At 45.6% G+C, this 144,179-nt stretch overlaps 6 protein-coding genes, 1 non-coding gene and 1 pseudogene across 9 annotated transcripts; 4 read left to right on the forward strand and 4 right to left on the reverse strand.

Moving 5' to 3' along the window:
* The first annotated feature begins 30,335 nt into the window (after window positions 1–30,335).
* On the forward strand, window positions 30,336–67,254 carry LOC146667271 (nidogen-1-like). 3 transcript variants are annotated; one of them, XM_085408942.1, is made up of 21 exons: window positions 30,340–30,771; window positions 42,164–42,466; window positions 42,983–43,206; window positions 44,572–45,155; window positions 45,260–45,400; window positions 45,671–45,922; window positions 46,343–46,543; window positions 46,721–46,960; window positions 48,939–49,076; window positions 49,291–49,419; window positions 50,562–50,705; window positions 53,697–53,828; window positions 56,134–56,367; window positions 58,472–58,644; window positions 59,186–59,312; window positions 59,838–60,009; window positions 61,797–61,954; window positions 62,046–62,169; window positions 63,242–63,354; window positions 63,711–63,865; window positions 65,763–67,254. In XM_085408942.1, exons 1-21 carry the CDS (start codon window positions 30,559–30,561, stop codon window positions 65,925–65,927), a joined length of 4,122 nt encoding a protein of 1,373 aa, XP_085265068.1. In that variant the 5' UTR covers window positions 30,340–30,558; the 3' UTR covers window positions 65,928–67,254. The 3 variants fall into 3 exon arrangements, with proteins under 3 accessions (XP_085265069.1, XP_085265068.1, XP_085265070.1); XM_085408943.1 differs by lacking the exon at window positions 50,562–50,705 and having other exon boundaries at window positions 30,336–30,771; XM_085408944.1 differs by lacking the exon at window positions 63,711–63,865 and having other exon boundaries at window positions 30,347–30,771.
* Window positions 63,874–65,754, reverse strand: LOC146667272 (E3 SUMO-protein ligase ZBED1-like; the record flags this gene model as incomplete). The annotated part of the gene is made up of 1 exon (XM_085408880.1): window positions 63,874–65,754. A coding segment is annotated over exon 1 (753 nt), but the record flags the coding sequence as incomplete, so codon positions are not given.
* A 10,755-nt stretch (window positions 67,255–78,009) lies between the features above and the next one.
* LOC146667273 (uncharacterized) lies at window positions 78,010–84,058 on the forward strand. Its single transcript, XM_085408945.1, has 9 exons — window positions 78,010–78,175; window positions 79,352–79,453; window positions 79,736–79,876; window positions 79,983–80,155; window positions 80,396–80,532; window positions 81,074–81,167; window positions 81,622–81,951; window positions 82,045–82,213; window positions 83,128–84,058. Exons 2-9 carry the CDS (start codon window positions 79,360–79,362, stop codon window positions 83,136–83,138), a joined length of 1,149 nt encoding a protein of 382 aa, XP_085265071.1. The 5' UTR covers window positions 78,010–78,175; window positions 79,352–79,359; the 3' UTR covers window positions 83,139–84,058.
* Window positions 84,059–87,718: 3,660 nt separating this feature from the next.
* On the reverse strand, window positions 87,719–94,067 carry tbce (tubulin folding cofactor E). The gene is made up of 17 exons (XM_085408947.1): window positions 93,986–94,067; window positions 93,679–93,792; window positions 92,720–92,804; window positions 92,455–92,619; window positions 91,860–91,945; window positions 91,622–91,721; window positions 91,445–91,547; window positions 91,001–91,077; window positions 90,805–90,897; window positions 90,112–90,176; window positions 89,942–90,006; window positions 89,283–89,435; window positions 88,966–89,104; window positions 88,801–88,869; window positions 88,657–88,716; window positions 88,467–88,558; window positions 87,719–88,358 (listed from the first exon to the last, which is right to left on the reverse strand). Exons 2-17 carry the CDS (start codon window positions 93,785–93,787, stop codon window positions 88,263–88,265), a joined length of 1,557 nt encoding a protein of 518 aa, XP_085265073.1. The 5' UTR covers window positions 93,788–93,792; window positions 93,986–94,067; the 3' UTR covers window positions 87,719–88,262.
* A 167-nt stretch (window positions 94,068–94,234) lies between these two features.
* rbm34 (RNA binding motif protein 34) lies at window positions 94,235–100,363 on the forward strand. The gene is made up of 11 exons (XM_085408948.1): window positions 94,235–94,409; window positions 94,858–95,011; window positions 95,307–95,437; window positions 95,534–95,747; window positions 96,425–96,484; window positions 96,567–96,610; window positions 96,736–96,819; window positions 96,905–96,968; window positions 97,049–97,091; window positions 97,185–97,303; window positions 99,920–100,363. The coding sequence occupies exons 1-11, from the start codon at window positions 94,387–94,389 to the stop codon at window positions 100,259–100,261; spliced, it is 1,278 nt and encodes a 425-aa protein (XP_085265074.1). The 5' UTR covers window positions 94,235–94,386; the 3' UTR covers window positions 100,262–100,363.
* Window positions 100,364–100,944: 581 nt separating this feature from the next.
* Window positions 100,945–104,268, reverse strand: tomm20b (translocase of outer mitochondrial membrane 20b). The gene is made up of 5 exons (XM_085408949.1): window positions 104,034–104,268; window positions 102,307–102,353; window positions 102,019–102,100; window positions 101,692–101,834; window positions 100,945–101,535 (listed from the first exon to the last, which is right to left on the reverse strand). The coding sequence occupies exons 1-5, from the start codon at window positions 104,155–104,157 to the stop codon at window positions 101,491–101,493; spliced, it is 441 nt and encodes a 146-aa protein (XP_085265075.1). The 5' UTR covers window positions 104,158–104,268; the 3' UTR covers window positions 100,945–101,490.
* A 34,623-nt stretch (window positions 104,269–138,891) lies between these two features.
* On the forward strand, window positions 138,892–140,429 carry LOC146667277 (uncharacterized; annotated as a pseudogene).
* Window positions 140,372–140,480, reverse strand: LOC146667278 (U6 spliceosomal RNA). Its single transcript, XR_014912190.1, has one exon. It is a non-coding gene; the product is annotated as a U6 spliceosomal RNA (small nuclear RNA).
* Window positions 140,481–144,179: the final 3,699 nt, after the last annotated feature.

The raw sequence follows: 144,179 nt of genomic DNA on the forward strand, positions 1-144,179 counted from the left end.
CTACTGTAACGCTCTCACGCACACTACTGAAACGCTCTCACGCGCACTACTGAAACGCTCTCACCCGCACTACTGAAAAGCTATCACGCGCACTACTGAAACGCTCTCACGTGTACTACTGAAACGCTCTCACGCGCACTACTGAAACGCTCTCACGCGCACTACTGTAACGCTCTCACGCGCACTACTGAAACGCTTTCACACGCACAACTGAAACGCTCTCACACGCACTACTGAAACGCTCTCACACGCACAACTGAAACGCTCTCACATGAACTACTGAAACGCTCTGACACGCACTACTGTAACGCTCTCACGCGCACTACTGTAACGCTCTCACACGCGCTACTGAAACGCTCTCACGCGCACTACTGTAACGCTCTCACGTGCACTACTGAAACGCTCTCACGCGCACTACTGTAACGCTCTCACTCGCACTACTGAAACGCTCTCACGTGCACTACTGTAACGCTCTGACACGCACTACTGTAACGCTCTCACGCACACTACTGAAACGCTCTCACGCGCACTACTGAAACGCTCTCACGCGCACTACTGAAACGCTCTCACACGCACTACTGTAACGCTCTCACGCGCACTACTGAAACGCTTTCACACGCACTACTGAAACGCTCTCACACGCACTACTGTAACGCTCTCACACGCACTACTGAAACGCTCTCACGCGCACTACTGTAACACTCTCACGCGCACTACTGTAACGCTCTCACACGCACAACTGAAACGCTTTCACACGGACTCCTGAAACGCTCTCACTCGCACTCCTGAAACGCTCTCACACGCACTACTGAAACGCTCTCACGCGCACTACTGTAACGCTCTCACACGCACTACTGTAACGCTCTCACGCGCACTACTGAAACGCTCTCACGCGCACTACTGAAACGCTCTCACCCGCACTACTGAAAAGCTCTCACGCGCACTACTGAAACGCTCTCACGCGCACTACTGAAACGCTCTCACGCGCACTACTGACACGCTCTCACGCGCACTACTGTAACGCTCTCACGCGCACTACTGTAACGCTCTCACCCGCACAACTGAAATGCTTTCACACGGACTCCTGAAACGCTCTCACACGCACAACTGAAACGCTCTCACACGCACTCCTGAAACGCTCTCACACGCACTACTGAAACGCTCTGACACGCACTACTGTAACGCTGTCACACGCACAACTGAAACGCTCTCACACACACAACTGAAACGCTCTCACACACACTACTGAAACGCTCTGACACGCACTACTGAAACGCTCTCACACACACAACTGAAACGCTCTCACACGCACTCCTGAAACGCTCTCACACGCACAACTGAAACGCTCTCACACGCACTACTGAAAAGCTCTCACGCGCACTACTGAAACGCTCTCACACGCACAACTGAAATGCTTTCACCGCACTACTGTAACGCTTTCACACACACTACTGAAACGCTCTCACACGCACAACTGAAACGCTTTCACACACACTACTGAAACGCTTTCACACGCACTACTGTAACGCTCTCACACGCACTACTGTAACGCTCTCACACGCACTACTGAAACGCTCTCACACGCACTACTGAAACGCTTTCACACGCACTACTGAAACGCTCTCACGCGCACTACTGTAACGCTCTCACACGCACTACTGTAACGCTCTCACACGCACTACTGAAACGCTCTCACACGCACAACTGAAACGCTCTCACACGCACTACTGAAACGCTGTGACACACACTACTGAAACGCTCGCACACGCACAACTGAAACGCTTTCACACGCACTACTGAAACGCTTTCACACACACTACTGAAACGCTCTCACACGCACAACTGAAACGCTTTCACACACACTACTGAAACGCTTTCACACGCACTACTGTAACGCTCTCACACGCACTACTGAAACGCTTTCACATGCACTACTGTAACGCTCTCACACGCACTACTGAAACGCTCTCACACGCACTACTGTAACGCTCTCACACGCACTACTGAAACGCTCTCACACGCACAACTGAAACGCTTTCACACGGACTCCTGAAACGCTCTCAAACGCACTACTGAAACGCTCTGACACGCACTACTGAAACGCTCTCAAACACACAACTGAAACGCTTTCACACGCACAACTGAAACGCTCTCACACGCACTACTGAAACGCTCTCACACGCACAACTGAAACGCTCTCACATGCACTACTGAAACGCTCTGACACGCACTACTGTAACGCTCTCACGCGCACTACTGTAACGCTCTCACACGCGCTACTGAAACGCTCTCACGCGCACTACTGTAACGCTCTCACGCGCACTACTGAAACGCTCTCACGCGCACTACTGTAACGCTCTTACTCGCACTACTGAAACGCTCTCACGCGCACTACTGTAACGCTCTGATACGCACTACTGTAACGCTCTCACGCACACTACTGAAACGCTCTCACGCGCACTACTGAAACGCTCTCACCCGCACTACTGAAAAGCTATCACGCGCACTACTGAAACGCTCTCACGTGTACTACTGAAACGCTCTCACGCGCACTACTGAAACGCTCTCACGCGCACTACTGTAACGCTCTCACGCGCACTACTGAAACGCTTTCACACGCACTACTGAAACGCTCTCACACGCACTCCTGAAACGCTCTCAAACACACAACTGAAACGCTTTCACACGCACAACTGAAACGCTCTCACACACCCTACTGAAACGCTCTGACACGCACTACTGAAACGCTCTCACACACACAACTGAAACGCTCTCACACGCACTCCTGAAACGCTCTCACACGCACAACTGAAACGCTCTCACACGCACTACTGAAACGCTCTCACACACACAACTGAAACGCTCTCACACGCACAACTGAAACGCTCTCACACGCACTACTGAAACGCTCTCACACGCACAACTGAAACGTTCTCACGCGCACTACTGAAACGCTCTCACGCGCACTACTGAAACGCTCTCACGCGCACTACTGAAACGCTCTCACACGCACAACTGAAATGCTTTCACCGCACTACTGAAACGCTTTCACACACACTACTGAAACGCTCTCACACGCACAACTGAAACGCTTTCACACACACTACTGAAACGCTTTCACACGCACTACTGTAACGCTCTCACACGCACTATTGTAACGCTCTCACACGCACTACTGAAACGCTTTCACACACACTACTGAAACGCTTTCACACACACCGCTCTGACATGCACTACTGAAACGCTCTGACACGCACTACTGAAACGCTCTGACACGCACTACTGAAACGCTCTGACACGGACTACTGAAACGCTTTCACACGCACTACTGAAACGCTCTCAGACACACTACTGAAACGCTCTCACACGCACAACTGAAACGCTCTCACACGCACTACTGAAACGCTTTCACACACACCGCTCTGACATGCACTACTGAAACGCTCTGACACGCACTACTGAAACGCTCTGACACGCACTACTGAAACGCTCTGACACGGACTACTGAAACGCTTTCACACGCACTACTGAAACGCTCTCAGACACACTACTGAAACGCTCTCACACGCACAACTGAAACGCTCTCACACGCACTACTGAAACGCTCTCAGACACACTACTGAAACGCTCTCACACACACTACTGAAACGCTTTCACACACACTACTGAAACGCTCTCACACGCACAACTGAAACGCTCTCACACGCACAACTGAAACGCTCTCACACACACAACTGAAACGCTCTCACACAAACAACTGAAACGCTCTCACGCGCACTACTGTAACGCTCTCACGCGCACTACTGAAACGCTCTCACGCGCACTACTGTAACGCTCTTACTCGCACTACTGAAACGCTCTCACGCGCACTACTGTAACACTCTGATACGCACTACTGTAACGCTCTCACGCACACTACTGAAACGCTCTCACGCGCACTACTGAAACGCTCTCACCCGCACTACTGAAAAGCTATCACGCGCACTACTGAAACGCTCTCACGTGTACTACTGAAACGCTCTCACGCGCACTACTGAAACGCTCTCACGCGCACTACTGTAACGCTCTCACGCGCACTACTGAAACGCTTTCACACGCACAACTGAAACGCTCTCACACGCACTACTGAAACGCTCTCACACGCACAACTGAAACGCTCTCACATGAACTACTGAAACGCTCTGACACGCACTACTGTAACGCTCTCACGCGCACTACTGTAACGCTCTCACACGCGCTACTGAAACGCTCTCACGCGCACTACTGTAACGCTCTCACGCGCACTACTGTAACGCTCTGATACGCACTACTGTAACGCTCTCACGCACACTACTGAAACGCTCTCACGCGCACTACTGAAACGCTCTCACCCGCACTACTGAAAAGCTATCACGCGCACTACTGAAACGCTCTCACGTGTACTACTGAAACGCTCTCACGCGCACTACTGAAACGCTCTCACGCGCACTACTGTAACGCTCTCACGCGCACTACTGAAACGCTTTCACACGCACTACTGAAACGCTCTCACACGCACTCCTGAAACGCTCTCAAACACACAACTGAAACGCTTTCACACGCACAACTGAAACGCTCTCACACACCCTACTGAAACGCTCTGACACGCACTACTGAAACGCTCTCACACACACAACTGAAACGCTCTCACACGCACTCCTGAAACGCTCTCACACGCACAACTGAAACGCTCTCACACGCACTACTGAAACGCTCTCACACACACAACTGAAACGCTCTCACACGCACAACTGAAACGCTCTCACACGCACTACTGAAACGCTCTCACACGCACAACTGAAACGTTCTCACGCGCACTACTGAAACGCTCTCACGCGCACTACTGAAACGCTCTCACGCGCACTACTGAAACGCTCTCACACGCACAACTGAAATGCTTTCACCGCACTACTGAAACGCTTTCACACACACTACTGAAACGCTCTCACACGCACAACTGAAACGCTTTCACACACACTACTGAAACGCTTTCACACGCACTACTGTAACGCTCTCACACGCACTACTGTAACGCTCTCACACGCACTACTGAAACGCTTTCACACACACTACTGAAACGCTTTCACACACACCGCTCTGACATGCACTACTGAAACGCTCTGACACGCACTACTGAAACGCTCTGACACGCACTACTGAAACGCTCTGACACGGACTACTGAAACGCTTTCACACGCACTACTGAAACGCTCTCAGACACACTACTGAAACGCTCTCACACGCACAACTGAAACGCTCTCACACGCACTACTGAAACGCTTTCACACACACCGCTCTGACATGCACTACTGAAACGCTCTGACACGCACTACTGAAACGCTCTGACACGCACTACTGAAACGCTCTGACACGGACTACTGAAACGCTTTCACACGCACTACTGAAACGCTCTCAGACACACTACTGAAACGCTCTCACACGCACAACTGAAACGCTCTCACACGCACTACTGAAACGCTCTCAGACACACTACTGAAACGCTCTCACACACACTACTGAAACGCTTTCACACACACTACTGAAACGCTCTCACACGCACAACTGAAACGCTCTCACACGCACAACTGAAACGCTCTCACACACACAACTGAAACGCTCTCACACAAACAACTGAAACGCTCTCACGCGCACTACTGTAACGCTCTCACGCGCACTACTGAAACGCTCTCACGCGCACTACTGTAACGCTCTTACTCGCACTACTGAAACGCTCTCACGCGCACTACTGTAACACTCTGATACGCACTACTGTAACGCTCTCACGCACACTACTGAAACGCTCTCACGCGCACTACTGAAACGCTCTCACCCGCACTACTGAAAAGCTATCACGCGCACTACTGAAACGCTCTCACGTGTACTACTGAAACGCTCTCACGCGCACTACTGAAACGCTCTCACGCGCACTACTGTAACGCTCTCACGCGCACTACTGAAACGCTTTCACACGCACAACTGAAACGCTCTCACACGCACTACTGAAACGCTCTCACACGCACAACTGAAACGCTCTCACATGAACTACTGAAACGCTCTGACACGCACTACTGTAACGCTCTCACGCGCACTACTGTAACGCTCTCACACGCGCTACTGAAACGCTCTCACGCGCACTACTGTAACGCTCTCACGTGCACTACTGAAACGCTCTCACGCGCACTACTGTAACGCTCTCACTCGCACTACTGAAACGCTCTCACGTGCACTACTGTAACGCTCTGACACGCACTACTGTAACGCTCTCACGCACACTACTGAAACGCTCTCACGCGCACTACTGAAACGCTCTCACGCGCACTACTGAAACGCTCTCACACGCACTACTGTAACGCTCTCACGCGCACTACTGAAACGCTTTCACACGCACTACTGAAACGCTCTCACACGCACTACTGTAACGCTCTCACACGCACTACTGAAACGCTCTCACGCGCACTACTGTAACACTCTCACGCGCACTACTGTAACGCTCTCACACGCACAACTGAAACGCTTTCACACGGACTCCTGAAACGCTCTCACTCGCACTCCTGAAACGCTCTCACACGCACTACTGAAACGCTCTCACGCGCACTACTGTAACGCTCTCACACGCACTACTGTAACGCTCTCACGCGCACTACTGAAACGCTCTCACGCGCACTACTGAAACGCTCTCACCCGCACTACTGAAAAGCTCTCACGCGCACTACTGAAACGCTCTCACGCGCACTACTGAAACGCTCTCACGCGCACTACTGACACGCTCTCACGCGCACTACTGTAACGCTCTCACGCGCACTACTGTAACGCTCTCACCCGCACAACTGAAATGCTTTCACACGGACTCCTGAAACGCTCTCACACGCACAACTGAAACGCTCTCACACGCACTCCTGAAACGCTCTCACACGCACTACTGAAACGCTCTGACACGCACTACTGTAACGCTGTCACACGCACAACTGAAACGCTCTCACACACACAACTGAAACGCTCTCACACACACTACTGAAACGCTCTGACACGCACTACTGAAACGCTCTCACACACACAACTGAAACGCTCTCACACGCACTCCTGAAACGCTCTCACACGCACAACTGAAACGCTCTCACACGCACTACTGAAAAGCTCTCACGCGCACTACTGAAACGCTCTCACACGCACAACTGAAATGCTTTCACCGCACTACTGAAACGCTTTCACACACACTACTGAAACGCTCTCACACGCACAACTGAAACGCTTTCACACACACTACTGAAACGCTTTCACACGCACTACTGTAACGCTCTCACACGCACTACTGTAACGCTCTCACACGCACTACTGAAACGCTCTCACACGCACTACTGAAACGCTTTCACACGCACTACTGAAACGCTCTCACGCGCACTACTGTAACGCTCTCACACGCACTACTGTAACGCTCTCACACGCACTACTGAAACGCTCTCACACGCACAACTGAAACGCTCTCACACGCACTACTGAAACGCTGTGACACACACTACTGAAACGCTCGCACACGCACAACTGAAACGCTTTCACACGCACTACTGAAACGCTTTCACACGCACTACTGAAACGCTCTCACGCGCACTACTGTAACGCTCTCACACGCACTACTGTAACGCTCTCACACGCACTACTGAAACGCTCTCACACGCACAACTGAAACGCTCTCACACGCACTACTGAAACGCTGTGACACACACTACTGAAACGCTCGCACACGCACTACTGAAACGCTCTCACACGCACAACTGAAACGCTCTCACACGCACTACTGAAACGCTGTGACACACACTACTGAAACGCTCGCACACGCACTACTGAAACGCTTTCACACACACTACTGAAACGCTCTCACACGCACAACTGAAACGCTTTCACACACACTACTGAAACGCTTTCACACGCACTACTGTAACGCTCTCACACGCACTACTGAAACGCTTTCACATGCACTACTGTAACGCTCTCACACGCACTACTGAAACGCTCTCACACGCACTACTGTAACGCTCTCACACGCACTACTGAAACGCTCTCACACGCACAACTGAAACGCTTTCACACGGACTCCTGAAACGCTCTCAAACGCACTACTGAAACGCTCTGACACGCACTACTGAAACGCTCTCAAACACACAACTGAAACGCTTTCACACGCACAACTGAAACGCTCTCACACGCACTACTGAAACGCTCTCACACGCACAACTGAAACGCTCTCACATGCACTACTGAAACGCTCTGACACGCACTACTGTAACGCTCTCACGCGCACTACTGTAACGCTCTCACACGCGCTACTGAAACGCTCTCACGCGCACTACTGTAACGCTCTCACGCGCACTACTGAAACGCTCTCACGCGCACTACTGTAACGCTCTTACTCGCACTACTGAAACGCTCTCACGCGCACTACTGTAACGCTCTGATACGCACTACTGTAACGCTCTCACGCACACTACTGAAACGCTCTCACGCGCACTACTGAAACGCTCTCACCCGCACTACTGAAAAGCTATCACGCGCACTACTGAAACGCTCTCACCCGCACTACTGAAAAGCTATCACGCGCACTACTGAAACGCTCTCACGCGCACTACTGTAACGCTCTCACACGCACTACTGAAACGCTGTGACACACACTACTGAAACGCTCTCACACGCACAACTGAAACGCTTTCACACGCACTACTGAAACGCTTTCACACACACTACTGAAACGCTCTCACACGCACAACTGAAACGCTTTCACACACACTACTGAAACGCTTTCACACGCACTACTGTAACGCTCTCACACGCACTACTGAAACGCTTTCACACGCACTACTGTAACGCTCTCACACGCACTACTGAAAAGCTCTCACACGCACTACTGAAAAGCTCTCACGCGCACTACTGAAACGCTCTCACGCGCACTACTGAAACGCTCTCACGCGCACTACTGTAACGCTCTCACACGCACTACTGAAACGCTCTGACACGCACTACTGAAACGCTCTCAAACACACAACTGAAACGCTTTCACACGCACAACTGAAACGCTTTCACACGCACTACTGAAACGCTTTCACACGCACTACTGAAAAGCTTTCACACACACTACTGAAACGCTTTCACACACACTACTGAAACGCTCTCACACGCACAACTGAAACGCTCTCACACGCACAACTGAAACGCTCTCACACACACAACTGAAACGCTCTCACACACACAACTGAAACGCTCTCACACAAACAACTGAAACGCTTTCACACGCACTACTGAAACGCTTTCAAACGCACTACTGAAAAGCTTTCACACACACTACTGAAACGCTTTCACACACACTACTGAAACGCTCTCACACGCACTACTGAAACGCTCTCACACACACTACTGAAACGCTTTCACACACACTACTGAAACGCGGTGACACGTACTACTGAAACGCTCTCACAAGCACTACTGAAACGCTTTCACACACACTACTGAAACGCTCTCACAAACACTACTGAAACGCTTTCACACACACTACTGAAACGCTTTCACACACACCGCTCTGACACGCACTACTGAAACGCTCTGACATGCACTACTGAAACGCTCTGACACGGACTACTGAAACGCTTTCACACGCACAACTGAAACGCTCTCAGACACACTACTGAAACGCTCTCACACGCACAACTGAAACGCTCTCACACGCACAACTGAAACGCTTTCACACGCACTACTGAAACGCTTTCACACACACTACTGAAACGCTCTCACACGCACAACTGAAACGCTTTCACACACACTACTGAAACGCTTTCACACGCACTACTGTAACGCTCTCACACGCACTACTGAAACGCTCTCACACGCACTACTGAAACGCTCTCACACGCACTACTGAAACGCTTTCACACGCACTACTGTAACGCTCTCACACGCACTACTGAAACGCTCTCACACGCACAACTGAAACGCTTTCACACGCACTACTGTAACGCTCTCACACGCACTACTGTAACGCTCTCACACGCACTACTGAAACGCTCTCACACGCACTACTGTAACGCTCTCACACGCACTACTGAAACGCTCTCACACGCACAACTGAAACGCTCTCACACGGACTCCTGAAACGCTCTCACACGCACTACTGTAACGCTCTCACACGCACTACTGAAACGCTCTCACACGCACTACTGTAACGCTCTCACACGCACTACTGAAACGCTCTCACACGCACAACTGAAACGCTTTCACACGGACTCCTGAAACGCTCTCACACGCACTCCTGAAACGCTCTCAAACGCACTACTGAAACGCTCTGACACGCACTACTGAAACGCTCTCAAACACACTACTGAAACGCTCTCACACGCACAACTGAAACGCTCTCACACGCACTACTGAAACGCTCTCACACGCACAACTGAAACGCTTTCACACGGACTCCTGAAACGCTCTCACACGCACTCCTGAAACGCTCTCAAACGCACTACTGAAACGCTCTGACACGCACTACTGAAACGCTCTCAAACACACTACTGAAACGCTCTCACACGCACAACTGAAATGCTTTCACACACACTACTGAAACGCTTTCACACGCACTACTGTAACGCTCTCACACGCACTACTGTAACGCTCTCACACGCACTACTGTAACGCTCTCACACGCACTACTGAAACACTCTCACACGCACAACTGAAACGCTTTCACACGGACTCCTGAAACGCTCTCACACGCACTCCTGAAACGCTCTCAAACGCACTACTGAAACGCTCTGACACGCACTACTGAAACGCTCTCAAACACACAACTGAAACGCTTTCACACGCACAACTGAAACGCTCTCACACGCACTACTGAAACGCTTTCACACGGACTCCTGAAACGCTCTCAAACGCACTACTGAAACGCTCTGACACGCACTACTGAAACGCTCTCACACGCACTACTGAAACGCTCTCACACGCACAACTGAAACGCTCTCACATGAACTACTGAAACGCTCTGACACGCACTACTGTAACGCTCTCACGCGCACTACTGTAACGCTCTCACGTGCACTACTGAAACGCTCTCACACGCACTACTGTAACGCTCTCACTCGCACTACTGTAACGCTCTCACGTGCACTACTGAAACGCTCTCACGCGCACTACTGTAACGCTCTCACTCGCAGTACTGAAACGCTCTCACGTGCACTACTGTAACGCTCTGACACGCACTACTGTAACGCTCTCACGCACACTACTGAAACGCTCTCACGCGCACTACTGAAACGCTCTCACCCGCACTACTGAAAAGCTCTCACGCGCACTACTGAAACGCTCTCACGCGCACTACTGAAACGCTCTCACGCGCACTACTGAAACGCTTTCACACGCACTACTGAAACGCTCTCACACGCACTACTGTAACGCTCTCACACGCACTACTGAAACGCTCTCACGCGCACTACTGTAACGCTCTCACGCGCACTACTGTAACGCTCTCACACGCACAACTGAAACGCTTTCACACGGACTCCTGAAACGCTCTCACACGCACTCCTGAAACGCTCTCACACGCACTACTGAAACGCTCTCACGCGCACTACTGTAACGCTCTCACGCGCACTACTGAAACGCTCTCACCCGCACTACTGAAAAGCTCTCACCCGCACTACTGAAAAGCTCTCACGCGCACTACTGAAACGCTCTCACGCGCACTACTGAAACGCTCTCACGCGCACTACTGAAACGCTTTCACACGCACTACTGTAACGCTCTCACACGCACTACTGAAACGCTCTCACGCGCACTACTGTAACGCTCTCACACGCACAACTGAAACGCTTTCACACGGACTCCTGAAACGCTCTCACACGCACTCCTGAAACGCTCTCACGCGCACTACTGAAACGCTCTCACGCGCACTACTGTAACGCTCTCACGGGCACTACTGTAACGCTCTCACGCGCACTACTGAAACGCTCTCACGCGCACTACTGAAACGCTCTCACCCGCACTACTGAAAAGCTCTCACGCGCACTACTGAAACGCTCTCACGCGCACTACTGAAACGCTCTCACGCGCACTACTGACACGCTCTCACGCGCACTACTGTAACGCTCTCACGCGCACTACTGTAACGCTCTCACCCGCACAACTGAAATGCTTTCACACGGACTCCTGAAACGCTCTCACACGCACTCCTGAAACGCTCTCACACGCACTACTGAAACGCTCTGACACGCACTACTGTAACGCTCTCACACGCACAACTGAAACGCTCTCACACACACAACTGAAACGCTCTCACACACACTACTGAAACGCTCTGACACGCACTACTGAAACGCTCTCACACGCACAACTGAAACGCTCTCACACGCACAACTGAAACGCTCTCACACGCACTACTGAAAAGCTCTCACGCGCACTACTGAAACGCTCTCACGCGCACTACTGAAACGCTCTCACGCGCACTACTGTAACGCTCTCACACGCACTACTGAAACGCTCTCACGCGCACTCCTGTAACGCTCTCACACGCACAACTGAAACGCTCTCACGCGCACTACTGAAACGCTCTCACGCGCACTACTGAAACGCTCTCACGCGCACTACTGAAACGCTCTCACACGCACAACTGAAATGCTTTCACCGCACTACTGAAACGCTTTCACACACACTACTGAAACGCTCTCACACGCACAACTGAAACGTTTACACACACTACTGAAACGCTTTCACACGCACTACTGAAACGCTCTCACACGCACTACTGAAACGCTTTCACACGCACTACTGAAACGCTCTCACACGCACTACTGAAACGCTGTGACACACACTACTGAAACGCTCGCACACGCACAACTGAAACGTTTACACACACTACTGAAACGCTCTCACACGCACTACTGAAACGCTCTCACACGCACTACTGAAACGCTTTCACACGCACTACTGAAACGCTCTCACACGCACTACTGAAACGCTGTGACACACACTACTGAAACGCTCGCACACGCACAACTGAAACGCTTTCACACGCACTACTGAAACGCTTTCACACACACTACTGAAACGCTCGCACACGCACAACTGAAACGCTTTCACACGCACTACTGAAACGCTTTCACACACACTACTGAAACGCTCTCACACGCACAACTGAAACGCTCTCACACGCACTACTGAAACGCTTTCACACGCACTACTGTAACGCTCTCACACGCACTACTGAAACGCTCTGACACGCACTACTGAAACGCTCTCAAACACACAACTGAAACGCTTTCACACGCACAACTGAAACGCTCTCACACGCACTACTGAAACGCTCTCACACGCACAACTGAAACGCTCTCACATGCACTACTGAAACGCTCTGACACGCACTACTGTAACGCTCTCACGCGCACTACTGTAACGCTCTCACACGCGCTACTGAAACGCTCTCACGCGCACTACTGTAACGCTCTCACGCGCACTACTGAAACGCTCTCACGCGCACTACTGAAACGCTCTCACGCGCACTACTGAAACGCTCTCACCCGCACTACTGAAAAGCTATCACGCGCACTACTGAAACGCTCTCACGTGTACTACTGAAACGCTTTCACACGCACTACTGAAACGCTTTCACACACACTACTGAAACGCTCTCACACGCACAACTGAAACGCTCTCACACGCACTACTGAAACGCTTTCACACGCACTACTGTAACGCTCTCACACGCACTACTGAAACGCTCTGACACGCACTACTGAAACGCTCTCAAACACACAACTGAAACGCTTTCACACGCACAACTGAAACGCTCTCACACGCACTACTGAAACGCTCTCACACGCACAACTGAAACGCTCTCACATGCACTACTGAAACGCTCTGACACGCACTACTGTAACGCTCTCACGCGCACTACTGTAACGCTCTCACACGCACAACTGAAACGCTTTCACACGGACTCCTGAAACGCTCTCACACGCACAACTGAAACGCTCTGACACGCACTACTGAAACGCTCTCAAACACACAACTGAAACGCTTTCACACGCACAACTGAAACGCTCTCACACGCACTACTGAAACGCTCTCACACGCACAACTGAAACGCTCTCACATGCACTACTGAAACGCTCTGACACGCACTACTGTAACGCTCTCACGCGCACTACTGTAACGCTCTCACACGCGCTACTGAAACGCTCTCACGCGCACTACTGTAACGCTCTCACGCGCACTACTGAAACGCTCTCACGCGCACTACTGAAACGCTCTCACGCGCACTACTGAAACGCTCTCACCCGCACTACTGAAAAGCTATCACGCGCACTACTGAAACGCTCTCACGTGTACTACTGAAACGCTCTCACGCGCACTACTGAAACGCTCTCACGCGCACTACTGTAACGCTCTCACGCGCACTACTGAAACGCTTTCACACGCACTACTGAAACGCTCTCACGCGCACTACTGTAACGCTCTCAAACGCACTACTGAAACGCTCTGACACGCACTACTGAAACGCTCTGACACGCACTACTGTAACGCTCTCACTCGCACTACTGAAACGCTCTGACACGCACTACTGAAACGCTTTCACACGCACAACTGAAACGCTCTCACACGCACTACTGAAACGCTCTCACACGCACAACTGAAACGCTCTCACATGCACTACTGTAACGCTCTCACACGCACTACTGAAACGCTGTGACACACACTACTGAAACGCTCTCACACGCACAACTGAAACGCTTTCACACGCACTACTGAAACGCTTTCACACACACTACTGAAACGCTCTCACACGCACAACTGAAACGCTTTCACACACACTACTGAAACGCTTTCACACGCACTACTGAAACGCTCTCACGCGCACTACTGTAACGCTCTCACACACACTACTGAAACGCTGTGACACACACTACTGAAACGCTCTCACACGCACAACTGAAACGCTTTCACACGCACTACTGAAACGCTTTCACACACACTACTGAAACGCTCTCACACGCACAACTGAAACGCTTTCACACACACTACTGAAACGCTTTCACACGCACTACTGTAACGCTCTCACACGCACTACTGAAACGCTTTCACACGCACTACTGTAACGCTCTCACACGCACTACTGAAAAGCTCTCACATGCACTACTGAAAAGCTCTCACGCGCACTACTGAAACGCTCTCACGCGCACTACTGAAACGCTCTCACGCGCACTACTGTAACGCTCTCACACGCACTACTGAAACGCTCTCACGCGCACTCCTGTAACGCTCTCACACGCACAACTGAAACGCTCTCACGCGCACTACTGAAACGCTCTCACGCGCACTACTGAAACGCTCTCACGCGCACAACTGAAACGCTCTCACGCGCACTACTGAAACGCTTTCACACACACTACTGAAACGCTTTCACACGCACTACTGAAACGCTCTCACGCGCACTACTGTAACGCTCTCACACGCACTACTGAAACGCTCTCACGCGCACTCCTGTAACGCTCTCACACGCACAACTGAAACGCTCTCACGCGCACTACTGAAACGCTCTCACGCGCACTACTGAAACGCTCTCACGCGCACAACTGAAACGCTCTCACGCGCACTACTGAAACGCTTTCACACACACTACTGAAACGCTTTCACACGCACTACTGAAACGCTCTCACGCGCACTACTGTAACGCTCTCACACGCACTACTGAAACGCTGTGACACACACTACTGAAACGCTCTCACACGCACAACTGAAACGCTTTCACACGCACTACTGAAACGCTTTCACACGCACTACTGAAACGCTTTCACACGCACAACTGAAACGCTCTCACACGCACAACTGAAACGCTTTCACACGCACTACTGAAACGCTTTCACACACACTACTGAAACGCTCTCACACGCACAACTGAAACGCTTTCACACACACTACTGAAACGCTTTCACACGCACTACTGTAACGCTCTCACACGCACTACTGAAACGCTTTCACACGCACTACTGTAACGCTCTCACACGCACTACTGAAACGCTTTCACACGCACAACTGAAACGCTTTCACACGCACTACTGAAACGCTTTCACACACACTACTGAAACGCTCTCACACGCACAACTGAAACGCTCTCACACGCACAACTGAAACGCTTTCACACGCACTACTGTAACGCTCTCACACGCACTACTGAAACGCTCTCACACGCACTACTGTAACGCTCTCACACGCACTACTGAAACGCTCTCACACGCACAACTGAAACGCTTTCACACGGACTCCTGAAACGCTCTCACACGCACTCCTGAAACGCTCTCAAACGCACTACTGAAACGCTCTGACACGCACTACTGAAACGCTCTCAAACACACAACTGAAACGCTTTCACACGCACAACTGAAACGCTCTCACACGCACAACTGAAACGCTTTCACACGGACTCCTGAAACGCTCTCACACGCACTCCTGAAACGCTCTCAAACGCACTACTGAAACGCTCTGACACGCACTACTGAAACGCTCTCAAACACACAACTGAAACGCTTTCACACGCACAACTGAAACGCTCTCACACGCACTACTGAAACGCTTTCACACGGACTCCTGAAACGCTCTCAAACGCACTACTGAAACGCTCTGACACGCACTACTGAAACGCTCTCACACGCACTACTGAAACGCTCTGACACGCACAACTGAAACGCTCTCACATGAACTACTGAAACGCTCTGACACGCACTACTGTAACACTCTCACGCGCACTACTGTAACGCTCTCACGTGCACTACTGAAACGCTCTCACGCGCACTACTGTAACGCTCTCACTCGCACTACTGAAACGCTCTCACGTGCACTACTGTAACGCTCTGACACGCACTACTGTAACGCTCTCACGCACACTACTGAAACGCTCTCACGCGCACTACTGAAACGCTCTCACCCGCACTACTGAAAAGCTCTCACGCGCACTACTGAAACGCTCTCACGCGCACTACTGAAACGCTCTCACGCGCACTACTGAAACGCTTTCACACGCACTACTGAAACGCTCTCACACGCACAACTGAAACGCTTTCACACGGACTCCTGAAACGCTCTCACACGCACTCCTGAAACGCTCTCACACGCACTACTGAAACGCTCTCACGCGCACTACTGTAACGCTCTCACACGCACTACTGTAACGCTCTCACGCGCACTACTGAAACGCTCTCACGCGCACTACTGAAACGCTCTCACCCGCACTACTGAAAAGCTCTCACGCGCACTACTGAAACGCTCTCACGCGCACTACTGAAACGCTCTCACGCGCACTACTGACACGCTCTCACGCGCACTACTGTAACGCTCTCACGCGCACTACTGTAACGCTCTCACCCGCACAACTGAAATGCTTTCACACGGACTCCTGAAACGCTCTCACACGCACAACTGAAACGCTCTCACACGCACTACTGAAACGCTCTCACACGCACAACTGAAACGCTCTCACATGAACTACTGAAACGCTCTGACACGCACTACTGTAACGCTCTCACGCGCACTACTGTAACGCTCTCACGTGCACTACTGAAACGCTCTCACGCGCACTACTGTAACGCTCTCACTCGCACTACTGAAACGCTCTCACGTGCACTACTGTAACGCTCTGACACGCACTACTGTAACGCTCTCACGCACACTACTGAAACGCTCTCACGCGCACTACTGAAACGCTCTCACCCGCACTACTGAAAAGCTCTCACGCGCACTACTGAAACGCTCTCACACGGACTCCTGAAACGCTCTCACACGCACTACTGAAACGCTCTCACACGCACTACTGTAACGCTCTCACACGCACTACTGAAACGCTCTCACGCGCACTACTGTAACGCTCTCACGCGCACTACTGTAACGCTCTCACACGCACAACTGAAACGCTTTCACACGGACTCCTGAAACGCTCTCACACGGACTCCTGAAACGCTCTCACACGCACTCCTGAAACGCTCTCACGCGCACAACTGAAACGCTTTCACACGGACTCCTGAAACGCTCTCACACGCACTCCTGAAACGCTCTCAAACGCACTACTGAAACGCTCTGACACGCACTACTGAAACGCTCTCAAACACACAACTGAAACGCTTTCACACGCACAACTGAAACGCTCTCACGCGCACTACTGAAACGCTCTCACACACACTACTGAAACGCTCTCACACGCACAACTGAAACGCTCTCACACACACAACTGAAACGCTCTCACACAAACAACTGAAACGCTTTCACACGCACTACTGAAACGCTTTCACACGCACTACTGAAAAGCTTTCACACACACTACTGAAACGCTTTCACACACACAACTGAAACGCTCTCACACGCACTACTGAAACGCTCTCACACACACAACTGAAACGCTCTCACACAAACAACTGAAACGCTTTCACACGCACAACTGAAACGCTCTCACACACACAACTGAAACGCTCTCACACAAACAACTGAAACGCTTTCACACGCACAACTGAAATGCTTTCACCGCACTACTGAAACGCTTTCACACACACTACTGAAACGCTTTCACACGCACTACTGAAACGCTTTCACACGCACTACTGAAACGCTTTCACACGCACTACTGAAAAGCTTTCACACACACTACGCCCCAGAAAGGCAGCAGGCCCAGACAAGGTGTGTCTTAGGATGCTAAAGGCGTGTGCTGCTGAACTTGGGGAGCCGCTACAACGAGTCTTCAACCTCAGTCTGCGACTGGGGAGAGTGCCCGCCCTATGGAAGACATCCTGCATCGTCCCGGTCCCCAAAAAGAACCGGCCCAATGAGCTGAATGACTTCCGACCGGTGGCACTGACGTCACATCTTATGAAGACTCTAGAGCGGCTCTTCCTCAACCTCCTCCGACCACAGGTACAACATGCCCAGGACCCACTACAGTTTGCATACAAGGCGGGTGTCGGAGTGGAGGATGCCATCCTGTACCTCCTACACAGAGCCCACTCACACCTGGATGGGGGAAAAGGCACGGTCAGGATCCTGTTTCTTGACTTTTCCAGTGCCTTTAATACCATCCGGCCCTGTATGCTTCAAGAAAAACTGAACAGGATGGAGGTGGACCCCTGCCTGGTGGCTTGGATCTCCGACTACCTCACCGACAGACCACAGTACGTCAGGCTGAAGGACATCACGTCTGACACAGTGGTCAGCAGCACAGGAGCACCACAGGGAACTGTGCTGTCCCCTCTTCTCTTCACCCTGTACACCTCTGACTTCTGCTACAACTCTGAATTATGCCACATTCAGAAGTTTGCAGACGACACAGCCATCATGGGGTGTATCTGGGATGATCAGGAAGAGGAGTACAGAAGTCTGGTGAGGAACTTTGTCGCATGGAGTCACACAAACCACCTGCAACTCAACACCTCAAAGACTAAGGAACTGGTTGTGGACTTCGGGAGGTCTAGAGCAGGTCCACTGCCGGTTCAGATAGAGGGGGAGGAGGTGGAGGTGGTCAACAAGTACAAGTACCTCGGGCTGTGGGTGGACAATAAACTGGACTGGTCATGCAACACAGAGCACCTGTATAAAAAAGCCCAAAGCCGACTGTACTTCCTCAGGAGGCTGAGGTCTTTTAACATCTGCAGGAAGCTCCTGAGGATGTTTTACCAGTCGGTGGTTGCTGGAGTACTTTTCTATGCTGTGGTGTGCTGGGGGAGCAGCACAGCAAAGAAGGACTCATCCAGGCTGGAGAAACTGATCAGGAGGGCTAGCTCTGTGGTCGGCATGAAGCTGGACACTCTGGTGACAGTGGCAGAGAAAAGGACATTAAAGAAACTGATGGACATTATGGACAATGCCAGGCATCCTCTACACACGGCCATTAACAACCAGAAGAGTCTGTTCAGTGACAGGTTGCTTCTCCCAAAGACAAGAACTAACAGACTTAAAAACTCCTTTGTCCCACACGCCATCAGACTGTTTAACTCCTCTCTGGAGGGGAGAGGGAGGGGAAACAGGAGGACAAAGGAGGGAACAACTAAGCTGTAGTGCCTCTTCACCTCACTGTGCAATACCTTTTGTGCAATACTTTTGTAAATAGTCAACGGTGCAATAGACTCAATACTTGAAATGTGCAATTCACTTGTATTTTTATTTTTATTCCTATTTATTCTATTTATCCCCTTCGTATATTTTATTTATATTGTCTCTGTATTTATATATATGTGTGTGTGTATAACTCTAACTTCTGTCGGTGCTGTGCTTTTTTGGAAATCGAATTTCCCAGAGGAACCCACCCGAGGGATTAATAAAGTTCTATCTTATCTTATCTTATCTTACTGAAATGCTTTCACACACACTACTGAAACGCTTTCACACATACTACTGAAACGCTTTCACACACACTACTGAAACGCTCTCACACGCACTACTGAAACGCTCTCACACGCACTACTGAAAAGCTTTCACACACACTACTGAAACGCTTTCACACACACTACTGAAACGCTCTCACACGCACTACTGAAACGCTCTCACACACACTACTGAAACGCTTTCACACACAATACTGAAACGCTCTCACACACACTACTGAAACGCTTTCACACACACTACTGAAACGCTTTCACACACACTACTGAAACGCTTTCACACACACCGCTCTGACATGCACTACTGAAACGCTCTCACACGCACTACTGAAACGCTCTGACACACACTACTGAAACGCTCTCACACGCACAACTGAAACGCTCTCACACGCACTACTGAAACGCTCTCAGACACACTACTGAAACGCTTTCACATGCACTACTGAAACGCTTTCACACACACTACTGAAACGCTCTCACACGCACAACTGAAACGCTTTCACACACACTACTGAAACGCTCTCACACGCACTACTGAAACGCTTTCACACACACTACTGAAACGCTCTCACACGCACAACTGAAACGCTTTCACACACACTACTGAAACGCTCTCACACGCACTACTGAAACGCTTTCACACACACTACTGAAACGCTCTCACACGCACAACTGAAACGCTTTCACACGCACTACTGAAACGCTCTCACACACACAACTGAAACGCTTTCACACGCACTACTGAAACGCTTTCACACGTACTACTGAAACGCTCTCACACGCACAACTGAAACGCTCTCACACGCACTACTGAAACGCTTTCACACACACTACTGAAACGCTCTCACACGCACAATTGAAACGCTTTCACACACACTACTGAAACGCTCTCACACAAACAACTGAAACGCTTTCACACGCACTACTGAAACGCTTTCACACGTACTACTGAAACGCTCTCACACGCACAACTGAAACGCTCTCACACGCACTACTGAAACGCTCTCACACACACTACTGAAACGTTCTCACACGCACTACTGAAACGCTTTCACACACACTACTGAAATTTTAGCACTCACATACACAACTGAAACGCTCTCACACACACTACTGAAACGCTCTCACACGTACTACTGAAACGCTCTCACACGCACTACTGAAACGCTTTCACACACACTACTGAAACGCTCTCACACACACTACTGAAATTTTAGCTCTCACACACACTACTGAAACGCTCTCACACACACTACTGAAATTTTAGCTCTCACACACACTACTGAAACGCTCTCACACACACAACTGAAACACTCTCACACACACTACTGAAACGCTCTCACATGCACAACTGAAACGCTCTCACACGCACTACTGAAACGCTTTCACACACACTACTGAAATTTTAGCACTCACATACACAACTGAAACGCTCTCACACACACAACTGAAACGCTCTCACACGCACAACTGAAACGCTTTCACACACACTACTGAAACGCTCTCACACGCACTACTGAAACGCTTTCACACACACTACTGAAACGCTTTCACATGCACTACTGAAACGCTTTCACACACACTACTGAAACGCTCTCACACGCACTACTGAAAAGCTTTCACACACACTACTGAAACGCTTTCACACACACTACTGAAACGCTCTCACACGCACTACTGAAACGCTCTCACACACACTACTGAAACGCTTTCACACACAATACTGAAACGCTCTCACACACACTACTGAAACGCTTTCACACACACTACTGAAACGCTTTCACACACACTACTGAAACGCTTTCACACACACCGCTCTGACATGCACTACTGAAACGCTCTCACACGCACTACTGAAACGCTCTGACACACACAACTGAAACGCTCTGACACGGACTACTGAAACGCTCTCACACGCACAACTGAAACGCTCTCACACGCACTACTGAAACGCTCTCAGACACACTACTGAAACGCTTTCACACACACTACTGAAACGCTTTCACACACACCGCTCTGACATGCACTACTGAAACGCTCTCACACGCACTACTGAAACGCTCTGACACACACAACTGAAACGCTCTGACACGGACTACTGAAACGCTCTCACACGCACAACTGAAACGCTCTCACACGCACTACTGAAACGCTCTCAGACACACTACTGAAACGCTTTCACATGCACTACTGAAACGCTTTCACACACACTACTGAAACGCTCTCACACGCACAACTGAAACGCTTTCACACACACTACTGAAACGCTCTCACACGCACTACTGAAACGCTTTCACACACACTACTGAAACGCTTTCACACGCACTACTGAAACGCTTTCACACACACTACTGAAACGCTCTCACACGCACAACTGAAACGCTTTCACACGCACTACTGAAACGCTCTCACACACACAACTGAAACGCTTTCACACGCACTACTGAAACGCTTTCACACGTACTACTGAAACGCTCTCACACGCACAACTGAAACGCTCTCACACGCACTACTGAAACGCTTTCACACACACTACTGAAACGCTCTCACACGCACAATTGAAACGCTTTCACACACACTACTGAAACGCTCTCACACAAACAACTGAAACGCTTTCACACGCACTACTGAAACGCTTTCACACGTACTACTGAAACGCTCTCACACGCACAACTGAAACGCTCTCACACGCACTACTGAAACGCTCTCACACACACTACTGAAACGTTCTCACACGCACTACTGAAACGCTTTCACACACACTACTGAAATTTTAGCACTCACATACACAACTGAAACGCTCTCACACACACTACTGAAACGCTCTCACACGTACTACTGAAACGCTCTCACACGCACTACTGAAACGCTTTCACACACACTACTGAAACGCTCTCACACACACTACTGAAATTTTAGCTCTCACACACACTACTGAAACGCTCTCACACACACTACTGAAATTTTAGCTCTCACACACACTACTGAAACGCTCTCACACACACAACTGAAACACTCTCACACACACTACTGAAACGCTCTCACATGCACAACTGAAACGCTCTCACACGCACTACTGAAACGCTTTCACACACACTACTGAAATTTTAGCACTCACATACACAACTGAAACGCTCTCACACACACAACTGAAACGCTCTCACACGCACAACTGAAACGCTTTCACACACACTACTGAAACGCTCTCACACGCACTACTGAAACGCTTTCACACACACTACTGAAACGCTTTCACATGCACTACTGAAACGCTTTCACACACACTACTGAAACGCTTTCACATGCACAACTGAAACGCTCTCACAAGCACAACTGAAACGCTTTCACACACACTACTGAAACGCTCTCACACGCACTACTGAAACGCTTTCACACACACTACTGAAACGCTCTCACACGCACAACTGAAACGCTTTCACACGCACTACTGAAACGCTTTCACACACACTACTGAAACGCTCTCACACGCACAACTGAAACGCTTTCACACGCACTACTGAAACGCTCTCACACACACAACTGAAACGCTTTCACACGCACTACTGAAACGCTTTCACACGTACTACTGAAACGCTCTCACACGCACAACTGAAACGCTCTCACACGCACTACTGAAACGCTTTCACACACACTACTGAAACGCTCTCACACGCACAACTGAAACGCTCTCACACGCACTACTGAAACGCTTTCACACACACTACTGAAACGTTCTCACACACACTACTGAAACGCTCTCACACGCACAACTGAAACGCTCTCACACGCACTACTGAAACGCTTTCACACACACTACTGAAATTTTAGCACTCACATACACAACTGAAACGCTCTCACACACACAACTGAAATTTTAGCTCTCACACACACTACTGAAACGCTCTCACACACACTACTGAAATTTTAGCTCTCACACACACTACTGAAACGCTCTCACACACACAACTGAAACACTCTCACACACACTACTGAAACGCTTTCACACACACTACTGAAACGCTTTCACACACACTACTGAAACGCTCTCACACACACTACTGAAATTTTAGCTCTCACACACACTACTGAAACGCTTTCACACACACTACTGAAACGCTCTCACACACACAGCTGAAACACTCTCACACACACTACTGAAACGCTTTCACACACACTACTGAAACGCTCTCACACACACTACTGAAATTTTAGCTCTCAAACACACTACTGAAACGCTCTCACACACACTACTGAAACGCTCTCACACACACTACTGAAATTTTAGCTCTCACACACACTACTGAAACGCTCTCACACACACACAACTGAAACGCTCTCACACGCACAACTGAAACGCTTTCACACACACTACTGAAACGCTCTCACACGCACTACTGAAACGCTTTCACACACACTACTGAAACGCTTTCACATGCACTACTGAAACGCTTTCACACACACTACTGAAACGCTCTCACACGCACAACTGAAACGCTTTCACACGCACTACTGAAACGCTCTCACACACACAACTGAAACGCTTTCACACGCACTACTGAAACGCTTTCACACACACTACTGAAACGCTCTCACACGCACAACTGAAACGCTCTCACACGCACTACTGAAACGCTTTCACACACACTACTGAAACGCTCTCACACGCACAATTGAAACGCTTTCACACACACTACTGAAACGCTCTCACACAAACAACTGAAACGCTTTCACACGCACTACTGAAACGCTTTCACACGTACTACTGAAATGCTCTCACACGCACAACTGAAACGCTCTCACACGCACTACTGAAACGCTCTCACACACACTACTGAAACGTTCTCACACACACTACTGAAACGCTCTCACACGCACAACTGAAACACTCTCACACACACTACTGAAACGCTTTCACACACACTACTGAAACGCTTTCACACACACTACTGAAACGCTCTCACACACACTACTGAAATTTTAGCTCTCACACACACTACTGAAACGCTTTCACACACACTACTGAAACGCTCTCACACACACAGCTGAAACACTCTCACACACACTACTGAAATGCTTTCACACACACTACTGAAACGCTCTCACACACACTACTGAAATTTTAGCTCTCACACACACTACTGAAACGCTCTCACACACACTACTGAAACGCTCTCACACACACTACTGAAATTTTAGCTCTCACACACACTACTGAAACGCTCTCACACACACACAACTGAAACGCTCTCACACGCACAACTGAAACGCTTTCACACACACTACTGAAACGCTCTCACACACACTACTGAAATTTTAGCTCTCACACACACTACTGAAACGCTCTCACACACACTACTGAAACGCTCTCACACACACTACTGAAATTTTAGCTCTCACACACACTACTGAAACGCTCTCACACACACACAACTGAAACGCTCTCACACGCACAACTGAAACGCTTTCACACACACTACTGAAACGCTCTCACACGCACTACTGAAACGCTTTCACACACACTACTGAAACGCTCTCACACGCACTACTGAAACGCTTTCACACACACTACTGAAACGCTTTCACACACACTACTGAAACGCTCTCACACGCACAACTGAAACGCTTTCACACGCACTACTGAAACGCTCTCACACACACAACTGAAACGCTTTCACACGCACTACTGAAACGCTTTCACACGTACTACTGAAACGCGCTCACACGCACAACTGAAACGCTCTCACACGCACAACTGAAACGCTCTCACACGCACTACTGAAACGCTTTCACACACACTACTGAAACGCTCTCACACGCACAATTGAAACGCTTTCACACACACTACTGAAACGCTCTCACACAAACAACTGAAACGCTTTCACACGCACTACTGAAACGCTTTCACACGTACTACTGAAATGCTCTCACACGCACAACTTAAACGCTCTCACACGCACTACTGAAACGCTCTCACACACACTACTGAAACGCTCTCACACGCACTACTGAAACGCTTTCACACACACTACTGAAATTTTAGCCCTCACATACACAACTGAAACGCTCTCACACACACTACTGAAACGCTCTCACACGCACAACTGAAACGCTCTCACACGCACTACTGAAACGCTTTCACACACACTACTGAAATTTTAGCACTCACATACACAACTGAAACGCTCTCACACACACTACTGAAACGCTCTCACACGTACTACTGAAACGCTCTCACACGCACTACTGAAACGCTTTCACACACACTACTGAAACGCTCTCACACACACTACTGAAATTTTAGCTCTCACACACACTACTGAAACGCTCTCACACACACTACTGAAATTTTAGCTCTCACACACACTACTGAAACGCTCTCACACACACAACTGAAACACTCTCACACACACTACTGAAACGCTTTCACACACACTACTGAAACGCTTTCACACACACTACTGAAACGCTCTCACACACACTACTGAAATTTTAGCTCTCACACACTACTGAAACGCTCTCACACACACAGCTGAAACACTCTCACACACACTACTGAAACGCTTTCACACACACTACTGAAACGCTCTCACACACACTACTGAAATTTTAGCTCTCACACACACTACTGAAACGCTCTCACACACACTACTGAAACGCTCTCACACACACTACTGAAATTTTAGCTCTCACACACACTACTGAAACGCTCTCACACACACACAACTGAAACGCTCTCACACGCACAACTGAAACGCTTTCACACACACTACTGAAACGCTCTCACACGCACTACTGAAACGCTTTCACACACACTACTGAAACGCTTTCACATGCACTACTGAAACGCTTTCACACACACTACTGAAACGCTCTCACACGCACAACTGAAACGCTTTCACACGCACTACTGAAACGCTCTCACACACACAACTGAAACGCTTTCACACGCACTACTGAAACGCTTTCACACGTACTACTGAAACGCTCTCACACGCACAACTGAAACGCTCTCACACGCACAACTGAAACGCTCTCACACGCACTACTGAAACGCTTTCACACACACTACTGAAACGCTCTCACACGCACAATTGAAACGCTTTCACACACACTACTGAAACGCTCTCACACAAACAACTGAAACGCTTTCACACGCACTACTGAAACGCTTTCACACGTACTACTGAAATGCTCTCACACGCACAACTGAAACGCTCTCACACGCACTACTGAAACGCTCTCACACACACTACTGAAACGCTCTCACATGCACAACTGAAACGCTCTCACACGCACTACTGAAACGCTTTCACACACACTACTGAAATTTTAGCACTCACATACACAACTGAAACGCTCTCACACACACTACTGAAACGCTCTCACACGCACTACTGAAACGCTTTCACACACACTACTGAAACGCTCTCACACACACTACTGAAATTTTAGCTCTCACACACACTACTGAAACGCTCTCACACACACAACTGAAACACTCTCACACACACTACTGAAACGCTTTCACACACACTACTGAAACGCTCTCACACACACTACTGAAACGCTCTCACACACACTACTGAAATTTTAGCTCTCACACACACTACTGAAACGCTTTCACACACACTACTGAAACGCTCTCACACACAGCTGAAACACTCTCACACACACTACTGAAACACTTTCACACACACTCCTGAAACGCTCTCACACACACTACTGAAATTTTAGCTCTCACACACACTACTGAAACGCTCTCACACACACACAACTGAAACGCTCTCACACACACTACTGAAACGCTCTCACACACACAACTGAAACACTCTCACACACACTACTGAAACGCTTTCACACACACTACTGAAACGCTTTCACACACACTACTGAAACGCTCTCACACACACTACTGAAACGTTCTCACACACACTACTGAAACGCTCTCACACACACTACTGAAATTTTAGCTCTCACACACACTACTGAAACGCTTTCACACACACTACTGAAACGCTCTCACACACACTACTGAAACGTTCTCACACACACTACTGAAAGCTGAGGGATCTGGGACTTAACAGCCGTCTGTGTGCATGGGTGTTGGACTTCCTCACTGGCAGAACTCATTTGGTGAGGGTGGGCAGGTGCTTCTCCAACAGCATCACCATCAACACAGGAGCACCTCAGGGATGTGTCCTCTCGCCACTGCTCTACTCTCTCTACACTTCAGACTGTGTGGCCACCCATGGCTCCAACACCATTGTGAAGTTTGCTGACGACACAGTGGTGTTGGGTGCCATCTCCAACAACGATGAGACGGCCTACATGGATGAAGTGAAGAATCTGGCATCGTGGTGCCAGGACAACCACCTCCAGCTGAACGTCAGCAAGACCAAGGAGCTGGTGGTGGACTTCAGAAGGGGTCAGCACAGAGACTACAAGCCCATTATCATCAATGGAGCTCCAGTGGAGAGGGTGCAGTCCTTCAAGTATCTTGGTGTCCACATCTCCTCAGACCTGACATGGGCTGCCCACATTCAGGTCCAGACCAAAAAGGCTAGGCAGCGCCTGTATCACCTATGACAACTGAGGAAGTTCAGGGTCTCTCCAAAGATCCTCAGGATTTTCTATACAGGCGCTGTGGAGAGCATCCTCACACAGAACATGACATCGTGGTTTGGGAACAGCTGTGTGAAGGACCAAAAAGCTCTCCAGAGAGTGATCCGTACAGCAGAACGCTGCTGCAGGATTGCTCTCCCCCCGCTTCAGGACACCTACACCAGGAGATGCCGGACTAGAGCTGCGCAGATACTGAAGGACCCGTCCCATCCTGGCAACAAACTGTTCCAACTTCTGCAATCTGGTAGAAGGTTCCGCATCTTCCGGGCAAGGACAGAGAGACTCAAGAGGAGCTTCTATCCCCAAGCCATCCGTGCCCTAAACACACACACCCGCCCTCTCACATCATCTATAATTGACTGAGACAGGACTCTTCCAGACACTAAACCAAGGAACAATGTACATTTCAATTCCTTTAATTTCAAATATGTTTATATTGTCTATCCTGTAAAATAGTCAGATGTCTATTCATATTAATGTACAGAATTCACCTGCTTGCTGCTACTACTGCACATTCACCCAGTGTATATACTACATATATATATATATATATATATATATATATATATATATATATATATATATATATATATATATATATAATGTTCTTCCTCTACCCCCCCCCCCCCCCCCCCCCCCCCCCCATTTTTGCACATGTCGAGGAGCGTGTCAGGTTACATTTCACTGTGTGTTATACTTGTATAACTATGCATGTGACAAATAAAGAACCTTGAAACCTTGAACCTTGAAAACAGAAATGAGTCCAGAAAACAATAAGCAACAGCTGTTACTTCCACCCTTTATATACAGGCTTTGTAAGGAAAATTAATCTGTTGAAGGATTAAAAAATATTTTGCAGCTGATTGGATGTTGCCTGCATCACACCTCACACCAGATTCAAATCTGTGACCTTTTTCAAAAAAGGTTCCTGTGACGATGCTCCTGTGTAAACTGGCCTTTTCATGGGGTCCAACAACTCAGACCAAATGTCTTCATTTATATCAGTCAGAGACCCTATGCCAGTGATGAAAGCAGCACGCTGTAGTGACGTCATCACAAGCTTCATTCCCTCACAGGCCCCGGAACACCTCAGGTAGCTGCACACCTGACCCCCCGCTGACCCCAGCAGCACAAATCAGCTCATCATCTTCTCGGGTTTCCGAACAAGTCCGATTGTGGTTGTATGAAGTTACAGACTGCGCTCGGTAGATGGCAGTGATGCATGGGACCAACGGAGCACTGTGTGACAAACTTATATTTTACAGACACAAGTTCAACTTAGACAACACGTCACGTGTAAAGGCTAAAAGCAAAAAAGGATGGCGCGCATTTCTAAAGCTGTCCCTCACTCAGTTTTTTATCTTTTAAAAAGTTCTAACTTCTAGCTTTACTTCACGTTATTTTGAAAAAGTCTCCGGAAGTTGTGCGGTCGTCACTCCCATCGCTCTCCATCCATCCATCCGTGCGCCCGTCCTCCCGCCGGTGTCACTCCGCCGCTGCGCTCAGCTCGTAGGTCGGTGGGAATCCTCAGGTGAAGATGGAGATGAAGGCCGTGTCCCGACTCTGCTGGTGGCTCTGCTGGTACTTGGCGGGTCTGGGTGCTGTGACTCGGGCTCTGAAGCTGGAGGAGCTGTTTGAGTTTGGAGAAGCAGCCGGAGACCTGCAGCTGCCACCCGGCTCCGACTCCACGGCAAAGCTGCCTCTGAAAGGGTCACTGGTGTACTTGGAGGAAGAATACGACACAGTTTATGTGAGTGTCATATCTAGAGGATGATGATGATGTGTTAAAGTTTCTTCGTAAAAAGAGGAGTACGCAGAAAAAAAAAATCCAGAATCAGCTTTTTGTCACCTTTCAAAGCATCAAAAACCAAAGTGAAGTGAAGCTGGTAAAGACTGAGAGTCTCAGTGGGAGAAATCATTTCTGATTTATTAGAATTTCTAAGGACAAAGCTGAGGGCTGTGCGGTTTTGTGTCCTGTAGGATCTGCTCATGGTCAGGTTCAGTGCGCTGCGTGCGCATGTTGAACGCTGAAGTTTAGCGCAACATTTCTGGGAACTGCTTTCAGAGGTGTGTGGTCAGAGAGGTGAGGATGTCCTCCATCTTTCTTGGCGCTGATCACATGTTTAAGTGACTTTTTCAGTAAAGTCTCACAGCTCCTCATCCTTTCGTTCAGCTCCAGGACACTCAGCTCTGTCTTTCGCTCACTCTTCATGATTCAAACTTAGTTCACTTTGCAAATGCAGCTCTGCCTTCGTTTCAGGCTCCTCGCACCTACCTGAGGAGTGAATTCCTTTCTCAGTGCAGTCGTTGTCTGTTTGTCACCTGATGAGCTTTTTTATTGGCGCTATACCTTTGTCCATCCTCCTGCTGCTTTCTGACTTTCGTTGTTTGATTTGTGGGTTTGTGTGACATGTGTGAACAGACAGGTGTGCGATTGGATTGGCTCAGTCTGACACAGGTGCTCGACTCTTTGTGAATATGTGAATTTAAATGTGAGCTGTTACTGACACAGTTAAAGTCCGGAGCAAAGCCAGGCTGCTCCCAGCTCGCTCGTGTCCAAAGCTCCACATTATTTCACTCTATAACAGGTAAAATGAACTGTGACAGAAACTATAGTATTATAGTAACAAAGTAAGTATTAAATATTTAATACCAATTATTATCATTAGCTCAGTGCAGAGTACATACACGTCATAGACTGTGTCAGCCTCAATATCGTTTGTGGCTTTTTTGGGGGGCGGGGCAAAATAGCTCAGAAAGCGGGATGGTCAGAGTTGCTGACTGTAGCTTACTGTAAACATGTTACTGCAGTCGTCTCCACAGAGAGACGTCCAGTGTGGATGACACACAGAGCTCGGTCACACACTTTTAGACTGATGTGCTCAGATTTGCACACCTGCTGAACACTCTCCTCACGCATCCATGTCCACTGCTCTTCTGTCCCACAACTGTTTGCTTTCCATCCCCCAAAACAAAAACAAAAAGACCACACACATCTCCCTGGCTCAACAGGAAGTTGATGAGACACAGTCAAGGTCCAGCTCCAGTAAACTCCTGTCTTTTCACATTATTTCAGACACAGAGCTGTTACTGGGGGTAGAACGAGTTATTTGCATATAGGACAGGAAATCTATGAATGTTGGTTTCCTGTTGAACCCACAGGTAAAGCTAACAGTCAAAGAGCTTTAAGGAGCTGTGGTTTGAGCCCCGGCCACGCCGGTCTGCACATCAGTGTGTCACTGGGTGAGATAGTGAACCCTGATGTGTTCATCATTACGTCGAGTCCGAGTGGGTGGGTGGGTGGGTGACATGAGGCTCGAGTGGAAAAGCTTCAAGGTGCTGGTGGAGATTGAAAGTCGGGGTGTGCTTTCCAAACTATATTCCTTTTTTAAATGTGCTGTGTTAGGACGTGTTTTCTCACTTCCAGAGAAAAGTCTCTGATTTTGTGGTTGTTCCATTTTCATGCAGATGATAGAATATCAAGCAAAGGTTGTGTGTTGTGTGTCATTTAAACATTATGAATTTGTATTAACAGAGTTTCAGGGTGAAAGCATGAAACTAAAAGCTGCTCTCAGCCTCTGCTGCTGGGTTTCACTCAGTGTGAAGATCTAATAGTAAGTGTGTAGTCGGCCCCCACCAGCTCTTTTTCAAGCATCTCCATCTATCCATCACCAGTCCCACCCCGTAGCGCGTCAGAGCGAGTAATATCCTGCTGCTTTGTGCTTCACCAGTGTTTATGAGTCCTTTACATTTAATATGATGCCCGGGTTGAAAACCACAAGATGCAGTCTCCTGGCTCAGCTCCAGGGTTTGCTGCTGAGGAGGTTATCTGGGTTGTAGTTTGATCCTTGACAGTAAATGGAGGCTCTTTGGAGAGCCGGCACATCTGGAACATGGAAGAATGACACATTTGTCCTCCCAAACCAGATGTCACGTCTCAGGGTGTTTCCTCCCTGTGTTGTTCTCACACTGATAATGATGATCTCAGGGGTCAGACATGTGTGATGTCAGCAACGTCCTGGCAAGTTTGCCCGGGGTACTGCTACAGCTCCTTAAACAGTACATGCAGTACTGCATGTTGAGCCAGGCTTTTAACAGCTCCACACAGTGTCATCCAACATATCGTGTTTTTCAGACCATAAGGCACACTGTTGATGAACGGGTCTGTTTTCATACATAAGGCACACCGGATTATAAGGCGCATTAAGCGAAACAAAATTGGATAAAACTTTACTCAACTCATTCTTCTTGCTTCCTCCACTTCTGTACCATTGATTCATTAATGCTGAATCCTCTCACAGCTGCTCTATTCCCATGTTGTTGCAGTACATTAATGACTAACCTCGTATTGTAAATGGACTGGTTCTTATATAGCGCTTTTTTACACAACTTGTGCATTCACCCATTCTGTCACGGTGCGGCATGGCACACCGTGGAAGGAGTGGGGAAGGAGGACCCAGGCGCGGTACTCTGTGTATAAACAGTGCGTTTATTTACAGTGATGGAAACAATAACAGTAAATCCCCGTGCTCTCCCGTGACTCCCGTGTCGTGTCTTCCCAAAAAGTCCGTGCTCCGTGTTCTCCACTCTCGTGTGTCCACACACACCCCGTGCCTGCTGCCCTCCGATGTTCCACGCTCCTCCTGAGGGGAAAATGACAGAGGCAGCCGTCAAGACACTTAATTCCAGTAGGCATACACTCAGACTTTAACTAAGCAGAAGACTAACGTGGAGTCTCATGGAATGGTCCCGCGTCGGTGGGAGCTCCAAGACTCTCTTAAGTAGCTCCCCCGACGAGGCCTGATCAGCAGCAGGTGTGTGGCTTCGGGTGTGGCCAGTCCCCTTGCAGGACCACACCCTCCAGGCCTGACGCCGCCTATAAACAGGTGCTCAGCCACACACACATATATATATATACACACACACAAGCACAGAGAAGGGAAGCAACACCAAAATACATATAATAATACAATTCATAACTGCGCAGGGATCCTGGGTCGCTCAGACCCAGGACCCTGACACATTCGCACATTTTTCTAAGTGCTTTATAGCTAACATTCACACACACATACTCCGATGGATGCATCGGAGAGCAATTTGGGGTTAGTATCTTGCCCAAGGATATTTGGCATGCAGACTAGGGGAAGCCAGGAATCGAACCACCAACCTTCCGATCAGTAGATGACCTGCTCTACCACCTGAGCTACAGCCACCGTATTGTGGCTGAATAATCTCAGTTGTTCTCCTGACTGAAGTTTGGTCCGTTTACAGCATCCTGCCATGCGATTGCATTTGTCTCTAACCATCAGGAACCTTCACGTTAACTTTTATCGAGTGGAAGAAAGTTAGCGTTCATCCTCCAGCTTCACTGTGTTTACCTAACATAGCTGTGTCGCTAGCGATCACATAGCACATCATTATATACCAGCTAGCCCAACTTCAGTAACCCTACAAACGTCACTGCTGTTTAGTTTTCTGTCTTCATTTATGCTGGAAGTGATAACAGAGCTGTACGTTTGAATTTGTTCAGAAATCTCTCAGTCAGAACATGCTATATCATGCTTAGGTGGAAGCTAGCGAGAAGGAAAAACAATCCCAGCGTTTTATTTTTCCTCTTTGCTGGCACCACGTACGAAACCCCGGGAGACGACCACACATGAACACATCATTACACACAAGCATGGATGCTGACAGCGGCATTGGACAGTTAGCTAGGTTACATCGTAGGCTCTACAAAGGCTGCAGCAGCCGGGTCACGTGTTTTGGCCCAACATTGACTGCTTGTTACGATGATGAGACCCAGGCAGCTGCCGGTTTAATCCCTTGCTCGCCTTGTCTTTATGTAACAAATGGTTTATTAGTGAGATGCAAATTATAAATGCAGCATTTTATCAGTGACAGTTTGAAGAGCCATTTTCACCCTTGATTTTCCATCGCTGGGCTTTGCCTCAGTGTAACACACATCGAAAACAGTCTTGTCCTGTGGTTCGGGTGATGCAGATGTCTTGGTATAGCCTGGAAGAGGCGGTGTGCTCACTACAGGTAGCATTTTGTGTACACTGATACAATATGGCATATGATTTTAGCTAATACACTAATGATTACATACATACATACACTCATCATCTGCGTGATTGTCAGTTTCTTTGAACTGTTCATTTTCTACGGTGGAGTGATTGTACAGCATCATTAATTACTTTGAAATGCTTGAGTTGGATTAAAATTTGGAGTTTCGCTAATCCAAACCGGGTCAAAAGTGTATATACGGCTCAAATAGATGCATACACCCCCACTAATATTGGGTTAAACATCTCTTAGCACGTTGCACATGTAGCCATCAACAAGCTTCTGCATATTTCAGCCCAGATATGTGATGAGTCTTCTGGGCAGAAGACCCGAGTTTGGGGGCGTCCAGAGGGACATTCCAGAACCTTAATGCTAGCTTGCTTTATCCATTCCAAAAACAGTGTTGTGTGCTTGGGATCGTTGTTCTGTTGGAACTCCCGTCTGTGTCCAAGTTTCAGTCGTCTAACTGTTGATTTGAGGTGAAGTTGGTGAATTTGAAGATAGTGCTCCTTCATTATTCTGTTACTGCACAGTGTACCAGTGGCAGCAAACCAGTCCCAGAGCACAGTGCTACCACCAACATGCTTGACACTGGCAAGTCCATGACATGCTTTTAAATAGCATAGTGTTAAAGTCAGGAGAGGTGTCTTCTCAAAGTTCATTAGTAGATTCAGGAAATCACCACACATCAGGACGTTACTAGCTGTGAGGCTTTCTATTCTACCCGGGCTGTAGATCATCTGGGCACATGTCAGGCCCCATAAGTACTTTTGCACCAGCATCACCAGTGTCCAGTAAAAACACTACCTCCACCATCATCCTGTACACTACACGTAAGAAAGGGAAACTGCATAAAATATCTCAATTCTCAATGTTTTTGTGAGCAGAATTTTAATATTCTGATAAAGAGGCCTTACAAGTACCTATGAAGCGCCTTCAGGCGACTTTTGTTGTGATTTGGCGCTATATAAATAAAATTGAATTGAACATATGATAATCTTTAAATAAAAAATTACCAGTATTTTCCTTAATGCTCCACTAGTAGAAATGAAATCAGAATTATTAAGAGAGTTGCTGTCCAGGCGCTGTGCTTTTAAAAACATTAAATCGTGTACTGCTCATATTAAAGTGGGCATGAAAAAACTACATGTATGAAGCCCCCGCGGAAAAACTGATGCAGGTCTAACACCTAAAACATTGCTTTTAGTTACAGTGTTTACATCAGAATAAAGTCAGGAATATGACATCAGTGGGTTGGTTGATTGCTGCTAACACTAAGTCCTGTTAGCTAACCAGTGAGCATGAAGCACATTTCATTGAACTGGACACACAGCTGTTGGTAGAGTTTCTCATCAGCCGTGTTCCTTTGCAGTGTGTTGCTGTCTGCTCTGTGATGAAGGTGGCGCTTCTTCAGCTCTGCAGTGTCAGATACCGGCTGGGAGAGCAGCCATTCGAGCCGCTCGTGCATTTCTCTGAAGGAAGCCTGTCTCTGGGAGGAGGGTGTGATGGGGGAGGGTGGGGGAAAGCTCCCCTGAAGACATGACTTTGCTGAGACCCTCTTTACAGAGGCACTCGAGCAATGTGGCTTTCCTCTTTGTCTCATGTTTCCTCTCCTCTTCCTGTCTCATCTCAAGGTTGCAGATATGTTTTCAACATTTTTGATGCTGGCTGCTTGTAAAGATATCAGACGTGCCTGCTCAGTATGTGTTTTGTCTCTGCTGTGCTTTGATGATTATGTGACCTTCAAAGCTAAGAATGTCTTTGCTCACAAACACACGTTTAGGTTCGACTCAGCTCCAGTTATCTCAATCCCAGAGGTCACAAAGCAGTAGAGAAATGGATAGTTTCCATTCTTAGTTTTTGGATTGTTTCTGCATAAAGATGCAGAAAAACTACCTGCAGCCCAAAATGTTCCAGTTAAAATAAATCACTCTTTACTGGGAATGTGACAGTACGAGACCATGTCACTGCCATGAGTAAACTCCACACTGACAGGTCAGAGGGGGGAGTCGAACTTGGGACCTTTATCTGTGCAGATGATCAGTTAGCTGTTTGACAGCTACTCTTTTATGATTTATGGAAATATAAGGACGTTGGTGATGGGCCTATGATTAGCTAAGACGGCCGGGTGATGGCTTTTTAAGTAATCATTTAACTATTTAAGGGCCTGTGTTTCGGTAGCAATCATATTTAATATTGAAGCATTAATCAATGGTGTGTTACTTTCAGAGTAGGGCTGCTCAATTAATCGAATTTTAATCACGATTACGATCTGGGCTTTCAACGATCATTAAAAATGACTTAGCCCCTCCCTCGTGCTTTACTCTCGCGCTGCTCCGTGTGGCAAATCGAGCGCACCTCTCTGCATTTCGAACATACGTCACAACAATTAAGAGGACCCGAGGGAAGTTCGGAAAGCTCGGAAAGCTAAGCAGAAGTTATTTGGAGAGGAGAGTGACTGCCGTTGGTTGAAAAGAGAGGTAAAAAAAGAAAAAAAACTTCAGTGGTGTGGAAACATTGTGGGTTCAGTCAGACGTGGATCAAGTAGACACAGTGTGTAAACTTTGCTACGGTGTCGTAGCTGCACCACAGAGCAACACTGCAAAGTTCACTAAACATAGATGTTTACATTTTTTATTTATTTTTTATATTGCAAACATTTGCACTGTTATCAGTATTTGCACTATTTTATATTATTTTTTAAAGTCATTATTCAATACATTGTTATTGTTAACCCTTTAAATCCCTGTAGAACTGGAACCGTGTAAGCTAGCGCAATAATTTGTTTTGCATATGAAACCGGAGGAGTTGTACTTACATCTGATGCCATCAGCTTGTCACGGTTTCCTTCCACATAAAGCTTTCATTTCATTTCCTGTCCGAAACCGGAAGTGACGGCATTTTCGCGGAAAATGTAGTTTTTTACTTGTAGGCCTTAAAAGCCTATACTGGTGTTTTTATAAGTCATGTTTGACTTTTCTGAATAGTTGCTGGGATGCTTAGGACTCGAATTGCACTGCTGGAAATAGTTTATTTTGATGCACCTGCTGTTTTCTTTGCAAATTTGCATCATAGGATTGTTTTTTTGTTTTTCCTGCAGTATATAAAAATTGGTGTATCTCCAAAATAAAACTATGAAGACACTCAAAATAAATTTCCTGTTGCTGTAAACTATTTTTTTGCAACTTTTTTGTATTTAAAGTTTTGAGGGATAAACCTCTTAAATTTCTCCAAGTAGAAATATATGTAAAAAACAAAACAAAAACGATTTTCAATTTTTTTGTAGTTTATTGCACTTTTTTGCAATTAATGTAGTTACTATGGACTTAATGAATACATATTATTAAAATATGGGCTATAACAGTTGTATTGATATATAGCAACTTGAAATGCTCCCAAAAATGGCTCCACAGCATGTAAAAAAAAATAATATAAGCTCTGGCGGACTTGGTTCTATAGTAGGTCTTAAAGGGTTAAATAAATATCGTCAAATAATCGATCTCAATTTCAGTAAAAATAATCGTGATTATCATTTTTGCCATAATCGAGCAGCCCTATTTCAGAGTATAGAAAGCACAGGTAGGATTTATTATAGTTGGGGACATATTTGCTGTACACCTCTGAGATTTCTACAAATTTAGTGTCAGCTTTAGCTCAAACGTTAAAGATGAAAGCAGGACATGAAGATGACATTAGGAGTGTGAGTGTGTGTGTGTGTGTGGTACACATGGAGGTATGATGAGCGACTCGTACAGTTTATTTCTGGTGCAGTGAGTGTGTAAAAACAGACAAGATCAGTGTGTTTTTGAGGGATTTTTACTGTCAGCTTGTTGATTAAACATTAAAATAATCCATAACATCAGAAACAAGACTAATACCATGAATGAAAATCATCATGATTTAGTTTCATTTAATATAATTACCCAAATGTTCAGCAGTCTTTTCCCTCTCATGTCTGATAAAGTTCTGGATTGCTTAGTTTTGCTGCTGAGTGTTTCCCATGATGCACTCAGTGCTTCTTCTGTTCAGACGGCTCTCTGCACTAAGTGAGGCTCTTGTCTGGCTCTTCCACAGTCTGCCTTCGTCCTCCACTCATACCCAGCCAGTTATTGCCGCCCCTCCCTGAGCCTGGCTCTGCCGGAGGTTTCTTCCTCTCCACTGTCGCCATGTGTTTGCTCATAGGGAGTCATATGATTGTTGGGTTTTCTCTGTATTACTGTAGGGTCTTTACCTCACAGTATAAAGCGCCCTGAGGCGACTGTTGTTGTGATTTGGTGCTGTATAAATTAAACTGAATTGAACTGAATTAGTTTGCTTTTGGGTCGCACATCATCAGCTGTGAGCATCTCAGAATCAGAATACTTTATCAGTGCCAAGGCAATGATGTGGTCAAAGTTCCTCCCGGACAGTAAGAACAGTAACTAACACTGAAACAGGCTGCATGCTGGCTGACACATGAAAGATGCATGTTTGTAAAGCCTTTGATAAACAGCTGACAGATCTGGTTTGTCTCATTGTTGTATGCAACGGTGAATGTAAACCTGTGTCGTGGCACAGCTACGGTGAAATTCTGCTTTGCTTTGTTAAAAATGCTAAAGGTGACGGTGGTTTAGTGACTGATCATCAGGTTTGGGAAAGAATCTGAATCTGTGACACTAAACAGATGATGAACAGCCTGTGAGACACGAGGTTGGGAAGGTTTAACTGTGAGAATGAGATAAAATCACAGAGCAACAGGACAACTTTATATGAAGCGCGCAGTGTGTACTGGATGTTTGACAAGTGAATATTACCAAATAACTTAGAGCACAAACTGCTTTGCATACCTCTCTCTGTCTATGTTTTGTCATATAATATGCAGAAGGCATACGATGCGTATTAAAGCTCAGTCACAGCGGGGCATGTCTAGGTTTATCTCCTGTTGTAGAAATCCTGCGTCAGTCACCACCATTGCTCATATTTTGAAACCTAAACAAATGAATGATTGTCTCATTATCTGAACTGAAGAAGTTGATTATTATGACATATTTTTGCTATTTTGTCTGCATTTACTGCCTTGTCCTTGAAAGGAGACTGCACTCAGTTCATGGTGGTGTGGCTTCACACGGTCACGATTCGAATCAGGCTTAAGCTGGGCTAATGATGGGCTAAAGCTGGGCTAATGCTGGGCTTAAGCTGGGCTAATGATGGGCTAATGCTGGGCTAAAGATGGGCTAATGCTGGGCTTAAACTGGGCTAATGATGGGCTAATGCTGGGCTTAACCTGGGCTAATGCTGGGCTAATGCTGGGCTTAAGCTGGGCTAATGCTGGACTAAATCTGGGCTAATGATGGGCTAATGCTGCGATAATGCTGCGATAATGCTGGGCTAATGCTGGGCTAAAGATGGGCTAATGATGGGCTAATGATGGGCTAATGCTGGGCTTAAACTGGGCTAATGATGGGCTAATGCTGGGCTTAAACTGGGCTAATGATGGGCTAATGCTGGGCTTAAACTGGGCTAATGCTGGGCTAAAGCTGGGCTAATGATGGGCTAATTCTGGGCTTAACCTGGGCTAATTCTGGGCTAATGCTGGGCTTAAGCTGGGCTAATGCTGGGCTAAAGATGGGCTAATGATGGGCTAATGCTGGGCTAATGATGGGCTAATGCTGGGCTTAACCTGGGCTAATGCTGGGCTAATGCTGGGCTTAAGCTGGGCTAATGCTGGACTAAAGCTGGGCTAATGATGGGCTAATGCTGGGCTAATGCTGCGATAATGCTGGGCTAATGCTGGGCTTAAGCTGGGCTAATGCTGGGCTAAAGATGGGCTAATGATGGGCTAATGATGGGCTAATGCTGGGCTTAACCTGGGCTAATGCTGGGCTAATGCTGGGCTTAAGCTGGGCTAATGCTGGACTAAAGCTGGGCTAATGATGGGCTAATGCTGGGCTTACACTCTGTGATTTTTGGCCCATTTTGAGCCGATTTTTCAGTCGTGCGACCGTTTTGGTGATCGGCCCGAATTTGGCCTTCATCGTGCGTCGTGCATCGTGTAGTATACGTGGGGTAACGAGAAGCGATTAACACCTCACGACCAGCTCCAGATCATCAATCGCTTGGTCGTGAGGACCGTCGTGAGGTTATCACCGCAGCTTCTCACACTGCGCACGCGCAAACACATAAAGGTTGTTGAAAAAGACGGAGCAGCAGTGCAGCGTGTGATCCGGACACAAGCGATGGAGGCACAACTTGTAGAGAGCTCATCCGAGCCTTTTCGATGTGGCCTCACAAAATCATCACGACCACAACAACCGTGAATAGTTGGATCTACACTGCTGCTCAATCACAGCTGCCTGATCATGTTTTTCATTAGCAATTTAGCAAAGTTGATGGTGGTGGTGTGTCTGTGTGAGTGAGAGACAGAGAGGGAGAGAGCGACAGATTTTCTGTTATAACCTTCATGTTATGGACGCACAGTGTGACTCAGGTCGCATCAGAGCATCGGCCGTATAGTGTGTGACCTGCATCGTGACCTATGAACTTCTCACCCCTGCGAGTCAATCGTACAGTTTGAGCAGCAGCTGAATCGCACAACTGAAAAAATCGCCCAGTGTCTGCCCAGCTTAAAGAGATCTTTCTTTTCTGAGTGAATTATTTGTGTGGAATTCCTGGAGCTGACAGAGCACAGAATAGCAGCAAGAGAACTTTGTGCACTCTGCTTACACTTTGTGCTGAATAAGCAAATCATTTATTTAAATAATAAGTTATCATTCTGAGAATAACTGTAGCGCAGGGTTTGTTTGTCCTAGCTTTGAGAAACTTATGATAATGACGGAGCATCAACAGTCCTCACTTTATCTCACGTCAGTTACTGGCTCATGAAATTTAATCAGACAGTACTGGACCACATTTATAGTTCAGACCTCAGGATTGTGGGAAATGTCCAGATTGGTCATCAGTAAAAACATTTAACCTTAAAATAAAATGATACATTCTCACAATTACTAAAATCTGAGGTGCATAAATGCACTGTGTGATTTCACATGAAATATGAGGTGTCTGTTCATTAACCAAAGAACCTGATCCTCCTGTTTCAGATCAACACCAATGGGTTTGTGGCTGTTGCCGAGCCTCCCGCTGAGGAGAAATACCTGGGGAAGACGCCCAGTGAGTTTAAAATGATTGCAGTCCTTCTGGGAGACCTGGACAACAGTGACGGACAAGGCAAGGTGTACTTCAGGCACGACAGCACCCCCAATATCCTGGGTCGAGCCGCTGACCACATCAGGCAGGGTTTCCCAGATGGTAAGGTAGAGAAGCCCACCAACACCTTCATTGTTACCTGGGAGAACATGGCTGCCCAGGGGACATCTGGACGAGGAGACCAACTGGACACTAAGGTGAGGATTTCAATTTCTCTCAATTAGATAGTATGTATTTATTTTTTATATATATTATATACTTTTATTTACTAATTTATTCTGAGTGTATTTTCCTTAGTGCAGAAAAACGGATTATTTTTTTAGTTCTACGGCATAAACACTCATTCTACCCTGTCTCCGTCTAAGTCAGTTTTATTAGCGCCAAATCACAACAACAGTCGCCTCAGGGCGCTTTATATTGTAAGGTAGACCCTACAGTAATACATACAGAGAAAACCCAACAATCATATGACCCCCTATGAGCAGCACTTTGGCCACAGTGGGAAGGAAAAACTCCCTTTTAACAGGAAGAAACCTCCATGCTCAGGGAGGGGCGGGGCCATGATGGGAGAGACAGGACATGGTGTGGAATATCAGTGATGATTAAATGTAGAGTGGTGTATAAACACACAGTGAGCAAAAACACACACAAACCCACCCAGAATGAAAAATAAGCAGTGGTGTGGATATAAACATGTTATCTTGCACTTTCAGAGAATCACCTTCCAGCTGGTTGTAGCCTACACAGCATCATCTGCCTGGGCCATCCTCTTGTACCCCAGGAACGGCCTGCAGTTTCTCTACACATCAATAGGAGGAGAAAGAAAGCTGCTCGAGTCAGGCTTCAACGAAGGCCTGGTGGGCTGGTTCTGGAAAAAACAGGGGCTGTACTTCAACATTACCTCTGATGACGAGGCCTCCATCAGCCAACTTACCAAGTATGACTGCTGCTGATGCTTTTGCTATAGTGGAACTGAAAATATGAAGTCTGTGTTTGTACGTGGTGCTGTGATAAAGTGCCCGCTCCCTTCCTGGTGTATTTGTCACTTTAATGTTTCAGAACAAACAAGTTTTAATGTTTGACACAGAAAACCTGAGTAAATCCGAAGTCCTGTTAAAGAAGCTGTCCAAACCTACTGTGTGTGAAAAAGGAGTCATGGCTGTGGCGCCTTAATCAAATGTCTGAAACATCGTTAGTCCCACTCTTTGCAGGATTGTTTGACTTGAGGCACAATGGAGGGTTTCTCAGCATGGTCTTAAGGTCATAGCACAGCAAGTCCAGACGTTCATCAGGCCTCTTCAAAACCTTCATTTTGAGGTTTTTTGTTTGGAGCCATTCACGGGTGGACTTGCTGCTGTGTTTTGCATCATTGTTGCGAAACCCAAATGTGCTCGAGCTTCGGTAAACGATGATCGGATGTTTTCCGTCAGGACTTTCTGGCAGAGAGCAGAATTCATCAATGACAGCAGGTCCTGAAGCAGCAGGCAGCCCCAGACCAACCATATAAACAGGACATCTGCACAATGACTGAAACCAGCACCACTGAAGGAACAATGTGCTGAGCGTGACGTGAACAGAATCCATTTGACTGATGACTGAGCGTGCATCCACACAAGACAGGAAACGCCTTTTCACAGAGCTGTAGACTTTATTTAAGCAAAATCAAAGTTCCAGTAGTCCTTGTAATTAAGTTCTGAAATACACTTACTTTACTTTATTGATTTGTATAGCACTCTTCACAGGATAAAGTGCTTCACAATAATATAAAACAGTACAGTCAAACATACAGCACAAATCGGATTAAAAGCCAGTCTCAATAAATGAGTCTTAAGATGATGTTTAAAAGAACAAATACAATCCAGGCAACGTCGAGATGGAGGGAGAGCGTTCCACAACCTGGGGCCGCCGCTCTGAAAGATCACCTCTGGTTTTAAAACGTGTTCGGGGAACTACCAGCAGCCTTAGATTAGACGATCTCAGGCTGCGAGAGGGAGCGTGGCGTTCTAAGAGCTCAGAAATATGGGCAGGAGCGTCATGATTCAGAGCTTTAAAAGTCAGTACCAAGATTTTAAAATGAATTCTGAGATGTACTGGAAGCCAGTGTAATGAGCTGGTGCTCTCTTTTCATGTCTTTGTTAAAAGCCTTGCTGCAGCATTCTGGACTGACTGGAGACGCTCACGATTCTTTTTGCTACAACACATCTTAGAAATGCTGTCTGTCATTTCTAGTTTCCACTTCATTAGTTTGATTTTCACTGTCGTCCACTTTGGAAACATTTCATGTTATTCTTTATCCAACCAGAAAGACCAACGCAGCACGCAGTGGAGTTTGGGTGTACAAGATTGGATCCTCCCCGTTCTTCGTTGAGATCCAACCGGGGAAAGTGACTAGCTCTCCTGAGAATGAGGGTGTTACTGAGCCTCCTGTGACCATGTTACCAACACAGACTGCTGATCATGTGGGGGTGGACTTCTTGACCTATACAACCCAGGGGATAAAGACAGCTGGAACAGTACCGGAGGAAAAGCATGAGCAGCCATCTGAGACCCCCAGCAGCTTCCAAACCGGTTATCCAGAAACTGTCACACCAGGAAACGCAACGCTGAAAACTCAGGAGCCACACTTTGTGGAATCAGACACTATTGCACCAGCACCCACCAGCACTGGGACAATTCAACGAATACATCCAACCGAGCAACATGAGACTGAAACCAGATACACCACCTCTGAGACTTTGCAACCAAGACACACCACTCCCACGCCCAGTGAACCCAGATACACTTCAGAGAAGCCGGGGCTGCAACAGCGGCACGTACCAGCACCACCGCGTTCAGCTCCACAGCATCCTCAGATCGTTGTGGTCGATGAAGATTTGGATGTGAACGGTAGATTTCAATAACAGGACGTTTGTGTTTTATTTTTCTTTGGGTGAGATTGTCATAGTTTCATTCTGAAGCTACCGGCCTGCCTTCTTTTGTTCCTTTCACAGTGTTTGCATACAACCTGGAGACGTGTGCCCACAACAGGCACAAATGCTCAGCTTTTGCTGACTGCCGAGATCACAGCAGGGGGTACTGCTGCCACTGCAGGCCTGGTTATTATGGGAATGGGAAGGACTGTGTTGCAGAAGGTAAGAAGAACTGAGTTCCTTATCAGTGAAGCTGTGGATTATTTTAATAACAGGAAAGCAGCTTTGGTCATTTCTTATTGTGTAAGACAGTGTAGTCAAAACTATCCAAACTTTTCTTCTATTAAAGCTTCTTTAAAAGCATTAAAACTTGGTAAATGTCATGTAAATATTATTCCCTTTGTCTATATTTATCAGGAGTTTTTGTAGGAAAAAAGATGACTGAAGATAAAAGAAACAATAAAATGATTTAATGGAGAAGTTGTTTTTCAGGCAAACCCCAGAGGATGAACGGAAAAGTGAACGGCCAAGTGTTTGTGGGAAACTTACCTTCACCGATAAGGCTCACTAACAATGATTTGCACTCGTACGTGGTAGCCAATGATGGACGGGCCTATGTGGCCATCAGCAACATCCCCGACAGCGTGGGGCCCTCCCTGCAGCTTCTGTCCTCACTGGGGGGCGTCATCGGCTGGGCCTTTGCCTTGGAACAGCCCGGCTACGAGAATGGATTCAGTCTCATTGGTAAGGCTGCAGGTTGATGATGATTGTTGTGTAAAGCTGCATCAATTTGTCCCTCGTGTGCTCACAAAACTGCTCAGAACTGCAAAGACTCTGGGCCTCTAGAGCCTGGGAACAGTTAAATACTGTAACTGTAATGTTTATCATGTTTGTATGCAGAAAGTCCAAAACAGATTCAGAAATGATTCCATTCATGCTGAGCTCACTGTGAGCTGGAAGCAGCAAACCTCAGTGATGGCTATGTGGGAAAATGCCTGCAGATCAGCAGCTTCCAAACACTCAGACCAGCCTGTCTGGCACCAACAACCACACATCAGACAGTCTTCTTCATTCTGACGCTCAGTTTGCACTTAATGCACATTGCACTCAGTAGGTTGTCTTTGCCTAAATGCATTGAAAACGTGTGTTTTCACATTCCTGTAGGCGGCGTGTTTTCCCGACAGGCCGAGGTGGTCTTCCAGCCGGGCAACGAGCATCTGACCATCAAGCAAGAGTTTAAAGGCATCGATGAACACGACCACCTGGTGATGAGCACAGACCTGGATGGACGTCTGCCGGCTGTCCCGTTAGGCTCCACTGTCCAGATCAAGCCATACAAGGAGATTCACCAGTACAGCAGAAACTGTAAGGCCAGCAGCTCTGACACTAAGCTCGTCACGCAGTCAGGGCCTAACAGTCCGTTTTTCTGTTTTCAATCTTTCTGTGTAAATATTTCAGCCAAATCAATGTTTTAGGACATTAAAAGATTCACTTCCCACTGAAGGTAGCTCAATGCTAAAGTATTTCTCCTCCTCTTTCTAGTCATCATCTCCTCCTCCAGCTGCAACTACACCATCACCTCCCCTGATGGAGACGTCCAGACTAGAAGCTACCAGTGGCGTCAGTCCATCATCTTTCAGACCTGCCCGTATGATGAGGCTGGGTGGGCGGGGGCAACGCTGACCACCCAGCAGCTCAGTGTAGACCAAATCTTTGTGATGTTTGACGCTAACAACCACCTTATCCGCTACGCCATGAGCAACAAAATTGGTCCCATCCACAGTATGTTACACGTCCACATATGTATCCGTGTGTGTGTCTGTGAGTGTGTATGTTGGAGCGCCACCACTAATTGCATTGATTTTTGAGTCACTAGTGACTCTACTGGTGACCTGTCCATTGTGTACCCTGCCTCCACCAGAAGTGGGTGGATGGGTGGATTTGGTTAAGAAGTTACTCAGTAAGATGTACAGGTGCCATGAGTTAGTGCTACATAACAGACAAACAAAACTAGAATCTGACTGAGCGAAATGAAACAAACGTCTTCAAAGGCCTGTAGTGAGGTGAGGTGAGGTCCCATTAAAATACTGGAAATGAACCAAAAGCACAAACAGTAGAAAAAAGGTGGCCGTCGCACTGTTGTTGTATTTAACAAACCAGAATAAGTCTTTCATGTTTGAAAGTGTGTAATAGCAATCAGAGACACAGGTGACACGAATCTTTCCAGCTGAAATGGGCTGTAAAAATATCGCTGATGTAACCTGGAAGGACGAGGCCACAGTCTTTGTCAAATGTGTTAAACCTGCCACAGAGTTTGTTTTATTTTACAGCCGACCTGACGTCTCGTTTGTGGATGGACCCTACAGGAGGCTCCAAGTTTAGCCTCCACATATTTAACCGAACAGCATTTGGAGGCTGTGATTATTAGTACTTGAGTTCTTGGCACAAACAGCAGTGATGTAAAAATCTGCCTCTGTGAATGTGTGGTGTATTTATTTTAGTTCCACATGTGTCACAGATGCAGACGGCACAGGTCAGGGAGCAGACTCATGCTGAAGGTCACAGAAGGTTTCCCACATTGTCAGGGACAGTCACAGCGAAGCGGTGCGTGTTGTTACTCCGAGGAATGTTCGGAAACACATATCCAATAGTTTAAACCCTCAGCGGTGTTGCAGTGGGACATCGGAGGAAGGTAAACAGTAATCTGAGCCTGGCTCTGTTTCCTCAGCTGCAATCAGAGTGAGAGTGCTGCAGGCAGGGGGCGAAGATCAGCGGCTGATGTCAACAAGATACCAACCCGGGCTGGGGGTGGGGGTTGGGGGAGGGGCAGGATTTGAGGTAAATATGCAGGTGAGGTTGGTTGGAGAAGCTCGGGGGGTTTAGAGTTATACAAGCAAACAACACTGAGCTGGGCTTTGTTGGCAAACAGCAGAGCATCTGGGACATGTTTCCTGCCAGGAGCTCCGCCCAGCTGCACGAGCAGAAAGCAGTCAGTGAGTGAACCACAGATTCGCTTTTATCCATTAATCCTTTTATCATGAAGAAGGAGCAGCAGTTGCCTACAACATGCATGTCTCGATATTCCACCAAAATATCCCCAAATATTTAAATTCTCATTTCTGCAAACTCGACAGACAAACGCAGATTTTCCTTAAATACTTGAATAACAGAGCAGCTCTGATGTTACACAGCAGCTGTACTTCGTGTATTCACATCAAATATCAAGAACCATGGTGGCTTTGGAAGAAGCACTCAGGAAGTCACTAATGAGTGGTGACGTCGCGGTGGTTAGGTCCATCTTTTCTATACAGTCTATAGATGTTTGTGTTGCTGACGATGGAAACTAAGCGTGTCTCCAGGCGAACAACAACTGTGACAAAGTGAAACTGTAACAGCTGAAGAGCTGGATGGGAGAGCTTTCTAACACCAACACATGTAACATATGTGTGCATATGTGTGTTTGCACATTTACATGATGCTTGTTGTTCTTCACGGTTAGATTTTATTGGTAAACAACGTGCAGGTGACACAGCTCACTGTTCTCTCTCGCTGCCTCGCTTCTTGCTGTGCTGGTGGTTTACCGTGAGTGCTACTTTCTGGAGACACTGGATCTATTTTCAGGGTTATCATTATCTGGTTGACCTTCAGGGTTTGTTGCCAAACTGCACAATCTTTTCTGCTCGGTGTGCGCGGTTCTGCGTTTGTGTGCTGTGAAGAGTCACATTGTTTCTGACTGGAGGTGTGTCTAATTTTCTGACAGGCAGTCTTCTGGAGCAGAATCCGTGCTTCAGCGGCCGACACGGCTGCGACATTAACGCTGTCTGTACACCTGGCGAGGGCGTCCGGTTCAGCTGTGAATGCACAGCTGGTTTCGCTGGAGATGGACGATATTGCCACGGTAACAAACCCACACTTGGTCACATGGGCAGTGCTGAAAATGGGAAAGAACAGATGAGAGAATAATTTCAAAAATGTGACAGTCACGTGGAAACGCTCCATAGTAGTAAAATGATGATCTGAACCTGGATTACATTTAATCTGAGCGTCTACAAGCAGCACATGGAGCAGAGATCATGTAATGTGCAGTAACATTACATGTATGTTGTTGGCAGATATTGACGAGTGCAGGGAGACTCCTTCAGTGTGTGGACCCAACGCCGTCTGCAGTAATCAGCCTGGAAGTTTGCGCTGCGAGTGCTCCGCCGGCTTTGTGTTCGCCAGTGATGGAAAGACGTGTGTCGGTGGGTTGTGTGTGTGTGTGTGTGTGTGTGTGTGTGTGTGTGTGTGTGTGTGTGTGTGTGTGTGTTGACAGCTGGGGGGTATCTGGTTCCTGTGGGTGAGTATGACTTTGTTGCACCTAAAGCTGACAGCGGACATAAACAATAACGATCTGTGCAGCACAGACGAGATGTTTCCTGCCTGGTCTGTAGTGACGAGATGTGACTGCTTCAACCTAAAATGAAGATGCTGTCGGGTTCGTTGGTTGGACCTCGTCCCTCTGATGGGATGTTGTAATGTAGGATGTGTTTAAATATAATAGTTTGGATGGTTAATGAGTACTGTGGAATTTTAGCTTCATAAGTCAAATACTCTTCAAGATTAATCTTTTTTTCAAAACGACCTGTCCACCCACCTACAGCAGGGCACTTTGAGGTGATCTCAAAAACTAAAGGCCTGGAAGTTTCACCGGGGCAGTACATTCCTGCCCCGAGTGGAGGATTTGAAATGTCTCTGGGTCTTGTTCACGAGTGACGGGAGATCGACAGACGGATCGGTGCTGCAGCTGCAGTAATGCGGACGCTGCGCCGGTCCGTCGTGGTGAAGAGGGAGCTGAGTGTAAAAGCAAAGCTCTCAATTTACCGGTCCATCTACGTCCCTACCCTCACCTGTGATCACGAGCTGTGGGTAGTGACCGAAAGAACGAGCTCGCGGATACAACCAGCAGAAATGGGCTTCCTCTGAAGGGTGGCTGGCCTCTCCCTTGGAGACTGGGTGAGGAGTTTGGCCATCCGGGAGGGGCTCAGAGTAGAGCCGCTGCTCCTCCACATTGAAAAGAGGTGAGGTGGGTCGGGCATCTGATAAGGATGCCTCCTGTTCGCCTCCTGGGTGAGACGTCCCACCGGGAGGAGGCCCCGGGGCAGACCCAGGACAGCGTGTCCTGGGAATGCCTTGGAGGAAATGGAGGTGGTGGTGGAGGAGGTGGCCAGAAAGAGGGAGGTCTGGGCTTCTCTGCGTAGGCTGCTGCCCCCACGACCGGCCCAGGATAAGGGGGAAGAAGATGGATGGCTAGATAGACACCACTGGTCTTTATTATCATACTAATGAATGGGGACGTGTAGTTTGGGACAGGTTCATCAAAACATGTTTCTCTCTGGTCCTGCAGAGGAGAACCGTCCAGTAGATCACTGCCAGAGAGGCTCTCATGACTGCGATGTTCCACAGAGAGCACTGTGCCGCTACACCGGAGGTTCAGCCTACACCTGCTCCTGTCTGCCGGGGTTTGAGGGTAACGGCCGGGGCTGTCGGGGTGAGTTCACGGTGCTCGCTGATGTCTCATCCTTAATAAACAGATGCATTGTAAATGTAAGAGACACTGCTGCATGAATACAACAAATGTTTGGGATCGTGTGCCTGACAGGTATGTTCACCTGTCACAGAATGAAGAGTCACTCCACAGCTTTACAGGCTCGTATCAGTGTGTGCTGCACAGCAGTCAGTCCTTTACCACAGACCTCTGTCTGTCCACAGTCACAGCTACTGAGTGGTAACTGCAGGTCGAGCTTTTACAAGTGAGGCTCAGCACAGCCTCATGCAATCCACAGTTCTGCACCTCTCTCCAGCTACATGACAGAAACCTTTCAAAGGCTCTGTGTGTGAAATGTTCAACACAGCCAGGACCTGTGTGTCATCAGTTTACTCAGATTACAGGTGTTTGGGGGTGAAAGGTCACCACGGGGCTCAGGCCCATCTCAACGCTCTCTTACAGCCTGTTTGAAGAGCTGGATCTTTATGGGTTTGATGGATTAACACGCTGACACTCGTGGCTCGAGTAATAATGCGTTCTAGTTTGCTGTTAGGTTTCAGAGTCATTTTCAGCACATTGCTCTAAATATCTGTAAGCTGATTGGATGTCTGTCGTCCTCCATGTAAAACTGTGTGTCCTTGAGTCTGGAGATGTTTGTCGTGCTCGCAGACAGCATGTAACGTACACCATGCTCCAGTGCTAATGGTACAGACTGTAAAGTGCTTCAGAATCAGTGTACTTACAGTTACAAACATCACGATGTTCGGGTCTGACACCTTTAGCTCCTGTTATCTAACCGTTGATCGACGTGCTGAAACATGCAGCCACGCCTCACAGCGCTGTGGGCTGATAGTGCTCAGCCCTGTCTCAGACTGGCTGCTTCGATCAGGGCTCTGTGTGGCAGGACTCTTTGTTCTTGTGGCTGGAGATGGCTCGTGATGACCGGCTGGATGTTTGGGCTACAGAATGCAATGAAGATGCTTTCCTCTCATAGCGTTTATGCTACCTGTCACTAACTCAGCCGTCGAGCCACTAGACTTATGACCGCTGGCTGGATCTGAGCCTCTGTGGACAGAGGGCTGCAAGACAGGAGGACAAAACTATTGCTGCTATAAATACACCGTCTGGTTAAAGAGACGGGTCTGTCAGCATGCTTTGTCGATTCAACGTTGGCTGAAGAAGAGTCTACTCAGAGCCCGTAATTAGCAGCTGCAAAAAGGGACTATGTTAAAACCTGTACCTCACCCAGCCACCAGGGGGTCATTTGGGTGACTTGGTGTCGTTGATTTATCTTTAAATTCAGTCTGTGATGCACATAGTCATCTAAATTCTGCCCACAGACGTACGACTGCTCAGTGTCCATCGGCTGTTTGTGTTCGGGTCCATATTCGCAAGCAGTGATAACACAGCTGCTCTCAAAGACACGACCAAACAGGTTTAGGAGGATTTTGCTGCTGCGGGAGCCTGCCAGGCTGTCGCGCCCGGGAACTCTGGCGTTATGGCTTCATTACAATAGACCCTGTGCACGGGAAAATGCTAACTTCCTGTTTTAAGACTGGATGTAAAGTAGCTTTATTTTGCGGTCAATCACTACTGCGAAGGTGGACTCCAAAGTCATATCCAAACACGAAAACGGAAAGATGGCGTTAAGTTACAAAGAGCAGAAGGTGGGAACACTCACCACTGCTGTGTCAAAAAAGTCAAATGATCAGTTTTGACGTTTGAAGCGTGCAGATCGATTGTTTGTTTACATCACTCAACACAAGCAGAACTGCATCACTGCAGCAGAAGACACATCTCTGTATAGTGACAGTTATTATGATTTAAACAGGCAAATGTTCAGCATTCAAGCCACAGGTGAACAGGGATAGCTCAGTAGGTAGAGTGGTGGCCCTGACACCCCATGACCGGAAGGTCGGGGGTTCGACTCCACTGAACGGCCACCCTGAGGTACCCCTGAGCAAGGTACCGTCCCTACACACTGCTCCCCGGGTGCTGCATTGGTGGCTGCCCACTGCTTGATTGCTGGTTAGGGTCTGTATACATGAGTATTTACAACGAGTATGTTGTGACGTACCTTCAAAATTACAGCGGTCCCTCTCTATGACGCGGCTCACTTTCCTGCGTCCTGGTTGCTGCAGACGATCTCCTCTGTGCCGTCTCTCCTGTGATCTACTGGACGGTTCTCCATCGATCACCGGCAGTGTGACTCTGCAGTGCTGTACTGTATGTTCGTTTCCCCCAACAAACACAACGTCGACAAAACGTTCTGCACCGTCAAAGGCACCTGCGGTAGCACCCAGAAGGCAGAGGAAGATGCTGACCATCACACTAAAACTTGGACTTCTGATTCATTAATGTTGAATTCTCTTGCAGCTGAAAACAGGGTTTGATCTTTGGTTTATACTCGACTTATTCTTCTACAAAGGTTTGAACTTTGAGAGTTTAAACAAGAGAGAAAAGTGTGAAAATGTTCATGCCTGCCTGAGAAAAGAGTATAAAGTGTGCAGTGAGGGGTTTTACAGCCTTAAAACATGCAAAAAATAAAGGTGGCTACATTGTGGATTTCACTTATCGTGGGATATTTTTAGAACATAACACCCGCGATAAACGAGGGACCGCTGTATACAGATACTGAGAAATATAAAATTAGAATCCTTCCTCTCTTTTGCTCTGAGGCGCGGAGGAAGAAATATCGACAAGTTGACGAACATCTACAGATATATTCGGTAAATGCCCAAGACACCTTGAGAAATGTAAATCGTCAATTTGGTTGACTTGTTTTAGAAAACCCGAGCATAAACAAGGCACGAATATCACACCGGAAACGAAGCGCTCTGCAGGAGTGCCGGAAGTAGCACATGCTAAGGCGCACATAGTCTATTTGCAGCATTCAACTAAAGATCTACCTTCAAACTTTTCACCATCTGGTGGCCATTACTGGTACTGCAAGATCCAGAATGTGAGGAGCCTCTGTTTTTTCTGCCTGTTCAGATGTGGATGAGTGCCAGCAGCAGGATCGATGCCACGCCGAGGCCTCCTGCTCCAACACACAGGGCTCCTTTACCTGTCAGTGTCGTCCTGGTTTCCACGGAGATGGCTTCCACTGCAGTCCCACGTTCTCAGGTGGGTAACCAGCACATTCACAGGTTTACAGACAGAGGGTTGCTGGTTCCAGAGTGACTGCCCCCATTCATTGTTTTAATCGTGAAACAGGTCATCCTGGAGGAGTCTGTTTAAACACCCCAGCCATGCATGTATCACTGTAAACGGAGACACTGAGACCCATGAGAGTGTTTTGATTTGTGCGTTCCAGTAAGAGTGTCGTCCTGCAGCTCCAGCTGCATGGTTCTGATGCTGCTCGGAGCACAGCAGCACATTCTCTGTCTGATCTAACTCAACATGTGACGCATTCAAGTACAGTTAGTGTTGAGGAAACAGCAGCGTTTTTTGTTCCTGATTCATGTTTTCTTTCTTTTTCTGAAAGTGTGTGTGTTACTAAAAGAAGACAAACAGAAGCGCAGCCAGCAGTCAGAGTAATACTGATTCCAGCTGTCAGCAGCTGGAGGCGCACAGCTAATTACAGCTTTACTCCTCTGCACCACAGTTTTGTCATATTTCCATCCTTTATTATGACCTGTCTTGCCTCTGAAGGCATCATTTAGTGTCCCGTGTCAAAACATGTCCGTGACTCTTAATGTCAGCAGCATCTTTTAGATGCCTCTAGTGTCGACAGCGGGGCTTTGATCGTCTCCGCCGCCATCAGGGATCCTTTGTCCCGTTGGACTGTTGGGGGCAGATGTGGCGCTGTGAGGACAGCCTGCTGTCGTGTGCGATGACACTGTTGTGGCTGGCTTGTGGTTTGTCTTTGAGGACACTCGCTGTGGGACCACAGAGATGAAGAGCCTGCTGCTTTAATCACTCAGTCTTTGTATCTGCAGCTGCCACGTGCTGAAGTCTGCTCAGGAGCACGGACCTTTGAAATAAGCCACGTGTCACATGTGTTTTGTTTTTCCAAATGACCCAGTCATTAAAGTTTGATGCATTTGAAAATGACGAATCCTTTGTTTCTAATAGTGATTCATTCCAGACTCACAGTCCATACAAACAAATGCACCCTGATCAGGACACCATACGTCTTCCTCCTGATTCAATGCTAACACTGCAGCATCGTTTCAGTTCCTGATCACCTGCTGATCAGGTTTTTTAGCCTCCAGTTTCCTCAGACGTCCTACAGACACCGTGTCACGTCGTTGTCTTTGGGAATCATGCTGTTGGTGCAAAAATCATTTGTATGGAGTGTTTTTCGACATCAATCAATCACTCAAAGCTTTATTTGTCACAAGCAGGTTGCCCTGCAGTGCAACATGCTGCTTTTAACAAAGATACACTTGTATGTGTTCTTTGGTTGTCTGTTATGTGCTGACTGGTTCGTCCCTTTAGTAAACAGCTCCTTTGGGTCATTTGACCCGGCGTTCTTTGTTTCCTTGCGTTTCTGTATCATCTTACGTTCATTTGTTGTTCTTGGAGTTATTCTCAGTCCTAAGTTGTTCAGATTAGTTTACTGGGTTTCCCCCTCGTGTTTTATTCCATGTCTCTGCAGCTCGTCGTGTCTGTGCTCGCCCTCGTGCATTTCCTGTTTTATAGTGAAGGTCTGTGTCTCATGTCAGTGTATTGAGTTTTGCGTCCCCATGGTCTCGTCATGTCTTACTCCCAGCTGTGTCTCATTCCCTCGTTGTCCCTCTGTGTATTTAAGCCTTGTGTCTGCCTCTGTTAGTTGCTGGTTCGTCTGTGTATCGTCTCCTGTTGGACGTTTCAGGTTTCGCAGGTTTTTGTTCCTCTGTGTTATTGTTTTGTAGCTGCTTCCAGTTTAGCCTTTGTTTGGTTTAGTTCCCTGCGATGCTCTGCTTTTGTTTGTGCTTCACCTTTCCCTGAAAAGAAAACTCATTCATTTACTCAGTTGTCAGCGCTTGCACTTGGGTCCACACTTCTCATCTCCTGACGATCTGCCTCGCAGATCTTGACCCTTTTATGCTTTAGTGATTCAGAGGTCAAAGTGATGTGGTTTAAGTAACAAACACATAAAAAATTATCTGAAAGTCATCTGGTACATGGATAAAAGCAGCCAGCGTCCAAAGAAAGGCCTGGGGAGGTATTGCAGAAGTCTGACTGCTTCGATGCTAAATAGAAAGAAAGGGGCGGGGCTAGTGATGTCAATAACAGATCAAGAGCAGGTTTAACTTGACAGGTGTTGGAGCCTCATGTTTTCTTCCTGTTCCCTGTGACCCTGTGGATGCATTAATGCTAATGTCATCAGATGCTACTACTGTGTGACTGTGAACATGTGACTCTCTAAGGAGCGGGACACTGGTACGTCTCCGTAGGCGCGACCATCACTCTGTGAACGTGTTTCGTTCTCGTGTGTCCTCAGAGCGTGAGAAGACCCGGTGTGAGCAGCAGAGAGCGAGTGCCGTAGCCGACTCTGACGTTCCCTTCTCATTCCGTCCTCGTCCGACTGTCGGTCGGTACGTTCCCCGGTGTGACGAGCGCGGAGCTTACGAGCCCACGCAGTGCCACCAAAGCATTGGGCAGTGCTGGTGTGTGGACGCCAACGGGCAGGAGGTCCCCAACACCCGCACAGGACCTCACAGTAGCCCTCCTCTTTGTGAGTCTCTGTTTCTGCTTATTGATGTTGTGCTATCGGAAAACAAACATTTTATCGTGTCATTCTATCGATATATTAAACTTTTTACTCATATGAGGTTCATTTCAATTTAAATATGATTTCTTTTCTGCCTGAAGCTGCACATGATAAATGTACTGTCGAGCATTATATAACTGAAAACCCTCTCCTGTCTGATCATTTCCTGATAACATTTACATTTACAATAATTGATTACACAGCAGTGGAGAGTAGACTTTATCACAGTAGATGTCTTTCTGAAAGCGCTGTAACTAAGTTTAAGAATATAATCCACCCACTGTTATCATCTTCAATGCCCTGTACCAACATAGAGCAGAGCAGCTATCTGAACGCTGCTCCAACAGAGGTCGATTATCTTGTTAATAATTTCACCTCCTCACTACGTACGACTCTGGATACTGTAGCTCCTGTGAAAACTAAGGTCTCTAATCAGAAGTACCTGACTCTGTGGTATAATTCTCAAACACGTACCCTAAAGCAGATAACTCGTAAGCTGGAGAGGAAATGGCGTGTCACAAATTTAGAGGATCATCATTTAGCCTGGAGAAATAGTTTGCTGCTTTATAAGAAAGCCCTCCACAAAGCCAGAACATCTTACTATTCATCACTGATTGAAGGAAATAAGAACAACCCCAGGTTTCTCTTCAGCTCTGTAGCCAGGCTGCAATGTTCCCTCTAAGCTGCTGGCACGTCTCTGCACACAAAAAAAAACCTGAATTGAAATTAAAATTAATACTTTAACGATTCTGTTCTGCAGTGTGAGTCAGTGACTGGCTGCTCCCGTATGGGATCAGAACGATGCCACATTATCCCACAGTCCAGCCAATCACGTGATTCACATTCGTATATACGCAGCTAATCAACGTGGTTGACAGGCTATGACAGCGTCCTTATCTGCGACACCGGTGTTTTAGCAAAGCGGCTGATGTGGATGAAGCCACGTTAATGACAACGTGTACAACCATTGGAGATGTGAGCAGGACAGACGGAACAACTGACGGGAAAAGTGTGGACTTTATACCAGTTTTTAAATTGTGTTGATCGGCCACGTAAAACCAGAGTTATGATAAAATATCTGCAGTGTTTGTTTTTCTTCCTGAATACTGTCGTTGTTTATATTTACTGCAGGAAGAAACGGTAAAAAGTAAGAAATATACCCATACCACTGCTTGGTAATAATAAATTCATACATTAAACTCATAGCACAGCACTGCAAACAGCTGGGAGTCAGTGCTGTGTGTGACCTGTAATGGGTTTACAGGGGAAGTGGCACAAACAAACAGGTTGGTCCGTCTTTACAAGGCTCCTCCCAGTTGTTCATGGCGTACACAGCTGAGCAGAGTAACTAAAGCCCAACTACAAAAACATCAAAGGGAAAAGGGACGGCACAGCTGCACACCACACACAGGTAAAAGGTTACACACAATAAAAACATCCATTTGATTGAAGCACTGAAAATAATTATAGATAAGATAACCTTTATTAGGCGCACACGTGGGAAATTTGTTTTTGATACAGCAAAAGTGCAAAGTTATGTAGCAGAAATTAGAAGACACTGGAATAGAATAAAAATACTACATACAATCGAGTAAAATAGAATAATATATACAATAGAATACAAATAGATCTAGAAACACCCAATAAACCCACGATGCTGATCAGTTTCCCAGGCGCAGTCCATCCACTCAAACTTGTGGCCACATGAAAATCATACCCACTCACACCAGAGTGACCCCACCTGACACTCCCACTACCTTAATAGAAAAATAAATGGCAGCATTCAAATATCTAAATACCCAAAAGATGAAATCAGTCCGTGATTAGAAACAATCACAGCATACCGTGGCCATATATAGTTTTAATCTGTGCAGAGCATCGCAGAGTCCAGCTGGTGTATGCGTGTCATGTAATGCTGTACATGTACCTTTATATAAACTTGGATGTGTCAGACATGTCAGGTGATGTCTTAGAGAGGCCAGTATCATCTTGGTGAACTGAAGGTTGTAGGCTAATTGTTACATCTCCACACAAAGCCCACTGCCAGCATGACTCTTCTCCCACACAGGCATCGATCAGGCAGTTACTCCCGCTCCGATCGGTCCCACGCCGCGGCCTGATGTCCAGCCCATCGCTCCTGGAGCATACCTGCTGTTCGCTCAAAGCGGGAAGATCGAACATGTGCCGCTCGATGGATACATCATGAGGAGGGAGGAGGCCAAACCTCTGCTGCACGTCCCTGTAAGAACAATGACACTGCTGCTGCTGACAGCCTCCACAGATACTGACGTGTTTTTGTCTGGACTTTATCAGCCCGTCCTGCTGCCTGACATGCTTTAGTGTTACCTTACAGTGTAAAGCACCCTGAGACAGCTGCTGCTGTGATCTGGTGCTGAATTGAATGTGTTGTGGCCATAATGATATTCTCTTCAGAGAGATGCCACTTGGTTGTTTGACTTGGTGTTTCAGTGATATTTTACTCACCAGTTTAATTATCTGCGAGTGGTACCATAGTGACATCACTGCAATGCTCTCTGTGTCTAGACTCGGATGAGGGTCTTTTGAAAAGATGTCTGTAAGAGCCTGAATGTGTTCATGGATTATGATTTTTGTGTCCTCACACATTCACGTTGTTCTTTAGCTGTTTTCAGCTGCAGAGCTCTTCGTCTCTGTCATGAAGTCTAGAAATCATCTGGCACATCTGCATTAATGTGTTGCAGCTGAACACACAGCTGTCTGTTAAAATAATGAAAGGTTGATCTTTTTCTTCTTTCATGACCAGGATCGAGTGGTGATCGCTGTGGCCTACGACTGTGTGGAGAAGATGGTTTACTGGACCGACATCACTGGACCAGCTATCAGCAAGGCCAGCCTCACTGGAGGAGACATCGTTCCAGTTGTTACTAAAGGTACAGCACGTGTCGCGACTGAGCAGAAGCAGCTTTATATGTGGCTCCACTTTGTGCTGAACTTGTACGAGAGACTGGAGCTTGTGTGGTTCTTTGTTTGATTACTCGGGTGCAGGAGAAGTTATGCCCAGGACTTCTTTGTTCTAGCAGTGGGATGGTTTCATTGCAGCTGCTGTCACAAGAGCTAAACTATATTCTCAAAACCAAAGATCAAACTGTCCCAGTATTAGGGATTGAACATCCGACTCCTGGAACCTTCTGGTAGATCCCGTGGATGCTTCATCAAAAATCTTTTGAAAAGGCTGGTCAGTATTTTTCAGGTGTTGCTGAGCAGCTCGTGTGGCCACAGGAATGTTCTTGGTCTGTACTTCTTAGCTGTATGCTAGTGACTTGTAGTTTAAGGGGTTTTTTTTCGATGTTCCTGCCAGGCCCCTGATGAAGTTGAGCTCTTCGGCCTTTGGCAGTTAAGTGCAGTGGTGCCATCAGTCCCTGTATTCAGTGTTAAGTATGTCTGCTCCTCCTCAGAGCTGCAGAGTCCTGAAGGCATCGCCATTGACCACGTGGCCCGCCTTCTATTCTGGACTGACTCCACGCGAGACACCATAGAGGTCTCAAAGCTGGACGGCAGTCACCGGAGAGTCCTTTTTGACACTGACCTGGTGAACCCTCGACCCATCGTCACCAACCCAGCATACGGGTAATAGTATTTGTATTGGTATTAGTAGAGATGGACCGATCCGATATTACGTATCGGTATCGGTCCGATACTGACCTAAATTACTGGATCGGATATCGGAGAAAAATAAAAAATGTAATCCGATCCATTAAATATCACGAAAGCACCTCACAAAACTTGCAACACGCCGTAACTCACCTCAGAACGTTAGCGCGTCGGAGCAGTATGCATCACGTGATAGAGCGGCTGTGGCATGCGGGACCTGTCGGTGGTCTGGATAGCATGTGGAGCTTCGCTAGCAACCCGGCATTTCATCTCCGACAAAGTTATCCCCGAGAGAAGTAAAGCAAGTGTGTAAGTCCATCTCTGAATGTTTGTAAAGCATTCCCACGTTAAGCTTAACGAGCGACTGCCTCTCGCTCTCCGGCTGCTACTTCAATCATGAAACTGCTTAATGATCAGCTGATCGGCTTTTCTGTCGCGAGTCCGTGTCTCTAGTTTGCTTTTGGCCCACTTTGCACCAGAAAGAGGAAACCAGCGGCTGAACAACAGCAGCACGTTTAAGCTTGATCAGCTGTTGTTAGAATTTATTTAATATTACTTTCTACACCAGGATCTTTTTCTACGTAGCTGACGGCTGGTAACTGTGCAGGGGCGGATCTAGCAAAGTTTAGCCAGGGGGGCCGATAGGCCATTAACTGGGAAAAGGGGGCACAAAGACATACTTTTCTTTCTTATTCTCATTTAAAATGTCTAGCTTTTAATAAATAATTATCTGACACCCAAAGTTTTAATTTGATGTAAAAGGAATAGAAGTCCATTACTGTATATAGTGACTATTAAGTCTAATATATATACCCTAGTAAGCTATAGTACTTTTTCCTTTGGGAAGGTACCATCTGTGCAGTCTGCAATTTTGTTGAAGAAAGATGTTGAATCTATTTAATATTTCTTGAAAAATAATTGATTTCTGTGCATTTTTTTTCACACTGCATCAAATTAAGGTTGATTACGTCGATTAAGCATCATGAGGTGGAGCGTGAGGGGTGGTTCCCTATTTTTTATTTATTTATTTTTGTTGTTGCTGGGAGTTGGAACCCTATTAGTTAGGTTGCTTAATATTTCTGCTAAGTACTCTTTAAAATACCAGAATAGGGAGGATGGTGTAGGTTTAAGTTTATTAGATTGATCAGTATTGCTGAACTATGAAATATTTTTTTTGCATACAGGTATAACAGAATAGCTTTAGTGTAGTTGTTGTTTTAAACTTGAGTATGAACTTGCAGACTTGCAAAATGCAGCAAGATATTTTAAAAAACAGTTTTGTTGATTAAAACACACTATATCGGATTCATATCGGTATCGGCAGATATCCAAATTTATGATATCGGTATCGGTATCGGACATAAAAAAGTGGTATCGTGCCATCTCTAGGTATTAGCAGTAATACTATGTAATCGTATAACGAGGAGTAGCACTGACCCTGTGTGTACTACATCTTTTGGTTGCTTCCTTTAGAAGGTTCCTTTATCTCACAATGCCTCTATCATCCTCCTCATCCTCCCAGCATCTTCCTCTGTCACTCCAACCCTCTGCATGTCCTCCTTCACTATGAATCAGCATCCTTTGTCCAATATATCCATTACTACATGCCATATATTCTAATTACTAGCAATAACTTCAGGACTCTTGGTGAAAGCTAATGTGCTTGAGTCTGCTAGCAGTGAAATTAATATCAGAGCAGAAGTTGTATCATGAACCCAGCAGTAGCAGTTTCTTGTAACTGGTTTTTGTGATGTTGGTCTCAGGCGGCTGTACTGGGCAGACTGGAATAGAGACGGGCCTAAAATTGAGATGTCCAACATGGATGGGACTGGGCGAGTTGTCCTGGTCAAAGACAATCTAGCACTTCCCAACGGTCTCACCTTTGACTATGAAAACCAACAGCTATGCTGGGCAGATGCAGGTAGGAAAAAGCCTTCCTCAGATCCACACACAGCACTCAGAGCTCCTACTGGTAATGTGTTCCTGGATTACTTATCCCAATGACTCTGCAGGGACTCGGAAGGTGGAGTGTATGGATCCTCACCGCCAACTGAGGCGGAATATCGTCGAAGGGATCCAGTATCCGTTTGCCCTGGTTTCCTTTGGAAGAAACCTGTATTACACTGACTGGAGGAGGTACCAACTAAGACATTTACTTTGCATTTTTCTTTATTTAGAGCTCTGCTGATCTAAATCCAGAAAGTCCTGGCTCAAAACTGTCAAATGGTACATGGACTGAGTCTTATATCCGGTCTTTAAGTGATGACATATGAACCCTGCTTCCGGGTCCAAACTGCTCTGAGTTTATTAAGGCTGTTGTGTTTTTAACATGTTTTAATGTTTTGTATCTTGTTCTATTTAATCTGAACAAGCCAGATTACATAGTGTTTAGTGATCACTAAAACAGTCAGTGATCGCTGTCGGCCTCTCTCGGTTTTTATTGCCACTGTTCATTTTAAAGCTCAGTTTTTAAAACCTTAGGATGTAACTACAGCCCAGCCCATGCAGCAGTATATGAATGACTAACCTGTATTGTGGATGGATTATCTCAGTTGTTCTCCTGGCTGAAGTTTGGTCCGTTTACAGCATCCTGCATGTTAACATCCTGCATGTTAACATCCTGCATGTTAATTCAATTCAATTAAATTCAATTCACTTTTATTTATATAGCGCCAAATCACAACAAAAGTCGCCTCAAGGCGCCTCATAGATACAGAGAAAAACCCAACAATCATATGACCCCCTATGAGCAAGCACTTTGGCAACAGTGGGAAGGAAAAACTCCCTTTGAACAGGAAGAAACCTCCGGCAGAACCAGGCTCAGGGAGGGGCGGGGCCATCTGCTGCGACCGGTTGTTAAACTTCATAGTTACACCTGGTAAAGCAGCAACACTGATCATTTTATTAAAGATGAAAGAATTTAGACAGTTTGTAACTCTCAGTGATGTCGCAGTGTTCGTTTGACTTTGGGACCTGAAGCGGAGTTTGGACCTGGAAGTGGCTAATGACGTCAGCTACTCTCACGGAGAAGTCAAAACATTTTATACAACATGCCTCATTCACCTATTTACACAAGCCCTTTTCCTATGTTTAAGTGCTTTGTATCTTACATTCACTACATTGTGACTAATGGCAGTGTTAATGTGACATATCTGACACATCACTATGTGGCCTCTGAGATATTTAAAAGGTTGTGGGTGTTTTACAGGGAGGCCGTGGTGGCTGTGGATCGTCACTTGGGGAAAGAGACAGAAGAGTTTCTGCCACAGAAACGCTCTCGCCTGTACGGCATCACCACAACAGCAACACAGTGTCCACAGGGTATGACTTCTATCAGCCAGAGCAGTGACTGAAACCAGAGAGACAAATGTAGGGACTAAGGACGATGAGAAATTGTAGAGTACAGTCTGTGGGAGGAAGGTTTACAAAGGTTTTTTAAAAAGGGGGCAAAGCTCATCTGAGTGTAATTAGCTTAGCTTAGCTATTACAATTAAGTGTTGATAAAATAAAGTACAGCTCTGCAGTGTCCATCAATGGAACACTTTTAGTACAACCTGAAAAAAGGAATTTACTCATCTAAATAAGTGCTTATGAGACTCAACCAAAATGTCAAACATTCTCATATCAGAGATTTTACATGTGTAGTGTTTTCTCAGTGTTTATTTTTCAATTTCCAGATTTTTGTGCAGGAATACAAGCTGATCGACATGGTCAGCTCTCAGGACACTTCTCTGTGCATTTACTATGTCTCCTGCAGAGGAGAAAACTCTCTCTGCAGAGACACTTGTTCCAGGAATGCATAGGAAACTCCTTGCTACTTTGGATAGCTGAGGCAAGTCTAGCCGCGAGAGCCATGTTTGGTGCATTATCGGTAACAACAACAAGGTCCTTTGCGTTCAATCCCCATTCAGCCACAGCGTCAGTTAGTAACGCTGCAATGTGCTCACCTGTGTGACTGTCATGCATGGCTCGGGTTTGTAGTACATGAGACTGAAGGTCCCACTGGTCCGTTATGTGATGTGCTGTAACGGTTACGTACGATTCAGTGGCTCTCGAAGTCCAAGCGTCGCATGTCAGAGCAACTGTCTCAGCTGAGCTGAGAGAGTCCAGCACTGTCGCTTTGACTTCTTGGTACAACTTTGGCAGAGCGATGTCCGTGATGTGTTGTCGAGAAGGAACGGTGTAACGGGGCTCCAGCGTTTTAATCATATTACGAAATCCTTTATTCTCCACAACACTCAGAGGGCGCATGTCTTTGCAAATAAAAACAAGTACTGACCGCGTTATTTTTGTTGCACGAGTTGAAGTTGCTGGTAGTTTCGAAAAGTTAACTTCTTCAATTGTCCGTTGAGAGGGATCACCTCGTTTCGTTTTAAAATTAGCATTTGACGCTACGTCGCTATGGTGTCTAGACACGTGTGTTCGTAAATTTGTTGTGTTACCGGAATATTTGACTCTGGCGGTGCAGATTTTACAGACTGCATAGCTCTTGTCATAGTCTTTACTGCCTTCTTTTGTCCTAAATCCAAAATAAGTCCACACATCATCTTTGAAAGCTGCGGGGGCCGGCTGTATCCTCTCCTCTTCAGTCATCAGTTAGCTAGCATCACACACGTCCACTGACTGTTCTACTTCGTTCTTTTGGCAAACTAGACGCTTCTACAGTTATCGCGAGACCTCGTTTTTACGTCATAGTAAAGGCGGTGAAAACTGCAAACCAGTGGCCGGAGTTTGAATTCCAACATACAAAAGAAATAAACAGTAAATGCATGTCATTTTTCAATTAAAAAAATCGATAACAGTGATTTTAAATATCGATTCAGTATCATTGCGCGAAATATCGCGATATTTGGTTGTATCGATATTTTCTTACATCCCTAAAGGTGGTGGTGATTTTCCCATGTTGTCTTTTTGTAAGCAGAGAAGTTTCCCGTTCGTTGGAACTTTGTGGGCTGAGAGTTTCGAGCTCTGTGGAGTTTGTTTCACAGCAGTTTAATGCAGTGGGAATAGTGGGAATAATTGATTCCAGATTCCATAGCATGTGAAGCATGGGAATTTCAGGCTGACATGACCTCAGAGAAGCCAGCTGTGGATATGGAGACTGGCTCAGAGCCCAGAACTGTACAACAGGCCACGATGAGAAACTGCTTCACCTGCTGGTTTCGGTGCAACACAAACGGATGATGAAGTGTTCAGGCACTTCCTGAGGCTGCAGATCCTCTAGTCATATAGTCATGTTTATGCACTCGTCCCGCCAGCTGGCCCTTCTGTTAACACACACATGAGAACTCTGAGGTATTTTCACTTTTGGCTGTTTCAGTCCACATGAAAACATTATGGGTTCTTCCCAGTATAAAAGACGGGCACGCTAACTCTGATGTGAAATCTTTATTTCAAACACGTACGTAACACAGATCTCTTTTTGCTACTGCTGGCCTTCACACACAAACTCGATGAAAGAGCAGCCAATCAGAACTCTGCTCTGTTGCCCATTACTGTTTTTGTTTTTACACTGTTGTGCTGCTCTAAGCTCTCTTTGCATTTAGTTTGAGAACACATGTGAATACAATGTAACTAAAATGACATTTGACAGCAACAGTGGTGCACATGGGTGACATCATCAGTCCTCTGCCACCATGGCCTTTCAGACATCCTGTACGGTCAAAGTAAGAGCCTTTCTGTAAAGACCTTTGTGACATTGTTGCATTGTCTTCCCTTTGATGCTTTAGTGTATAACTACTGCGCTGACAACGGCGGATGTTCTCACCTGTGCCTGCCACGGCTTGGAGGGCTCTCCTGTCGCTGCCCGGACGCGACTGACGGTCAGTGCGAGGAGAAGGTCCTGTGAGCTGAAGACGACGGGACGATTTCAACTTTTCTTACTTGAACTTTAACATTTCTGTAGTCATTTTAGAGTCTTATGAGCTTTTGAAAGCTGTTCAAACCTCACTGTGTCTGTCCTCACTGGTTCTCACATCTGCTGATTGTTGCAGTCCAAAGTGAAAAACACAGATTTACCTGATTGGGTGATGAATATGTGACAAGGTACCGTTGTTTATAGTTTATATTGTGTACTTTCAGTCTGCTTGTTGCTTTCTGATAGATGTGCTCTAAAAGGTTTTTGTGTCAAATATTCTTCTGGAGTTAGTGATGACCACAGTGCCTCCGAGTTTTGTGAACAGTGTTTCCCTGCTTTGACGGGTTTGTCTCAGGTTTGACTCCTGGATTTTCACACTAGTGAGTTAGTGCTTCTGCTTCATTTACAGGAAACAAATGGAATAACTGTTAGTTTCATACAGCATTTCTTCAGTTCAACTGTACCAATGTGACATGATTATATAGCTCAGCAACCTTACATGATGAAATGTGACTTTTCGGCAGGACTAACATACTCAGTGATTCTGCAGGTGGACCTCTAACAGGGAGCCTGTGACAAACATTTATTCTGTTTGTTCTAAACCCCGCAGTGTATTTTTATATGAATGTAAATATTTACCCAATATGCCAACAGTATTCTGTCTTGTTTAAATGGTGCTGATGTAAGCCTGAGATCTACCTGATGATGGTGATTGCTGTGACGGTGTGTGAAACAGTGCTCCTGTTGAACTCTACCTCCAGTCTGTGCTCCATTTTTCAGTGATGATTAAAGATAAACAACTGGTGTAACTGAAGTTCTCGCTTATTTGAAGCCATTTTCCTCAGGTACGGAAGACCTAACAGCCAACATGTTCATCAAACCATTTAATCAAATCACAATCAGGATTTTTTTTCTCTCCGAAACTCGATAAATTCAGGACATTCAGCTGAATTTCCATGTTTAAAATGGCCTGTATTTATATAGCGCTTTACTAGTCCCTAAGGACCCCAAAGCGCTTTACATATCCAGTCATCCACCCATTCACGCACACATTCACACACTGGTGATGGCAAGCTACATTGTAGCCACAGCCACCATGTTTAGGATGTGGTCCATGTAATGTCTAAATACAGTGTAAAACTTTATTGGCATAGATCATTATTTCATTTGAATATTACCATCCACAGACCTGGTGTGACATGCTATTGTTCTCCAGTATGAAAACAAAAAAAACCCAAACCCCAAACTGCACTGTGTGTACAATAAAGTGTTGTACTGCTATCTTTGTATTGAACAGTAGAGTGGTGACCTGGTCCACTCCTCTCCAGGATGTACCCCTCTGTAAATAAATGTGTGGGACAGCCTCCTTTCATTTGATCAGTGTTGCATAAATAAGAGCCACTCTAAGTACAGTGGTCCCTCGCTATAACGCAGTTCACCTTTCGCAGACTCGCTGTTTTGCGGATTTTTTTGCATGCTTTTTTTATGTTTTATTTTTTAACAGCGCATTGTGTTCTGCGTCCTGATTGGCTGTAGACGATTGTCAATCAATCTCATGCCGTGTCTCCTGTACAGTACAGAGTGTGTTCAGATTGTCAAATTTACATAAATCTTCGATCGCTAGCAGTGTGACTCTGAAGTGCTGCACTGTATGTTTGTAAGTTTCCTCCCCAACAAACAACAATGTTGACGAAACGTCGTCACCTGCGGATGCCTTTGGTACCGTGTACATTTTAGGACATCGTCAGGTCTCAAGAAAAAATTTGTCAGGTATCAGACAAAAAAATGTCAGGTCTCAGTTCTCAAGAAAAAACATTGGACATTTGAAAGCCCAGTGCAGCAGCAAATCGCTCGTGCTTCACAAGCTGGACCCATAGAGTCTGCTAAGGTTTGTCACTGCCATAGTAGATATGAGATTTATATAAACCCATTTAGAGTGAGGTCCATGTAAATTTACCATTCTCCATTTGTTTATCTTCTGACAGCGTAAGATTACAAGTGTGCTCCAAAGCTTCCTTTGCCTGTTAGACGTGGGAGCAGAAGTTTTTGGCACTGCATTTTAAAATGAAAACATATTGCATTTATTTACAATTAAAGACACACAGAGCAGGAGGTGTGTTACTGTTTTACATCCACAGACACACAAGCAGGCAACATGAGGTCAAGTTATGGCAATTTTATTTGTGTGTTTCAGTACATGTATTTAGATTAGAGTTTTTAAAAAACAAACAAACGTCCCAAGAAGAAGGATGGGGAGAAAGAAAGGTGGAGAGAGGAGGAAGAAACTATTGATGTCCTCAAACTGGATGCTGCTGGGTCAGTTCTTCCTCAGCAGGCTGCTCCAGAATCCCCTTCTGTCCTCGGCTTGCTTTTCTTTTGCCTTCAGTTCTTTTAAGGTTTTGTTGAGCTGCTCCTCGGCATCTTTAAATGTTTCTTTCAGCTGCTGTTTGGCCAGTTTCACTTTGTGTTTGAGGAGCTCTTTAGCTTCCTTTTTGAGCTTTCCTATTTCTTTAAGTGCGTCTTAATAGGTAGATAGGCTTGTTAGAGCCTGCCAGGACCCTATCACTCCAGATAAAACCCTGATAACTCATAACCTACATGGTAATTTCAAGTGTGGGGCATGCATTAATTGCCAATATACCAAAAATGTTAAATCATTCAAAGACGCTATAGGTGACAAAACCATTGCCATAAAGGGCTTTATCACATGCAGAACTAACAATGTAATCTACATGATACAGTGCCCATGCAATAAAATATATATAGGAGAAACATCCCGCCCTCTTAAAGATCGAATTAATGAACACAGAAGTTCAATCAAGAGGAATGATTTAACCAGCCCTGTTGCAAGACACTTCAATGACAAACATCCAAATTCACCATTATTTTTCCGAGGCATAGAAGCCATTAAACTAAACCAAAGAGGTGGCAACATAAATTTTATCTGGAAAAAAAGAGAAGCATCTTGGATATTCCGTTTTAAGAGTCTGCACCCCAGAGGTATGAATGAGGATTTTTCTATCAAAGAGTTTTTATGAGCTACATCTCCCTTTTTTTTAACCAGTTAAATTACTCTCACGTGAGTAATATTTATTTAATTAATCTTATTATTTTAGCCAAAGAAGAAGTAGCGCTTCAGACATCTCATCTTAAGTCTACAATTCAAGTCTAAATTTTAGATATTTTACATTTTAGAGACATAAATAAGGATCTTTTAACAAATGTGTTCCCATGTGATGATGTAATCTTGTTTTCTAATTCAAACGTGCTTTTACCATTCAACCCCCCCCCCCCCCTTTTTTTTAAACCTGTGTGTATATTTATAGCATCCTCCTTATGCATTTCATGCATGTGTTATTTTCAGACGTATGGGGGTTATGTCACCCCCCCCTCCTCCTCATCAGTAATGATCTAGTCCGGTATTTTCTTGGGCGTGACTTAGCCAATTAACCAATACCTACCTATTATATGTCAGCTGACCTATCTATGAAGTTTTGACTGGTTAATTTGGAATTTTTTTCTGTTTCCTGTCTTGTATTTAAGCAATTTTAAAATGTTCTACTATGACCCTGATGAAGGCCACAAGCCGAAACGCGTTGGTCTATTATTAAAGTTGTTCATCTTCCCTCAAGTGTTGCTGGAGTTCCTGCTTTGTGATTTCTTTTCTTTTGCCTTCAGTTCTTTTAAGGTTTTGCTGAGCTGCTCCTCGGCATCTTTAAATTTTTAACTGCAAAATGAACTGATGAAAACGGTACAAAGGTTAAAGTACCACATGTGCTGTAGTGAAAGCTGCAGCTGTTTTATTGATAAAGTTAAGGACAAAAAAACAAAAGGATTAATCACCCCTGTAACTGTGTCACTATACATCAGCATTAACAGGACCTCAGTTTGTATCTCAGACCTGCACAGCTTCCGTTTTAAACACTTGATGTACTCAGCTGCATGAAGAGCGTGTTTGAGTTTCTCTAACACAATTAAATAAAACCTGATGAAGGTCAAAGGTCACAGTTTTCACAGTTTTTTACAGATAGTGTGTTATTTACCATAAAGTGATTCAGAGTTATTCATACCAGAGTAACCAGAGAGGATCATATCTTTTTAAATATATAACTTTCTACAGGACTGAATATAATATCTTTATGTAAAAGTCCGGAGCCTCTGGGGAGTATCCGAGTATTTATAACATTACACAAAGCAAAGGTCTCATCACAGTGTTCATGAAATGCTGGGTTTATCCATCTCCTGGGGCGGGCCTACAGAGGAGCTCTGAAGATTTCCCTGTGAGGGAGCTGCTGGTGAAGATCATGAGTCCTGCTTGATCAATGCGATGAGCTTCAGTGTTCCTGGTGTTTCTTAAATGAAGCCTCTTTCAGTGGGTCAACAGAACTTCTGGCACAGGACAGCTGTGATGAAAGAACGGGAAGAAGTTTCTCCAAACCTCTGGACCCAGAAACCCAGCTTGGTCCTGATGGTCTCCCTCACTAGTTTCTCTCCAGGGTGAATGTAGCTGTTATAGATAATATAGACTATTATTAAATAAAAAGAACAACTCACACTACACTACTGAAACCTTCTGCTGATGTTTTTAAAGTTTCCATGTTACCAGGCTGTAGAGATTTAAACAGTTTTAGATCCATCACACTCACAGTCTTATGTTAAAATCTCAAAGGACAGCGTTATATTTTTGATATTAACAGTAACTCTGGGCCTCTGTGGAGTGTGCAGCTGATCTCATCGCTGTCTAAAAATGGATTAAAAAACCCAAAAGAAGTGCTGAATCCTTCAATAACACAGACTATTAGAGTAGCAGCTGTCTGTGTGAAGCACTTGCTGCAGGGTTGCACCATGAATGTATTCAGTTGCCAACAAAAAGCAGGACTCAGTGCGGGCAACTGCCATGAGTCTGACGATGTTGGGGTGAGACAGTCTCCTAATAAAACAGAAACATCACGTGGCTCAGATTGAATCTGAATTGTAACTTGAATAAATGCTTTTGAAAACTGAATTTGAATTAGTCTAATTTGAAATTCAATTTATGGTTCGGAAACTCCAGGTCCAGCTCAAGATTGCCACTTTCGGTCCGCTGGTAAAACGAAGTTCGATTACTCTCCGCTTGATTAGTCTTGAACCGGAACCGGATGTAAGTTCCAAATAACTGAATTTTGGAACTGAAACTGAATGGTGAGAAGTGAAACTGAAATTATTCGAGAGCTACATTTTTAAAGGATATAATACAGTTTCAAAGCAATTGAATTCAATTTCAATTTAGTGACGATCATTCAGAAACCATAAGTTGAATTCAGTTGAATTGAATTGAGTTCAATCTGAGCAATTCAAATGTAACTATTCAAATTCAGTTTCTGATGGCACAGATTTCTGCCCATACTGTAGTTCTAATCATAAAGGTGTAAAATCCTATTGTTCAGGGGCAGATCTACAAGCAGTGTTGGAAAGGTTACTTTTAAAATGTATTCCACTACAGATTACAGAATAGATTTCGTTACGTTACTGAATGAGAGTAACGTATTCAATTCAATTCAATTTTATTTATACAGCGCCAAATCACAACAACAGTCGCCTCAAGGCGCTTTATATTGTACAGTAGATCGTACAATAATAGATACAGAGAAAAACCCAACAATCATGCGACAGTGGGAAGGAAAAACTCCTTTTTAACAGGAAGAAACCTCTGGCAGAACCAGGCTCAGAGAGGGGCGGGGCCATCTGCTGTGATTGGTTGGGGTGAGAGAAGGAAGACAGGATAAAAGACATGCTGTGGAAGAGACACAGAGATTAATAACAGATATGATTCAATGCAGAGAGTTCTGTTAATACATAGTGAGTAAGAAAGGTGACTGGAAAGGAAAAACTCAATGCATCATGGGAATCCCCGGCGGCCTACGTCTATTGCAGCATAACTAAGGGAGGATTCAGGGTCACCTGGTCCAGCCCTAACTATATGCTTTAGCAAAAAGGAAAGTTTGAAGCCTAATCTTGAAAGTAGAGATAGTGTCTGTCTCCTGAATCCAAACTGGAAGCTGGTTCCACAGAAGAGGGGCCTGAAAACTGAAGGCTCTGCCTCCCATTCTACTTTTAAATACTCTAGGAACAACAAGTAGGCCTGCAGAGCGAGAGCGAAGTGCTCTAACAGGGTCATATGGTACTACAAGGTCATTAAGATAAGATGGGGCCTGATTATTTAAGACCTTGTATGTGAGGAGCAGGATTTTGAATTCTGGATTTAACAGGAAGCCAAAACAGGAGAAATCTGCTCTCTCTTTCTAGTCCCTGTCAGGACTCTTGCTGCAGCATTTTGGATCAGCTGAAGGCTTTTCAGTGAGTTTTCAGGACTTCCTGATAATAATGAATTACAGTCGTCCAGCCTGGAAGTAATAAATGCATGAACTAGTTTTTCAGTGTCACTCTGAGACAGGATATTTCTAATTTTAGAGATGTTGCACAAATGGAAGAAAGCAGTCTTACATATTTGTTTAATATGTGCGTTGAAGGTCATGTCCTGGTCAAAAATGACTCCGATCATTAGAGATAGGTTGATCATATTTAAGATCGAAGAATTAATTAATGGCAGGACTTCTTTGAGCAGTTTTGTAGGAATGGGGTCTAAAAGACAGGTTGATGGTTTGGAGGAAGTAATTATTGAAGTTAACTCAGAAAGATCAATTAGAGAAAAAGAGTCTAACTTAACATCAATGGTACTAAGAGTAGCTGTAGATAATATTACATCTGTGGGATGATTACTGGTAATTTTTTCTCTAATGATAAAAATTTTATTTGTGAAGAAGTTCATGAAGTCATTACTAGTTAACGTTAAAGGGATGGTTGGCTCAACAGAGCTCTGACTGTTTGTCAGCCTGGCTACAGTGCTGAAGAGAAACCTGGGGTTGTTCTTATTTCCTTCAATCAGTGATGAATAGTAAGATGTTCTGGCTTTGTGGAGGGCTTTCTTATAAAGCAGCAAACTATTTCTCCAGGCTAAATGATGATCCTCTAAATTTGTGACACGCCATTTCCTCTCCAGCTTACGAGTCATCTGCTTTAGGGTACGAATAGGTAGTTATTTATATATTTTCATTATGTTCTGTATTTCAAACTGTAAACTGTAAATTAAGCTTGTTTGGTCATATTTTTTTTGATTGCATTCTTGTAATTTTACATGCTTGTACTTTTAATACATTTTTGATAACATAAAAATAAATTCTGAAAGAAACCTGCATTTTTCAATACAAAATTCAGATATTTTCGAAATTGATTTGGCATGCAGTGTTACATTAGTAAAGTATAATATATTGCATTAGAAACTTTCACAGGATCAGTACTGGACTATATCAAGTTCTGTATTGCAAATGTGACTGTGGACAAAAGCATTCAGGTTTTCCCAAACCAAAAACCCTGGATGACCAGCGAGGTCTGCACACTCCTCAAAGCCCACAATGCCAACTTTAGGTCAGGTGAGCTGCTCGAGCTGACCTGAAAAGGGGTCCCACCTGTCCAGCAACAACACACGAGAGGTGTGGCATGGAATAATAGACAACATAAACCACAGAGGCAGAACTGTGAAAACAGAAAACCTGAGTGTGCAGCTAGCAGAGGACATAAACAGCTTCTTCGCCCGCTTTGAAACACCACAACAGCAGCACTCATCTGCCTCAGCCCTGCTCCCATCCTCAGCCTCACCTGGTTCCTGCACCGCTCCATTCACTGTAACGGAGCACGATGTCAGATGTGTGTTCCTAGCAGTGAACCCCAGGAAGGCGGCCGGTCCAGATGGAGTACGTGGTAAAGTGCTAAGAGCATGTGCCCACCAGCTCACCCTCATCTCCACCAGAATCTTCAACCTCTCACTGGATCAAGCAGCCATCCCATCCTGTCTAAAGGATGGGATGGCTGCTTTGAGAGACTAGTCCTTCAGCACACCGAGGATTACCTCCCCCCAGAATTCGCCCCCCCCCCACCAGTTTGCATACCGCACAAACAGATCCACAGAAGACGCCACGACCCTCCACTCGGTGCTGAGTCACCTAGAACAGTGGCAGAATGCTCTTCGTGGATTACAGCTCAGCCTTTAATACAATCATCCCAGACATCCACTGCTGACCTTCCACCACTCACCCATTGAGAGCCTGCTAACTTACTGCATTACAGTATGGTACGGCAGCTGCACTAAGGCGGATAGAGCCCCTACAGCCCCTATAAACAGAAGAACCCAAACTGCTGAAAAATGGCGAATTTTTTTTCCAAATGACTATTTTTAGTGGATGTTTGATATAGAAGCAGAATGACAGAATGTTAAAAGAAGTTACTTTTAGTCGTTCTAAGCTGGGCATTGCGTTCTCTGGCTGTTCAAAGCCATGGAACTTTAGACTTTCCAAGCAAATAATGATGGCCATACTGATGTTCTTTTCAGTACATTTTACTTTATGTTCATTTTCATTTTTATGATGTTTCTATTTTTACATAATTCATCCCACATAGCAAAATTGGTATGGCCTGGATCTGTCCCACACAATGTGCTTACACATGGCCTGCGTACCGCAAAGAATGACGGCCCTTTGGTGGCCCAGATCTGGTTTACCAGAGGTGGCCCACACATGGGCCAGCACAAGGCCAGTTGCAGACACACTGCTGGCCCCAGATGTCAGCCTAATGTGTACCTTAATCAAGCCATGTAATAACAACATGTGCCGGAACATAATAGTGCAAAAGTAACATGACAAAACTGTTCAGACAGTGAATGGGCTGATTCTTACATAGCGCTTTCCTACTCTCCCAGATTACTCAAAGTGCTTTGTGCAACATGTCACATTCACCCAATCACACACTTTCTCTAAACTGACTGCTTCCTAACTACATTCACACTCTTGACACGCAGACTGGAGGATCCAGGGATAAAACCACTAGCCTTCCGACCAGTAGGTGACCTGCTCTACCTCCTGAGCTACAGCCACCCAGTGATAAACATGAGTCACTAGGTTTTGGATAAAGTGTACACTCACAAACCTGTCAAAGCTGCATGTGAAACGTTGGCTACCATAGCAGTATAGTATTGCAACATGGCATTTGGGTCTTCTAACTAAAGTAGGAAAAGAGGAACATAAATAGTGCCATCATTGCCGGACCTGGCCCAGATCTGGTTGACATACACCCTGCCATGACACCAGTCAGTCAGAAAAAGTGCCAGCTTGATGCTGGATCCGGCCCAGACCTGTTTTCTATGAGCCTGGGCCACATAAACCAAACCACAATCAGGCCAGATGTGGCATGCCATCACATAAACAGTGCCATCTATGCCAGACCTGGCCCATATCTGGATGATATACCACTTACCACACCAGAAGTCAGCCAGCAGTGCTGGCTTGATACCAGATCCGGGCCAGACCCGTCTGCTATGTGGGATGACTTGTTCTTTTGGCGTTTTAGTTGTGGATTATGTTTGGGCTGTGTCTCTTGCCCTTTCAGTATAATATTGTTTTCTTGTGCTTCTAAGTGTCCCTTTGCTTCCACTATGTTTCTTTTTAGGTTATGTAGTATGGGTTAGGGATATTTTGTATGTTGCTTTTGTTTAATAAAACCGCCTTTTGGATTATTCCCTGAGTTCTGTTATTTAGTGTCACAGAGCCAGCCTTGACATATAATTGTTCTTTCAATTTTTGCTAAAGATTACAACGAATTGAGATGTAACGCGTCCCAGAGGTACAGTAGGTGGCCCAGAGTAAGACGGTGTTGAAAATTAGACATCAACTATTAATGATGAATTTTAATGAATTTTTGAATACGATGCAATATTTAAGTAATCGTATAGAATTGAATATAAATGTCCTTTAATTTCTGAGGAATATTACAGTAAATCTGGATGAAACTTGGCACAGAGGTATGTGGTGAAAGCTGGACATCAACTATCAAGAATGATTTTTAATGAATTTTTGAATATGCAACCAGACTGTCCCGGTGGCTGTATTGGGCTGTCCCATTGCAATTTGTGTGTCACGTGTACGTGTGACTGTTCGGGTCTAGGCTAATTATACAACTGTAGCTGTATAATTATGTATTAACACAGCAAACTGTCCATCGTAAACACATTTAAAGGATGTGACCATATGACACACCTGCACAGAGCCGCACATCAGTGCAATCAAACACATCTGCCTCCAGTTAATCCAAACCAGCAACTGTGACACACAAACAAACCAGTCCACAGCAAAAATGGGGATGAGTCAGTATATTAGTCCACCATGTTACATCTGTCCACAAGGAATAATGTCAGTTATGTGGTTTTTCTAAGTTTAACAGTCGTGAAGGACGTACGCAAACAGATTCAGTGAATTTAAAAAAGTTCCCAACAGTGTTTTTGAGTTAAGAATATTAATAAAAGGAGCATCCTGCTGATCTGTGTATAATTAAGAGGAAGTTTATGTTTGCCAAATCCTCACAGGTCCATTTAGGAGCAGAGGTTTACTGACTGAACATAAAAAACTATCATCATAAATGAATGCATGAAGAAAAATCCCTGTTTAGATCAAAAAGGTCTGTATAACTTTAGTTTCATTCATTAATGGTTGCTCATACTAATGCGTGTGTGAAGTCACAATATCACTGAGTTTATTTATTGTTTCATCCTAAGATACAAACTCTGTGCACATCAGCGATCTAACCTTTTATCATCAATGTCTTTAAATGAGAAAAGGGAAGCTGACTTGGGTTGGTTAGTGGGGTTAGCTAACTGCCCACAGCTGTGACTGTGGGTGTGGATGGGTGTCTGTGTGTTAGCCCTGTGACAGACTGGGACCTGTCCAGGCTGTAGCCTCCTCTCACACTGAGACAGCTGGGAGAGGCTGCTTTCATCGATATTTCTGCTTGAGTTCATCTACGATTAAAGAATATTTATCCCTCAGATGTGTCTGTGCTGGGGTTCTCAAAAAGTCCTTAACATTTTAGTGTTATTATTTTTAAGAGAATCTGAACTTATTCTGTTAACATAGTTATATAAAAAAACACCCAGCACGCCCCTGCGGGCGGTTTATCCTTCAAGCTCGGGTCCTCTACCAGAGGCCTGGGAGCTTGAGGGTCCTGCGCAGTATCTTAGCTGTTCCCAGGACTGCGCTCTTCTGGACAGAGATCTCCGATGTTGTTCCCGGGATCTGCTGGAGCCACTCGCCTAGCTTGGGAGTCACCGCACCTAGTGCTCCGATTACCACGGGGACCACCGTTACCTTCACCCTCCACATCCTCTCAAGCTCTTCTCTGAGCCCTTGGTATTTCTCCAGCTTCTCGTGTTCCTTCTTCCTGATATTGCTGTCATTCGGAACCGCTACATCGATCACTACGGCCGTCTTCTTCTGTTTGTCTACCACCACTATGTCCGGTTGGTTAGCCACCACCATTTTGTCCGTCTGTATCTGGAAGTCCCACAGGATCTTAGCTCGGTCATTCTCCACCACCCTTGGGGGCATCTCCCATTTTGACCTCGGGACTTCCAGGTTATACTCGGCACAGATGTTCCTGTACACTATGCTGGCCACTTGGTTATGGCGTTCCATGTATGCCTTGCCTGCTAGCATCTTGCACCCTGCTGTTATGTGCTGGATTGTCTCTGGGGCATCTTTACACAGCCTGCACCTGGGGTCTTGTCTGGTGTGATAGACCCCAGCCTCTATGGATCTTGTGCTCAGAGCTTGTTCTTGTGCTGCCATGATTAGTGCCTCTGTGCTGTCTTTCAGTCCAGCTTTGTCCAGCCACTGGTAGGATTTCTGGATATCAGCCACCTCCTCTATCTGCCGGTGGTACATACCGTGCAGGGGCCTGTCCTTCCATGATGGTTCCTCGTCTCCCTCCTCTTTCTTGGGTTTCTGCTGCCTGAGGTATTCACTGAGCACTCGGTCAGTTGGGGCCATCTTCCCAATGTATTCTTGGATGTTCGTTGTCTCATCCTGGACTGTGGTGCTGACACTCACCAGTCCCCGGCCCCCTTCCTTCCGCTTAGCGTACAGCCTCAGGGTGCTGGACTTGGGGTGAAACCCTCCATGCATGCACAGCAAAAATGCCAGTGTTGATTTTTCAGTGTTAGTAGATTTCAACAGAGTTCCGAGTTAGTTCAACACTTAATCGAGTTAAAATAACACATCGGGAGTTGATTCCTGAAAAGTGTAAGTGTGGATTTTAGTCGTTACTGCATTTTAACACTGTGGGTGTTAAATTAGACCACGCCTTCATTTCCTGTGGAGCTTCGCATTTCAGAATCTTCGGTCGCCATTTTTTCTTGCTGCTGCGGTAAGTTTTATTCGGTCAAATATTAAGTTTTAGATTGATGTTAGAACAAGTAACATGATAACTAGTAAAAACAATAGTATTTGTATCAAAATACATTATCTTTAAGTGTCATATTTGAATTTTAACTGTTTTTTGTTAAGCTGGGCTACTGCTAGCTAAAACTGCAAAGTACCAGTTACTTTCCTAGCATTCATTTAGCATAATCTGGCTGTTGGCAGACTATAACGAATATTACTTGTTAATATATGTCACAGTTTTTACTAAACGCCTTTTATTTATTTTCAAATTAAACTTGCTAAATCCTTAGTTCAGGGGTCTCAAACCCGCGGCCCCGTGTGGGACTCCCCCCTCCCTCCCGGTTTGAGTGCGAGGGAGGGAGAAAGTATGAGTTGCTACCCGCGAGAAACGGAAGATGAAAGCATGTAGATATAATAACCACTGCAGCCAAAAAGACTGGCTGACGAGCCCAGTTGTAAGTAAGCTGTTTATACTCGAGTGTACACTGTGTTCGCTGACAGTAAAGCTAGTTAGCGGCCACGAGCCCGACGCGGGACCCGACGTATTAGCCAGGTTTTTTTTTTTTTTTTTTAACCACGGTTCAGAGCCGCGGAGCTAGGCTTCGGTTAGTTTGGAGTGAGAAAAATGCGTTCAAGTTTGCGGTTTTGCCTTCTTATACAATATTTGAAATTTTAAAAACTAACGAGGAACTGCATTTTGGGAAATATTTGTGGGTGGTTTCTTTGTATTTTTTTTTTTGTACTACTTGAACACTAAAGTGGCCCTCCAATGAGATGGCAGTGGCCCATAGCTCACTGAAGTTTGAGACACTGGCTTAGGTGAACTAGGATGCTTAAGGCTACCCTGAGAGTATGTATAGATGGAAAGATTTTTACACTAGAGTATGCCCCCTACATCTTGTTAATTATGGTAATTTCATATGTTATGCATTTCTGTGACAATAAGGCATTTTTCTTTTTTTAGATTGTTTTTTTTCATGGTAAAATGAGCATTTTTCTGCCTCTTTATATTAGGGTTTGTTAGAGTGCAGGGAGAGTTTTTATGGCTTAAAGTATATAAAAATAATAAAAAAGAAATATGGTTTCTACTAACCCCCGCGATAATCAAGAGACTACTGTATTGCAGTGCAGTTATGCAGTTTTGTCCTACTCTTGGAAGGTGGCGATATGCTGGTTCCTGTCGAGTTTAAGGGAATGAGCAAATGGGTCAGGGTACCAAAGACAGACGATGCCTACAATTACTCCGAATTTTTGCAAGGAGGTAATTTGAGTGTAGTGATTAAAAGTAACTAAGTAAATTTATTCATATACTATTCATGTAAGTATTGTTTTGATTTACTTGTACTTTACTCAAAGCCTTCACTGCAGACCAAGGGCAAATACTGTAAGTTTACTTCACTACATTGATTGCTAATTTAAATGAATAATTCTTTTAGTAATTGAATGAATAAAGAATTTATAAATATTGTCAAAGTAAAACTGTGATTCACGGATTTATGAATTATAAATTCATATAGAACTTTATTGATTGTTTCTTTTTTAGTGCTGGTGAAATTCAGTTTGCCAGGTTCTACCAATTTGGTCCTGATGGATTCTGCGGGAGTGGAAGTGGATTCGGACATATTTGATGAACTTTTGAAGTCATCTCAGGTGTCTTTCAGTGTCTTCACTGAAGAATGCAGTGGTAAGAAGTTTAAGCCGTATGTTTCATTTAAAAATGCGTTGTTAAATTTACTAATTTATAGTTGGTGTAATCATGTTTAAATCTATGAGGCTGTCTGTATTGTTAGACAACAGTGTTGCAGGGTCTTCTTCAGATCACACATCTTCATTAGAGTTGTCACCGTCACCTGCATCAGGAGGATCATCATCAGGTTCAGACACAACAATAATACTCGAATCTACCAAAGCTCGGAAAAGACAGTTAATTGAAGGACCTCCTGACAGCAACACTGCAAGAAATGTAAGTAATCTTCAGGATATGATATGTTGTAACTTAAGATTGCCAATTACCTGTTCATTTGTACCAATACTCAATATCTTTAAAAATATTATTAAAAAAATTATAAAAACAAAACAATGGTCCCTCTCATGATTAAATAAGATGTAGTGATTAATGCAAAGGCTATAGCAGTTGATGCTGATAATTTTTATACCCACCTGGTAGGTGCTTTCTATGAATTTCTTGCAATTGTTATTTCAGATCATCAGAGCAGCCTTGTATTCAAAGCCAGATGGTGATCAAGTATTTAAGGAATATGAGAAAACAAACTGCCTCTCTGATACTACAAGAAGAAGGATGGTGAACATCCTTGTGGCAGACATGGTAGAGAGTCATGGGTAAGTGATGTAAACATTAAGAAAAATCTTTGTTTTGTTTTGTTTTTTTGTCTGCAATTTTAGTTGTTTACCATTATTGCACCACTTAAATAGATTCTTCTATATGTCATGAAGTCATTGTTAAGTTAAATCAAATCAATCATAGTTTTCATTAGTTGCTAACCCCATATTGATAATGTTTCAAAAGAAAGTCACAATTTGTTATGGAGTGATGTTATTTTCCATTGTCATTATTGTAGTTTCTGAATATAGTGCTTCTTAACAGGGATGGTTGACAACAGCAAAACATTAGGAAAATGTCTGCATCAAATTGTCATAGTCCATGTGGAGCATAATCCAAGTCTTCATTTTCATTATTCTTAAAGACCTGTCAGGTGTGTGATGTGGTCAGTCATGATTTACAGATGATAGGTAGTTTGGGTAGTTCAAATCATACACCTGGATACATGTTGTTCTTGTTGCTGACATTTTATAATTGAACTTGAATCTGTGTTGGGGTAAATAATTGATAGTTTTCGTGTTCTCTGTATCTGCCTTTTAGGAGGATCCCACCAGTAAGTGTCCGCATTATGTATGCACTTGGGATTATAACCTTGTTCCCAAACTTGAAGGACCCAGATTCAAAGAATGGTTATGTAAGTTATGATGTTATGATGCATACATGCTGTCAGTGTCATAGTCCTGGGTCTGTGACCCAGTTTTTATGCAATTAAGACTTTTTTGATTGTGGTTTATGTGATAAATGCCTACACCTGCAGATATGACAGTCAGTGGTCTGTGAAAGTATTTTGTTGTTGGCTTTTCTGATGGAGTGGTTAAAGAAATCATATGATAAGACTAATTCAGGTCAGTCTGTCATTCAGGCAGTTTATCAAGTTATTCCCTAATGGACCCAAAATAAATAAATGTAAAAAAATGTCATTGTGTAACAATTGATTTAAATAGACCTCTAATGCATGATGCCATATCTGGCTTTTTGACATGTAGCACTGAACAATCCCACCAGTCAGGAGTTTTCTTCACTTGCTACAAACAGAGTAGCAGGTAATCAATATTGAATAAATATCTCTCTTGCTCTTAATTCGGCAGGAACATTTCTATGATCACCAGAGTGGTTCTGGTTACCTGGCATGGAGATTGAAAACTGTGCAGCGCAACTCTACTGAAGAGATGAAGAAATCAAAGTCAGCTTTTCAAGACAGCCCCAAGACTCTTCGCAACTTCGCAACAAATGCGAGACAGTTGTCGGGTGATGAATGCAAGGAAGCTATGTCAGTGATGAGGCACTCGACTGATATGAAAGTTGTCAAAGAGAAAATGAAGGTGACATTTCAACATAGGCAAAAAGTGATTCAAGATCCAGCCACAGCTTCTTCTGTCCTGGACCTTTTCCCAAGATTTCTGGATACACCTGGCTTGGTAAGGCATAAACTGATTGACTGACAGCTGTGTGGTTCCTTTGTTTGTTTGCTCGTTAATGCGTTCTTTCTATTGTCACATTTTGTGTTTCAGATTGACCAAGACTTCACAATGCTGTTTGGGGAGGAAGTGTCTGGTAAATTCCTTGCAAAGTGGCCAACATTCTTCAAGCCAAGAATCATCAAAGATTGCAAAAATCTGTCTCAGAGTACAGAATTGGATGACCTGCTTGTCTCTGCACAGGGGGACTCTGATGAGGGTGGTAAGTTGGAGATGGTAGACTTCACATGTCTTTACAGCATTTTCACAATTCCCACAGCACAATATATTAGGTGGACCATACTATTAAATCAAAACATGTTTTGGCACCTTTACAACAAATTGGAATACAGCTGTCGATTTTATAAATTACGTTGAGTTTCTGTTCATTTCAGTATGGTATGAAAAGGAATTTACAAACAAACTTTAATGGCATTTAAAGTTTGACAAAAAAAAGTTACTTAATGTTAGTATTGTTATGACTCAATATTTACGTCACTTGGTGGCCAGAAGATTTTAAGTGTCTTGAAATGAATTTTCATACCATACTGAAGACATTGGAAAACTGCTTTATTTGAAAAATTATCAGTTATCCAAAACTGAATAACATTGACAAAATGACTGCTGTGGACCTTAAAATGACAGTAATTGCGATTATCCTAATTCCTATTCTGTAGTTTGGGACTGCGAGTTGGCTGCCATTCTTTTGCTGCTTCACTTGTTACCTCCAACATCTACGGGAAGGAAGTCTTCAAAGATTAGCACATCAGATGCTGCTCACCACCTAATGAAATTCATGAAGTTATGATTTTTTAGAAATGTGTTAAAGTAGCTTTCTCTTTTGATGAGAAAAGATTATCAGATGTTTTAAGAGGGCAAGGAGTTCCACTGTGCAGCAGATATATCTATGCCAGATAGGCTTGGTGTTGCAACGCCGGCACATTATTGTTACCATTAAACCTAAAATTACACATTGGAACAAAAATAACTGTGGGCCCGAAGTAAAACATTTTAATATTTATATAATAATATAATTAATATATTTAATATTGTCTTAATTTTAGGCAGCACTGCCACTCAACATCCGATTACCAATTTTGTTTAATGTGAATCATTTGGTTTCTTTCACTCCCTCAGGTGGGAGGTAGCATGGAGACTTTTCTTAAGGCTGGCCCCACTCAGCCATTCCTCCTGTGTGTTGGAGAAAGAAAGAACATCATCCAGACTTTCTACATTGTCCTAGATCAAAAGGTCATTCCCTGTGTGACGCAGACGGGAGTTGCAGCTTTTGACGAGCTTTTCAAGGCACATTTTGTATTTGCCGTGTCCTATGACGAAGCATTGCACAACTTCTACACATTCATCCAGACCACCGTGTATGGCATTGATGTTGGCAGCGTGAAGGAGAGTCCTCGGGTCAGGGAAATCAGAGCAAGAATTCTTCACAGTACAGTCTAAAGACATCGACTATACAGTACTTTGACTGTTCTTGTGTTACTTTTGCAAGATACACCACACAAGTTGCTCAGTGTTATTTAGACATGTCAAGTTCCAGCAACGTTTTTACTTTTGAGCTTTGGACAGCCTAGATATTAATTTATCTTTTACAAGCAACACCTCTTCAAAGCACGTGGAGACTTTGTTGACTCAGAGGTCATCAGTAATTTTTATTTTGAGCCTGCACCTTATGATAGAACCTTTGTTTCACAGCCTGTAAATGTGGCTCATCTTGTGACAGGACATGTATAGGACTGTTATTTCTCAACTACAATCCTCAGGAGTTCTGAAAGTACTGTGCAGTGTTTAGTTGGTTCATTGGAGGAAAGTGTTAATGACATGCGTCATTGCACATGCAAAACAATCTGTTGTTGAATGTTTGTCATCAAGAGAAACCTCGGAAAAGTTGAATGTTTTGATCAGCTTGAAAACCCATTCTCATATCTTAACAGAATCTAAAAGGATGAGACATTTTGAGCAAAAATGGAAAATAGTTGAACCTGTAGAGCAGGGCTGCCCAATCCCAGTCCTCGAGAGCTACTATCCTGCAGCTTTTAGATGCATCCCTACTCCAACACAGCTGAATCAAAAGAATGGCTTGTTATCAGGCCTTTGCCAAACACGATGGCATGCTGAAGAGGTAATCAAACCATTTGATTCAGCTGTGTTGGAGTAGGGATGCATCTAAAAGCTGCAGGACGGTAGCTCTCGAGGACCGGGATTGGGCACCCCTGCTGTAGAGCATGTTTTCCTGTGTGTGTTTTGATGTACTTAAAGCTGCTTGTGCATGCTCTAAGTAATATGGAGACCGAAGAAATGATCAATGGTCACTTAAATGCATTTGTTATTGAGGATAAACTGGATGCTGTTGCACTGATCTGTGTAGATAATGTGGTGTATTATAGACCTTACAATGGGCTATTTTCAAATGACACTAATGACAAAATGTAGATTGTCCAATATTCTAGTTTTGTATATATTTATGCGCTGTTTATTTGTGGTGTATCTGCTGTTTGAATACAGAGTATTTTGAACACTGTCCTGTTGTTTCTTTTAATGGGTAGAGTGTCTGTAGCTGTGAATACATTTTAATTAATTGTAGCAGTAGAGATATCAGAGATTAATGGGAGTTTATTGTAATCTGGCTAGTATTGATGATTTGCCTGACACTAGTGTTAGTGTTAGACAATCAACACTATTCAGTGTTAAATTTTTAAACACCAGGGCTAGTGTAAAGTACTACCAACACTATTTGGTGTTACTTTTTAACACTTAACACCAGTGTAGAATATTGTTGACACTAGTCAGTGTTAATCTTTAACTCTGTACAGTGTTAGAATAACACTAGGTCATTGTTAAAAATATAACACTTTGAAAAGTGTTAATTTAACACTCAAAAGAGTGGACACATATAGACACTTTTCTAGTGTTAAATTTAACACTCACGGTGTCAATTTAACACTGGCGATTTTGCTGTGTGGTAAGGAGCTTTCTTGTCTTTATGTCAGTGGCTTCTATCTCCTCCTTTGGCCAGCCTATTACCCCAGCAGGGTACCTGATCACGGGCAGGGCATAGGTGTTGATGGCCCGGATCTTGTTCTTACCATTCAGCTGACTCCTCAGGACTTGCCTGACCCTCTGCAGGTACTTGGTGGTTGCAGCTTTTCTAGCGGCCTCTTCATGGTTCCCATTCGCCTGCGGGATCCCCAAGTACTTGTAACTGTCCTCTATGTCTGCAATGTTGCCTTCTGGTAGTTCAATCCCCTCAGTTCTGACTACCTTCCCTCTCTTTGTTACCATCCGGCTACACTTCTCCAGTCCGAACGACATTCCAATGTCATTGCTGCATAGCCTGGTAGTGTGGATCAGTGAATCGATGTCTCGTTCACTCTTGGCATACAGCTTGATGTCATCCATGTACAACTGCGCCGTTCCGTAGTCGGTATCCGTAGCCAGTCTTGTTAATGATCTCACTGAGGGGGTTCAGGCCTATGCAGAACAGCAGTGGGGACAGAGCATCTCCTTGGTAGATCCCGCACTTGATGGTGACTTGTGCTATGGGCTTGGAGTTGGCCTCTAGTGTTGTACGCCACATCCCCATTGAGTTCCTGATGAAAGCTCTTAGGGTCCCATTGATCTTGTACAATTCTAGGCATTCCAGTATCCAGCTGTGGGGCATTGAGTCATAGGCCTTCTTGTAATCAATCCAGGCAGTGCACAGTTTGGTCAGTCTGGTCTTGCAGTCTCGGCTGATTGTTCTGTCTACCAGTAGCTGGTGTTTTGCGCCTCTGGTATTCTTACCAATTCCTTTCTGTGTCCCGCTCATGTATTGACCCATGTGCCTGTTCATCTTAGCCGATATGATGCCTGACAGGAGCTTCCATGTAGTACTGAGGCAGGTTATTGGTCGGTAGTTGGAGGGGACCGGTCCCTTCTTGGGGTCCTTGGGGATCAGGACCGTCCGGCCTTCGGTTAGCCATTCCGGGTGTCTCTCGTTAACTAGCAGCTGGTTCATTTGTGCTATATATATATATATATATATATATATATATATATATATATATATATAATTGTCTATCCTGTAAAATAGTCAGATGTCTATTCATATTAATGTACAGAATTCACCTGCTTGCTGCTACTACTGCACATTCACCCAATGTATGTACTATATATATATATATATATATATATATATATATATATATATATATATATATATATATATATATATATATATAGAGAGAGAGAGAGAGAGATATATATAGAGATATATATAGATATATATGATGTTCTTCCTCTACACCCCCTCCCCCCCAATTTTTTTGCACATGTCGAGGAGCGTGTCAGGCTACATTTCACTGTGTATTATACTTGTATAATTATGCATGTGACAAATAAAGAACCTTGAACTTGAACATGTCAACAACCAAACCTTTGGTGTGAACTGAAACACAGAGAGTGTGTGCAGGACTGTTGAATGCTGAAGTTCACAGGTGGAAAGTAGCTGAATATGTCTCTGTGTGTGTGAGACAGAGAAAGGGCAGAACTGGCATCATACGAACAGTAAAATAGATAGGGCTTTGATAACATGTGGGAGGATCCACTACAGACGGGTGTCAGCTCTGATCATCCAATCAGAGAAGATGAATCTAAAAGTCATCAGCTGACTCCAGCAGCACCCACCCGTCTGCTGAAGATGAATCCAGGGTTTTAGAGGCTGAGTGCTGTCTGTAGGTGAATGTATGTGGAACCAGTAGAAGTGAAGAGTCTCCCCGCTTAGATACATTATACATTTATGCTGAATAAAGTAGAATATTTAAAAAACCTCTAAGTTAGAAATGCCAAAAACACAAGCACATTTTTAGAAAATATAACATTTGTTCATTCATATGCTGATGGCATTCAGATCTATCTTCAGCTGAAGGGAAACAGTGCGGCCTCACTAGAACCCTTACTTCAGTGTCTCGGTGAAGTTACATCCCGGATGGCCTCTAACTTCCTTAACTTCAGTGAGAACAAAACTGAAGTGATCTTTTTGGACCGAGCGGCAATCCCAGCACCTCCCATTTTAACCTGCACAGTCTTGAGCCTTTTATCAAAAATTTGGGGGCTATATTTGACAGCAAGTTCACCTTTGAAAAACAGATTAGCTCAGTCGTACAGCGGTCTTTCCTCAAACTGAGGCTTTTATCCAAGGTGACATCATTTTTATCTTTTAAAAACTTTGAACGGGCGATTGATGCTTTCATTATATCCCAGCTGGACTATTGTAACTCCTTATATGCTGGAGTTAGCCAGACCCAAGGCTGCAGTTGGTCCAGAATGCTGCAGCTCGTCTTCTGACACGTACCAAAAGATGTGAACACATTTCCCCAGTGCTCGCTTCTCTTCATTGGCTTTATGTCCACTTCAGAATTTACTTTAAAATGTTACTGTTGACTTACAAAGCCCTGAATGGACAGGCTCCCGGCTGTTTGTCTGACCCCCCTTAGATCTCTTAGATCAAGTGATCTTTTGCTTTTAGCCGTACCAAGGTCGAGGCTGGTTCACAGAGGCGATCGAGCATTTGCAGTCGTAGCGCCTAAGCTGTGGAATAATTTGCCCCTACACATCAGACAGGCTCCTACTGTCAGTCGTTTTAAATCTTATCTTAAAACACATTTTTATTTGCTGGCTTTTAATACAGCATGAGAGTTATTTGTTAATTCATATTTGGTGTTTGCTATCAATAGTATAAGTTACCTTGGTATGTTGTATTCTTGCACAGCGCTTTGGTCGAAGTTCCTGTTGTAATTAAATGTGCTATATAAATAAATAAACTATAAACACGTCCCACAGAGGAGGATGAACGGTGCTGAGAGAGAGCAGAATAAAAACAGAGTCTCAGTGCTGTCAATGTTTAATCAGCATTCACACTAATAACGATCTGCACCATGGTGGTTTATTACCAGCTGACACTGAGCCTGACTGAAACACTCCACTCAGTGTTTTTCCTCTGATTTCTCAGCATCGCTTTGCTGTTTCCATTTACAGACCAGACACTAACACTTCATGGTTCAGTCTGCATCTCTGCCTGTAATGCTCACCTCCTCTGAGGACGATGCAGCGTCAGAGGAACCACAACAAAAATAAAACGTGTCTGCCATGTTTGAAATGAGGCATCAACAAATCCAGTGGCGTGCAGCTGTGCACAGAAGCAGCTCATGTGAGTCTCCATCTCATTTCAACAGGTCTCTCCTCTGTTCCTCCTGTGGGTCTTCAAGACCTGGACTGGGTCAGGACCAGCGCACCAGCACCTGGTCTCCATCCTCTATGGAGTAAAACTGCAGTGTTTTCAGGTCACTGTCGATCTCGAACTCTGTCCCCACCATCTATAAGAGCAAGAACATTTTACTGTCCCACAGTGGCATGTTCAGACTGAACGTGTGTGCTGCTCTCTGTGAAGGCCACGGGGCTCCTGCCTTTACTGAGTGTGCTACCTTGGGGCTGGTGTAGGTGAGCCTCAGATCTGCTGCAGGGACCTTGAGCAGCCTGTACAGCAGGCCCTTCACCTTCTGCACAACCATGGAGGCTACAGTACAGAAACACATGCCACTGTTTATGTGCAGAGCTCCACAGACAGATGAGAGCGCTGATAATCTAATGAGAGTCGAGGCTTTGAGCTCGTACCTGGAAGTTTCTTCTCCAGTGGTTTGCGGTTAGCATCGTCCGGAAACACAAAGGTAATCTCTGATGAAGGAAGGACAATGAAAATGTCTTTGATTCACGTTCATTCGTGGAGCCACTCAGACAGCAGAAAGGGGCGGGACTTACTTAACAGCTGATTTTTCAGGGCAAAAGGCTCCGGCTTCCTCAGCTCGCCTTCCTCAGGAGCACCATACTCTGAGGAACAGGAACATGGAGTTAGTGACTGAGACCATGTCAGTAATAATAAAGCTGGAGCTGTCTCAGGTCATCTGACCCCACAGCCTGACTTACTGCTGATGAGGGCCTGATAACGAGGGTGTTCACAGATGAACTGAGGGCTGGGCTGACTCCGCCCACCCGCCTTTAGCCACTCCTCTCCAAACATCTTGATATAGTCGAGCTCCGCTCCCCTCCTGTCGTCAGCGTGAATCTGAAGGAAAGCCCAGCAGCTTGAGCACAGGACAGCACCGACATGATGCCCAGAACTCATACACAAGAGGCGGGGCTCTGCGGCGCTCTAATCTGTCACACAGCAATCTGAAGACGTGTCAGGACACAGCGTCCGCACGTTTCCAAAGCATCGGCAGAGTCCTCACAATCGAGCTCACCTCGCAGCTGTTCAGCACAACCAGCTGTCCCAGTTTAGCGATCAGCATCTGATTGGCTGTTTTCGGGTTTCCATCCCTGCTCACCAGCTTGTTGCCACGGCAAGAAAGCCGGACCAAACTGGGAAGTTTGGCCAGCTCGTTCGCCACAAACCACTAAGTGAGAAAGAGAGAAACACTTCCTTTAAACTGGCGTAGAGTTTATTTTAAATAACGTCCAATCACGAAGCTGGACAGAAGAACAAAAATGACACGACCGAGCCGGCGTAACGTGGAGACAGCCTCAGCACCCACGCTGGATGTAACAGTGACTGCATGAAACACGCAGTCTGGAGCTGCTGCTGTGTGTCACAGTGCAGCCTTCGCCCACAGCACTGCAGTGTTAAACAGCTTCCAGACTGGCTTCACTCCAGTCTACAGAAGTACACTTACACCAGTGTAACAACAGTTACAACAACACAAACAGACACAGTCGCAGCTGTTGACCGTTTCTATGGCAACACGTTTCACTAAACTGAAGCTAAAGTTATTTCTGGCATGTTTGATGTTTGTTAGTTTTGTAACCACAGAACAATGTTGCAGATGTTTGTGTTCCAGTGAAACGTCGGTCACAGTTCTGGTTAACCACCCGCAGCCGTGTGCTGGTGCAGGAACACACTGACCTCAGTGATGCTGTTGTGGTCCAGGTTGAGGTTCTTCAGTGCTGCATACGCGGCTGTGTGAGACCCTGCAGAGCAGAGACTGTCACCGACACGTTTGCAGTCGCACAGAAAGCTGTTCTACACGCACAAAAGGACAACAGATGCCGTTAGGCTGGAAACTGTGTCGTTACCGGGGGCAGCATCTTCAAACTGAATGACAGACAGTCCGGTCTTGGATAAATTCAGCTGCTCCAGCCTGCCACGAGAAACACACCAGACTCACTCCAGCTGCTTTTATTAAACAACAAACAGAAAACTGTGACTATGGTGCAAACGCCGTAAAAATCCCTCCTAAAATCAGATCAAGTACTGGTTTTTGGGGTGTGTGGGATCACCACTTCCACCTAGAGCTGCAGGAGGCGGGGTAAAATCCCTGCTGTGGCCGCTGGGTTGCCTAGCAACACAGCTGTTTCCATATATTTTGACAAGATGCTGCTCTAACATGAGCTAGAGCTAGCTAGCTAAATATACAGAGGACTGCAGTTCAACAGAAGGGCTGAGGATGGCAGTCTAGAAACAGAGCAGCCGGACAGGGTTCACAGCTGAGCGCAGCACACATGTACAGACATGACCCGACTCAGTGAGAGAACCTGAAACATTTTCTATGATATTTAAATGTTACAGAAAATAAATGGCATGTTTCCCACTCGTGCTGCTGCAGGACGGAGCAGTCCTCACACGCAGTCAGAGAAACGCACGCATGCTGCTCAGCATCAGGTTAACTGACAGTGGAGCTGCAAACGTGTCTGCATGGATGAACTCACACTGGACACAAGCACGTGCAGCACGTTACATCGACGCGTGGCTGACACTTTGTACTGTACCTGGGCAGAGCAGATAAACTGAGCACGCTGTCCTGCACCAAAGGATTACTGGACAAGCTCAGACTCTTCAGCGACTGCAGCAGTCCCTCAGGCCTGTAAACAGACACAGCACAGCTGGTTTCAGGCAGCTTTGAGTGAAAACACACACATCTAAAGGCAGGGCACACAGAAGATGATGATGATGATAAAGTGTTACCTCTGCAGCTCTGTGATGCTGTTTTCTTCCACACACAGGTCCTCCAGCTGTGGCCACATGGGAGCGCATTCCAGAATCTGAGAGGAAAGCAAGATCAGAGGCGGAAAAGAGATTTCATTTAAACAGAAGCAGTTCATCATCTCAAGACCCAACACTGTCCATGATGAGAACGGACGACCCACGAGAATCTGGCCTCAGCGGGGAGGAAGAACTCCCTTTGAAGAGGAAGAGACTCGAGCCAGAAGCAGGTTCAGCGGGAAGAGGAGAAGAAACATGACAGAAAGAAAATGACTGAACGCAGCAATGTGAGTGGTAGAGAACAGAAAAAGAGGGAACGCTTTAAATTCTCCTTTCTTTAGACTTTAAGTTAGTTTGATGTTTGATGTGAATGTTACCCCAGAGCTGAAACACAAAAGTAAATATAAGTGCCACAGCGCTGCGTACCTGTGGCCAGGTGAGCTGGCAGCCGTTGAGCACGACGACTTTGAGGGCTGAGAAAGCGTGGCGTAGAGCCGAGGGGTCAGGGGGCAAACGGAGTCTGTTGTAACTGAAGACAGAAACACAACACAATGTTGAGTGGAAGGAAAGCGAGGCCAAACAAAGCGTCCCACACACCCACACCTGAGCTGCAGTCCTTCCAGTCTGTCCAGCTGCTGGCTGATGGTGGCCACATCCTCCCAGCACGACATCAGAGTCCCAGTCAGGTCCAGCCACTCCACATCTGATCAGCATGGTTAAGGTGTCGCATCCACACTGCTCGCAATCACAACCTGACAGACTCTGAGAAATGGGAACGCTTTGTGAAGCTCACACATCCTGAGTGCCAGTAAAGCATCCAGCACCGTCTGTAGAAGGATACTGGGAGTTGTGGTCCTGATTTCCCCATCAGCACCAGACCAGCTCACGTCAGAGCGGCTCAGCAGCACTGAGGGAAGGCTCTCAAAACTGCACACACACAGACACACAATACAAAGTGTGCAGGTTTATAACAGGAGTGAAAACTGTGAACACAAAGGCTGTGACTGTTTCTGAGTGGACACACATGTAACTGATGTCTTGGATCTGACTGTGGGAACAGCTCACAGACTGTGACGAAACACATCCTGAGACACAGACCAAACGAACCCCAGAGGCTGGATTCACACAGTAATGACTCGGTGCTGCTGTTCATCTCAGGCTGTGTTTACTTAGTTATGAGACCTGATGATTTTATGATGTCTGACTATATAAAACCTTAGACGTGTGAGCTGTGTCTCAGGTGACTTTCATCTTCCTCCTCGCTTCATCAGCACTGACTCTGCAGCTCAGCTGATCGTCATAACACATGCATTACTGCAGGTGGATGCTACCAACAACTACCAGGCGACAGAACTGAAGCTGATAACATCCTTATGATATTTTGCTCTAATAGCACAGCTGTGTGACGCTCTTCTCCTGACCACACAGCATCGTACCCACGCTCCTTGATGTTCCCCCACTTGAGCTTCTTCTTGGAGATGGAGATCTCCTCACTCAGCACCTCCTCTGAGTCGATCTTGTACTCCTGTCGCACGGCGGTCAGATAGTCCACTCCAAAGCTCACCTTTGCCGGACGGACGAAGGAGCCTCCTGTGGGGTGTCTGAGAACAAAGGGAACGTATCAGGACATTTTCACAGAAGACTTTATAAAGTAATTATCTCACAGGAGGCGTGCAGGCAAAGCACGCTTGAGCACTTTACCTGCACGTGAAATACTGCACTCCCTCGTGGCTGCCGTCATGTTTGCCTCTGTCGGGGTTGTCCCACTCCACACCCAGCCACAGACCTACAAACCACAAAACAAACACACAGCTATACTAATGGCAATGCAGTGATGCAAGCATGTGGTTAAATCTGCTTCATTGGTGTGATTTCATCCGTGTACTCGGACTGGACATGTATCGAGAGAGGGGGACAGGAAAAAGCCCCGCCCCCTCCCAGCTTTCCTCCCTCTCTGCGTCCAGTCTGTTGGCTTTGAAATGCCACAGGCTTTGTCTCGGTACACTGTTGCTAAAAGTCAATCATATTTATTCTTAATCAAAATATAAGTTTGATCAATATGTTAAATGACAAATGTGAGGCAGCTGGGCCCTATGACCCCTATGAGCAAGCACTTGGCGACATTTGGAAGAAAAACTCCCTTTTAACAGGAAGAAACCTCCGACACAACCAGGCTGTAATCTGCTGCAACTGGTGGTGGTGAAGAAAAGACTATTGGAGACAGACCTACAGTGATATAATCGTGTAATAATTACTAACGATTAACTGGAGGAGTGACCTGATAACATGGGAATCCCCGGCAGCCTACGTCTATCGCAGCATAACTAAGGGAGGATCCAGGGTCACCTGGTCCAGCCCTAACTATATGCTTTAGCAAAAAGGAAAGTTTGAAGCCTAATCTTAAAAGTAGAGATAGTGTCTGTCTCCTGAATCCAAACTGGAAGCTGGTTCCACAGAAGAGGGGCCTGAAAACTGAAGGCTCTGCCTCCCATTCTACTTTTAAATACTCTAGGAACAACAATAGGCCTGCAGTCAGTATGATGCTCGTAGCAAACATTTCATGATCAAAGTCTTTCTGTCATACTGACTGGCTCTATGTGTTCGCGGTTTATGATGTTCATCCATGCGTGATGAGGTAAGAGGTACAACCCGGGTCCTACCTGCTGTGGGGGGTACAGGTCCAAAGTAGCGCACTGTGGCCCGCTCCCCGCCGCAGGACACCCGCTTACCCACCGCATCCACCGGCACCTCCGCCTCGTCTACTCCCATGGAAGCTACGAAGAAAAAAACTAGAGCCACTCTGTAGTTCTTCTCCAACAGGAAGCAGCTTACGCTACATTTAAGTGTAATAAGTAAATACTGCACATTTCCGGTATGTCACTGTTTGGATAGCTTATTGTGTCTTTCTGAAAAATTAGAAACATGTAATGTTTGAAAAATGCAAACTTAATGTAAAATCATACACACCTTTGATCGCGTTTGCTGCGGAACAGTCACTCAGCCTGCCCCCACCAAAACATCCTGCAGCTGCGTCACCGGATGGGACCTATTTCAACGTCGCACCGGTTTCCCACAAACCTTTTTCTAAAAGGAAGTTATACCACGAAGGAAATATACTCACTGACACGTTACGTGTGTCTGGTCCTTTCCTATAAATCACCCCAGTTTAGTTATACGGTACCAAATCAGCCTAAAGCTAGAAAAAGCATAGGAACCTTTGTGGGGCTTTGCCGTGTTCCTATGGGGAATATTTCGAAGTAGGACAGCGGTCCACTCGGATAGAAAACGTGTGGATGTGTTGTAAGGTTTACTGGAGTTTAGGCCATTCAGTAAACATTTATTCCAGATAAAAAAGAAGAGGGGAAGCCATGAAGAAGAAAGCCCACAACAGGTTTGTTTACATACACTTTAATAACACGAGTGAAAATATCACGACGATTAGTGAGATAACGTTCAGAACGCAGACTTGAGCCTTCGATCTGGGGGGACCGGTGCTCCCAAAGAAACAAAGCCAGCATCAGCAGTAGACCCCCGCAGGGTCCAGGTTTTTCACTCGGTTGTTTGTCTGCTGGAGGAGCCATGAGCTCCAACTGAGCAGGAACCCAGATCCACTCCAGAAGTTCGGCGATGGACTTCTGTGTCCTGGATTCTTTGGATTTCTCCGAATCCAACAGTTACAAAGGGCAGCGTAGGAGGGTCTCTGTAGCTGAAGGAGTGACCCAAGACTTCCCTGCTTCTTTGTGTACAGATATGAACGAGCACACAGCTGTGCCAGCTCAACTAAATATGGCACAAAAAGCGTTATCGCCTGTTAACTTCAGTGTTTCTGTCCTCTGCAGAGAGGTGTCGCCAGGACAACAGTCAGCTGACTACACAGTGGGTCAGGTGTCAGGAAGCTTATTCCAGAAGAACTCTGCAGCCTCTGGATCCCTGTCGGCTTTATTCAGCACAGCAGCAGCATCCACAGCGCTGCTGTTCAAGCCTGCGCCTCTGGTGAGCGCAGCACACAACCAGCCCGTCTGTGACTGCGTGTTTGACCACCAGTCGAAACCAAATCTGTAAAAACCAAGAAAACCTGTCTTCTTCTATTGTGTGTCATGACTTATTTATTGTAAGGTGTCTTTAAGACACGCAGAGGTGCATTAACCTTCGCTGAGCTTGATGAAGTGTTTTTCTTTATTAGAGTTTGTGCGTTTTATTTTCAAACTTTTAGTGAGCGCCTCTAATGCTAATGGATTATTTAAGAGGGAGGAAATGACTGAAGTGTCTTTTTGTGTTATGATGGCAGCCGGTTCAAAAAAGCACAGAAACCAAAGAGCAGAAGCAGAAAAGCCCACAGGTCAAAGGTCAGCCACGCCAGGAGAAGAAGCAGCAGCCAGCTAAGGAGAAATCAGCAGCCAATCAGGAGCTGGAAAAAAGGTGAGTGTTAATTTCTTTTTCCCCAGTTTTTTCTTGATTCAAGTCTCTTCTCAAACCCGTTTGTTTGAAGTGTTCATTTGAATTTGCTGGTTTCAGAGAGAGTGGTTTACAAAAGGCAGACGAGGATGAGGACGGGCCAGAAAAACCCAACAGGAAGAGGAAGAGACAAACCTCCGAGTCGGGCAGAGAGAACGACACAGAGTACTGGGTGATGAAGAGACAGAGGCTGAAGGCCAGCAAGGCGCAGGAGACCTTGAAGAAGAAAAGGACTGTGTTTGTCGGCAACCTTCCCATCAGCTGCACCAAGAAGGTTTATTTAGTTTCTTTGTTTTACCCACCTGTATCCATAGTGACCGCCTGACTGTATCTGACACCAGCAGTCTGCATCCATAAACTACATGGACGTAACATGCAGTGTAGTTTAGTGCTGAGGTGCAGACTAACACAGTACTGGAGTTTCTCTTTAGTGTCAGTTTCCCTGCGTGTTAGCTTCAGCAGCCAGGCGCCACTCCTTCCTCTGTGAGCCACCTCGCTGTTTCTCCTTATGTGGAGAATGGAGAAGACGAGACACAGCCGTGTTTGTTTTAAATGACCCTCGTTCAGTCACGTAGGCGCAGTAACAGGAGCAAATATGGTCATGAGTCAGATGGCACTTTAGATGCACTGAGACGCTGTACACAGTCAGTATTGAGCCTCAACGGTCTGACCTCAGACTGAGGCTTGTGGATGAAGCTGTGGGACGATAACAAGGAGAAACTGGCTAAGCTGAGGCAGCCGGTCTGATCTGCAACCTCTGGAAACGCTTGTTGGACGTTTTAGCTTCTAGCAGGTGTTTATCTGACAGAGTGAAAACACAACTGTACTGTGGCTCTTTCCAAGATCTTTCAGGAGACGTGCAAATTGCTTGTTGTGCAATAATTGCAGTATTTATAGGACAATAATAATGTGGAAGTTCAAAGACTGGCAACCTTTTTTGTTCCTTCTCAGACCCTGCGGAGCCTCTTCAGGGATAAAGGATCCATCGAATCTATTCGCTTTCGCTCTGTGGTAAAAACACCTCTGAAAGAAAGAGAGTCGCCAGGTTGCTGCAGCTTCTCGTCTTCAGTAACATTGTGTTTCATTCCAACAGGTCAGAGAGGACCCCTCCATGTCTCGTAAAGTAGCTGCTATCAAGTGAGTTTCTAAAAGTTGTTTATTTTTTAATCCTGAGCTTTCACTAGGTTCCACCAACAAACTAATAGTATGGTTTCAGTTGACTCCTTTCCATTTGTACCAAACAGCTTCTTTTCACTTCGCAGGCGCAAAGTCCACCCAAAGAAGCAGAGCATCAATGCCTACGTAGTGTTTAAAGATGAAGATGGCATCACCAAAGCTTTGGAGAGGTCAGACGCTCCTCCTGAAACCTGCTAATGCTGTAAGACCCAAACATACACGTGCTGATAGAGCTCTGTCTGTCTGCCCTCACAGGAATGGCATGGAGATAGAGAAAGACTTTCACATCCGAGTGGACAGAGTGGCCGACAGCTCATCTGTGAGTCAGCAGACGTCCCAGAATGCTCTGCTGTATCTGTCTCCTGGGAGTTAAACTGAAATCCTGTTGTTCTCTTTCAGCACGACCACAAGCGTTCTGTTTTCGTGGGGAATCTCTCATTTGGTGAGTTCGTCTGTAGAGTTCCAGACAGTGGTAAAGGTGTAGTTGTCCATGAGTGAGTAGTTTGAAGCTCAAGCCAACCTGCTGTGTCTGCAGACATCAACGAGCTGACTTTTCGAAGGCATTTCGAAGAGTGTGGGACAGTGGAGGCGGTGCGACTGGTGCGAGACAAGAACTCGGGCTTGGGGAAAGGATTTGGTTACGTCCTGTTTGAGGTACAAGAGCTCGGAGACGATCGTGGTTCTGGAGTAACAAATAATAATATTGGATTGCATTTAGAGCTGGGCGATAGAACGATAACGATATGTATCGCGATATAACTTTTTCTCGATAGAAAAATTAAACTATCGCGATAGACCTCGCCGCTCTTGTCCTCTTAAAAAAAAAAAACAAAACAAAACAAAAAAAACCAGCCAATCCAAATTAAGTAGCGCAGAGCCGAACCAATCACAGCCGCAGCGTCATGTCACGTGACTTGTTACGTACAGCACAAGTGCCAAGCCGCCGTACAGCCCGGGTAATGGAGGAAATGAGTGTGCCGACTAGAAAAATCAACCGAGCGTGACCGAAGAGAAAACAGATGATGGTTCCAACGCCGGAGAGATTGTCGAACGGAAGAGCCATAGAAGTTCCGTAGGGTGAAGGTATTTCGGCTATTTCAAGTCTGACAAAAAACAGAGTAGCGTGCACTGTAAATGTGCCGAAAGCAAGTCTGGAAATACAATAAACTGGTGCATGCGCTACGTCCACACGTACCCGGGTATTTTTGAAAACGCAGATTTTTCTATGCGTTTGCACCTTTCGTCCACACGTAAACGGCGTTTTTGGTCACTGAAAACGAAGATTTTTAAAAACTCCGGCCAGGGTGGAGATTTTTGAAAACTCAGTTTTTGCGTTTACGTGTGGACGAGAAAAACGGAGAAAACGCAGCGTCAAAGGTGCGCGCATTTTGTGACGTCACACTGTGCGCCACGTTATTGTTTCGGTGAAATGAATTTCTACAATACTGTTACTGTTAATTCTACTCTCTGCAGTGTTTAAATGCTTACATATACACACAGTTACTGTCCCTCCACACATACGACTCGGTTCTGCTTCTATGCCCCAGCTTTGTTTACTTTTTCCCACCGAGGCTTCTAGACTTCTGATTGGCCAACATTTCTGCACGGTTAGGAATCTAGCGCCACCTGCTGCTTTGGCATGTTCATAGCAGCGTTTTCCTTCATTTCTGCCTTTATGTGTGGACAGGATTATTTTTTAAAACGAAAACGGAAAATCTCTGTTTTCAAAAATACCCGTGTACGTGTGGACGTAGCCTCAGTCTCTGACTGGAAGCGCTAATTCGTCATTCGGCTTTTGTCAGACTAAAGTAACTGTTAAAACTGTTTGAAAAGCTCAGCTATACAACAAGGAGAGATTGAGAATTTCCTTTTAGTTCTCAGTTTATTTGATATTGACAAAAGTTAGTCAGTTTTGTCTGTTCTTCTGTAAAACAAACTAAGATTTATTTTTAGAATTAATATTTTGTTTCTAAGTGGAATTGACAGTTTAGTCTGTTTCGTTTGTTCTATTTTGAAACTTAAACGCTTTAGCGGCTGCCTTTTGTGTAGTTTGCAATATTTGCCTTTATTTATCTGAAAAAGTCTCATGTTCCTTAAGTACATCTACCCTGTTGAACTTATTATGGGAAATAAATATTTAAATAAAAACAAGCTGCTGATTATTTCACATTTTACTTGTGAGCAACGGCACATTTAAATCTTACAAATATAGTTATTTGGCTTATATCGTGATAGATATCGTTATCGCCTGAAATGAAAAAAACATATCGTGATATGAAAAAATCATATATCGCCCAGCTCTAGTTGCATTTATATTTTGCTTTTTGAGACGCCTGTGGCGAGGCTTGGGATTTCTAACTGAATACGCATCACTGCAGGGTTGTCCTCTGATGGCTGGTGACAAAAGTCAGTCCATGTTTAAACAGTACAGCTTTGGCTATGAACCCCCCCCCCCACCCCACACACACAGTCATGACAGATGGCCGCCCCTCTCTGAGCCTGGATGTGCAGGAACTGTCTTCCTGTTAAAAGGGAGTTTTTCCTTCCCACTGTCATATTGTTGGGGTTTCTCTTGCATTGCTCTACTAATTGGTGCCTTATGTTGTGTTTAGTTTCGGGGGTGTCACTGCATGAGCTTATTAGCAGCTGCCGTAAACTTCCACACCAGCAGTCAGGAAATATTAAATCAAATGGCGCTCTTTGATTTATGCTCCTGAACGGTGTATATGACAGATGGTGGCCGTATCACCTACACCAGCGGTCTCCAACCTTTTTCGCGCCACGGACCGGTTTATGCCCGACAATATTTCCACAGACCGGCCTTTAAGGTGTCGCGGATAAATACAACAAAATAAAACTAGTACCGGTACCGAAAAAAATAAGATTTATTCATAACACACGTGAAAAGACCCAGGAAAACCGAGTTAACGATAAAACGATAACAAAATAACGCTGAAAACCGATAAAAACCCTGAAAACCAGACATTTCACACCTGAGCCTCAACTCTCGCGGCCCGGTACCAAACGACTCACGGACCGTTTGGGGACCGCTGACCCATACTGTGTACTCATACTTTGGGAACTTTAAGGTCTAAAAGCACAGAATTAGAATAAATTAGAATCCACAATAGACTGTGTGCCATTGATGGGCGTAGCCAGTGTGACATCAGCCAGTGGTTTTTCCATTCTACAGTTTTTAAGCGTCAGTATTGGTGCTTTGGTCAAAGTAGGCCATGTGTTTCTACACTTCATTTTGTCTTCCTTGTGCAGAGTACCGATTCTGTGCAGCTGGCGTTGAAACTGGACGGCTCAAAGCTGGAGGGCAGATCCATCCGGGTGAAGAGGTCACTGAAGAAGGAGAAGCAGAAGAGTAACGGTGATGGCAAAGCAACAACAAGGAAGACCGGCAAGACTCTGAAGACGGGTTCTGGACGGGAGAGGGCGGCTGGTCGAGGAGCTTTCAAGTCCCCAAGGAAGGTGATGGGAAACCAGCGCAAGTTGAGCAGAAGCTCCGCTTCTTTCAAAGGAGAGATGGCAGATCCAGACAAAAAGACTAAAAAGAAAGCACTGAAGAAAAAGAGAGTGAAGCCAGAAAAGTCTGTTCATATTTAAACTGAGGACAGAAAAAGCATGTGGTCGCTGTGATCAGAGTCGTTTGGAAGAGCAGCAGGTTCAGAGCCCGACTCCAACACAGCTGACATCCAGGCAGCTAAACGAGAACTTCCTCTGCCCAGCATAAAGTCACAGGTCCTTCCCACAGGGCTGTGTTGGACTTGATCTGTAACCGTTTCACTTATTTGGTTAAAATACGTCATTTCTTTTATTCTGTGTCTGAATTTATTGTCACTGTTTTCTTTCTTCCTTGCAAATCACCAGCAAAACCTCTAAATCGGGTTATTATTGAAAGCAAATGATCCACACTAATAATTTTTGAAGGCAGATGAGTCAGTGAAGTTTAGATGCTGTCGTGACCTCTGACCTCTGTCACAGAGCCCGGTGGCGTCCTCTCTCCAAAAGAAAGCAGAGACATTTCTCACCACCAGTGTGTTGGTTGCTGTGCAGCATCGTTCTCTCGTGTCACTGTTGCTAACGTGCCACAGTTCATAGCAGCCTCCTGCTCTCCTCCCTGTACCTCCACCAGCCTGTAGATGAGGACCATTAGAACAGAGTAGCTGCACCTCCAGCACTCAGGGCGCTTTGGCACAGAGGTTCAGCTGCTCGGTTTAATAAAGACCTCAAACTGTTCTGAGGCGCAGTGCCAGGGTGACCAGGACTGAACACTCAACACAGCTGCGGTTTGTTCAGATGGTTTATTCTTGCTAAAGAGGGCCGTCCTCTTCAAACAGAACAAAACATATCGTCACTCTAAAAAGCGTTTCCAAGTCTAGAATGGAAAGACAGACGAGACGTAACAAAACAATAAATACTCATCCGAGCACATTCTGGTTTATACTACTGACGTTGTCATGGAGACGGCAGGTACAACCACATCAGGCAGCGTAAACCTTGTACATAATCCTGTCAGATGTGTGTTGCACCACCTTGGAGGAAGGAGCGGATTCATCTTTGAATCCAGCCCAGTTGGTTATTACATACATGAGGATTTGGGAGCGGGGACAGGCCGGATTGCATTTCTCTACATTTTTTTGTGGCCTCATGATTTAGATATCCTAATACCCCAAAACGGGTAATACAAGTTCAAAAAGAAAACCTTTCAATGGACAAAGGAAGAGAAACTGAACCCCTTTAGGGAGGCTGGATGGGGTGAAAGTGACAGGAGGCAGAGGTGTGGGCAGGTCGTGTTGAACAAACGGGGAGCAGGGGTGGCTTCTTCTGGGCTCTCATTCTATATCATCCTCACTCAGACTCTGTGCGCTCACGATACGCTGCAAGACAGGAAACAAAGGTCCTCGGCTTTATGGTTTGACGTGTGCATGACTGATGAACACTTTAGAGATGATTCAAAGACTCCAGAGTTAAAACTGCTCGACTCCATGTCCTGCATGCTGTCATAATAACTGATCCTAGAGCAATTCACAAACCTGGCTGATACTGGGCAGCTTGGTGAGCAGCATCTGGAAGACGGGTGGAGGCAGAGTCTGCTGCAGCACCTGTAGTAGCTGCTGAGGCTGACCACACACAGCGATGGCGTTGGTCAGGTGATCCACACCTTTCTCGTAGTCTCCTGTAGTCAAAGCAAAAGGAAACAAAAGCTTATAAGCTCCACATGCAGGCGTCTGTACCCATACTGGGTGTCCCAACAGCAGGGAAGGAGCCATTTTAGCGCCGCAGCAAGGTCACCACTGGCTGTACTGCAGTAAACCGTTTGACCAGTTCAGTGGTACGAGTTTCAATAAAGAGTAAATTACCCTGAGCCAGCAGCTCCTCTCCCAACTGGATTTCCTCCAGGAAGAACTTCTGCACGGCTTCAGCATCCTTCAGATCTGGAAGCTGCACAACAGTCACAGTAAGCAGTCACAGCTGATTTCTGTCACGTTTGTGTGAAGTAGCTTGCAGTTGTACAGCAGAGTCAGTATCAGTGCTTTGGTTTGAAGTTGTCCTTTAATGTGGTGGGTGTCAGCTTTAATACAGAAACACGGTCAGCTCCGTGCACGCGTGTGCACATGTAAAGGTGCAGGCGTGTAGAGACTGCTCACCTTTGCCAGGCCTGCCCTCTCTTTGGCAGCCTTCTGCTTTCTTCTCCCTGTGACAAGAACAGGACAAACTGCTCATGTTGCTCCAGCCCTCAAAACATGTCCATCTTGGTTTTAACAAGAAAGTAGTCTTAGACAGTAGCTGCTACACTCACAAAGTTACGAGTATAAGACAGACACAGAAATAGGCTTAAAGCTAAACTAGCTCCAAGTTCAGCTTCTGCTCCCTCAAATCAACTATTTACTGGAAATTTAGGCCTGATTTTTGTAGGCCAGTGATTATTTGTCACCTTGTCGTCCAGCTGACCATGTTCAGGTGACTGGTAACAATTACAAACTGCCTGCAATACAAAAACTGGAATGTGTTTATTTCTGTTTATACACAGTTTGCTGCTTCGGCCGTATTCCCTGAAGCAAATTTAACAAACTCCAATTTCAAACTTTTAGTGTCCCCCAGAACACCTGAGTGCACCATGGCAATGGGTAAATAAACAGTAAAGCCTTGATTATAACCCAGAGGACTGAGGAATATGAATGTGTGCCAGCGTGGGTCATATTTCTCTCAAAAACCACGCAGGACAGAGTTATTTTAATCAGCTTGGTCCACTGTGTCGTTACCATAGACAGAATATGATGCTCACACAAGTCAGGCAGCATTACTGTGGATAGAGTCAGAGTTACAAAGCTACAAATACACAATACAGATCTTTTTCTGCGCATGTTACCAATCTGTGGTGTAACTGCCGTCTCTCTTCTGCGCTTGTGTGAGAACACAAAATGGCAAACATACAAGCTGGGTCGTTGTTTGTAAGAAACTCTATGAACGAGCAAACATCAGTGTCAGTCAGCTGGTCCAGGAGCAGCAGAGGAGTCGGAAAGAAACTCAGAGCTGTGGTTTTGCTCACAGAGTCTGTTACCATGTACGTGAAAACCTGGAGCTTCCTCATGTTTGGATTAACTAACTGGAACAAGGCCCAATCTTCCTGGAATAACACGATAATCTCCAGCAGGCTGGAAGCCCAGCTAACAAGACATCATGCTAAATATGTTTGTTGTGTAATTACTTGAAATGGAAATAGCTTTGTGAATGAGTGTGTGCTGCAGGTCACATCACAGGATAGTAAAGCCTTTCTCTCACAGTGTTTGGAGTTTTGCTGGCAGGACAAATCTGGATGAGCACCTGGACGTATATAAATACTACCTGGTAATGTGGCCTTGGAGACAACTGAGGTTCTCTGAATCCAGCCTCCATAAGCTGCCCAGCGGCTCAAGTTTGAGGTAGCACACTTTAGACCGGCACTGGTATATTCAGTATATTTATGTGTGTACAGCCATATAAAAGCCTTTTATTTTGTGCCTCGAAATAGGGTTAGGCAACACCAAAATAATGGTTTGTTTTGAAGCACAGCCACTAATCGTATGCTCCCCTTTACAAATCATGTCACCAGTTATTTCTACAGATCCTTTTAGAGGATGGAAGAGCTCAGGATCCAGGGAGGGCGCAAAGAATGTGATTACTGTCACATCGTGGCGTGTCAGCTACAAACCCACCTAACGATGTGAGAACATGAATGAAGTCCCAGCTATGCTTTGCTTAATTTACTGAATTGATTGTAGCGCTCCTCCACAGCCTCTGGACAAGCTAACTGGACCGAACGAAACCGCCCGGTGTCCGAACCAGCGAACCCGGCGAAGGTGAGAAAAAGAGCAGCGAGGAGGTCAACACTCACGTTCTCGTAGCCTGTTCTTGAAGTTCGGGTCATTCCGTCGTTTCCTGTCGAAATAAATACAGTAACCGACAAACAGAGCTCCGCATACACCCGCCGCTATGGCACTCGTCCTTCCGCCCATCATAACTCGAAAGACCCGCTCGGCTTTTGGAGGATTTCGGGCTAATCTGGATTTTTTACCTCCGGTTGTCGTTTTCTGTCAGGCGGCTGATGGAGCGGCTCAAGGAAGGAAGGAAGGACCGTAAGGACCCCACCTTTGACAGCTAGTAACCGCCTGAAAACGCCTGACTGAAAATGAGACAAACGAGCCATTTTCTCAGGCAGTTTGCCTGTAAATGATCAAAAGGTTGTAGTCAAGTGAAAATAAAAGTCTGTTCCAAATATGTGTGGTTTACACAGATTATCAGGTACATATGATAAAACAGCGAATTTGAGAATATAACGGCAGTTTCAGCTACATTATATTTTGTGTTAGTTTCTTTGTAAATATGATACACCTCTGTTATCATTTGGTTTTATGTTGAAGAGCTCATTTCTAAAACCTGCACAACGTTTTTTTCTGGTCCTCGTTAAAGAGTACACGCCAACTGGTTTATTTATTTGTTCTTTTTTTTTTTTTAGAAAGTTTGTTTTCAAAATAAATGAGCGCCAGTGACGTCATCCTAAGCCACATAAACCTGTGTTTAGTTTTCGTTGATGTTTTTTTTTTAATTGTACAAACTAACAATTACAGCGCATATCTTACAAGTCAAAAAGATGTGTACAAGTACAGGTGGTTAAGAACAAAGCAGCCATCGAACAAAGAACAAAAGAACAGTATAGGTCAGAGATAACATAAAGCAACACACAAGTACATTAAGTGACCTTACATATAAAAGTTAAAAAGTTAAAAACAAAAAAACAAAAGTACGCACACACAGTCTAGCTACATCAGTTGAAAAGCTGCATCAAAAATTACCTTTATTTAAGTTACACTTGTCTAATGAAGCCATCGGTTGTTCAGTCTGACGTCACTAGCCGTGTCTGGGTCTAAACTCTGCTGCAGGTCCATATATCAAACGATCACTATGGCATTACTGAGAGTTGAAAAACTGTCTAAAGTCTTTCATCTTTAATAAAATGATCAGCGTTCTGCTCTACCAGGTGTAACAATTGAGTTTAACATCCAGGCATCCATGAAAACGGAATTTATGACATTTAACGGAGTTAGAAGTTAGCAGGGAGTTAGCTCGCTAGCTTCTATCTAAATACAATATAGCATGTCCTGACTGCGGGGTTTTGGAAACAAATTCAAACGTACAGCTCTGCTATCACTTCCAGCATAAATGAAGACAGAAAACTAAACAGCAGTGACGTTTGTAGGGTTACTGAAGTTGGGCTAGCTGGTATATAATGATGTGCTACGTGACCGCTAGCGACACAGCTATGTTAGCATAATATAAACAAGCTAACTTTTTTTCCACTCGATAAAAGTTAACGTGAGTGTTCTCGGTGGTCAGGAACAAATGTAATCGCATGGCAGGATGCTGTAAAAGGACCAAACTTCAGCCAGGAGAACAACTGAGATAATCCATCCACAATACGAGGTTAGTCATTCATATACTGCTGCATGGGCTGGGCTGTAGTTACATCGTAAGGTTTTAAAAACTGAGCTTAAATAAATGATTAGCGGTAATAAAAGCCGAGGGAGGTCAACAGTGGTCGCTGACTGTTTTAGGAGCTTTTTGAGATCAAATAGAAGAAAATACAAAACATTAAACATGTTAACAACACAAAAGCCATATTAAACGCAGACTACTTTAGACCCGGAAGTAGGATTCGTCGCGTCATCACTGAACAACCGGATAGGAGGACTACGTGGCGACCGTGGCTCAGGGGGTTGGGAAGCGTATCTGTAACCGGAAGGTCGCTGGTTCGATCCCCGGGCTCTCTGTCCTGGTCGTTGTGTCCTTGGGCAAGACACTTTACCCTACTGGTGTTGGCCAGAGGGGCCAATGGCGTGATATGGCAGCCTCGCTTCTGTCAGGTTGTGGCTACAACCGTAGCTGCCTCCACCAGTGTATGAATGTGAGAGTGAATGAATAGTGGTATTGTAAAGCGCTTTGGGTGCCTTGAAAAGCGCTATATAAATCCAATCCATTATTATTATTACTACATTATTTTTTATTTTATTTTATTTTTTTTTTAAAATGACATCAGAAACAGCAGTATGCGACATTACGTGATGGCAGAGCTTCAGTTCATCCTTTGTCTTTTTTTTTTTTTTTTTTTTTTTTTTTTTTTAAATTACTACATTATTAAATACCAGAAAAAATCGGAATAATTTTCAAGAAGCGACATTTGTGAATGAAAAATTTTGCAACTATAAATAAGTTGTTAATCCCAAATTCTATTTTTTTTATTTTCTGTTTGTAGGCCAAATATAATTTCTTGAAAGGTTAGAGAAGGGCAGTATTTTTTAGAGGTTAACCAGTACTGAAAATCATCCCCAAAAGATCTGGAACTTTCACATGAATAAAAAAGGTGCTCTGTAGTCTCAATATCAGTATTGCAAAAAGTGCATTCGTTCGTATCTATATTGAATTTCTTGTGAAGATAGTCATTGGATGGATATATGGCATTTAAGATTTTAAAGTGATTTTCTTTTGCTTTAGGTGGAATTGGAAAAGAAAGATACTCAGTCAAAAACCTCGAGTTATAATCTTTAAACAAATATTTTCTTTTTAATTGAGAAGGAAAAAGTTGTTTGGTTAGAATTGTCCTTAAAAATGTATTATTGCATGCCTTTCCTTTAAATTCACGAATTATAGAGGAAGAACATGTTAAACTGGCTTTAGCCATCGGAATCATTGCAGGGGGAATGGCTTTCACAACTTTAATGAATTTACTTTGAGTATGAAGCTAAAATTTTATGGCACTCGTTATAAAAGTGTCACAGTTGTGGCTCATTTTGACCCAGCATTTTCAGTTTCTTGTATTTTGGTATTTTTCTGTACAAAACCGTGACAAAAAGCTAACAAAAGCCGGTACTGAAACACACCAACCTAATTACAGCAAACAAAATATCACGTAAGGAAATGTAGGAAAAGATTTTAGGGAACCAAGTTACATAACACTGGTGTGACCATCAGTCTTTGATTCTTCTAAACCAGGGGTGGGCAACTCCAGGCCTCGAGGGCCGGTGTCCTGCAGGTTTTAGATGTGTCCTTGAGCCAACACAGCTGATTCAAATGGCTAATTTACCTCCTCAACATTTCCTGAACTCCAGAGACTTGGTAACGAACTAATCGTGTGCTTCATGTGTGCTGACCAGTGTTGGTCAAGTTACTTGAAAAAAGTAATCAGTAACTAATTACTGATTATTTGCCCAAAAAAGTAATCCCGTTACTAAATAAAATATTTTTTGTGTTTACACTCAGTCTTTCAAATTTCAAGTAAAACACAGCAGAAAATAAATAAAGTCAAAGACTCAGCGGTCCTGTTGCTCTATTTTCACCTGTAAAGCAGAAGTGAGGCAGGCGGAGGTTTACCCTGGTGCAGGTGTGCCGCGGTCAGTGGAAGAATCCGTGAGTTTCTCTGCGAGTTTCCCATTACGTCGTAGCTACTCGGAGCTTGCTTGGAAGTTTAGGGGTTTTTTTTCGCTGTAAAAAGAAGTTTTCTTCCCACGCACAGCGGACACTAATGTTTTTGTCACTTTTTATGGAATCAAACTCAAAGTAAGGTCAGTACTTCCACGCTTTAAACGCTGCACGCTCATACTCTCTCCGTACTCGATATATGATCCACTGTTGATCTGCACACAGCTGTTGTCACTAACGTCGCACTCGCTTATGTCACTGTCATGAGACATTCTCGCAAAAAATCACGGTTTTAGTAACGCAGTAACGCAGCGTTCCTAGGGGAAAGTAACGGTAATCTAATTACCGTTTTTGCAATAGTAATCCCTTACTTTACTCGTTACTCGAAAAAAGTAATCGGATTACAGTAACGCATTACAAGTAACGCATTACTGCCCATCTCTGGTGCTGACCAAGGGTGATATCTAAAACTTGCAGGACACCGGCCCTCGAGGCCTGGAGATGCCCACTCCTGTTCTAAACAGTGTCATTTTGATGACTTCATCATCTGACATATATAATATCAGACAACTTTAAGTAAATCTCTTCATACTTTTAGCTAAACGATAAAACAGAGTCCGTTGGGGTTAGCGTAGTGATTGACTAGTTAAATGTAAAAATAGGCATCAAAGTATTTGAAGTAATTTCATTGTTTATTTGTTCTTTTTGTTTTTTTGCTTTGGTAAAGGAATGTTTCTAAAAAATACTCCCTTTTGTTTTCTGAAAGTATAAAATAATATAATATGAACACATTTATTTAACTGAATGATAAAATGATCTTGGTGTTATGCATACAGCAGGCAGCTACAGTTAATCCTTCTGGCCACCAGGGGTAGCTGTTGTTCCAGCTCAGCAACCACAAGACACACACACACTTGCTCCACATGTGTAAAAAGTCTGCATGCTCTCAGACTATGATATTAAAGAGGCAGTTAACAACATGAATGAGTACGTATGTGTATGCAGCAGCCTGACTAGTCTGATCTTACCTATCCTGTGGCATCATGGGAAGTCATCCAGGAACATGCCAGCAAAACTGTTCATACAGTCAGCGTGAACAGATGAAGCAACTGTGTTTGAGCTGGTGTTTAGCTTAGATGTTACTCCTCTCGAAGGACTCTTACAGATCAAACTAGTTACTACTAGTTAGTAGTTTCTACTAATAACCTTAGGCTCGCCTCATGTTCTTTTCTTTAGGGAGGACATATTATGAATCTGTAACGTTACAGTGTTTCTAATCCATTTTTAGATATTCAGGTGTGAAAGTTATCCAGACCTTCAGGCAGTGGCGGTCCTAGCCTGTTTGGCGCCCTGGGCGAGCACTCCCTCTGCCCCCCCCCACAAAACATAATAAGGATTGTACATTAACATAAAACTGTTGTCGGAACCATACTGAATTTCACCACAGAAACACACACACACACACACATATGAAGAGAGAGAGAGTATGCGTTGTATGCAGACGGCTACCAAACAGCCATCATAATTCGTCATACAATGAGAACAGGACAAATCAACAACTGACAACGACTCATTAATATTCAAATCTGTAACATAATGTATTGTTTGGAGTTTAGTCTGTTACTGTTACTATTTTTACCATTTCTTCTTGGAGCAACTGTAACACACATTATTTCTTTAGGGATTAATAAAGTATTCTGACTCTGATTGGTTCAGGATGAGCTGCCATTATCCAATCACACATCTGCTTACCTGCATCTTTTGCTCGTTTCTCCTCCTCTTCTTTTCTCTTTTTTTCTAAACTGAGCACCTGATGGCTTTGAACTTTTCTTGTCCATCTTACGTTGGTTTTAATTTTGCACTCCAGTATGAACACAAATCCCCCAACATGAGGATCACCACAACATAACCTAACACACCTACACCTTAGTTCACAGATTCACTTTGTCTAGGGTTTATTCCTGGGATTTCACACAACCCAGGATTCAAATCATGAATACATGATGGGCTTGGATTTACATCATTATAAATGAAATGTGCTCTATTTGGAAGCAGCAGGGCCCCTCCCCTTTCGATGGGTTGTGTGTGAGACTTTAAATCATCAAACTATAAATTATAAATGTTAAATTGTTATTGATCCTTTACCTCTAGTCCTAAAGTGTATATTTATTTTCTTACTCTTCTTATATTTATTGTTTGTTTACTTTCACTGCTGTAACTGGAGCCTCGTCGTCTCGTCTCTCTATATACTGGACTGTATGTAGCGGACAGTGTTGGTCAAGTTACTTGAAAAAAGTAATCAGTAACTAATTATTGATTACTTCCCCAAAAATGTAATCCCGTTACTTTATTGATTACTTATTTTCAAAAGTAATTAATTACTTAGTTACTTAGTTACTTTTTAAAAACACGATTTACAACCTGAAGAGGTGATAAAGCGATAGATCTTTCAGCCCAATTCTACTTTTTCTACATAATCCATCATACAAAATGTAATCAAATGGAAAAGTGTCTTTTTAAAACTTGTTTTATTAGTTTTAATCTTTTAACTTTATGCATCAAGCAAAAATTTAATTATATGCAACATTCTCTGACTGGAAGAAATTAGTTTAACATTTAAACCTATTTTCTGCACATTCCAGCACATAAAATAAAATATTTTTTGTGTTTACACTCAGTCTTTCAAATAGATGCAAGTAAAACACAGCAGAAAATAAATAAAGTCAAGGACTCAGCGGTCCTGTTGCTCTATTTTCACCTGTAAAGCAGGAGTGGGGTAGGCGGAGGTTTACCCTGGTGCAGGTGTGCCGCGGTCAGTGGAAGAATCCGCGAGTTTCTCTGTGAGTTTCCCATTACGTCGTAGCTACTCGGTGCTTGTTGGAAGTTTAGGGTTTTTTTCGCTGTAAAAAGAAGTTTTCTTCCCACGCACAGCGGACACTAATGTTTTTGTCACTTTTTATGGAATCAAACTCAAAGTAAGGTCAGTACTTCCACGCTTTAAACGCTGCACGCTCATACTCTCTCCTGCACTCCATATATGATCCACTGTTGATCTGCACACAGCTGTTGTCACGAACGTCACACTCGCTTACGTCACTGTCATGAGACATTCTCGCAAAAAATCCCGGTTTTAGTAACGCAGTAACGCAGCGTTCCTACGGGAAAGTAACGGTAATCTAATTACTGTTTTTGCAATAGTAATCCCTTACTTTACTCGTTACTCGAAAAAAGTAATCAGATTACAGTAACGCGTTACAAGTAACGCGTTACTGCCCATCTCTGGTAGCGGAGATGACAATAAAGTTTACTTTGACTTCAGCAGCGAGCAGGCGCACCGAGGGCTCTTGCGCTCACTTTTCGCGTACAGAATTTCGAAAAAACATCGGTGCAAATTAGTCTGTATCATGGTGTCGGGTGTTTTCGTGTTTGTTGGGTTGTTTTTATTTTGTTTTATTTTGCGAGTTGGTTATTAGACGCTGCTCCAGCCAGTCAGTGAATCCCCTGCCGCCGCCCTCTCCTCCCTGTGCCGCAAGCAGCAGGCACACCTGGCAAACGGAGGGCGCCCTTACTCCCAGCAAATGGGCGACAGAAAACCGATCGGTGCCTGTGACATTCCCAATATGCGCTGGCTGATGTCGGGGCAGCATGAGTACGAGCAATTTTTTTTTTTGCCGATGCCGCCCCCACCACGATGCCGCCCCGGGCAACCGCCCGTGTCGCCCGTATCAAAAACCGCTACTGCCTTCAGGTTTCACGTGGCTCTGAATAGTTTCTGAGGCCTTTTTCCTACTTTCAGGATGTCTCTGATTTTCTTATCGACTTGTGACAGCACTCTGCAATACAGCCTTGAGTAGTATTATAGGTGTCTAATGTAACATACTGTAACACACACATACAAAAAGATTCTAGGTCTGACCAACCATCTCAGCCATGGGCAAAAAGATAACAGTCAATAAAATTCTAAAAGAGAATTTATTGACAAATAATCAAGAGATTCAATTCAATTTTATATATATAGCGCCAAATCACAACAAAAGTCGCCTCAAGGCGCTTCATAGATAGAGAAAAACCCAACAATCATATGACCCCCTATGAGCAGCACTTTGGCGACAGTGGGAAGGAAAAACTCCCTTTTAACAGGAAGAAACCTCCAGCAGAACCAGGCTCAGGGAGGGGCGGGGCCATCTGCTGTGATTGGTTGGGGTGAGAGAAGGAAGACAGGATAAAGACATGCTGTGGAAGAGAGACAGAGGTTAATAACAGATATGATTCAATGCAGAGAGGTCTGTTAATACATAGTGAGTGAGAAAGGTGACTGGAAAGGAAAAACTCAATGCATCATGGGAATCCCCTGGCAGCCTACGTCTATTGCAGCATAACTAAGGGAGGATTCAGGGTCGGGGATGGGCGTCCAGGTACACGCCGGCTCACTCCTGGTGGCTGCTTATCGGGGCCTGGAGCCTGGGGCTCGCTCGGGCTCCTTCGGGGGTGGGGTGCCCTCGGCCTCTCGGCCTGGGGCTCGGTCACTCAGGCACGGCTGGCTGCCGGCGGAGCTCATGGGCGCGTCACTGCAACTCCCCCTGGCTTCTGCTCCGCGGCTGCTGAGTGAGCCCTCATCTGGGACTCTCCTCAGCTCTTTCTGGGACAGAGTTTTGATCTCCTCCATACCTGCTTCATGCCCTGGAGGACGGGGCTGTGGCCCCCCCACACCCTCTAGCAGATCATTACATGAAGGAACCTTTTAAAAACAAGCGCGTCCATGCTCACAGGTGTACACACGGGTGCTCACACCCACAAACTACACCCTTTTTGGCTCCTACCTTAAAGCACACTGTGTGCTGTCGATCTTACGTGCTGCACAATAATGTTTAATATTTAGTATTTACTGTTATATTCACATAGATCATCGTGATGTTGTTTATTATGTTGCTCTCGTTTTCTTCTGCTTGTTTTCTTTTTTCTTTCTCAACAGGTGATCCAGGTGATTGATATTTGTATTTTTTGTCTGCTTATTTTGTTAGTTTTTGTTTTTTTGCCCTTTACCCAAGTCCCTCTTCTCTGCTGTTTTTCTTTCCCTCTTTCTTTCTCCCTTTTCTTTTCCCCAGTCAATGTGTCCCGTATTTAACAAGTAAAAATAAAATAAAATAAACAATAAAAGGTGAATCAAATGGACCATTACGGCAAGACTGGGATGATCCATTCGGTAAAGTAAATCCGTTGGGCATCTTTCTTTGCCTTTAGACAATAATTCTGGTGGCAAAAGAGCCAAACGGGACAGGCAAACAAAAAAAAAAGAAAGTCCCACCATGCTGTCAGAGAAGAGCTGATGTTGACGCTTTTGAAGCATTCATGTCATTGGATATTTGAGCTGATAAATGGTAGATCTGAAATCTCTAGATTGTTGCAAAGTGCTTGTTCAAAGTGCTTGAGTTGGGGAATGGCTGCAATCACAGCATTGTAAGATGGCGAAAGATGTACCCTTACCCCCTCCTCGATTCAGAGATGGTCTTTCCCTTTTCCCGTAAATGGCCTCCTTGACTCCGCCCTCAAACCAGCGTTCCTCCCTGTCCAGGATGTGAACATCCTCATCATTGAAAGAGTGTCCACTGGCCTGTAGGTGTAATTGAATTTTGCTGACACATTGAGACAAATCCCGCTAGTGGAGCCATTCAGGTGGAGCTGGAGGACCTGTACAACTTGAATGGACAATTTATACCATCTCATGGTACCAGTAGTGCCAAAGACATCAGTAAAGAGCAAAATTTGCCAAGAAATCAGTCAATGCAATGATCTTTGGCCACTGTTTCACTGTGTTTCACTGTGAACCTGAACTGTACCTGTTGTCAGCAAAACCTGGACTGAAGCATAACTTTGCTGTCTACGAGTATCTGCAGCCAGTGTTGGGGAGTAACGGAATACATGTTACGTATTTAAAATACAAAATATGAGTAACTGTATTCCGTTACAGTTACCGTTTAAAAAGGTGGTATTCAGAATACAGTTACTTTGTTGAAATAAATGGATTACACTGCGGTACTTTCCTGTTTCATTTTGTCACGGGTCAGGACTGTTTGGGTTCTGTTTGACAGCTACGTTCTGTTGTTCCAGGCAGCAGCGTTACGGTTGCCATGGTTACAGGGCGACGCTCTCTCTCTCTCTGCGACTGTGTGTTTCCTGGGTGAGAGAGCGCCTTTTCGTTGTTGTTGTGCTAAGCTAACAGGCAGAATGCTACAAGCATAGCTCTAAAGAATGTTGCATCATGGGCAGTGTAGTCCGTGCTGCAGGGAGAATGCACTGCCATACACGTTATGTGTCTGTGAGCGCGAGGAGGGAGAAAAAGGGGAGTGGAAAGGTACGAGTTGTCATCGAGGAAAAACGGGAGCTGGAAGCATGTAAATATAATAATAACCACTGCAGCCAAGAAGAGAGCCTGACGAGCCCAGTTGTAAGTAAGCTATTAAGACTCGACTGTACACCGTGTTCCTGTTTTCCTCTGAAACAATAAGTTCTGTTGGAGCAGCCTTTCAACGCCTCTCTCTGTCTCTCGCAAGAAAACTTGACCCACACAACAAAGTAAAGCTATTTTTCGGCTACGAGCCGACAGGGACCCCGCCGTATTAGTCAGAGGTCCCTTTACTACAGTTCGGAGTCGCGGACCTTCAGTAATAGTAATAAATCACACAGCAATAGTACATTCACGTTGTTGTAAAAAGCATGATAATATATTAAGTAATCCAAAGTATTCAGAATACGTTACTGTCATTGAGTAACGTAACAGAATACGTTACAGAATACATTTTGGGGCATGTATTCTGTATTCTGTAATGGAATACATTTTAAAAGTAACCTTCCCAACACTGTCTGCAGCACCAGGTGGACTGTAAGTCTGTGTACCTTTGGTTTAATTGCTATATGTTTTAAATTTTACTTCCAAATTTCCATTTGTGTAATAAATTGCTAGAAATCTGTAAGTTTTGTCATCAACAATGTTGAAAGAGGGGCAGTTGTTTTCTGTTGTGTTAAGAGAATTAAAAGCTGACACAGGAAGTTGGTGTGTCAATAACACATTTTGTCAGTCTTGACTAAAGTCTCTCTGTCTCGTGTCACCTCTCTTGCTGATGGATACAAATTTAAACTCATCCATCCGTGCACACACCACATAACTACTTTGCCATTCTATAAATAAACAAGTAAGTACTGTAACTCACAATGCACTTGTGTGGACTCTTTTTCTGTTGTAAGTTTGAGTTATTTGTCAGAGTAAACTCTTTAATATGAAACCAACTATACTTATAGTAAGAGGGTCAGAGTTTCAGAGCTCACAGCGACTATGAGTATCCTCTATGTGTGAATGACATGTCAGGTTAAATGCATGTGATATGGACCATGTACAAATAGCATGTTAGCAGTGGGACAGTTAGCATTTTAGCCTGCTGATGTTAGCATTTAGCCATCATGGCTGTCCCAGCTGCTTGTTGCTGTTTTCAGTGGGGTTGTTTGTATATTTAAAATATGAGTCAGATTCATTTTTCTCATAAAAAACTAACTAATACTGTTGCTTAACAAGTAAGACGTTAAAGCAGTTTTAAAGTTACAGTATATTCATGGTTTCTGAATAAGTTTTCAAAGATCACTAAATCCAGTTTACACTCCAACAGTCAATATTTCAGGGGTCAGCAACCTTTCTGATGGCGAGTGCCATCAAAAATTCCTCAGAGGTCAGTGTGCCATATGATTGCATTAGCAATAAATGTAATAATCCTCTATATTAACAGTTACACACTATATAGAACCACTTTATATAATTATATTTGTTCGCAGATGTTGGCAGCTATCAGCGAATAGTTATCAGCTATTTTGAAACAATAAAAAAGACTTTTTATCCATAAGAGCCAATGAACTGTACAACAGAAAATGCAAATGCTATTTATGGTCTCCTCACAACAATGATAAGAAAAATAAACTGGGCCAATATGGCATGTCTGTTAATACAGAGATACACATGTTAATGTGATTTTAGATTAACTCACTGCGTGTCGTGTCCAGGGCTGGACTGGGACAAAAAAATCGGCCCGGGCATTTTGACTAGAGACCGGCCCCCCAGGTATTAAAGCCATAAAGCCTTTGAATGAAAACAGATGCTGTGGTGACAGTGATGTACAGTCTTGTTGGTATATGTATGATTTCTATACATTTTACATCAGATAAAAACTCTGGTTGTAAGATTCAGATAATTATTTAATAAAAGCGAGACATTTTAAATGAGAATAATAAAGTAAAGTATTTCTTTGTGCCCCCCTCTCCCTGTTAATGCCCTACCTGCCCCCCTGGCAACACTTTGCTAGACCCGCCCCTGCACAGTTACCAGCTGTCAGCTACTTAGAAAAGGATCCTGGTGTTATTTGTGTCTCAGAAACAGTTCATAACTTCAACTCATTCATGTCACCTAAAAGGTAAACCTGTTTCTCCATCACTGTTCAGCTCTGATGATTCAGTAAGGACATCTCCTGGTTTCATCCTCATGTTTCCCTCTCACCACATAACCAAACCGACATCATGACCAGCAGCTTTACAGCTGTGGCTCCAGCAAACATCAGCTGATACTAGAAATTAATACTAAATAAATTCTAACAACAGCTGATCAAGCTTAAACGTGCTGCTGTTGTTTAGCGCGACATCGCTGGTTTCCTCTTTCTGGCACAAAGTGGGCGATAAACAAACAAGAGAGAAAAGCCGATCAGCTGATCATTGATCAGTTTCATGATTGAAGTAGCAACAGGAGAGGCAGGGGGAGAGAATGAGAGAAGAAGAGGCAGCTGTGCAGCGTAACGACAGAATAAATCCAGCTTTGTGTCTTTTTCATTCTAGCTGAAGTCCGGGACAAACTGTTCCTTTCAGCTCAACACGAAACGCGTAATATTTTCTCTGAATACGAGACGATTCCGTTTTTCACGGGACGGTTGGCAACTCTGCTAACTAACCTTATGAATAAAGTTCACTATCAGTAACATCATAGCACCCACCCAGCTGTATAGAAACTCTGTCATGCTTTTTTTTTTTTTTTTTTTTTTTAACTCTGTCATGCTAGCTAGTAGCAGTACGAGTTATTGTAACTGACTGTAAAAAGTCAGCACAGCTAAAATAAACTCCACCTGAACTTGGTTTATATCGACTAAAGTTAACTGGCCCAGACACACACATAGATTATACAAAGGATAACTATACATTCTTCTCTGACTCCCCAGGTGCACGCTGTAATGAGACATGGCTAGCTGTCTCTGTGGCTGAAGTTTTATCATATCTGGAGGAACACACACACAGTTCAAGTTCGAGCGGAGAATCGATCATTGTTCCCCCAGAAGGTGTATTAAATGATACTGACTGGGGGGAGTTAGTTAAATCACACATGGTCACGCGTCTAACTAGAGCAATCCCTAACGCTTATTGGATGTGCAATAATACCCTTAGATTAGCTTTACCTGTTAATTGGACCGGTACCTGTGGTCTAGTAACCGTTGATGTATGCTGTACTTTCATTCCCAATAACACCGCCCCTAACGGTTCATTCACACAAGCTATGAATAGACTTGAAGCATTGAAGATAGAACTAATTGCCAATACAGGCCACGGTCAGTGGCTAGATAAGTGGCTACAGGACACGTTTGGAAAATGGAAGGAACTAATTGTAGCCTTTGTAACCGTTGCAGCATGTATTATTTGTTTTTGATGATTATTGTCTGTTGTGTGATACCATGTATACGCTCTCAGAATTTTTGATATTAAGCTTGCTCGAAGGACCAGTTACATTTATGATTTGTTTCACATTTATGATTTGTCTTTATATTATGTTATTACATTCTGTCTTTATACTATGTTATCATTTCATGATAAAAGGGGGGAACTGTTGTGATATTTTGATACCATGGTAGCATTTACAGGATATTGTTTTATAGTGATATTATACATGAAACTGTTACTCAATAAGGCCCATTTACTAGTTGTTTTTCTCTTTCTCTCTGACCCATGTATTAATGTGTAAGAATCACAGGATGGTACCTCAAGGTTGAAAACACCACAGAGATCACTCCCTTACTCCCATCCTCCCTTCTTTATCTTAGAAAAAGGCTTGTTAAAGGCCAGGTGGTTCGTTTCAGAATTCACTAATGAAAGAACTCTGTATTCTATGTCTAGGAGTGTATTTTGCTGGGATGATCATAAATTGTAGCTGAACTGATAAACTACACAAAGGATACTTCTTTGCTCACAAGGAAGGAAGACGTTTCCTTATTTGGTCTGTACCGGTTTGAACTGAGAATCTGCTGACACACGAACCTTTTTTTCTCTATATAAGCTGTTATGTACTAAATAAACCTTTGAGTTGATTTGGGAAGGCAACCTGAAGCAGTCTGTGTTTCCTTGTTCTCCCAAGCTGCTCCCGACGTCGTAACTAACCCAGCTGAGCGGCATACCTGAGTGTTACTTTGAATAATTAGGAGTCTTATAAGGAAAGGACAAAACTCTGCTTATCGGTGCTCACGCCTTGGAGGGAAACCGGGACGGAGATTTTCTCTTCAAGCAACATAATAAAAACAACACCATCACAATAAACTAACTAACAGTAGATACTAAATATTACATGTTATTGTTTTTTTATTTTTTTTATTTCACCTGTTGAGAATGAAAAAAGAAAACAAGCAGAAGAAAACGAGAGCAACATAATAAACAACATCACGATGATCTGTGGGAATATAACAGTAAATACTAAATATTAAACATTATTGTGCAGCACGTAAGATCGACAGCACACAGTGTGCTTTGAGGTAGGAGCCAAAAAGGGTGTAGTTTGTGTGTGTGATCACCTGTGTGTACACCTGTGAGCATGGACGCGCTTGTTTTTAAAAGGTTCCTTCATGTAATGATCTGCTAGAGGGTGTGGGGGGGCCACTGCCCCGTCCTCCAGGGCATGAAGCAGATATGGAGGAGATCAAAACAACTGTCACGGTCCGCGGAGGCAGACCGTGCGGAAATGTGTGTGGTGGACCCAGGAGCGAACACAAGCGAGGATGCAGGAGTGGAGTTAAACAAAAGCGAGCCTTTTATTCTGGCTGATGAAAGGAACAAAACAGAGTGAGGGCAGCATAAGAGTAATAGTTCAAACAGAAACCTAAACTGGACATAAACTAAGGAAAAGCTATGGCTGGAGATACGGAACACAGGGGGTGGTAACACAGACGACGCGACACAGACTACATGAAACACAGAGACTAAATACACAAGAGGGATGATCAGGGGAAGTGGCCACACATGGGAACACAGCTGACACAGATAAACATAACAAGACAAGCTCGGAATGTTGCCTTCAGAGATGGAGACGAGGCGAGCCTGAGGACAGCTAGGGCCAACCTTTCCCGTGGCATCAGAGAGGCTAAGAGACAGTACTCCAGGAAAATATCGCATCACTTCAAAGACAGCAGAGACTCACGGAGCCTGTGGCGGGGCATTCAGACCATCACAGATTACAAGCCCCCACCACAGACCTGTGATAGCACTATCCCCCTGCTGAACGAGCTGAATACTTTCTTTGCTCGCTTTGAAGTCCAAAACAACACCACTGCACAGAAGACCCCAACCCCTCCTGGTGACCAGGTGATGACTCTGTCCCCGGACAGCGTGAGGAGATCCCTCAGCAGGATCAATGCACGAAAAGCTCCGGGTCCTGACAACATTCCTGGTCGTGTACTGAGAGACTGTGCAGTGGAACTCACTGATGTCTTCACAGACATCTTCAACATATCACTCATCCAGGCTGTCGTCCCCACATGTTTTAAAGCCACCACAATCATTCCGGTTCCAAAAAAGTCATCTCCCTCCTGCTTTAATGACTACCGTCCTGTTGCACTTACTCCCATCCTGATGAAGTGCTTCGAACGACTAGTCATGCAGCACATCAAGACTGTCCTGCCCCCCTCCCTGGATCCCTTCCAGTTTGCGTATCGGCCAAACCGCTCAACCGATGATGCCATCTCCACTGCACTCCACTCAGCACTCACACACCTGGACAAAAAAGACTCATATGTTCGAATGCTGTTCATAGATTTCAGTTCAGCATTCAACACTATAATCCCCCAACAGCTCACACAAAAACTGGTCCAGCTGGGGCTCAACACCTCACTGTGCAACTGGCTGTTGGATTTCCTCACCGGAAGACCTCAAGCAGTACGGGTCGGCAGTAATACATCCAGCACCATCATTTTAAACACGGGGGCCCCGCAGGGATGTGTGCTGAGCCCCCTCCTCTTCACTCTGCTGACCCATGACTGCACTCCATCATACAGCTCCAACCTCTTCATCAAGTTTGCGGACGACACAACGGTGGTGGGTCTCATTAGCAACAGGGATGAGACCGACTACAGAAGTGAGGTGAGACGCCTGGCCACGTGGTGTGCTGACAACAATCTCTCTCTGAATGTGGAGAAGACGAAGGAGATTGTTGTGGACTTCAGGAGAGTGCACACCCAACATGCTCCTCTGACCATTGACGGAGCGTCTGTGGAGAGAGTGAGCAGCACCAAGTTCTTGGGTGTGCACATCACAGAGGATCTCTCCTGGACGTACAACACCACAGCACTGGCCAAGAAATCACAGCAGCGTCTCTTCTTTCTCCGCAAACTAAGAAGAGCAGGAGCACCAGCCCCCATCATGTACACTTTCTACAGAGGCACCATCGAGAGCATCCTGCCGAGCTGCAACACTGTGTGGTTTGGAGCCTGCAATGCGTCCTGTCATAGAACCCTCCAACGCATAGTGAGGGCTGCAGAGAGGATCATTGGTGTCTCTCTCCCCTCCCTCCAGGACATTTACAGCACCCGTCTCACTAAAAAAGCCCTTTGCATAGCGGCTGATCCCACGCACCCAATGCAAAGCTTCTTCAAGCTGCTGCCGTCAGGGAGGAGACTGCGGAGTCTCCAGGCCAGGACCAGCAGACTGAAGGACAGCTTCATCCATCAGGCTGTCAGGAAGCTTAACTCCCTCCCGATTCTGCCCACTCTCTCCCCTCCACAGTCTCACTGAACTCTGTCACACACACACACACACACACACACACACACACACACACACACACACACACACACACACACACACACACACACACTCTCTGACTCACTCACTGGCCTGCACCAGTTACCAGTCACTTTGTGGAGCATTGGACTGCCATTACCTCATAAGACTTTGTTGTTACACTATCTCTTACCGCATACTACTAAATCTCCATTTGCACTATTTGCCTATTTGCACTACTATGCCTCCTTACTTGAATATTGTATATTGTATATTGCATAGCTTTTTTTTTGTTATACGTAAAATTGTATTGTATTTATTTACATTTTTACTTTTTAATTATTTTATTTGCATTTTTTAATCACTAGGGTTTGAGAGTAACGAAATTTCTATTCTCTGTATGTCCTGTACATGTGGCAGAATTGACAAATAAAGTTGACTTGACTTGACTTGAAGACATGGCAGGAGTAAACAACACTGACGGGAGACTGTCAAAGTAAAACAGGAAGTACACAGGTGCAAACAGGAGGAGAGAGAGAGCACGGGCATAGTGGGCTGGGGAAACATGGAATGAAACACAAGGAGGGGAGATGAGGGCTCACAGATACATAGAGGGGCACACAGGGGATAAAAGTCACAAGGGGAAGTCAAATAAGGAACAACACAACAGGACAACTCAGGAAACATGGCCTAAATAAGGAACGAAATACAAAAATACAAGAAACTAAGAATACTGGGCCCACATGGCCCAGGGCCATGACATCACCCCCCCCTTAAGGGCTGGCTCCAGACAGCCCAAACACAGGAAAACAAAAACCAAACAGAAAACGACCCAGGGCGGGCGGCGGGGGCCCAGGACGGAGGGCTCGGAATAGAAAACAAAAAGGAAAGCACAGCTCAGTTCAGGGGGCCGGCCGCGCGGAAGGCAGCGGCGGCGGCGAAGGAGATGACGGAGCAGTTCAGGAGGCCGGCTGCGCGGAAGGCAGCGGCGGCGGCGAAGGAGATGAAGGAGCAGTTCAGGAGGCCGGCCGCGCGGAAGGCAGCGGCGGCGGCGAAGGAGATGACGGAGCAGTTCAGGGGGCCGGCCGCGCGGAAGGCAGCGGCGGCGGCGAAGGAGATGACGGAGCAGTTCAGGTGGCCGGCCGCGCGGAAGGCAGCGGCGGTGGCGAAGGAGATGACGGAGCAGTTCAGGTGGCCGGCCGCGCGGAAGGCAGCGGCGGCGGCGAAGGAGATGACGGAGCAGTTCAGGAGGCCGGCCGCGCGGAAGGCAGCGGCGGCGGCGAAGGAGATGACGGAGCAGTTCAGGTGGCCGGCCGCGCGGAAGGCAGCGGCGGCGGCGAAGGAAACGGAGCAGTTCAGGAGGCCGGCCGCGCGGAAGGCAGCGGCGGCGGCGAAGGAGACGGAGCAGTTCAGGGGGCCGGCCGCGCGGAAGGCAGCGGCGGCTCTCCAGTGTTAGGCGTGCTGGCCATGGCCCGGTGGGCACAGGACCAGACGAGGCAGGACCAGACGAGGCACAGGCTGAAGCTGGACCAGGAGGAGCAGAAGCCAAAGTCGAAGCTGGGCCAGACGAGGATGAAGACTCTGAGGCTGGGCCAGACGAGGACGAAGACTCTGAGGCTGGGCCAGACGAGGACGAAGACTCTGAGACTGGGCCAGACGAGGAGGAAGACTCTGAGGCTGGGCCAGACGAGGACGAAGACTCTGAGGCTGGGCCAGGCGAAGATGAGGCTGAAGCCGGAGTCGAAGCTGGACCAGGCGACGGTGAAGCAGGAGCTGAGACTGAGGCCGGACCAGGCGAAGCACAGGCTGGAGCTGGACCAGGCGTGGCAGAGGCGGAGGCTGGACCAGACGGCGACGTGGACGGAGACACGGAGGCCGCAGCTAGCGTGGATGAAGACACGGCCACTGCAAACGTGGACGAGGCTGCCGGTGGAGCAGCTGGTGGCTGAACGGGCCCCTCGGACCCTCCAGCGGAGACGGGTGGCTGAACGGGCCCCTCGGACCCTCCAGCTGACGAGGCATGAGGCTGGACGGGCTCCTCGGGCCCTCCAGCGGAGACGGGTGGCTGAACGGGCTCCTCGGGCCCTCCAGCGGAGACGGGTGGCTGAACGGGCTCCTCGGGCCCTCCAGCGGAGACGGGTGGCTGAACGGGCCCCTCGGACCCTCCAGCGGAGACGGGTGGCTGAACGGGCCCCTCGGACCCTCCAGCGGAGACAGGAGGCTGAACGGGCCCCTCGGACCCTCCAGCGGAGACGGGAGGCTGAACGGGTTCACCTGACATCTTACAGTTAACAGTCCAGAAGCAAACAGGTGTCAGATGTCCTGAGGCAAAGACCAGCTCATTCACTTCAAGACTCATGTAGGCTGACATAACAGGCTCTAAAACAGAAAGTCCTGCTTCTATATTCCTCCCTTCAGTCTCGAGCAATGACAGAGCTTGACGGCCCAGATAAGCCGGGTCAGCCACAGGGAAAACAAGGACTACAACATTCCCCAGAAAAACACGACTTAGGCCTTCACGGATAGGCTCCTGGGCAAACATGAAATGTTCAGGAATGAATCTGGGCGATGAGAACTGACCAGCATGATGGCGGTAAGTGTTATATTGACTAGGAACCATGCGTGAGGTGGACTGTAACTCAAGGGTGTTATGTAGTGTGTATGGTGAAATGGGTACGGCTAATGCTGTGCTAGCATTCCTAGCTGAGACGGGTGATGTTACACAGTTCATGTTACCCTGATTTGACTCCATGTCGTCATCTTTAAGTTCCAACGTGAGTTCATGATCAGCGTTCTCAGTTTTAAGTTCATTGGGAATAGGAGCAGCATGCAAAACAGGATTACACATCATCTCACACTCAGTAAACTATTCTGTAAATTCTTGGAAAGTGGTCTTTTTTGGGGGGGACCTCTGCTACTACCAGAGGTTGTCTGCACCACACCAGGGCCTGTGCTGCTAGCATAAACCAACTGAGCCTCAACCAGGGCCTGTGCTGTTTTCTGAGGCCATCTCACTGCACCGGGGCCTGTGCTGCCAGCTGGATCCATCGGCACCATCCCAGGACCTGTGCTGCTGGCTGAGGCCATCTGCACCGCACCAGGGCCTAGCTGGACCCATAGGCACCACACCAGGGCCTGTTCTGCTAGCATAAACCAACTGAGCCTCACCAGGGCCTGCACTGCCGGCTGGACCCATAGGCACCACATCAGGGCCTGTGCTGCTAAACCAACTGAGCCTCACCAGGGCCTGTGCTGCCAGCTGGACCCATAGGCACCACATCAGGGCCTGTGCTGCTAGCATAAACCAACTGAGCCTCACCAGGGCCTGTACTGCTGGCTGGGGCCATCTGCACCACCCCAGGGCCTTTGCTGCCGGCTGAACAAACTGCATCTGTGTTGCTAGTGCAAGACATCAGCACCACACCAAGGCCTGTGCTGCTCGAAAAGCTTATCTGCAATACATCGGGCGCTGTGCTGTTGATTGAAGCCTTCTACACCACATTGGTGAATGTGCTAGCAGAAGCCCTCTGCTAGCAAGCCACCAGGACCCGAACTTTTGGCTGGAGCCTTACTTGCCATCCTAGGTTTGTGCAGCCTATTTAATTCAGCATCAACAATCATTGTGTTTTGGATAATGGCTTTTTTAATAACTTTACTTTGCTTATTGGCCGTGGGGGACTTTTGGACACTCAATTTTTCTAAGATGAGAACATTTAACAGTGACCCCATTCTGCGTGACATGGTTCCCAGATCTACATGCGTCACTGCTGCTATACATCCTGTACAATTTCCAATGTATTTGGAACAGGACATTAATCATTTTGAACTACAGAAAGATTTACCTCATCTTCAAAACCTTCTTGCTTTGTACAATTACAAAATTAGTTACGAAAAATCCTGCTTTGTGTCAACATTTCACACGTCAAAATCAATAAGTACAAAGCAGAGACTTCTGATCGTCTTACTACTGCTCTTATCTGGTAATGTGCAACCTAACCCAGGCCCTGAGCTGCAATGTAGCCAGACACTATCTGAATTTAAATCCTCACCTGGGCTGAAGATAGTTCATCTTAATGTGCGCAGTTTGTTACCCAAGATGGATATGATCAAGATCTGGGTTCAATCAACAGATGCAGATATTGTCCTCATTTCTGAAACTTGGTTGTCTAAATATATATCTGATGAACATGTTAGCATGGCTGGCTACAATATCTATCGCACCGATAGGTTTAAGAAAGGTGGTGGTGTTGCTGCTTATGTTAAGTCAAAATTTGATGCTACAATAGTTCTATCAGAATCAATTTGCAAACAATTGGAATTTTTGGCTCTGAATGTGAATGTTGCAAAGGGTCTTTGCATAACAGTTGCTTGTTGCTATCGACCCCCTTCTGCCTCCACAGAAGCTCTGCGTTCTTTAAACCTTTTGCTGTCCAGACTAAATTATGGGGAGCTTGTTCTAGCTGGTGACTTTAACTGGGATTGGCTCAAAACTGTTTCAGATGATTTTAAATCTTTTTGTGATTCTATCAGTCTTACCCAGCTGGTCAATTTACCCACTCGGCCGAATCTCAAAAGCCCCGAAAAGTCTACCTTGATTGACTTGATTTTGACAAATGTTCCTCATAAATTTTCATGTTTGGGTGTCTTTTGTAACGACTTAAGTGACCACTGTGTTGTTGCTGCTATTAGAAATACTAAAGTGGCCAAGTCACAACATCGTATTATTTTTAAAAGAACTCTTAAACATTTTAATGAGCAAGCATTTTATCATGATTTGTCAAATTATGACTGGAAGAAAATAGGATTGATCCCTGATGTAGAATTAGCGTGGGCATTCTTTAAGGATGGGTTTATGCAAATTGTGAATAAACATGCTCCATTAAGAAGATATAGGATAAAAGGTCGTGAAAACCCCTGGTTCTCCCAAGAGCTGGCAGATATCATTCATGAGCGTAACCTGGCTTGGGCCAAAGCGAGGAAAACAGGCTACCCCAGTGATTGGCTTCTTTTCAGACAACTAAGAAACAGATGTACTTCCTCTATTAAGAAAGCTAAAACAGAATATTATCTGTCTGTCACCACTGAGAACCTAAATAATCCACAGAAGTTCTGGAAAATCATTAAGTCTCTTTCAGTGAGTAAAAGCTCCCACGCTCTACCCACCTATGTTTTTAAGGATTCTGTTCCTGTTTATGATAGGAAGGAGATTATGAATTGTTTTAACAAGCACTTTATATCTTCTGGCTCTTTGTTTGACTCTCTGAACCCAGTCTCTGTAAAATCTGGCACAAACCTTCCGGTGTACACTGGTCAGCCATTTAACTTTGTTCCTTTCTCTGTGCAGGAGGTCTGTAAAGCTCTTAAACTGTTAGATCCTAGAAAATCTCCAGGGCCAGACTTACTAGATCCTTACTTCTTAAAACTGGCAGCTGATTTTGTAGCAGAGCCTCTCACAACACTTTTCAACCTCACACTGGACACGAATAAAATTCCCTCAGTATGGAAATCAGCTTTTGTTGTTCCTCTATTAAAAGGGGGCGACCCAGCAGTGTTAACTAATTACAGACCAATATCTAATCTATCTGTGCTGGCCAAAGTTCTTGAAGCTCTTGTGTGTGAGCAGTTAAAGGAGTTTTTGCACATCAATGCCATTTTATCTGAATATCAATCAGGCTTTAGGAAGAATCACAGTACTATCACAGCTGCAATTAGAGTGGTAAATGATATTACTATTGCACTTGATAAAAAACAACACTGTGCATCCCTTTTTATTGATTTGTCAAAAGCATTTGACACTGTTGATCATTGTATTTTAAAACTTAGACTCTTCCAGTCAGGACTCTCTGAGAGAGCAGTGGCATGGTTCTCAAACTACCTCAGTAACAGGACTCAGTGCATTAAATCTGACGGTCTATGTTCTGACTTTGTTACAGTGCACAGCGGAGTGCCACAGGGTTCTGTATTAGGTCCCCTTCTATTTATCATTTACGTAAACAATCTTAGTCTACATGTGCCAGATGCAAACTTGCACTTCTATGCTGATGATACAGTTATTTACAGCTGTGGTTCAACTCTTGTCCAAGCCATCGACTCCTTGCAGAAAGCCTTTTCTGCTGTCCAGCACTCATTACATCAGCTTAAACTTGTTCTCAACGCAGACAAAACAAAGCTCATGTTGTTTTCTAAATCAAGGAGACGAGCCCAAACAATCCCATCAGTAACCACTCTTGAAGGTAATAAAATAGAGTTGGTTCACACCTATAAATATCTGGGAATCTTAATTGATGACTCGCTTACCTTCAAACCACATGTAGAGAATCTTGTGAAAAACCTGAAGTTAAAACTGAGATTTTATTTTCAAAATAAGTTGTGTTTCTCTTTTAATACAAAGAAGCGGCTTGTTGCTGCAACATTCTTGCCTGTGCTGGATTATGGTGATATTCTATATATGAATGCTTCTGCTCAATGTCTTCGAATGGTTGATTCTGTGTATCATGCTTCTCTGAGGTTCATCACTAACTGTAAATTTCAGACTCACCACTGTGAGTTATACTCTCAGGTAGGATGGCCTGCTTTGGTAAGTCGGAGGAACTCTCATTTATACAGTTTTATATATAAGGCGATACTTGGGTTGCTGCCTTCTTATCTATGTTCCCTGCTTGTAATGAAACATGCTGGTCGGTATTCTCTTCGTCCGCATGGTTACTTGTTGCTTTCTGTTCCATTTGCCCGAACTGAACTTGGTAAAAGAGCTTTTGTCCATTTAGCACCCTCGGCCTGGAACAAACTGCAGAAGGAATGGAAAATGACTGAATTCATTTCATTAAGTGATTTTAAATCTAAACTACGAATCCTTGAGGCCAAGTCCATAACATGCAACTGTTTCAATTAGATTGATTGTCATTTTAACTGACTTTTTATTTTATTTGAATTTTATTGAATTTTATTTTTATTTTATTTGTATTCTTTCACTTATTGTTGCATGTGTGTTGTTGCTGCCTGTGTTTGAGTAATTTCTGTAACTGTGAGACATCTGCTGCTGCCTATCTTGGCCAGGTCTCCCTTGAAAAAGAGGTTTTTAATCTCAATGGGATCTTCCTGGTTAAATAAAGGTTAATAAATAATAAATAAATAAATAAGTACTCTTATACTTTACGTCATGACCCTCCTTTAAATAATCCTTATGTGCTAAGGAAGCACAGGGGTCTACTTTAAGTAGCTCGTTGGTGAGCGGAGCGGGCTTGGGAAGGGAGGCATTAGCCACAGGTAACTCAGTCTTTGATGGAACCCCAGGCACATTAAATGACACAGAAGAAAACACTTCCACCCCACTCCCCACACAAGCAACATCACATCCTGTGGAACTCTCTTTCAATCCAAGTGTAGTGTCAGAGGTCCCTACACGATCACTAGGCCTGTCCAAGATCCTCTCTGAAACAAATTCACTTGGCTGTGGCTTGGTTAGCAGAGCATTACTCAGTCTGAAGTTAGCACTGGCTAATTCCGAAACAGTGACTTTATTTTCACAAACAGAAACACACGAAACAGGGGATTCCCCGGTCAGCTTAGAGGCTGGACAGTCAAACACCTGTTCGGGTGGCGGTGACAAGTACACCGGCTGAAACTCCCCAGTGTTGGAATTCACAGTCTGAGTGGGTCTTACTCCCTGTTCGTGGAAGCCAGACGAACAGACCACACCTTTCACAGTACCAGAGTCAGCCATTTCCACACTATGTGTCTCTGTTAACTTTGACCCGTGGCTCTGTAATTCTGAGTCTAGTTCATCTTCTACGGCTTCAATGGAGGCTGGTGATGACAGGTTGCATTCACTCACCTCCGGTCGTCGCGCAGCGCGACGGGCACGCGAACGCCGTTTCTTCCTGATCGCAGCGTCCGATGAACCAGGCAGGGGCGCCTCATGCGCGCCGGGGGGCGTCGCGGAGGCTGGGGAACTGGGCGCTGATGGAGCGGTAGGTGAGAGTTCTTGGAAGCTCAGGGGACCCCCGAGAGCCAGGCGAGTTCCCCGGAAGTTCCCCGGAAGTTCCTCACCGTTCCGACTCTGACTGCCACTGGCTCATGAGGCAGCGGGGTAACATCGCAACAGCATGGCTCTGGCGAAGGCGCACGCACACCGGGCCGCTGCGGCTGCGGATGGAGTTGGAGAGTGGTGACGAGAAAGTCAACGATCAGTGGGTGTAGTGCCTCCCATAACCAGGGAAATACAGACGCGCATACTCCCACTTGCCGGGCCAACTCCTCCCGTTCCTCCACTCCGGAACACTGCAGCCATTTAGTACATAGCGACTCCACCGTCTGGATGATCCTTCTCTCGTGTGTCGCTGGGTCCGGCATGGTCGCGTCGTACTGTCACGGTCTGCGGAGGCAGACCGTGCGGAAATGTGTGTGGTGGACCCAGGAGCGAACACAAGCGAGGATGCAGGAGTGGAGTTAAACAAAAGCGAGCCTTTTATTCTGGCTGATGAAAGGAACAAAACAGAGTGAGGGCAGCATAAGAGTAATAGTTCAAACAGAAACCTAAACTGGACATAAACTAAGGAAAAGCTATGGCTGGAGATACGGAACACAGGGGGTGGTAACACAGACGACGCGACACAGACTACATGAAACACAGAATAAACATATTCTGTTTATACAAGAGTAGAGAGAGAAGTGAGACTGAGCAAAGATGAGATCCTGAGACCACCCAAGTGAAAGCCTTCTGCCAATTGGCTATGCCTAGAAATTCTGTCCATAAAAATTATGCAAAGAATTGGTGACAAAGAGCAACCCTATCCCCAGAAAGAGACACCCAGAACATGTGTCGAGAGGTCATTTTAAAATGGCTAAACTTTCAATTTGAAAGATGTCATTTACAGCCTCTAATATGCATGTTTAACTTTTTAGCTGGTTTTATTTTGAAAGTATATTACATTTCCTGTATTACCTGTCAATCATCTCAACTATGAATTATAGTTATAATAATGTATGGGCTGGAACACAAGGAGTGTTATTCATGTGATGAATAACAGCTGTGCTCATTTGCTTTTGCTGTTTGAATGGTGCTAATAAACAGAGGACACACTGACCCTCGTGCACAATTAAGACTGAGAAAGCGTGAAATCACAGTGGTGGGAACTGGTTGCTATGGTAACTAAAGTAAGCGATTCGAGGGAGAGGTAAAGAAATTGGGCTCCAAAGTGATCTGGGCTGGTGTTTTTGAGACAGGCTCCCTTAAAAGGAATTTTAAATTCAGTTCAATTTTATTTATATATAGCGCAGAGTCACAACAACAGTCGCCTCAAAGCACTTTATATTGTAAGGTACAAGAAAAAAGTAAACGTTCTTTGCAAAATTTGTAAAATCGCTGATCCAGTTGTAGCCCGATGTTTTAATGTAACTTTTGTGGGAGCATTTGAAAGCTCCGAGACAAGCAGTGCTTTGAAATTTTATGCAGAAGAAAAAGAAATAATAATAAAAGAATAACATGACGACAAATAAAGTCTTAGTGTTAAAGTCAGTGTTATTATACCAGCACACTCAATAATAAATCTGCCCAATACTATACAGTATGGCTCAGTGCTATTGCACACTTAATAAGAATAATAAATGTGATGAGTAGTAAATAATACTAACTATTAAGAATAATAAATCTCTCACAGAATATATATTGTGTGTTATTGCATTGGCACACACTTTGCTGAATTAGCATTCACAGTGATAATAAATCTGACAAATAAAAACAAGAACTGCTGGAGAAAAACAATACTGTAATAATAGTGCTACTACTAGTAATACTGCTGAGGTCACCAGTGTCCGTGCTTTGGTGGTTAATCCACCAGAGACGACAGCTTTTGTAGCTCTCAGGGTTCTTCCTGGCGCACGTTTTTATGTGACCTGTAGATGTTTCATGTAAAGTCACAGTACATCAAGAGGTGTGTTCGGTGTGTGTATGCTGCTCTGTAAATTAATCATAATTTATTTAACCAAAATCTTGAACTTAACTTATTAACTAATTTCTTTGCTTTAAAAGTTTCAAGATCTGTTTAAATTACACATTTTGACAGTAAATTCAAATGAGCTGATCTATAACATTTCTTTAGATAGAAATTATGTTAAAGTTTATGATGATGTTTCTACACAAAGAGACATGAAACAAAGAAAAATCAATGGCACTCCCCTGTGGACTACATACACAGACACCTGTGCCCCACGACTCAGGACACAACTGGCTGTCTTCACCCTCCACCCCTCCTTTTCTCCACCACCACTCACACTTGCCATCATCTGTCCAAATCTTGCTGCCAATGGATTACCCCTCCTCTGTCCTTCAGCAGTCCTCACGTTTGAGTTGCTTTGCTGCTGGCTAGCCCCTAGCCCCAGCAACTGTCACCATGGCTACAGGCTAGGATTACACCCAATCATGAGATGGGTACAGCGCCCACTCGGTGGGGGAGAGTACAGGCTGAGCAATGTAGGAGGAGGAGGGTGGGGCTTGTTCAGAGGCTTGGTGGTCACAATGCCAACTCAGCACTGGAGCAGTGTCTCAGCTGGTGATGAAGCTGTAGGTGATTCAATTCAATTAATAGGATATTATGGTCGACAGTATCGAACGCTGCACTGAGGTCTAGCAGGACAAGCACAGAGATGAGTCCACTGTCAGAGGCCATAAGAAGATCATTTGTAACCTTCACTAAAGCTGTTTCTGTGCTGTGCTGAGCTCTGAAACCTGACTGAAACTCTTCAAATAAGCCATTCCTCTGCAGATGATCTGTTAGCTGTTTGACAACTACTCTTTCAAGGATGTTCGATATAAAGGAAGGTTGGAGATTGGCCTATAATTAGCTAAGACTGCTGGGTCTAGAGATGCTTTTTGAGTAAAGGTTTAACTACAGCCAGCTTGAAGGCCTGTGGTACATAGCTGATCATTAGAGATAGGTTGATCATATTTAAGATTGAAGCATTAATTAATGGCAGGACTTCTTTAAGCAGTTTTGTAGGAATGGGGTCTAAAAGACACGTTGATGGTTTGGAGGAAGTAATTATTGAAGTTAACTCAGAAAGATCAATTAGAGAAAAAGAGTCTAACTTAACATCAATGGTACTAAGAGTAGCTGTAGATAATATTACATCTGTGGGATGATTATTTGTCATGGTCCTGGGTCGTTGACCCAGCGTTTTGTGTTTTGTGATTATTTCCCTCTGTTCTAGTTATTCTGTGTCCCCCCCCCCCTTGTGTCCGGTTCGGGTTCTAGATTTCCTGTTTTGTTCTGAAAGTCTGTGTCTGTTGTCATTGTGTTCAGCTTGTGTCCTCCAGTCATCATGTGTATTCAGATCAGCTGTTCTTCCCTCCTGTGTGCGATTACCCGATTACCTTGTGTGTGTATATATAGTGGGTGTCGGTCTGTGTTCGTTGTCGGCTCGTTTGCGTTCATCCATGTATCACTGCGTTAATCTACATTCATCTGCGTTCTATGGTGCTCCTGTCTCTGCGTCTCTCTGCCCCGCACCCCTTTGTATGGTCCCAGGTTTGTCACTTAGTTTCTCCCAGTTTAGGTTTCCGTTTGTAATTACTCATGCTTCATTGCCTGTTTTTGCCACTACCACCTTGTAAATAAACGTCACTCGTATCATCAGTTTGCTGCATTTTGGGTCCTCCTTTTCCTCCACTCCACACGGCTCACTCCGCCAGCCGTGACAGTACGAGCCGACCAACATGGACCCAGCAGCATTCGCACCTACCCGGGAGTTTCGGGAGGAGGTAACCGACACAGTCGCAAGGTTGGTAAACCTGTGGCTCGAGCAGGAGGGAGAAGAGTTCCACCGCGCTGTAGAAGCCAGGCTACAGCAGCTACTCTCTGCACACTCCTGGCTGCTAGACTCGCTTCACCCGCTGGCACGGGACTTCCTCCTTCATGAGCTGCACCTCCACCCTCGAGCCGCTACCGCTTCCCAACCCAGCCCGGCGGTGAAGGTTTTTCCCGGCCCGCCGGAGGTTTTGCCCGGCCCGCCGGAGGTTTTGCCCGGCCGGCAGGAGGTTTTGCCGGCTGTGGTGAGTGGAAAAGACACTCCGTCTGTTTCGCCAGCTCGCATGACTGTTTATTCGGGGCTGTGTTTGTTGAGCCAGCTGCCCAGCCGGTAGCTCAGTTAGCTGCCCTGCAGCCGCTACCTCAGTTAGCCACTCAACCGTCACCCCCATTACAGTCACAGCCAGACCTATTAGACACTTGGTTACAATCCATAGCTCAGTCAATAGCTCAGTTGGCAAGAGACTCATCCGCCTTATTATCACCTATTCAGCCACCATCTTCACCAGCTCTGCCTGTACTACAAGTCCAGTCCATCCAACCGGAAAAGCACTGTTTTTCACCTGTTCATGTCAAGCAGAGAGACACACCACATAACGCAGTAGTCAGTCCGCAACAGCTGGCCAGCCCAGAGACTGTGACGCACTCCAGGGCCTCCCCAGAGGCTGGGTCCCAGCCCCCGACCGACTCTGGACCCCTGGAGGTTAAGAGGCCAGCTGAGGACTGCATCCGGCTGTCGCTGCCTGAGCTGAGTCGATGCTCTGTGCAGCTGCAGTCTGCTTTGTGTTTGCCAGAGGCCCGTGCGCCTGCTGGCTCTGTTCTGTGCCTGCCAGAGGCCCGTGCGCCTGCTGGCTCTGAACTGTGCCTGCCAGAGGCCCGTGCGCCTACTGGCTCTGTTCTGTGCCTGCCAGAGGCCCGTGCGCCTGCTGGCTCTGAACTGTGCCTGCCAGAGGCCCGTGCGCCTGCTGGCTCTGAACTGTGCCTGCCAGAGGCCCGTGCGCCTGCTGGCTCTGAACTGTGCCTGCCAGAGGCCCGTGCGCCTGCTGGCTCTGACCCGTACCTGCCAGAGGCCCGTGCGCCTACTGGCTCTGTTCTGTGCCTGCCAGAGGCCCGTGCGCCTGCTGGCTCTGAACTGTGCCTGCCAGAGGCCCGTGCGCCTACTGGTTCTGAACTGTGCCCACCAGAGGTCCCCGCGCCTGCTGGTTTTGTCCTGTGTGTTCCAGGGGCCCCTGTGCCCACTGGTCCTGAGCCTGCCTCGTCAGCTGGGGGGCCCGAGGAGCCCGACCAGCTTCCTGCCTCGTCAGCTGGGGGGCCCGAGGAGCCCGCCCAGCTTCCTGTCTCGCCAGCTGGAGGGCCTGAGGAGCCCGTCCAGCCTCAAGACTCGTCAGCTGGAGTTTCAGGAGAACCTAGCCAGCCTCCTGCCTCGTCAGCTGGGGGGCCCGAGGAGCCCCACCAGCTTTCTGCCTCGTCAGCTGGGGGGCCCGAGGAGCCCGTCCAGCCCCAAGACCCATCATCGCCACCAGCTGCAGCCTCTGTGTCTCCATCCTCGCCAGCTGCAGCCTCTGTCTTCACCCACGCCGTCGCCTGGTCCAGCTACTGCTTCACCCACGCCGTCGCCTGGTCCAGCTACGGCTTCACCCACGCCATCGCCTGGTCCAGCTACGGCTTCACCCACGCCGTCGCCTGGTCCAGCTACTGCTTCACCCACGCCGTCGCCTGGTCCAGCTACTGCTCCAGCCTCCTCGTCAGCTTCGCCTGGTCCAGCCTCCGCTTCGGCCTCGTCTGGTCCAGCCTCCGCTTCGGCCTCGTCTGGTCCAGCCTCCGCTTCGGCCTCGTCTGGTCCAGCCTCAGCTTCGGCCTCGTCTGGTCCAGCCTCTGCTTCGGTCTCGTCTGGTGCTGCGAAGGCCACGCCACCTTCGGGTCCCAAACTGCCGCCTCGACATTGACGGTCATCTGCCAGGCCGCTGGTGGAGCGTCATCGTCAACATGGATGACCTCCTAGACGCCGCCGCTGCCTTCTGCGCGGTCGGCCGCCTGACTTGTGTCATCGCCGCCGTTGCTGTCCGCACGGTCGGCCCCCTGAACGGTTTCCCTGTTGCCGCCGCTGCCGTGTGCACGGTCGGCCCCCTGAACTGCCTCCACTCCGCCACCGCTGCCTTCCGCTCGGTCGGCTTATGGATCTGCGTCGCCGACGTGGCCGGCCTCAGAAGATGAACTGTCCTGGACTTCTGAGTTGTCAGCCTCCGGGCCGGCCTCCTGACCTGTGTTTTGTTCTCGTACTCCAGCATGTGTTTTTGTTTTGGACAATTCCCTCGGTTCGCTGGAGCTTGTTTTGTTCAGTGTTGGTCCCTCCGTCCTGGGCCCCCGCCGCCCGCCCTGGGTTGGTCGTCTGTTTTTGTCGGCTGTCTGGAGCCAGCCCTTGGAGGGGGGGTACTGTCATGGTCCTGGGTCGTTGACCCAGCATTTTGTGTTTTGTGATTATTTCCCTCTGTTCTAGTTATTCTGTGTGTCCCCCCCTTGTGTCCGGTTCGGGTTCTAGATTTCCTGTTTTGTTCTGAAAGTCTGTGTCTGTTGTCATTGTGTTCAGCTTGTGTCCTCCAGTCATCATGTGTATTCAGATCAGCTGTTCTTCCCTCCTGTGTGCGATTACCCGATTACCTTGTGTGTGTATATATAGTGGGTGTCGGTCTGTGTTCGTTGTCGGCTCGTCTGCGTTCATCCATGTATCACTGCGTTAATCTACATTCATCTGCGTTCTATGGTGCTCCTGTCTCTGCGTCTCTCTGCCCCGCACCCCTTTGTATGGTCCCAGGTTTGTCACTTAGTTTCTCCCAGTTTAGGTTTCCGTTTGTAATTACTCATGCTTCATTGCCTGTTTTTGCCACTACCACCTTGTAAATAAACGTCACTCGTATCATCAGTTTGCTGCATTTTGGGTCCTCCTTTTCCTCCACTCCACATGGCTCACTCCGCCAGCCGTGACATTATTGGTAATTTTTTCTCTAATGATTAAAATGTTATTTGTGAAGAAGTTCATGAAGTCATTACTAGTTAACGTTAAAGGGATGGTTGGCTCAACAGAGCTCTGACTGTTTGTCAGCCTGGCTACAGAGCTGAAGAGAAACCTGGGGTTGTTCTTATTTTCTTCAATCAGTGACGAATAATAAGATGTTCTGGCTTTGCGGAGGGCTTTCTTATAAAGCAACAAACTATTTCTCCAGCCTACCTATCAGCCTACCTTTCTGACATGTCTCCCCAATGTGATGTTTGTGTAAAGTTGGTCAGTAGGTTCCTTTGTAAGTGCGCATGCGCCATTAGCGTGCTGCCTGCTGTGACCCTAATTTCCTTCGGGATTAATAAAGTATTCTGATTCTGATTCTGAATGATGATCTTCTAAATTTGTGACACGCCATTTCCTCTCCAGCTTACGAGTTATCTGCTTTAGGCTACGTGCTTGAGAATTATACCACGGAGTAAGGTACTTCTGATTTATTTTTTGATAGGTGATGATGTCTTTCATATGTTAGAATTTGACCCCATTAACACGCTGACCGCTGAGTATGTCTACATCGTTTGCACCAATGAAAATGAGGTGTTATAATCTGTGAGAAAATGTCTGCTTCTCGTCACGTGTTTAATGTTTTAAAAACTATTTTTGTTTAAAATGGGGAAAATAGTCAACATGTGTTGAATGTGGATGAGAACTGCAGAGAGGAAAATGCTGCTGTTTTGGATGATGAATGGATGAAGATCAATTTGAGAAAAAGAGTCTAAATGAATATCAATGGTACTAAAAGTAGCTGTAGATAATATTACATCTGTGGGATGATTATTGGTAATTTTTCTCTAATGATTAAAAATTTTATTCAATTAAATTTTATTTATATAGTGGCAAATGACAACAACAGTCGCCTCAAGGTGCTTTATATTGTAAGGTAGACCCTACAGTAACACATACAGAGAAAAACCCAACAATCATATGACCCCCTATGAGCAAGACCTTTGGCGACAGTGGGAAGGAAAAACTCCCTTTTAACAGGTAGAAACCTCCGCCAGAACCAGGCTCAGGGAGGGGCGGGGCCATCTGCTGTGATTGGTTGGGGTGAGAGAAGGAAGACAGGATAAAGACATGCTGTGGAAGAGAGACAGAGGTTAATAACAGATATGATTCAATGCAGAGAGGTCTGTTAACACATAGTGAGTGAGAAAGGTGACTGGAAAGGAAAAACTCAATGCATCATGGGAATCCCCCGGCAGCCTACGTCTATTGCAGCATCACTAAGGGGGGAGTCAGGGTCACCTGGTCCAGCCCTAACTATATGCTTTAGCAAAAAGGAAAGTTTGAAGCCTAATCTTAAAAGTAGAGATAGTGTCTGTCTCCTGAATCCAAACTGGAAGCTGGTTCCACAGAAGAGGGGCCTGAAAACTGAAGGCTCTGCCTCCCATTCTACTTTTAAATACTCTAGGAAGAAGTTCTTGTGGACTTCTTCCTAGACTTTTATTTGTGAAGAAGTTCATGAAGTCATTACTAGTTAACGTTAAAGGGATGGTTGGCTCAACAGAGCTCTGACTGTTTGTCAGCCTGGCTACAGAGCTGAAGAGAAACCTGGGGTTGTTCTTATTTTCTTCAATCAGTGATGAATAGTAAGATGTTCTGGCTTATCCAGGTACTAAACTGCAGTTAACTCATCACCTGAAGTTGTTTTGGGTTTTATTTTAAAAATTTCCATGTAATTATTAATTTGCATTATTCATTGAATAATATATGAAATAACTGTTAAATCTATTATACTACTTGTTCCCCTGAACTTACATGAATGGGAAGTGGTAGCACACCAGATATGCCAGCATTAACACCTCCTTAATGCTGGTTAAAAACACATTGGTTATATAAAAGACTTTGAAGGCTCAGCAATATCATATTTTTGTTATTGAGGACAAGTTACTGGTGTTCCAATATTAACATATTGGGAGAGCAGGATAAGAGCTAGCGCTAGCTATTTCTAGAAAACACTAGACTTCCTGGCAGATTGAACCACATCATTATTTGTGGAGAGGTCCAGTGCAGTCAGTCCAAATACAGGTGAGAACCTTTGTAACACAGTAACAACATTATTTGAACTACAATGTGAATTTACCGGTTCCAGGTCGCTGCTCGTGTGGTCGACCGGCCAATCAGCTGAGCAGTTTTGCGTTCTTTTTCTAACTGCTCTTTTCATTGTTGTATTTTGCTGTCTACTCTGTATATTTGTATTCTTTTCCTTTTCTTAATTTCTGTGATTTTTCGGACTTTTTTCCGACACTTCAACATGACCCCAAGGCTCACCTACACCAGGGACTCCCTCATCCAGCTGCGGCAGCAGCTGCAGCCCGGCATCCAGCTTTTCCGCTCCGCTTCCACGGACTACTTTCCCGGGGCAATACTCAGTGGACACGGAAATCGAAAAACTCACAATAAAAAGGTAACTAGGAGCGGGATTAAAGAAGAGTGGGGTGAGAGCCAGACTAAAGAGGGAGACACACAAACAACGAGCACTCCCGTCCATTATCCTTGCTAATGTGCGGTCTCTCCACTCCAAGCTGGATGAGCTGCAAGCCTGCATCAACCACCTGCATGAGTACAGAACTGCCTCCATTCTGGCATTCACCGAATTGTGGTTAAACAACAGCAACGACAGCGCGCTGGACATTGATGGCCCTTTCACCACCTCTTCGTCTGGACAGAGACCGCAAACGCATCAGGAAGCAACTTGGCAGTGGCGTGTGTCTGTATGTAAACAACAGCTGGTGCTCTACAGTCACTTTGAGGGAGAAGCTGTGCACGACAGACATCGAGCTCCTGGCTGTTTCCCTGCGCCCCTACTACCTCCCAGAGACTTTCCACAGCTTTTCATCATCTTGGTTTACATCCACCCCAGAGCTGATGCAGCTAAAGCCACAGAGTACACAGAGTAAGGGGCGATCGTGGCTCAAGAGTTGGGAGTTCGCTTTGTAATCGGAAGGTTGCCGGTTCGAGCCCCGGCTTGGACAGTCCCGGTCGTTGTGTCCTTGGGCAAGACACTTCACCTTGCCTACTGGTGGTGGTCAGAGGGCCCGGTGGCACCAGTGTCCAGCAGCCTCGCCTCTGTCAGTGTGCCCCAGGGCAGCTGTGGCTACAATGTAGGTGCCAGCACCAGTGTGTGGATGACTGAATGTGTAAAGCGCTTTTGGGTCCTTAGGGACTAGAAAAGCCATTTACCATTTACTTCACCAACACTCTGTACAAACTGGAACAACTATCACCGGACTCTCCCAAGTTCATCCTGGGTGATTTCAACCACTGTTCCCCTGACAAGTCGCTTAAAGGATACCAACAGTATGTTACATGCAGCACACATCAGGGGAAGACTCTGGATAAATGCTACGGCTCTGTACCAGATGCATTTAAAGCCCCACTCCTCCGCCCTCTCGGCTCAGCAGACCACCACACCGTGCTGCTGGCCCCTGCTTACACCCCAGTCATCAAGAGGATTAAAAAGGTCACCAAAAACATCAAGCAGTGGACAGCGGAAAGTATCCTCATCCTACAAGGATGTTTCGAAGCCACTGACTGGGACAGCCTTCTTTCTCCCTCTGATGACATCAACGAACAAGTCATGGAGTACAAAAACACTGTTGAAAAACAAATTCCCCACATGGGACCTCTGCTCAGCCTGGCAGGGCCTCAAAACCATGGCATCTGTGGATACTGTGGTCACCACCCCCAGAACCATCCAGGTGGAGGGCAGCAACCCCTCCTCCCTCCCTGATGACCTCAACGCTTTCTACACCAGGTTTGAGATGGACAATATCACCGAGCTTGAGGAGTCCAGATCCTCAGTCAAACCTGGCAGCTCTGCACTCACCTTCAGCACTGAGGACGTGGTGAGAGCCCTCAGAAGGACCAGGGAGAGGAGCTCACCCGGCCCTGACAACATCAGCAGTCGAGCTCTGAGCCACTGTGCAGGGCACCTAGGAAGTGTGTTCTGGACTCTATTTCAACCCTCAGTCGACAGTCACACCGTCCCCCAGCTGTGGAAACACTCCACAGTCATCCTCATCCCCAAAAGAAACAACACAAAGTCTCTGAATGATCTTCGTCCCGTGGCCCTCACCTCCCTGGTGATGAAGGCCATGGAGAAGATCATAAAACAGCACATCGTAAGAGCAACTGACCCCCTGATGGACCCACTCCAGTTTGCTTACCGTGCACGCAGAGGTGTCGATGATGCAAAAATCTTCATCTTGGACTCCATCCACAAACATCTGGAGCTCCCTGATCGCTCCGCCAGACTTCTGTTTGCTGATTTCTCATCAGCGTGCATCACTCTGCAGCCTTATATCCTGCCCACTAAACTTTCCTCCCGATTTCACCTGATGATCAGCTAATCCTGTGGATATTGGACTTTTTGACCAACAGGACTCCGGGTGAACAACTCTCTTTCCGGTCTCCGTTCCACCTCCACTGGCTCCCCCCAGGGCTGTATGCTCTCCCCCCTGCTCTTCTTCTCAGGAGGCGTCACCAACGGCTATACCTCCTTAGGAAACTCATCTCCTTTGGAGTCAGCACACCCACCATGATGAGTTTTTACTACGCCTTCATGGAAAGCATCAGGACCTTCTCCATCACCTGCTGGTTCCACTCCCTCAGCCTTCATACAGGAACAGACAGCAGCACACTGCATCAGTGTGCTCTAAGATCATTGGCCTGTCAGAACTCTGACAGGTTTTCAGCCAACAGGCCCTCAGACAGGCAGCCGAAATCATCAACGACCCCTCTGCCATTCTTCACCCTGCATTTCAATGGCTCCCCTCTGGGCGACACCTCCGCTGCATTTCCTGCAGGACTGAGAGGAGGAGGAGCGCCACCTTTGTCCCCAAAGCCACTCTGCTTTTTAACGAATTTGCGTGTCATCCTTGCGCAGGGGCCATGCTAATCTTCTCTGTATCGTATCCAATTTAGCGTACGCGCTTGCCGAAGCAAGCACGTACGCTAAATTGACACAGATGTCGTGTGGTTTTAGTTACAGACAGCACACTCACAGGAGCAGTGAGTGGAATATTTTGGGTAATGATCAGTGTGAAGTGAATGGACCCCACGCAGCCTCAGGTGAGGTTGTTAAGTCAGCTTTACACAAGGTTAGAAATGCTCAAAGAGAGCTTACAACAACTGCAAATCCCAAGATCACCAAGATGAAGATCACTGTACAAAAGTACAACCTACTGGAACCAAGGTTCAAGAAGAAAAACAAAATCTAATTTCTTTTCAGTGATGAAATTGTTGTGATAAAAACACTCTTACATTTAAAAGCTCAAGCCTTGCTTGGTATATGAGCAGTTATATTGATGTGTTGGCATGGCAAACACCACATAAATAATCCCAATAGATTCAGCTTCTGCACCAACGCCATGGAAAACTGTGGAATAAAGAGGGAAATTAATAAACAGTACAGGTTCCACATGAACATCATAGACAAAGCCTGAGAAACCAAAGTAACTGGTGCTAGAACTTAAGTAGTGGTCTAACTAGCCAGCACATGTGGACTAAGGAGAGTTTCTTGGTGGATAACAAAGTACAAGATGTTAGAGGAGATGCCAGTTTGGAAGCTTTGGATGCTGTGTTCCCACAAGATGCTTAAATTTCAATGCAGTAGACACGATGGACGGGGTAGGCTGATGACAGCGAGACGCTCAGAGATAGCAGCCTGATAAACGTACACCGCACAGCCACAGGAGGGAGTGGGACAGAAACATAGATGTCACAGATATCTTTATTGAGGAGAACAGATGTTTGAGGGGTTTGTAAGCATCTGAGACTGCTCTTTGTGGATAACATTTGTGATGATGACTGTGTTAAAGGCTTTCCCCTCTATGCCACGAACAATGGAACCTAAGAGCTCAGGAGGAACAACCTGGAGGAGAGGCTGCTGGTGACATTCTATAGAGCCACCATAGAGAGCATCCTAACGTACGGCATAACAACATGGTATGCAGGGTGCTCAGCTGCGGACAGGAAAGTACTGCAGAGGGTCATCAACACAGCCCAGAAGATCACTGGCTGCTCTCTGGCCAGCCTGGAGGTCACTGCAAACCTCAGCAGAGCTGGCAATATCATCAAGGACCACTCTCACCCCAGCAACCAACTGTTTGAACTATTACCGCCAGGCCGACGGTACAGGTCACATAAAACCAGGACAAACAGATTCAGGGATAGCTTCTTTCCCAGAGCTATCACCGTAGTAAATAAGCACAAAACAATTGAACCTGCTTAGCTATACCATACTTGCCACTGTCACTATATTATGCTGCTATGAATGTTGCTATTCTGTATATATCGTACTTATTATTGTTTGAGTACTTCGGTTGTTTTATTGTACTTTTTATATTTTATATTTATATTTATTATTGCATTTTGCACCAAGGGAGTGGCACTCCAATTTCGTTGTACCTTGTACAATGACAATAAAGGCTATTGATTGAAACAGGTAAATTTGGTTGGACATCCCCAATAATGGAGTCAGCTGTTGCCAGAGCTGTGGTCTGATATGCAGTGTTAGCCGCTGGACACAGAGCTGGTCATGCTGGAAGCAGACCACCTTCCAATCAGCAGATAAGGGTTGGGACCACATGCTCCCAGTTCAGCTGAATCAAACCAGGACTGGTGTTGTGTCTACTTGGGTTACAGAGCAGGGGGACCAAGTTAACCACAGGCTCTGTATGTAACCAGGTCCTGCTCCAGGTTCCCCAGCAAATCAAGGTATGACAATGGGAAGAAACAGATCTGTCTTGGGTTTCCCTCCAAGGCTACGTCACTGCTCCTCATCACAGGTGGCCTATGCTGTCCACAGCACCGTCTCTGTAGTTGGAGTAAACTGGGGAAGCATGGAACTGTCAGGATTACAGGAAGCTTCTGCTGCCATTTAGTTCAATAGTGTCACATCCTTATTGATCTGAACCCTTATGGATTCAAGCATTGCTGTTTTTGGTTCTGCTGGAGGTACCCGTATCAGTCTGGAGGAGACTGTTTGAAATATCTTAAAGCAGGGTTTGTTTAAGCAGAGCAGCCGCTAGCAAAACACAAACTGTCTGTGCTATCGAGTGGGCGGCCACCCCTTAAAACCCACAGAACAGAGAAATGGTAAAACAAAGTCTGACCAAAGCTGACAATAAAATAGTGCCAGGTAGGGTATTAAGGGAATTTAAAAACTAAAAGAAAATGCAAAAGCTGAAATAAAGGGTGGCTGTAGCTCAGGAGGTAGAGCAGGTCATCTACTGACTGGAAAGTTAGTGGTTTGATCCCAGTCTGCATGCCAAATATCTTTGGGCAAGATACCCAAGGCTAGGAAGCACTGAAAAGCATCGAAGGCAGTGATTGTGTGAATGTGGCGTGTTGTGCGCTTAGAGAGAAGAAAAGTACTATAAAAGAATCAGTCCACTGACCAATAAACTAAATAATGGCAAATAAGGCAATGACCAAAAGACTGAGGCCAAGGGAGACAACAGAGAACATGTCAGGACTTCTGTTGCATAACTTAGTATGTCAGAGGGCCCGGTGGCGCCAGTGTCCGGCAGCCTCGCCTCTGTCAGTGCGCCCCAGGGTGGCTGTGGCTACAATGTAGCTGCCATCACCAGTGTGTGGGTGAATGGGTGAATGGGTGGATGACTGGATGTGTAAAGCGCTTTGGGGTCCTTAGGGACTAGTAAAGCTCTATACTAATACAGGCCATTTACCATTTAACGTCTATGGAGCTCATGAGCGGTTCGGCTGAAGCCTACGCCCATCCTTGATCTTAAGACCATTCAACTTGGAGGTATTTAATGTGTACCATGTAATATTCAGAGTGTACAGATGCTATTTCAAGTATCAGAGGTCAAACCAGCACTGCATGAAAGAACTAAAAATATTAGATGGAATTTGAAAATATCAATCGTCTCAGAGCTTATAGTGTCTAAGTGTTTTTAGTCAAAGTTTCTATGAAAGACATAATATTGTATTGTATTGTATTGTATCTTTATTTGTTTCAGACATATAAAACAAAAAACAATATATACACACTACATATATTTTCATTTACAGATACGAATATATATGTAGATATACACACACACACGTATGTGTTCAGATAAACAAAAAATATATAATGAAATAAAACAAAATCGTCTGACATAATGTAACAATGTTTGGTCTGAAAAGGAGTAGGAAGAAGTATGAACATACTTATTAATTCCTACCCCTGCTCAACATCTTATTGATCCCACATAATTCACCTAATTCCCATCATCACATACTCCACACGATACATGAGGAGAACCTATATAAACTTGGCTACCGTGATTGATAATATAGCAGCAAACTCCATAAGAAGATGTTGGAGTTACAGCGTTTCCATCCAGAGAACAGCGTCACACTCGGTGTGTGTGGCTAGAGTTCAGTGATGAGCAGTAATCAGTCGCAGATCATCTCGTTCTGCACCGTGAGCTAGTCTAACATCAGCTCCAGCAGCTCTCTCATTAGCTCTGCTGAGAAATGATTTACAGTCACACTTGTTGGACCAAAGTAACAAGTCACTTACTTGGTTGAAGAAATGTGTTGTTTGCATACAGATTTCCAGTAATAACACAACATTAGCTGGGACAACAGCTATAGTTCTGACGGAGCGTCGATGGAAACAGAGAGATTAAGAATG

Source organism: Rhamphochromis longiceps, linkage group LG6 (genome assembly GCF_057381845.1).
Source record: "Rhamphochromis longiceps isolate RC_006_pf linkage group LG6, R_longiceps_female_GT1.1, whole genome shotgun sequence".
Taxonomy (NCBI): Eukaryota; Metazoa; Chordata; class Actinopteri; order Cichliformes; family Cichlidae; genus Rhamphochromis; species Rhamphochromis longiceps.

Excerpts from the sequence above, each read along its gene's own strand:
- tomm20b (XM_085408949.1), bottom strand. The coding sequence starts at position 104,157 with ATGATGGGCGGAAGGACGAGTGCCATAGCGGCGGGTGTATGCGGAGCT. Across the intron at positions 102,101-102,306 it reads AGAGGGCAGGCCTGGCAAAG|CTTCCAGATCTGAAGGATGC; the intron begins GTGAGCAGTCTC and ends ACTGTTGTGCAG. Across the intron at positions 101,536-101,691 it reads AGCTGCCCAGTATCAGCCAG|CGTATCGTGAGCGCACAGAG; the intron begins GTTTGTGAATTG and ends CCTGTCTTGCAG.
- LOC146667273 (XM_085408945.1), top strand. The coding sequence starts at position 79,360 with ATGCTGGTTCCTGTCGAGTTTAAGGGAATGAGCAAATGGGTCAGGGTA. Across the intron at positions 79,454-79,735 it reads CTCCGAATTTTTGCAAGGAG|TGCTGGTGAAATTCAGTTTG; the intron begins GTAATTTGAGTG and ends TTTCTTTTTTAG. Across the intron at positions 81,952-82,044 it reads TTCTGGATACACCTGGCTTG|ATTGACCAAGACTTCACAAT; the intron begins GTAAGGCATAAA and ends TTTGTGTTTCAG.
- tbce (XM_085408947.1), bottom strand. The coding sequence starts at position 93,787 with ATGGGAGTAGACGAGGCGGAGGTGCCGGTGGATGCGGTGGGTAAGCGG. Across the intron at positions 91,078-91,444 it reads GCCAGCTCACCTGGCCACAG|ATTCTGGAATGCGCTCCCAT; the intron begins GTACGCAGCGCT and ends CTTTCCTCTCAG. Across the intron at positions 88,359-88,466 it reads TCACCTACACCAGCCCCAAG|ATGGTGGGGACAGAGTTCGA; the intron begins GTAGCACACTCA and ends TTGCTCTTATAG.
- LOC146667271 (XM_085408942.1), top strand. The coding sequence starts at position 30,559 with ATGGAGATGAAGGCCGTGTCCCGACTCTGCTGGTGGCTCTGCTGGTAC. Across the intron at positions 58,645-59,185 it reads AACCTCTGCTGCACGTCCCT|GATCGAGTGGTGATCGCTGT; the intron begins GTAAGAACAATG and ends TTTCATGACCAG. Across the intron at positions 59,313-59,837 it reads CGTTCCAGTTGTTACTAAAG|AGCTGCAGAGTCCTGAAGGC; the intron begins GTACAGCACGTG and ends GCTCCTCCTCAG.
- rbm34 (XM_085408948.1), top strand. The coding sequence starts at position 94,387 with ATGAAGAAGAAAGCCCACAACAG. Across the intron at positions 94,410-94,857 it reads AAGAAGAAAGCCCACAACAG|AGAGGTGTCGCCAGGACAAC; the intron begins GTTTGTTTACAT and ends TGTCCTCTGCAG. Across the intron at positions 97,304-99,919 it reads TTGGTTACGTCCTGTTTGAG|AGTACCGATTCTGTGCAGCT; the intron begins GTACAAGAGCTC and ends TTCCTTGTGCAG.